The sequence below is a fragment of the Episyrphus balteatus genome, chromosome 1, assembly GCF_945859705.1.
Source record: "Episyrphus balteatus chromosome 1, idEpiBalt1.1, whole genome shotgun sequence".
Taxonomy (NCBI): Eukaryota; Metazoa; Arthropoda; class Insecta; order Diptera; family Syrphidae; genus Episyrphus; species Episyrphus balteatus.
Genome location: NC_079134.1, coordinates 66,970,464 through 67,114,642, shown reverse-complemented (window position 1 = coordinate 67,114,642; position 144,179 = coordinate 66,970,464). Strand labels below are relative to the sequence as shown.

Here is a 144,179-nt window from a genome sequence, read left to right as displayed (position 1 = left end):
AGTAAGCGTAGTCACCGATGATGTTGTTGTTGCTGAAGCTGGATCTATTTCTGGTGATGTTGCTATGGAAGAGGTAGCGTTTGTTCGTTCTGGGAAGCGGGACCGTGAATCAGAAGACGACGCGACATTCAAAACGATGGCCTCGATGCAGAAAGAATTTCAATCTTTGGTGAACAATGGTACTTGGTCGTTGGTCGATCTTCCACTAGGAGAAAAGGCACTTGGTAACAAATGGGTGTTCACATTGATGAAAAATGCAGATGGAAGCATTGAAAGGTTAAAATCGCGTTTGGTGGCCAAAGGATGTGAACAGCGTTATGGAGTTAACTTTCTGGAAACCTTTTCACCAGTAGTGAGATATGCAACCATACGGATGATTCTCGCGTTGGCTTGTTAGTATAACCTGCACCTGCATCAAATGGATGTCTCATCAGCCTATCTAAATAGTGAGCTTCGTGACACTGTCTACATGATACAGCCGGAACCGTTTGTCGATGTAAAGACTTTAAAGCTCTTTATGGCTTGAAACAAAGTGGATGAAAATGGAACAAAAAGTTAGATTCCGTTTTGAAGAAAATTGGTTTTTCTGCGTGCGTAAGCGAGCTGAAATAAACCGGGAAGGCGAAACTGGCCCCCTAACTGTATGTCAGCGAGAACACATTAAAAAACTCTTAAGCCAGTGTGGAATGGAAAATTGTCGACCAGTTTCAACACCTCTCGATGCAAGGTAACAAGTTAATTGTTCTAATGAAAGATGTAAAAGAGTCGATCGTACGCACTATCAATCTCTTATTGGCACATTGATGTATCTCGCAATTTCTACACGACCTGATATACTTCATTCCGTGTGTAAGCTCTCACAACGAAATATGGATCCCCATACCGAACACGAAGCTGGAGTTTGGCATATTCTCAGGTATCTCCAAAAAACGCTTGATTGCAAATTGCATTATTTCAAAACAGGAAAGCCAATTGAATGTTTCGTGGACGCAGACTGGGGAGGTGATGCCAGTGACAAAACGCTCGATTGCAAATTGCATTATTTCAAAACAGGAAAGTAATTAAATGTTTCGTGGACGCAGACTGGGGATGTGATGCCAGTGACAAAAAGTCTTTCACTGGGTATACTTTCGTTGCAGCAGGAGGTGTTTTTTCATGGGAGTCGAAAAAACAAAACCTAGTGGCTCTTTCGAGTACTGAGGCGGAGTACGTTGCCGTTTCGACTGCAGCAAAAGAAGCAGTTTATATTAAGAAATTAATTACTGAGATGGGTTTCAATGGAGCCAACCCAATGGTGCTTAACAGCGACAACCAGAGTGCTCAGAATTTGATCAAAAATCCTGTTTATCATGCAGCCAGCATATAGATATCAAGTATCATCATATTCGTTCGTTGTATAAAGACAATGTAATTAATTTGAAATATGTAAATACTAATGAAATGATGTCAGGTATCTTAACTAAAAATTTGTCTAAAATTAAGCATTGCAAATTTACCGAAGCCATGGGATTATTTTAATGTTTTGTAATAGGTAACTAAACTTAAAGAATTATTGTTTATTTTTTGTTGATAAAATATATAGTTTTGAGACGGAGTGTTGAAATTATGTTATTATGGCAATACTATATATTTGTTCTTTCTTCTTTGTTCCATTGTAATATTCTTTGATTTATCATTTCATGTAATTCTTTTTCTCATTACATTCTTATTCTTTCAATAAACTTTGCCTTATCAAGACGTGTCTCTTTAATTCGAACAAGCTTAAATTCTAACAGTAAACAGATGAACACGAATTTATTTTTGCATTTTGAAAGAAGGGGGAATTTAGGAAAACATAATCAAAAGATATGGAAAAAAACTCAATACATTCATAATATAAGTTTCGTAGAATGGTTGAACGGTAAAATGAATTTTCCTGTATGGAACTTGTATGTAGGAAGTAGTTTAGTTATCTTAAATTAATTAATTTTTTGGGTAAAAGGAACAGAAAAGTCTTTAATTGTATATTCATTTAAGCTATCTATGCAATTGCAATTTCACTGATATTTTAAAGGGATGTTCACATTAACAATGAAATTGTGTAAGCGCAAAGTAAATACAATTTCAGTTAAAGCAATAGTTTTTTTGAAGTCTGAAAATAATTTTGATTTTATTTGAGGCACAAATCCCAGAGCATTAATTTACACTGAACGATTTATGAAAATTTACAATTGAAAACTTTAGTTTTTATTAGATATAGGTAGATAGGTATATTAATTTTTATTGCAACAGAAAATTAAAAATTAAAGCAAAAGCTAAGTACACGGTACAGGTAAGGTGAACAAAATGTGTTTTAAAAATATTTTTGGCCAAAAAGTTGAATTATTGCTCATCGATAAGTAAACTATTTGAGCAATTTCTGTTTTAAAAATTATACCTATTGGAAATTCCTGATGAATTAATGTACCTAGGTATTTTGTAAGGAATTGGGATTTTAAACGAAATAGTTTTATTTTTTATGAAACAAAAAATGCTGCGGTGTATTTTCCACTGGATTTTCGATCGCTTTGCAGCTTGGTATTGGTAGGTATCTTTTTATGCGGTTGAGGATGGTTGGATTCCAGGTTTGAACTAATTTATCCTTAAATATGTTCACCTTTACTTCATTGTCAAAAATAGTTTGTACTTGGTTCACAGTTTCTTTGAAAAGTATCGAAGGAACTGTAAGGTTTCCATACTTTGACGATGGAGCAATAGTCGCGTATGCTCTTAATTCAAGAAGAAAAGTTTCTCTTCTCTCCTGGTCTACTTGGTCTTTCATGTACAGACTACATTTTTCACAGCCATTTCCTTCCGTTCTTCAGCTAATTTTTTTTTTCTATCTCTTCAAAATCAACTGCCTTGAGAAGTGTTTCCGCTGCAGCATCGTCGTACCCAGAATGTGCCGCCGAACACATGTTTTGAAATATAATTTGCTTGAGGTTTCTTATGAACCTCCAAGCAGAGGGGTTTTTTCTCGTACGATCCTCTATTGAACCGCACCATCGCGAATAAATTTTCCGCCACATCAGTATATAGATGAGAAAGTAAAAGATACTTCTGCTCATTATCTTTCTGTTTTTGGTATGCCCACATCTGTTCTATCCCCATCAGTGTTTGCTGCAATCCTTTGAAGCAAGGTGGAATTCTGTAGTGTTTGGACGTAGATACCCATATTGCAATCCATTTTCTTGCACTTATTAATGAGTTCATTGTTTCTGTGGAGTCAGAAACAACCTGGGCATTTGGATTCCTTGAATGAAGCTGTCCTGCATTCAAGTGGTCGAAAAGGTCATTCATTCACTTGAAAAATGTAGCCGTGGAGTTTGCAATTCTTATCTTTTCGTCGGTTTTGAAGCAATTTACCCTTATTGCATATTGTATGCCTGAGGCAACTGTGGCACTAAAAACTTGAGTGGCATATTTGACTTTTAGTTTGTCATAAGTGCTTGGTTCTATATGATTTCTCGTGAGCTTGTACAGAACCTTTAATGTTCCCTTTGAATCCTCTTCAAAAACCTTTACGAGTATTTTCCAATCAATGATATCCTGTATGTATCTGGTGTTGCAAAAGTATGTTCCGTACACTTTTGAAAAGGTGGGGGTAATCGTACAGGAGGAAAATTTTTTGGTTCTCTATTTCCACCCAGCATTTATTCTCCAGTGACTGGGTTGCTGTTAATATGCTGTATGCTCTTAAGTTTGCTCCTCCTTGGTCGCAAGTTGTGGCAACATTGTACATTTTATTACTCCTGAAATAATGACTTTCAACATTTTACTCAATGTTTCTCCCTCTGTAGATCCAACATAGTAGCAAATAGTTTGTTTCCAGTTTTTGTTGAGTCCTCTCAATGTAAAAACTAGAATTTTATTCGCAATTGTCTCTTTCCATCCAAACTCTCCGTAGTCGGTGAATCCATACACTAAGTCGTCCTTCATGTTATACTCTAACTCTCTCTTTATAGACATTTCGTCAAAGAGCAGCACACATTTTCTATCCATAGCCGTAATGGCTTTAACTTTTTCGGCGAGCAAATCCTTAACTATCTGGGTGAACCCGGTAGGTAGACGAATTTCCGAATGCCATCGGTAAATAGTGCTTACCGATGGCTTTTTAAAACCCGTACTCACCATAAACTGGTAACACGCTGGAGACTTATAGAAGAATTTAAGAAATAAATCTTTTTCTTCATGTTTCCAGGGTGCTCCCTGTTTATGGAAGAGTTGTGAATTTACGAACGTTTGAACTTCCATGCTCAAATTTTCCATTTCATCATCCACTTTTTTTGTACGAGTGTTTGTGGGGCGAAGAAAATTATGAGGGAGATATATCGACAGAAGGATCAACAGGAGGCAAAGAATAATCTTTCACGTATGTATTGTTGGAAGTAGTAGCCAAATTTTGCATTGGACTACAGGGCGATAATATATGTTGAAAAAGTGGTGTAGTTGCAGATGCAGATGTAGATGCAGTTACTTCTGCAAGTGCAAGTGGCAGTGCAGTTGAGTGTTTGGGTTTTCGAGGTAACGTAATGGGATTAAATTTTATTTTTTCGGCGTTCAGTTTAGTTGCAGGTGCATTTGCACGAGCAGAAGCAGATGCAGATACATCTGCATATGCAGATGCAGTTGCAGATGCAGATACATCTGCAGATGCATATGCAGTTGCAGATGCATATGCAGGTGCTGATGCACGTGTAAGTGGAAGTGCAGTTGCAGGTACAGGAAGTCGCAAAGGTTTAGATTTTTTCGGGTTGAATTTAGTTATTCCGGCTTTCACTGTTGGTGTAGATACAGGTGCGGGTGAAGGTTCACATGCAGTAGCAGGTGCAGATGCAAGTGTAGCTGCATTAGGAAGTGCAGGTACCGGTACGGGTAATCGCGAAATATTCGGTTGTCGCGGAGATCGAGATATCGGGGCAGTATATTTATTTCCGGCGTTTAGTATTTCGGCACACGAATTATCTTTCTCGAATTCCGTACACTTGCAAACCGACGGAAAAGTGATTGGCACGGCTGTCTTTACAATCTTTGTTCGCCACGATTCTGGCCTTCTGTCTCTCAAATAGAAGTGCTTTACACACATATGGGATGTTGCCGGAGGATCCTTTATATGTGAAGCACATCCATGTTTGATCCAAATTGGCCTCTTATAACTTGGAACTTGGAAGAAAGGCAAAGTACGACTTCGCACGCTTTCGCAATTTTTATAGCATTACCAACTCATTTTGTAGTTAAAAATAAATAATTTAAACGAATGTTAAATAAATTAAGTGAAGGAAAAAACCGATTGAATTAAATAAATGCAACGAATGAATTTACCGAAAAATTAAAGCTTGGAATTAATCAAAATTAATAACACGTAAATTGAAATTGAAAAATTTAATAAATACCTAGAGAGAAAATAAATTATATGTTTATACGTTGATGAATTTATATAAATAAAAACCTATATAAGATATATTTTATAATTATGTATTAAAGAAAGTAAGCGATCAATAAACTAATTAATACAAAAGCGATGAAAGAATTAATTATGAATGAAAATAATGTTGATTATTAAATAAGTTGAAAAGCAAGCTATGTTATCAAGTAAATAGGATCAATAAGTATGTATTGCAATATATTTATTTATACAAATTTAGTATGAAAGCAATTAATGTTGGCAGGCAAATAAAAAAAAAAAATAATGCACGAAATTGAAGAAAAAAGCAAGTTAAGCAATCAATAAATATATGAATATATGAAGAAAATAAAAGAAAATTATAGCACCACAAGTATTAAAAAGCAATATAAAACCTTATTAAATAAATAAATATTAATGCAAAATAAAGAAGTAGAAGATTGGTTTAATTATAAAAGTAAAAAAAGAAATATAAAGCAATATATACATTTCTCAACCACTTAAACTCTGTACACTCAAAAATACAATTCACCATGGAAATTGAAGAAAACAACACTTTAGCGTTCTTAGATGTTAAAGTTATTAAAAATCAAGATGGAACATTAGGACACACTGTGTACAGAAAGAACACTCATACTGATAGGTATCTGCATGCTGCATCTCATCATCATCCAGCCAACTTCAATTCTGTTGTGTCTGCTCTTATTAACAGGGCACATGCTATTTGTGACCAAAACCATCTCCAAGATGAGTTAAAAAGGGTAGATGCAGCTTTAATAAAAAATGGTTACAGTTTTAAGCAACGCTCTTGGAAACCAAAAACAAAACCCACTCAAGATATCCACAATGAAAATGAAAAACGGTCCATTCTTCCATATAGAAAAGGCGTCTCTGAAGGGATTGGAAGGATCTTGTCTATTTATGGGATAAAGTCGATTTTCAAACCACCAGCAAAAATACGACAAATCTTAAGGTCACCAAAAGATAAAGTACCCCTACAAAACCCAGGAGTATATTCTGTTCCTTGTAGCTGCGGCTCGGAATATATTGGAGAGACCAAACGTTCCATATCGACACGCTTAAATGAACATATAAAAGCAATTCAGAAGAATGAAGTAACAAAATCTGCCATTTGTGAACATTTAGCGTACAATACGGATCACTTCATAAGATTTGATCAAGCAAAATCCATTTCAACGGAAAGGTTTTATGTGCCTAGATTGGTTCGTGAGGCAATTGAAATTAAAAAGTGCAACGCAACAATTTCAACAGATACCAAAGTTTTAATTTATCCGGAGCATGGGATCCACTTATCAACGAACTAAAAAAGAAAAAACAACAACAGAAAAACAAAAATCAAAACAATGCACCATCTGATGTGATTAGCTTTGCTTGCACAGAAGCTTACTCACAACTACAACAATTAATGCAGTCCCAACAAGAACCATCATCGGAACTGCAAGCACCAACAACATCAACACAAAACAACAACAACATCCACCCACTAACCATCAGTCATCTCGTGACCACGATAAGTGCAACCTTATCGAAACGTCGAGCTGTGTCATATTTTTATATGATTAAAAGTTTAATTGTCGCGGTAAGTCCGAAAATACTTAATTAAAAAAATAAAGCAAAATGTTAGAGAAAGTTAGAAAAATTATATAATAAAGCAAAACTAAGTTCTTTTTAGAACTAGGTAATAAGTGAGGAACACCCTATGGATCGTATAGTTTAAAAAAAACTTGTCGATTCCAAATAAGCTAAAACTCACTTAAATATGGTCCAAATAGAAATAAATTGTCTTTAACGTTGGCAAGAAGTTTTAAGAAAAACTTTTTTCACCTTGCAAATTAATCACTCACAATTTAAATCACTTTTTAAACCACAACCAATATCACAAGCAAGTTCACAATTGAAATCAACTGCACTGTTAGCAAATCACAGATTTTCTGATTTTTTAACCATTTTTTCCTTTCACTGATTCAAAAAAGGCGCGAAATTATTCTATGACTTTCATGTATTGCCCCAGTGTACGCCCATTTCTTATTGTATTACATCAACTCCATGAAAAATACCGTTAGGTTTTCGAAGGAGAAAATCGTCCTTGCAGACTTTATTGCCACTTTGGTAAATTTATTTCAAAATTTAAACTTCAAAAAATTGATATATTTTATTTTTATTCAACACATTTTGTTTAATTAACATTGAAACTACATTTTAAACTCATAAATCTAATGGATTGATACATTTGGGTGAGTTTCAACCGTCTTTGAATGCATTTACGAACCAAAAACAGGATATTTTTATATGAAGTCGTCCAAATGGTTTTTAAAAGATGGATACAAATGTGATTTGATTACGACAATCCTCATTGCTAGAAAATATTATGAAAAGATTTATAAAAAACTATATTTGTATATTTTAATCGTACCTGAAATGCTCCTAAAATTAATTTACGTTTTAACTTTAACAATAAATTTACATATTTACATGAATTGTTTTCAGTTCATAGGTTTCTTATACATTTACCAATTGAAATTTAAATAAAAGCAACAATATTGAAACAAAAAATCTTTTGCCAATAAATTTACTAAAAGTAATTTTTCGAAGTGGTAACATTAATTCAATCTGTCTTTTTTTCAGTTTCTTCATTCCTTGCTCATTTACACATACAAACACTCATTTACACATACAAACACACCAAACGCCAGGATGCAAAAATGAATATTCCACCTTATATTATTTCGTGGTGACGAAAGAAAGACAAAGGCAAGAAAATGACAAAGCGCCGTCGTGCTCGTGACTCGTCAAAAATAATAATAATAATATTATTAATATTAATTGGAATAAAAAACAGGTATGCATTGCTAAAAAGTAGCTTAGCAAATTTCTAATCAATAACACTGGTCAACAAGGTTTTTGCCACAAGAACCAAAATATATTTTTCTAGTAGTTTTTGGAGTGCTGAATCCGAATCTGAAGACAGAAAAGTTTGATTGGCCTTCGTTTTTGAAATATTACCGTTAGATAATGTCAAAAAACGTTATTTTGGCTGTTTTCGAGGTTATGTTTTTATGTGGAGTAATTCATTTATGAATAATCTTTCCGATATCTCTTTTATTGTCCGAGATATTTAAAATTTAAGTAGCGGTCTTTGAATCAGAAACAACACTGGCCAACCAAATTAAACTTTTTTTGCCACAAGAATCAAAATATACTTTTCTAAAGGTATTTGGGTTGCTGAACTCGAATCCACAATCAGAAAAAATTCTATTAGCCTTCGTTCTTGAAATATTACCGTTATAAAATGCAAAAAAAGGGTTTTTTTTATAACGGTTATATGTCAAGAACGGAGGCTAATAGAATTTTTCCGATTGCGGATTTGAGTTTAGCAACTCGAAAACCTTCCGAAAAGTATATTTTTGTTTTTGTGGCAAAAAATCTGTGACCAGTGACATATACTTTAGATTAAGTTTAGTTTCTCTTTGGCTTATTAAATGAAACTTAAGATATCTCGAGCAATAAAAGAGATATCGGGAAATTTTAAACAGTTTTTGAAAGAAGAATATATGTTGTTATAATAACCGTTACTAATTTGTTTATAATGAATTGCCCCACATAAAAACAGAATCTCGAAAACAGCCAAAATGACGTTTTTTAGCATTTTATAACGGTAATATTTAAAAAACGGAGGCCAATCAAATTTTTCTGACTTCAGATTCGGATTCAGCACCCCAAAAACTACTAGAAAAGTATATTTTGGTTCTTGGTTAAATTGACCTCAACTCCATTTTGCGTCTTAGTAAGGGTATGACAGCATCTAACTGATGAGCCCACTGTCATACCTGGGCGAAACGCATATGGAGTTGAGGTCAATTTAACTTTTTAATAATAAAAAGTTATTAACTTTTTAATTGAATTATATTCAATCACTCCGCTTAAAAATAAAAATAATTTTTATTTTTATTATTTTTTTCACTTTGTTTACTTATTAGCCTGACTACGGGCAATTGTTTTTAGGTGCAAGAATGTAACCATGTTCCCCTAAAATATTAAAATTCACAGTCTATTCAGGTTGTGATTTTTATAAGTGTCTGTATTCATGGTCCAAAATTTTGCGTCTTAGTAAGGGTATGACAGCATCTAACTGATGAGTCCACTGTCAAACCTGGGCGAAGCGCATATGGAGTTGAGGTCAATTTAACTTTTTAATAATAAAAAGTTATTAACTTTTTAATTGAATTATCCCACTTTACTGCTTCACATTACGGCTCCACATGTGGGGTTCGCCGAGACAAAATAAAAATTCAAATTTTTTGGTATTGTAGGTAACTTTTTTTTTAGTTCCGTAGAGGAATCAGCGACGGTGAGGCCCTTTTATCATTTTGCCACCCGGACCCCTTTTCCCCAGTCCGACCCTGGCTGTATGGATTATTGTTTAAAATTGTGTCTGCCTTTTTTCTGCCATGATACTCCTTTTTAATAAAAAAAAAAAAAAAAAAAAAACAAAACCATCTGTAAAAAAAATTTAACTCAAATTTAACCAGGTCCCAGAGCCCAAAAAATTTTTAACAGCTGAAAAGTTTTTATTCACCTCAATAGTGTCAAAAATTTTATACGATGTTAACTATTTAACGCAATTCACGCACGGTCCAAAGCCCTTTTGTGTACAGTGTTGTCTGTGAATATATGTGAAAGCCACCACGTTGGTAGATTACGTTAACACGCACACATTTATGGATTTACGACATTCACCACACATCGAACACATTGATAGATTCACGACATTCATCACACCTCGTAGCTTGTAGGCAAACGTCATTAGACCGCTCAGTTTCCAGACTTGGTATAGTTTTCTTATGTAATTGGGCGCATTCACAAATCTAGTGACTACGTAGTCGACTCATTCTGATTGGCTGAAAACAACTTAAAATTTAGTTAAATTTTCCCCTCCGAGGTAGTGTAAAAATTTCGGCTTCAAAGTTACCCTTCAAGCAAACGAGTCCGACCTCGGTCCGAAGTGAGTCCGACCTCGACTACGAAACGTGTCCTACAGCGGCTTAACGGTTTCTCATTCGAATTTTTTTTCATACACAAAAAGTTGCAAGTGTGTGAGTGCAACCTCGTTTTTCGCGTTTTGAGGTCGGAGTGTCTTTTCTGAGCTCGGTTTTCTTGCTTGGAAGGCTGTCCAATGGAAACAATTCTATTTGAATTTTAATTTATTCCCTTCAAGCAAGAAAACGGAGTTCAGAAAAGACACTCCGACCGAGAAAAACGGGGTTGCACTCACACACTTGCAACTTTTTGTGTATGAACACAAAGTCGAAGGAGAAATCGTGGTAAAAAAACCAATACATATAAAATCGGCTCCGCGGTGATTATAATTTCCATACTAATTTGAGCCGCCTTCGGACCCGTTTCTGACCCGAAGTCGGACTCAGCTCCGCCTGATGCGGAGTGGATTCGGACTGAGGTCGGACTTGTTTGCTTGAAGGGTTGGTGCAATTGATGAAAAAAGCATATAACATAAAATTAATTGTGCAGTATGATAATATAAATTAGAAATTGAGGAATTTCAAGGAAAAAACACTGAAAACACATTTTTTGTAATTTCATCTGTGGTCCGTTCTTTTATTGAATATAGTTAACTGTTGTTGTTATGTCAAAAAAATCGTTGTATTTGTTTTTATTAGATTTTGTTAGAAAACTTCAACTTTGATTAGGAACGACTAATGTTACATTGTGTTGATCTGTCAAAAGGAAATTTTTTGAGAGCAATTTTATGAATGAATAAACAAGAAAGAATTAATTTGGTACTGAAATAATTCTTTTTAATTGAATTCTAAGCAAATTGAAACAAAAATATGCATTCAATAATTTCAAATATGGAAACAAACAAGAAATTCTCTTCTCATATCATCCCCTCTCTTCCTCATTTAGTTGTGTTTGACAGATTAACATTAAAACTCAAGTCCAGGAGCTGAGTTGGAAAAAGTAACAAAATGTAACTATTTGACACTTCAACATTGGATTTAGGAATGATGTTGTGACGTCACGATGTTACACTTTGTAACTTTTTTATCATTTAGGAACGATGAAAGTTAACTATTGTTAACAATAGTTAACATCGTCGATAGGGATGGGCCGATATTTCAGTAACAGGTATTCAGTAACAGGTATTGGAAAGTAGCAATAACAATTTGCTACTCATCAGGCAATATACCTGTTACTGAAATAACAGTTAATATTATCATATCTAATAAACATACTTTAAATTAAATTATTTTTTTTTTGCAATCCAAAAAAAATTTCGGTAATAAGAGCTTGATAAAATGAAAAATACCTGTGGTGCGTTCTTTTATTCGACGATGTTAACTATTGTTAACAATAGTTAACTTTCATCGTTCGTATTATAAGTTCCTTGGTAATTTTGATTAATCAGATAATTTTGATCCGAATAACAGGTATTATAGAACCATTTGTTTTTTAGAAGACTCGCCTGAACTGCAAATATCAAAGATGAATTTTATCGAAAGTAATAGGTATGATAAGTTCCTTGATAATATTGACGAAACAGATTATTTTCATCCGAGTAACAGGTATTAAAGGAGCATTTGTTTTTTTAACAGATTATTCACCTGAACTACTAATATCAAAGATAAATTTTATCGCAAGTAACAGGTATTATAAGTTCCTTTATAATTTTGATTAAGCAGATAATTTTGATCCGAGTAACAGGTATTATAGGAGCATTTGTGTTTTTAACAGATTACTAACTGTTATTTCAGTAACAGGTATTTATACCTGTTATTGTAAAGTAGCAATAACAGGTAGTAACAGTTATCGAAAAGTAGGAACTACCCTTCAAGCAAGAAAACTGAGTTCAACAAAGAAACTCCGACCTCAGACCGCGAAAATCGGGGTTGCACTCACACACTTGCAACTTTTTGTGTATGAACACAAAAGTCGAACGAGAATCGTGGTGAAAAATGAGAAAAGGAAAAGAAAGACAAGGCCAACAAGAGCCAAAGCGTCATTTTGTTATTTTTTGTTGAAGTGTTTGGTCGCGTCGTGTCTCGTGTCGTTGTTTGTATAATGTTAGATTATTAACTATAAACAATTATATTAAATTTATAAACAATATGGAAAACAAAAAAGGTATGTTGTATATATCGCTCAAAGTGTTTGGATTAAAGTGTTGTTTCTGCTTGTGTTGTAGATGTAATCTCTAATGATGAAGAAAAATCCAGAAGGTGAAACATGCGATTGGGTATCTAAAAAAAAAAACACCAACAACAGCAGCAGCATCAAATGAAATAAAATGAAAAAAATGTATTGTATTTTATATTGTATTTATTGTGAAAATTTCGTTTGCCAAAATATAATTAAAAAATAAAACAGTTTCAGTGAAAAAAAAATAAATCTTGTTCTTTTTTTGGTCGCAAATGCGAAACGTCATCCCTTTTTTGTTCCTCTTTCTGGTAGGTTTTCGCTGCTCCGACTCAGGTCCGCCTTCGCCTCCGTTTTCTCGGAATGGAGATTTTCACCACACCAATACATACGCAATCGACTTCGCGGTGATTATAATTTCCATACTAATTTGAGCCGCCTTCGGACCAGTTTCTGATCCGAAGTCGGACTCAGCTCCTCCTCAGGCGGAGCGGATTCGGACCGAGGTCGGACCTGTTTGCTTGAAGGGTAAGCCCATCCCTAATCGTCGAATAAAAGAACGCACCACTGTCAACTAGCTTTGTAGTGCAAATTCGCATTCCAAAAGCTAGTTGAAATTCGACTACGTAGTCACTACCATAAACAAAAAATACCAAGACTGGAAACTTTCGTACGTCTTTCCCCCCAAAACCCTTTTGTGTACATTGCTGTCTGTGAATATATGTGAAAGCCACCACGTTGGTAAATGACGTTAACACGCACACATTTATAGATTCACGACATTCACCACACATCGGACACGAACACAACGATAAGTTCACGACATTCACCACCACAAAAAATACCAAGGCTTGAAACTCGGCGGTCAACGGACGTTTGCCTAGAAGCTGCGAGGTGTGGTGAATGTCGTCAATCTATCGTTGTGTTAGTGTTGGATGTGTGGTGAATGTCGTGAATCTATAAATGTGTGCGTGTTAACGTCATTTACCAACGTGGTGGCTTTCACATATATTCACTGACAACACTGTTCACAAATGGTTTTGGGGGGAAAGACGTACGAAAGTTTTCTGGCTTGATATTTTTTGTTTATGGGAAAGACGTACGAAAATTTCCAGTCTAGGTATTTTTTGTTTATGGTCACAGGTCACCATGGTATAAAAAGTGAAGCTATGATCATTAGAAAAAACTCCCCTTCAAGCAAGAAAACTGAGTTCAACAAAGATACTCCGACCTCAGAACGCGAAAATCGGGGTTGCACTCACACACTTGCAACTTTTTGTGTATGAACACAAAGTCTAAGAGAAACGTGGTGAAAAGTGAAAAATGGAAAAAAAAGTGAAACAGACATAGCCAACAAGAGCAAAAGCGTCATTTTGTTATGTTTCGTTGAAGTGTATAGTCGCGTCGCGTCGTGTCTCGTGTCGTTGTTATTATAATATTAGTATAATTATAAACAATTATATCAAATTATAAACAATATGGAAACAAAAAAAGGTATATTGTATATATCGCTCAAAGTGTTTGGATTAAAGTGATGTGTTTCTGCTTGTGTTGTAGATGTAATCTCTAATGATAAAGAAAAAGGCAGAAGGTGAAACATGCGATTGGGCATCTAAAGAAACACCAACAACAGCAGTAGCAACAAATAAAATAAAATGAAAAAAATGTATTGTATCTTATATTGTATTTATTGTGTAAATTTCGTTTGCCAAAATAAAATAAAAAATAAAACAGATTCAGTGAAAAAAAAATAAATCTTGTTCTTTTTTTGGTCGCAAATGCGAAACGTCATTCCTTTTTTATTCCTCTTTCTGGTAGGTTTTCACTGCTCCGACTCGGGTCCGCCTTCGGCTCCGTTTTCTCGGAATGGAGATTTTCACCACACCAATACATATGCAATCGGCTTCGCGGTGATTATAATTTCCATACTAATTTGAGCCGCCTTCGGAACAGTTTCTGATCCGAAGTCATACTCAGCTCCGCCTCAGGCGGAGCGGATTCGGACCGAGGTCGGACCTGTTTGCTTGAAGGCGCCCCTTTGTGATGTACCTTGGATTTTATAGCTGAGGTATGCTCGTCGGGTCCAGGGTCAACCAAGGGAGGTACTGAACCTTGACATATTAAAAGATCATTTATTATTTTTAATCCTTTATTTATTCATAAAACTTAATAATAAACACTATTTTACTTTAACGGCGGTGTCTCTGGTGTTTTGCTGAACACGGCAACTCTGGTCTCTGCTATTGGCGGTCCTTTTTCTCTGGTTTTGCGCGTAACGCAATGCTGGGTTCTAACCAGTTTTCAACAGAGTGACCTCTGGTTGTTCAACGGTTTCTAACCGGTTCTTCAACGACTCTTAATCGGTTTAGCTGTAAGGTTTCCCTAAGCTTTTCAACGGTTGTAAAACGGTTGCTCACAGAGTTTCCTCTGGTTTTCAACGATTTTTAATCGGTTTAGCTTTAAGGTTTCCCTTAGCTTTTCAACGGTTTTGAACCGGTTGCTCACAGAGTTTCCTCTGGATTTCAACGATTTTTAATCGGTTTAGCTTTAAGGTTTCCCTTAGCTTTTCAACGGCTTTTAACCGGTTGTTCACAGAGTTTCCTCTGGATTTCAACGACTGTTAATCGGTTTAGCTATAAGGTTTTCCTTAGCTTTTCAACGGTTTCTAACCGGTTGTTCACAGAGTTTCCTCTGGATTTCAACGACTGTAAATCGGTTTATCTACGGTATGGTACCGGCTATACATAAACTTTAGATCCCTTACCGCTGGTGGGGGGAAATCTTCGGTATCCGTATGGTATTAGGCTTTAAGTTAAACACTCTCAACCTACAATATAAAATACAATACACTTTTTTTTATTTTATTTTATTTGTTGTTGCTGCTGTTGTTGGTGTTTCTTTAGATGCCCAATCGCATGTTTCACCTTCTGCCTTTTTCTTCATCATTAGAGATTACATCTACATCACAAACAGAAACACATCACTTTAATCCAATTGTTTCGACAAACGAACTTTTTTCTTAAAATAAATTGAATTTGAATTATATACAAAATTAATTACTATTTGAATTAAAAATATTATATTCGTTTAAAAACTTCATTATTGTGAACTAATTTAAATGGTATAAAATTCAAATTTCGCGCCCATCCGGCCATATTTATTTCAATTTCAAAAATGAAGAAGAAGAAGAAAATGAAAAGACAATAAAAAACCATTCCACACGAAAGTACCGCACTAACCGCATGCATTTTTATTGAAACTCGTTTTTTCCGTAAAGTTTAATTTTTATCTTTTAAAGTTTTTTAAAGTAAGCTCAAGTAAGAGCAATAATTCACAAAAAAGCTTGTAGAATTTTCATGGCGCCCGAGCAGGGACAAGTTTAAACTAATAATTTGTTCAATTTTTAAATCAAATTCGCGAAGTGATCGATAAAAGTATACTATATATATATATATATACATATATAAAATAACACTAAAAGTATACACGACGCGTGTGAATTTGATTAAAAAACAATAAAATTAATTAAAATCGGTGGAATCAATTCGTGCGTGAGTGCATTTAAAATCCCTCATCAAATTGTGCCCAACAAAAACCACCCCCATTGCTGCAAAAATAGCCTAAGCTAAGGCAACAATAAGCATAGCAAAAAGAGGAGCTCCAAAGTCACCCCAATGTCAGCGGAGAAAAGCCCAAGGGAAGTCGACACAGAAACTGAGGTATACACAAAAACTGAAAGTTCTTAAATTTAAATTATTGCAAACAATTGCAACAACTTTGTTTAATAATTTATTAAAAATTTAATTGATTAAATTAATTGCAAAAAATTGCAACATTGTTGTTTTAATAATTAAAACAACAACAAAACTTTCAGTTTTTGTCATCTTTGCTATATACACATATATACACATACATATATTTGGTGAAACAAACAAAGTGCGGTTTTATTTTTATTTTATTTAAAAATTTTTATTGCAACATCTTATATTATAAAAACAAAGTGATAATTAAAACTAATAGTTCACTATACAATATCAATTTAATTAATTAAAGACCAAATTCAATTATTGGTTTTTCGATCTGCTGTTGCGCCGCCGCCGCTGTCACCGACCGTCGTACTTCGATATTTTTTTTGCGTAAACACACCGACATTCACGTTTTGGGAATTAAATCAGAACTTTACGTTCTTTAAAATAATATTCGCGAGTTGTTATATAAGCTATAATTTCCGAATTATTAATTATATTTAATTAAACAATTTAGCAAAATAATTAAACTCGTGTAAAGTGAAATCTGAAATTTGTTTACAATTTGTTTTGACATTTCACTCGTTTGACAGTTCGTTAAGTTGGTACTCTCTCTCTTTCGTTAAGCTCTCAGCTGTCAACAGTGGTCGTGTTCAGTCACACGAAATAATTTACAAATTTATTATTCGAAGAGTGTGTTTAGCAAAATATTTATAAAAAATATTTTATTTTTTTTCTCGTTTCAAACAATTTGATTTGAATTAAATAACTTTCGGCAATTTGCACACAAATAGTTTTTTGAAATTAATTTTCTTTTTCGAGGAGTTTCGTATAGAAATAAACTAATTTTCTAACGATTTTCCAATTTCTAAAATTCAAAAACTGAAGTGCAATTGAATAGTTTGGATAAAGTAATTCCAATTAATAAATTATTTTTCGAAAGTTACTAAATAAAATAAATTTAATACAATGACGGGCAAGAAACGGCAAGCATCACCAAAAAAGAATGCAGATCTTGAAAATTTAATTTATCAGCGATTGCAAATTAAAAACAATATTATTCGTATTAAAACGGGTCTAGAAGAAAAAACTTTATCGTTTAATCCAATCGAATTAGAATGTCGATTAGATATTTTAAATTCATATATTGACGAATTAATGAATTGTCAGTCGGAAATAGAATCCATTGATCGAAATGATGATTCCCGCGGTGAATTGGAAGACATTTGTGTTGGTGCAAAAGCACTTCTTATTTCACAATAAAAGACGAAAGTCGAGTGCAATTGACTATTCCTTTAGCAACCCACACCATTCACGACTTCCAAAAATGTCTTTACCTAAATTCAGCGGAAAATACTCAGAGTATAAAAATTTTATCAGCCTTTTCGAAAGTTTAGTGGACAATGATCCAATGCTTCCAGATATTGAAAAGTTCAATCATTTGCTTTCTTGTTTATCGGGTGCAGCTTTAGGAACAGTTAAGGCTTTCCAAATTACCGAACAAAACTATCCAAAAGCATTAGCGAGTTTAAAGAAAGTCTACGACAATAATTGTTTAATCTTTTTCGATAATGTTTCAACACTTTTCGAATTGAAAGAAATTTCCAAACCATCCGCGTCTTCATTGCGAAGCATGATCGATACAGTTTCTGCAATTTATGATTCTCTTCTTTCATTGGGAGATGAAAAGAATATAACAAACGCGATCATTATACACTTAGAGCCAGTTGTACAAATATTTAATCCGTGGTTCAGCAACTTTTATCTTCTGAATTCGCTGGTAGTTTTGAGTTTTAGAACAGGTTCTAGGTCAATAAAGGTTGAAATAGCCAAATCCATCCTTGAACCAAAGTTGATCCACTGCTAATCCGCCGAAATCGGCGAGTTAAATTCCTGATCCGAGGCTGAACCACGTTGGTACAACTGGTACTTAATAAATCCAAATGCATATATTGCAAATCAAACGACCATTACATAACTACGTGTCAAAATTTTACTTTATTGCCTGTCCAGCAAAGATCCGAATATGCTAAAAGTGTTCCAATTTGCATTAACTGCCTTCGAAAAGGACACACAGTTTCTAAATGCAAAATGAGTCGGTGCAGGGTTTGCAATCGATCTCATGACACATTACTGCACCAGTACGAATCAACTGTTAATAGTCCACCTACACAAGCATCAACAAGTTTTCAAGCTATGCATGCTTCTGTTTCGAGTGATAAAGTTATTCTTGCCACTGCAATCGTGCAAATAAAAGGCAGTTCTGGAGAATATATGCCAGCTCGAGCATTACTTGATTCTAGCTCTCAATTAAACTTCATCACAGAAGAATTAGCCCAAAGATTAAAACTTCGAAAAGAAGAAAAACCTCTGAATCTGCTTGGCATTGGAAAGGCAAGTACTACAGTAAATAAAAAAGTACATGCAGAAGTAAAATCAAGACTTAATGATCATTCGTTTTCTGCTGATTATTGGGTAATGAACTCAATATCCTCGTACCAACCGGATCAAGCAATAAATACTTTGGATTGGAATATTCTTTCCAACATTCAACTAGCTGATCCGTATTTCAATAAGCCACAAAAAATTGACCTACTTATTGGAGCAGACACATTTTTTGAATTGTTGTCAGTTGGTCAAATTAAACAAGGTCCCGAATTTCCAACTATTCAAAAGACACTTCTTGGTTGGATAATATCTGGGAAATACGCCAAGGGTACAAATAAAAATACCAAGCATTGCAATCTGGTATGTCAGTCTGAAGATTTATCAGATTTAGACGAAAAGATACCAAAGCTTTGGTTATTGGAAGAAATTCCTGGAGAAACGAAAAAATATTTCACTCCAGAACAACAATTGTGTGAAAAGCACTTTGTTGAAAATACAAAACTTTTGCCGACAGGTCGTTTTGAGGTAAAACTTCCATTCAAATTATCCTCAAACTCGCTTGGAGCATCATTCGAAACTGCCAAACGCAGATTTCTCGCACTTGAGCGAAAGCTATCCAAAGATAGCATTTTGAGAGGCATGTATATGGATTTCATGAAAGAATACATTGCGTTGGGTCATATGTCACCAACAAATAATGAAATCCCAAAGGGCCCGCACTATTTCATTCCACATCAGTGTGTTTTGCGACCGCAGAGCACAAGTACAAAGTTGAGAGTTGTTTTCGACGCCTCAAGTCGAACATCTACTCAACTATCACTGAATGACACCTTGATGGTTGGGCCAACCATTCAAGAGGAGCTATTTTCTACGTTGCTCCGTTTTCGTATACACAAATATGCCATTACGGCTGATATTACGAAAATGTACCGGCAAGTTCTTGTTGCTGAAGAGCACACGAAATACCAGCTCATAGTGTGGAGGCAGCATCCGTCACAACCACTGCAAATCTTTCGATTAAACACTGTAACGTATGGTACGTCTCCGGCGCCATTTTTGGCGATACGGTGTTTAAAGATGTTGGGCGAAGCTAACGAGTCTTCTTTCCCTACGGGGTCAGATGTTATTCGAAGAGATTTTTACGTTGATGATCTCTTAACTGGTGCCGATAATCTCGAAACACTTAAAATAATGAAATTCGAGATTCAAGAAATCCTTACAAAAGGAGGGTTTCAATTAGCCAAATGGTTCTCAAATCATCCAGAGTATCTAAATACTGAGAGTTCTGAAAAATCAATAATTTTTAATGATTCAGACTACACAAAAACTCTGGGAATTTGTTGGCACCCTAAAGAAGATACATTTAGCTTCAATTTGGACAATAATTTCCATGATCTACGAGCTACTAAGAGAAACATACTATCAGTTTCCGCTCGTCTTTTCGATCCTCTTGGTTTGTTATGCCCCATATTAACCAAAGCAAAAATCTTATTACAAGAGCTTTGGATAGCAAAAATTGATTGGGATGAGTCGATTCCATTGCGCCTTGATACCAGTTGGCAAAATTTCAAAACTAATTTATCTCAACTTGGCGAGATAAAACTACCTAGATTTGTCGAAACTCATTCGAACGCAAAAATTCAAGTTCATGGGTTTGCCGATGCTTCGACGAGAGCTTACGGTTGTTGTATTTACATCAGAAGCCAAAGCACGGCCGGTATCAAGTCGACGCTATTAACTGCAAAGTCTAGGGTGGCCCCTTTGAAAACAAAATCGATCCCTCGATTAGAACTTTGCGCAGCGCATACTCTTGCTAAGTTATGGACAAGAGTAGAGGCAATGTTGAGTCTTGACGTTGAACAAGTTATTTTTTGGACCGATTCCGAAATAACTTTGCATTGGATAAAAACACATCCATCTACGCTTACAACTTTTGTAGCAAATCGAGTGTCCGACATCCAAGAGTGGACACAAAAAGTATCATGGAGACATGTACCAACAAAACAAAATCCAGCAGACATTCTGTCAAGAGGCTGTAATGTTGAAGAAATCAATGCGTCAATATGGTTCAAAGGTCCACAGTTCTTATTGAACGTACAATCATCGTGGCCGGTCAATTCGCATTTTGAGTTGTCTCCAGAAGATGAAGCCTTAGAAAAACGTAAAACAAATATGGTTCTAATAGCAGTAGAAAAACCTCGAACCAAACTTCTAGATTTTATAGAAGAAGAATCCTCATATACCGACCTTATAACTACATTTGCTTATATAATGCGATTCTTTAAAATATCAAAAAACAAAACAGAGAAAATATTTGAAGAATTGCCAACGGCAAAAGAAAGAAACTTGGCGTTTCTAAGAATAGTCGAAATCGTCCAAAGTTATGAATTTCCAGAAGAAATTGAAAAACTTCGTAGGAAAATAACTCTTCAAAATAGTATTCAAAAACTAACGACCGTTTTAGTATGTGGAGTAGATTTCTGTGGCCCGGTAAATACCACTCTTAAAATTCGTGGCCGGCCGCCGAATAAAACTTATATTTGCGTTTTTGTTTGTTTCGCCTCTAAAGCAGTACATATTGAATTAGCTTCTAATTTGTCGTCTGAATGTTTTATTCTCGCCCTTAAAAGGTTTATCTGTCGCCGAGGGATTCCGAAGACGATTTATTGCGACAACGAGACGAACTTCGTAGGAGCTCAGACGATCCTGAGGGAAATCCGAGAGGAGTTGGAAGAAGGCGCAGAAGCTGTTCACCGATACGCGGCAGAGGAAGGCTTCAGCTTCGCCTTGATACCGCCCAGGGCACCGCATTTCGGAGGTCTATGGGAGGCGGCGGTCAAAGCGGCGAAAACGCTGTTACAGCGTACCGTGGCCAACGCACTCCTCACAACCGAAGAGCTGCTCACCGTGGTGATCGAGGTAGAGGCAATCCTCAATTCAAGGCCAATCGGGCCGCTAAGCGCCGACCCCAACGACGGAGAGGCCCTAACCCCAGCGCATCTTCTAATCGGCAGCAGCTTACGATCGCTGCCCCCAGAACCAGTGCCGGAACGGCAAACGGGCTGCTTGAGAAGATGGCAGCTTCTATGCTGGCTCAAGCAGCAGTTCTGGCTGAAGTGGTCCAAGGAGTATCTGCTTGGCCTACAAGCACGATCCAAGTGGGTACTGGAGCAGCCCAATCTCGTCGTGGGCAAACTCGTCCTTATCCACGAGGACAACTCACCTCCTCAGCGGTGGAAAACAGGTCGAGTGATAGGGGTCGTCGAAGGGCAGGACGGCAAGGTCAGGGTCGCCGACGTCAAAACCGCCAACGGCGTCCTTAGACGCCCAATAGTCAAACTGGCCCCCTTCCTGATGAAGACATTTGAAGCCTACAGGCTTTCAACGTGGCCGGTGTTTCGACAAACGAACTTTTTTCTTAAAATAAATTGAATTTGAATTATATAAAAAATTAATTACTATTTGAATTAAAAATATTATATTCGTTTAAAAACTTCATTATTGTGAACTAATTTAAATGGTATAAAATTCAAATTTCGCGCCCATCCGGCCATATTTATTTCAATTTCAAAAATGAAGAAGAAGAAGAAAATGAAAAGACAATAAAAAACCATTCCACACAAAAGTACCGCACTAACCGCACGCATTTTTATTGAAACTCGTTTTTTCCGTAAAGTTTAATTTTTATCTTTTAAAGTTTTTTAAAGTAAGCTCAAGTAAGAGCAATAATTCACAAAAAAGCTTGTAGAATTTTCACCAATCACTTTGAGCGATATATACAACATACCTTTTTTTGTTTCCATATTGTTAATAGTTTGATATAATTGTTTATAATTATACTTATATTTTATTAACAACGACACGAGACACGACGCGACTAAACACTTCAAAAAAAAATAACAAAATGACGCTTTTGCTCTTGTTGGCTATATCTGTCTACTTTTTTTTCCTTTTCTCAGTTTTCACCACGATTCTCTTAGACTTTGTGTTCATACACAAAAAGTTGCAAGTGTGTGAGTGCAACCCCGCTTTTCTCGGTCGGAGGTCGGACTGTTTTTTCTGGACTCCGTTTTCTTGCTTGAAGGGCCCCAGCGTGACCTAGAAACCCTAGAGATCTTATTACTACTGTATGGTTTGTGTACCTACTAAGTACATTACTAAATTCGGAGTACACTGCGAGCGAACATTTTAGCAAATAATATCAATTTTATTTTATGAAACAAAAATCGCCGTAAATTCATATTATCACCTCTAAAAACAAAAAATTATAAATAACACAAATTATTATGTCTGCGTGCGGTTTGTGTAATAATATCGCAGATTACCTGATTGACGCTATTATTTGTCATGGAAGCTGTCGCAAATTGTTGCACATAAAATGTTTAACGCTCCGCTCAGCTCTATTTAACTGTTCGAACATAGAAAATCTTTTTATTTTTTTTGTGAAGAATGTGACCCGTTTGCATATACGAACATTGTACGTGATGTACTATAAAACAAGCAAAATCTTGACAATCTTCATAACCAATTGCTTCAACTGAATAAGAAAATTGAAGATATTGCTTCCAATCAACAATCTTTACAAAATGTAGTACAAAATCATGATCTTTTAATAGTAAATAATCCATCTACATCTGATTCTGCACCCTTGAAAAGAAAACTGGATAAAATGGATACCGAAATATCTGAAACAAACCATTTGACAATAAAACCTGCCACAGCTATAGTTATAAATTCATCCCAAGAATTTGCTAATAACACAGCACGACAAGAACAATCTGTTGATCTTGATACTTCGAAGGAACTTTCTACATCAAATCAATGTAATTTCCCAACTTTACCTGGAAATAATACATCGACAACAGCTCCTCCTTCGTTATTAATTGACCAGCAATCTTTAGAAAAGATTGCTAATCCTATCAACACATTTCCTCGTACGGGCCCAGTTACTGATGGACATTTTATTTCACCTATTGAGTCAGGTTTAAAAATAGTTGAAGGACACAAAACACTCTTTATTTCGAAACTTGCTCCATCTACAAATGCTTTTGATGTGAAATGCCATATTAAATCTAAGATTTTTATTATTGAACAACAGCAGCAGCATCAAATGAAATTAAATGAAAAAAAAAATGTATTGTATTTTATATTGTATTTATTGTGAAAATTTCGTTTGCCAAAATAAAATAAAAAATAAAACAGTTTCAGTGAAAAAAAAATAAATCTTGTTCTTTTTTTGGTCGCAAATGCGAAATGTCATTCTTTCTTATTCCTCTTTCTGGTAGGTTTTCGCTGCTACGGCTCAGGTCCGCCTTCGGCTCCGTTTTCTCGGAATGGAGATTTTCACCACACCAATACATATGCAATCGACTTCGCGGTGATTATAATTTCCATACTAATTTGAGCCGCCTTCGGACCAGTTTCTGATCCGAAGTCGGACTCAGCTCCGCCTCAGGCGGAGCGGATTCGGACCGAGGTCGGACCTGTTTGCTTGAAGGGTATTCAAGAGACTACATCACACTTTGTTTTCTCTTTATTTCACTACTCTTACATCAGCTGTTTTACGTCTAAAAACAACAAATCATCATCCTCATCATCCATCAGTTTTGACGTTTACCCCAGCTCCCCCTTCAAGCAAACAGGTCCGACCTCGGTCCGAATCCGCTCCGCCTGAGGCGGAGCTGAGTCCGACTTCGGATCAGAAACTGGTCCGAAGGCGGCTCAAATTAGTATGGAAATTATAATCACCGCGAAGTCGATTGCATATGTATTGATGTGGTGAATATCTCCATTCCGAGAAAATGGAGCCGAAGGCGGACCTGAGTCGGAGCAGCGAAAACCTACCAGAAAGAGGAATAAAAAAGGGATGAAGTATCGCATTTGCGACCAAAAAAAGAACAAGATTTATTTTTTTTTTCACTGAAACTGTTTTATTTTTTATTAAATTTTGGCAAACGAAATTTTCACAATATAAAATACAATACATTTTTTTCATTTTATTTTATTTGTTGTTGCTGCTGTTGTTGGTGTTTTTTTAGATGCCCAATCGCATGTTTCACCTTCTGCCTTTTTCTTCATCATTAGAGATTACATCTACAACACAAGCAGAAACACATCACTTTAATCCAAACATTTTGAGCGATATATACAACATACCTTTTTTTGTTTCCATATTGTTAATAGTTTGATATAATTGTTTATAATTATACTTATATTTTATTAACAACGACACGAGACACGACGCGACTAAACACTTCAAAAAAAAAAATAACAAAATGACGCTTTTGCTCTTGTTGGCTATGTCTTTCTACTTTTTTTTCCTTTTCTCAGTTTTCACCACGATTCTCTTAGACTTTGTGTTCATACACAAAAAGTTGCAAGTGTGTGAGTGCAACCCCGCTTTTCTCGGTCGGAGGTCGGACTGTCTTTTCTGGACTCCGTTTTCTTGCTTGAAGGGTCAGTATCGAGAACTGTCAAAACTTATGGCTACTTAAGCCAGAACTATAATTGGCGGATAGAGTCGGAAGCTACTGTCAATTTTTTTTGTTTTCCATAAGTTTTCATCCGACGAGTGCGCTCGCAAGCGCACTCGACGGATGAAAACTTATGGAAAACAACAACAATTGACATTAGCATCCGACTCCATCCGCTAATTATAGCTCTGCCTTTAAGGTTTTGACCATAAACAAAAAATACCAAGACTGGAAAATTTCGTACGTCTTTCCCCCCAAAACCCTTTTGTGTACATTGCTGTCTGTGAATATATGTGAAAGCCACCACGTTGGTAAATGACGTTAACACGCACACATTTATAGATTCACGACATTCACCACACATCGGACACGAACACAACGATAGGTTCACGACATTCACCACACCTCGCAGCTTGTAGGCAAACGTCAGTTGACCGCCGAGTTTCCAGTCTTGGTATTTTTTGTTTATGGTTTTGACAGCCCAGCCCATTGAAATTGTTGTTGTAAACAAATTTGTCTTGGAAATTGTTGTTGCTTTTGACTTTGCCAAATGCCAAACGTCAAAACATTATTACCCCCATAAACAAAAAATACCAAGACTGGAAAATTTCGTACGTCTTTCCCCCCAAAACCCTTTTGTGTACATTGCTGTCTGTGAATATATGTGAAAGCCACCACGTTGGTAAATGACGTTAACACGCACACATTTATAGATTCACGACATTCACCACACATCGGACACGAACACAACGATAGGTTCACGACATTCACCACACCTCGCAGCTTGTAGGCAAACGTCAGTTGACCGCCGAGTTTCCAGTCTTGGTATTTTTTGTTTATGATTACCCCGTTTTGTCTTTTTATACCATGACAGGTCACTACATTCGTGAATGCGCCCATTCTTATTTAATGCTCTGTTCTAAACAAAGACAAAACCGCATTCTCATAAGGTGCCAAAGGCTTTTAATTTTTTGTTTATAAAACTTAGCTACAAAAATAAAAATGTCATATTTCGAGACATGGGTCTATCCAAATAATCCACCTGAGGCGTGGTAGCTATAATCAATTTGTTTTTAACTAAATGGTATTGAAATTTATTTCCCGCAGTGGATCTCTATTTGAGGACAATCGAAAATTAGTTCTTGTTGGAATCATTGGCAAGTCTGCGTTCCCGGATTGTAATAAAATGGCTGGACTTAATGTCATGGACACACATCCTTCTCATTTGAACCATGAATGCAAAGAGGTACTGTTGCTATTAGCCTTCATGTTTGTTTCAATGTCTAGTAAAACTAATATATTTAAAAGGGTCAAATTAGATTTTACTACACCGATTCGGAAGATATTTTATTCTTACATTTCCAAACAACTTTCGATGAATTCTGCATGCGGGGTGCAATGCTTAAGGAAATGAAAAACTTACAGTCTGGACGTCATTTAAGTTTTCAACAGTATGTAAGGAACAGATTTGCGAGGATGCTACTTTTTGCAACTCAAGTGTGTCACATTGTGGTGTTCGTTGAACTGGGTGTTTCTTTTGATGCATCTTTAATATCAATTTTTAAATCTTTGAAACTTATCAGGTAATTTTGCTTATCCTTCTAAGATCATTATTACATTTTGTTTGCATTTTATGAAATTTGTAGTTGCATTTTTGCAGTTAAACTAGAGCAAATTATGTACTTGTAAAATGACCCCAGCTACAATTTTGTAGAACATAATTTTTGCCTAAAAACCTATCTTTTTTTAAATAAAAAATGTTGTGACCTTTGATCTATCATAATGGGACTAGCGGACAGAGGAAACTTCAGGACTTTTCACATATTGTAACCATCCTAACACCAAGCTGTATATCAAAATCAGCCTTTACAAATTTTTTCCTTGAAAAAAATCTATTTTCCTGGTCTATATGTAAATTAGGTTTTAAAATACCAAATTTTAGTATTTATCAACTATACGAATGTTGGTTAAAAATTGCCGTCGTTGCCATATTTTATTTTAAAAATTGAAATCAAGATTTATTTTAATTTTTATAAATAAAACGATATCTAGTGATGCGGCTAAGCATCTAAATCGTGCACTTTGTGATAAAAGCATGAAATTAATATCGTGATAGTACTCAATATAAGAGTTATTTTGAGATATTGGGCCACCTTGTATTCCACCCGGAAGGGTAGATACAAGACTTTCTGTACTCGAATTAATAGGATTGTTAGTACAATATGTAGCCCTCATTTTAAGATATTGGGCCACTTAATATTTCACCTATGAGGATGTTTATAACGATGCACAGAAAGCAATTTAAATGAAGTTTTGTGAAATTTGTGATTATTAGATGGCTCATGTACATCCTCATAGGTGAAATGTTAAGTGGCCCAATATCTTAAAATGAGGGTTACATATTGTATACTAAAAGCTGAAACACAATCACGCTTTAGGGCGTCGCTTCGTTGCGTTACGTTGAGAAGTCCTCAAAGCGCGCTTCTGTCACTTTGACTTTGAATAGCTGATGGCAACATAAAATCTGCTGTCAAATAAAAAAAAAACACAGTCACTCACAAAATTATTGGGCCAAGTCTTTATCTTGATTTAATTGTTTAATTAAATTATGTTTAATTAAAATATGCATAGAAATTTGTTTATTCTTTAATCCTATAGTTATAAAAACAAAACCAATCAAAATATATTGTTTTTAACAATAAAACTCAGTCTAAAACATCATTAATTTTTTTTTGTTTTTAATACGTAAATTGTTTTGATTTAAAATATCTCGATGTCGTTTTTTTGTACAAAATCTATATAGAGAAATTAAAAAACACACATAGTTTTGCAATAATTTATTTTTTTTTATTCACATTTGGCGCAATAATAATGTGGGTGACTGTAACTATGTCTGTTAAATGTCAGAAAGCGAGCAAAAGCTCAGTCTGGTTGAACTTTTGCTCGCTTTCGATTGTCCTCAAATAGAGATCCACTGCGGAAAATAAATTTCAATACCATTTAGTTAAAAACAAATTGATTATAGCTACCACGCCTCAGGTGGATTATTTGGATAGATCCATGTCTCGAAATATGACATTTTTATTTTTGTAGCTAAGTTTTATAAACAAAAAATTAAAAGCCTTTGGAACCTTATGAGAATGCGGTTTTGTCTTTGTTTAGAACAGAGCATTAAATAAGAATGGGCGCATTCACGAATGTAGTGACCTGTCATGGTATAAAAAGACAAAATGGGGAAATAATGTTTTGACGTTTGGCATTTGGCAAAGTCAAAAGCAACGTTTCCTTACGTTTGTCAAAAAAAGCGTACGTAAGAAAAGCGTCATTGTGTGAGGATACACAGATTTCCTATAGTTGAACTTTTCGCAGTTGTCAAAATCGATTGTGTTTCAGCTTTAACAATCCTATTAATTTGATCCTTTTATCACAAACTGCACAATTATTTTTCATACTTTTACTTATGCACCTTACTCCTTCAAAATATTATTTTGTATGAAAATTTAATAAAAAATAAAAGCAAGTAATTTAAGTTTTGCATGAAAATTCAATATTCCATGGTAAATATAATTCATTTTTTGATTATTTTTAATTCTCATACGATGTATAAAATATATATGTGGTTAAAAAAAATGCAAACATTTTCTATGTGCTGCAATGGTACCATTTCAAAGGTGTTTTTTTTATCACTATAAAGAAAAACACCCTTTAACATGAAATATTTTGTTGGACATATTTTATTATTTTTTTCTATGTTATATGAAGCGTCCACACAAAATTTTATCAACCTACCACTTTTTTTCAAGGAGTACTTGGTAATATTCCGAATCTTGCTCTTTGAGTAAAAGACAATTCATAAAAAGTCCAATAACTTTTTACATGATGGTCGAGACATTTTGGTATTGATTTTATTCGATCGAGCGTTAGAAAATACCTCGAAATCATGTATCATATTAATACAAATGTTTCATTACCTATACTATGATATGCAACAAATCAAAAGGTACTGAGTACCAAGCACGTCGAAATTCCTGCCAAAGTTTGTCCAAATTTGAGGTATCAGACCTGTTAATCGCTTTTCCCACGTCACTCTACAAGTCCTCAATAGGATTCAGATTTGAGGACTGGCTTGGCAATTCCATAACACCGATTTTTTGGACGGATAGCAATTGTTTCACAGACTTAGTCTTATGTTTTGGATCGTTATCCTGTAGAAATGTCCACTTTAAAGGCATTTCCTTCTCAGTAAAAGGTAGAATAGTGTCCCTTAGGATTTCCTTGTACTTAAGGTGGTCCATAATACCCCCTATCTGAAGAAATGGTCCCACACCATGCCAAGAAAAACATCCCCAAACAAGAATACTAACCCTAACATCCTTAACAGTCTATATTTTATACTGCGGTTCACATTTCAACTGCCCCACGCGGGGAATTTCCGTATGGGGCATTTGGAAATGCCTCTTATGCCCCATAGGGGGCATTTCCAAATGCCCCATACGGAAATTCCATGGTGTGGGGCCATTTCATCGGATAGAGGGTATTATGGACCACCTTAAGTACAAGGAAATCCTAAGGGACACTATTCTAACTTTTACTGCTTTTGTGCCTTTTCTTTAAACTTTTCAAATATTTTTTTTTTCAAAATAACGCTTATAAATAACATTTATCATGTTTTCACCCAATACGCTCTCATTTTTCAAGGTTCCTTTGAGAACCCCTGCTCTTTCTCAGTTATACTTTGAAAAATTCTATTTTTGTAAATTGGTTTTTGATAGTTTTTTCAAATTAATTCTGAAAACGCAGAAGTCTATTCACGTTTTCACTCATTCGCTCTCAAATTTTCAGAGTTCTCCTGAGCACCCCCTGTTTTTCTCAATTATACTTAAAAAAAATCTTTTGTTTGAATTGTTTTTGGAAGTTTTTTTTCAAATTAATTCTGAAAACGCAAAAATGTATTAACGTTTTCACCCAGTCGCTCTCTTTTTTCAAGGTTCTTTTGAGAACCCCTGCTTTTTCTCAGTTATACTTTGAAAAATTCTTTTTTTGTGAACTGGTTTTTGAAAGTTTTTTCAAATTAATTCTGAAAACGCAAAAAATTATTAACGTTTTCACTCAGTCGCTCTCGATTTTCAAGGTTCTTTTGAGAACCCCTCGCTTTTCTCAATTATACTTTGAAAAATTATTTTGTTTGAATTGATTTTTTGGAAGTTTTTTTTTCAAACTAATTCTGAAAACGCAGAAATCTATTCACGATTTCACTCATTCGCTCTCACTTTTCAAAGTTCTCTTGAGAACCTTTGCGTTTCTCAATTATACTTTGAAAAATTATTTTGTTTGAATTGGTTTTTGGAAGTTTTTTCAAACTAATTCTGAAAACGCAGAAATCTATTCACGTTTTCACTCATTCTCTCTCTTTTCAAAGTTCTTTTGAGAACCCTTGCGTTTGTCAATTATACTTTGAAAAATTATTTTGTTTGAATTGGTTTTTGGAAGTTTTTTCAAACTAATTCTGAAAACGCAGAAATCTATTCACGTTTTCACTCATTCGCTATCACTTTTCAAAGTTCTCTTGACAACCTTTGCGTTTCTCAATTATACTTTGAAAAATTATTTTGTTTTAATTGGTTTTTGGAAGTTTTTTCAAACTAATTCTGAAAACGCAGAAATCTATTCACGCTTTAACTCATTCGCTGTCACTTTTCAAGGTTCTTTTGAGAACCCATGCTTTTTCTCAATTACACTTTGAAAAATTATTTTGTTTGAATTGGTTTTTGGAAGTTTTTTCAAACTAATTCTGAGAAAGCAGAAATCTATTCACGTTTTCACTCATTCTCTCTCTTTTCAAAGTTCTTTTGAGAACCCTTGCGTTTCTCAATTATACTTTGAAAAATTATTTAGTTTGAATTGGTTTTTGGAAGTTTTTTCAAGCTAATTCTGAAAATGCAGAAATCTTTATTTTTTTAGAATTATTTTTCAAGCATGTTTTTTGAAGTCTCTTTGAAAACACAAACTTATCCAAGTTTTCATCCCACTCCACATATGAAAACACTCGTATGGATGTTAACATTAATTGAATTAAAACGACCTTTTCTCTTTGGGAACAATGTCCAGAATATCCAACAAAAGTACCAATTTGGAAAAAAGTTAGAAAAGTTCCTAAATTCACGATTCCAAACTTAAGAATCTATTTCAGACACCAATTCTCAAAACCATTATCACAATATTTCCAAGTCACCAAAAATATAATTTTCAAAAGCCAAGCAAACTCTCTAATTTTCTTGCGAAGGCGGGAGGATCTAAGGGTAAAATTTGCTCGGCAGAGCATACAATCTATGAGTGTCCTAAATTTTCGACGTTACCAATCCAATCCAGAATCGAAATAGAAAAGAAAATGTGCAATAATTGCTTGGGAACCAGTCATCAAAAGTCTACTGGTTCTAGCAAATATTCTTGCAGTTTTTTTAAGACACCATACACTTTTTGCACCTTGTAAATAATCCCTCTCCAGTTTAAAATCAAAATTTAAGCCTACAGTCCACTTCTCAATCACAAGCTATCAGTGGCGAGGCGTGAATGATTTCAAATGGTAAGTCGAAGAAAAATAAGTCACCAAGAAATTCAATTCCAAATTTTTAATGCATTTCTGAGTTTCAAGCCAGGAAATTAAGCAATTCAAACGAAATGTCAAAAACACGCCTTATATTTTTTTTAATAAAGTTTCCATTAAAAAGTGTGCAAAGCTCTACGTTTTTCTTTCATAAAATTGTGCAAGAACTTTTTCTTAAAAGTCAAGTCTACTTTTAGTAATTAGAATTTAAAAGAAGTTTTTTTCTACCTATAGATATAAGTGCTAGATCAGAAAGTCTATCTTCTATGCATGAAATCGCCTTAGAACTAAAAAGATCTCTCGACGCCGCCGCCGACAGAAGCAACAGTTATCTAGGTGTATACAAAACTTTAAGTAAGAGCGTCCTTTAAATACAATTTTGTTTTCTTCATAAAACTAAACTGATTAAAATTATTCGAATCCTCTAAGAGATAATAATACATATAAAAATACAAAATTGAGCTTGGACAAAACCATACTTTTCTTAAAGATTTTCCCGAAGTGAAAATTGCATTGGACTGTCACGTTTGTGAAATACTTGAATATCAACTGGTAGAAAACGTTATTTTTCGGTAATTTTGAAGTGGAATTCAAAAAGTCATACTCGTATTTTATTGTATAAAATATATTATTTATTTCTTTTCAAAATTATTTGTTTTCAAAGAATATTGCAAATAGAAACTTATATTTCAAAATCCTAGAGGTTAGCAAATGACAATTTGTGACTTCTGAATTCAGAGCACCAAATTAAGAAAATATCTCAAAGCAAATTTCTTGCTCTCGACTTTTTTGTTTATCAACAATGATATTAAAGTCATAATCAAAACACTAAATCTTACTATCTAAAAACTTTTCACAATTTTTGCATCATCTTAATTTTTATTATTTTCAAAATTGCACTGCGTTCTTCTTGGGAGTTGGGACTTGCTAAATTCAATTGGCGCAGTTGTTCCACTTTATGGAAATTGCAGTTATTTTATGCACTTTCTGCCAACAAAAATACCTTATGAAATTAAATATAACATCCACGCATATTTCTTATCATAGTGGAAACCTTTGACACAGCTGCCCAGTGGAGAGATACATACAAATTCAGATAATAAGTCGGAAAGGAGCGTCTTATTTTCTTGTTCCATACCTTTTATATTTTCCTAACTGATTTTCTTCAAATAAAACTTACCTCACCCACAACCTGCGCAACATAATTTGGGTCATCAGCTCATTGCTCGATACACACAAATTACCCAAATAAGTCGGAGGAAACCGTCTTATTCTACCCTTTTTTCTTCCTATGAGCTATGAAAAATGAAACCTACCTCAAGCAGACACTGACATGCGCACTGCGCATTCATTAACTCAGAGCGAAAATTATGACAGATACATAAAAATTCACCAAAAAGTAAGACGAAGAATATCGTCTTATTTTCTTCCATAAGAAAGCGTGTATTAAACAGAGAGGTCACAAGGGCAGTAATAAGTAAATGAAAAAAGAGGAAAGAAAACCAATTTGTTCTATTGTTTATAAGACGACATTTTTCGGGTTACCTTTTTTTTTTGCTCTAGTTTTGTGTTTGTTTATGAAGTGAGTTGAAAAGCAGATAGGTGTGTAGAGTAGAACTGAAAGAAAAGTATTTGAAATAATGTTGACAGCGTGTGCAGGTGTTGATTGAAATTATATTCATGTTGCCAGGAGTTTATGTTGTTGAGTTTGAGAATTTCAAAAGGTAAGACGGAAATAATCGAGTTATATGAACCCTTCGCCACTGCAAGCTATATAAAATTCTCAAATATCTGCTTCTTCACAACCATTCATTCCTCAAGCTACATATCTACCTATTGAAAAAATGATTGTTTTTTGGCAATCCATATTGTAAGGGCCCTCATTGATCCAGGTTTCAAAATATCTTTCATTTCGGCAGCTGTTCAAAACGTCTGAATTCAGCATATATCGACAAAACTACAACTATTTCTGGAATCAGTGGAAATCTCTTCATCACTTCAAAGAAACTTTGTTCTTTTTCAATCACTTCTGCTTAGCCCTCTCAAATCATTATTTCAGCTCAAGCCATTGTGCTTAAAACACTCACTAACAACCTCCCAAGATCCTACTATTTTTAATGTTTGCAACAGGCCGATCCCAAGTTTAATAAGTCCAATTTTATGGTTTCACTTTATATATAAGCGTTCGTCAGTCTAATGGAACTTTCTCTTCTCACTTGTTCTGTGCAAAATCAAGAGTTTCACCCATAAAATATGTGTCATTGCCACGCCTTGAGTTGTGTGGAAATATCCAAAAGACAAAACACAAAGTACACTTCATAAAGCATTACTTCTCAAGAAATGCAGTTTGTAAAAAATCGCAAGCTCAAAGAAATTAGTATCCAACGGAATATTCTCTATTAATGGAAGGTAGACCCACTCTCCAAAGAATTTCACTTATTTCGTTTAGTCCATTCTTAAATTCAAATCATCTCATTAGGGTCAACTGCTGACTCTATCAGTCAGATTCTGTTGAGTTCAAAAAATTTCCCAGTTCAATTTCAACAAGAATCTCAATCCACTTATTGTGTTCAATGCCTTAAATGGAATTTTATTCCTCCAGGTGTTCCACATATGGGAGGCTGGTGTAAAAAGTTGCAAAAGTCACCTTCGGAAACTGGGGACTAGTTCAAAACATACATTCAAAGAATTTCCAACAGTATTAGCTCGCATTGAAGCATGTTTAAACTCCCGTCCGATTTCATCAATGTTCAATGATTCCTCAGATCTATTGATTTTAACTCCGGGTCACTTTTTGCGCGGTAGTTCATTTTTTAGTATTTTCTAAGTATTTTCTTAGTATTTTCTTAGTATTTTCTAAGCCTAATCTGGCTGATGACAATTTGTCCCTCATCAATCGATGGGAAAAAGTGAAATGCCTCTAACAACAATTCTCTCGTCTATGGAAAGACGAGTATCTTAAAAAACTTCATCAGAGACATTAGTATCAATCCCCTCAAAAAGATATCAAGTTAAATGACCTAGTTGTTGTAAAAACCGAAAATCTTCCTTCCATTGAATGGCGCCTTGGGCGTGTTGTAAATGTACACCCCGGCCCTGACGGAAGAGTGAGAGTTGCGACGCTTCGAACGCAACACGGCAAAATTAGCCGTGTAGTTGTAAAACTTTGTCTTTTGCCCTTGAAATAAGTATTTAAAATTTCTTTTCTTTCTCTCAAAAAATATTTTTCTTCATATATACATATATGCCTTTCAATTTATAATTAGAACTTTATACTTACTCTTTTTTCAAAAATTCAAATTTTACTTTGGGCGCTTCACGCCAAAAAATAATTTTCATTTTTTCATCAATTTAAAATTTATTTGGCGATTTATGCCAAGCGGGGCATTAATGTTCACGCACCTTCACATAAAATCATCGACGAAACAATATTTGGCATCAACAAATATTTTTTATCATGTTTTTGTGGCGTGCAGTTGGCTGCCCTTCCTTCTCTTTTTTTCTTCCATTTTTCTTTCCTTCATTCAATAATGTCATTCAATCTTCTAAACTCACAGGCACAAGTTCGCCTCTTTCCTCCATTGTCGAGGAAAATTATAATTGAATAAAAACTGTATTAAATTGTTTAAGTTTCCTATGTTTCCATATTTGCAGTTTGGCTGCTATTTTATACGGTCAATTTCATTATAATCTTTGAACAACAACAACATCTTGAAGGTGCTCCCACCAAGTGTTTATGGCTAGAGTTACAGTACTGTTTAATCATCAGACTCCTTAATTCCATTTGTGTGTGGTGCTTAGTCTAGTAATTGTATTAAATTAACTCAACTCAAAATAGAAATTTTTTTTTTTTATTTTAACAAACATAAAACGCTAAAGAAACAAAAGAAACTATATATATATTACATATATAACAAATAAAAGAAACAAAAAAAAGAGGAAAGAAGCCACCACCAAATACAACTGTGATTGACGGTCAAGACTGTCAATCGGGAATCGTAGCATAAGCACCCCAAATAAGTGCTTCATTTATGGCACGAATTGAATTAACTCAACTCAAAATAGAAAAAAGTTTTTTTTTATTTTAACAAAGATAAAACGCTAAAGAAACAAAAGAAACTATATACACTGCCGGTCATCTGAATACGTCCACATTTTATTTCATCTTATTTTTAGCCTGTCTTGGTATTTATTGTAATAATATGTAACGAGAGAACATCTTTATGCGCTTAGTTTAGGAGAAAAAAAAATTGTCTTAGGGCCTACCGTTCTTCTCACACGGTAGCTAGACCAAATCTATTCATAAAAACAAGTGTATTTTTTGGCTCATCTGAATAGTTTCAAAAGCAAAAATGTTAATAAATGATGAGTTGCACGGGTCAGTTGGACTCAAAACTGTCAATAAATCTGATTATGTATAACCTGTAAGGACGAAAACGGGTCGGGAAAAATTTGTAGGCGCGGAAAAAATGGCGAAAATAAAAGAAGTGTTTGAATAAAGCCGAAATCAACGATGCATTGGGACAAAAACAAACACAAGTTAAAATTTAGTATGCAGTTCAAATATTCTTTTCAAATATTGCATTCAAAAATTTGTGTATAAATCAAAAAATTTAATTTTTTATAATTTTTATTTGAAATTTTTCCGTTTATATACGTTTAAATTTATATTTCTCGAACTTCAAAAGATTTGTTTATAATATTAGGCTTTTTTTTTGGCACAGCTATCCGTATCTGCAGTGAGAGCTTCCATGTATTACAAATACAACACCCAGCTGCGGATAAAACTAAAACTTAAATCTGGCTGCGGATAAGAAATTGACATTTTTTCGAGTATCGATACTCGATAGGAGAAAATTTCGGATAATCGGATAACTCAAGAGTCTCGAAGGCTATGTTCGCAGAGTGCAATGTGCAACGCACTTTAAGTGCCTTCTTTTATTTTAGTTTATTTTGAATTAATATTGGAACGCACACATAAAATTATTTCTACATTTCATTTATACAGTTGATGACGGATATAAGAAAGTCTCATATAAGAAAAACACGCATATAAGACAGACATTTCAAAACACCATGCACATTTTCATAAAATTGTGTGTTAAATTTACCTCATATAAGAAAAACGTTTATAAGAAAAACACTGATATAAGAAACTTGTTCTGATATAAAATCTCATTCACTACATAGAAAATAAAACATCTATAAGAAAGTCTCCAGTATGAACATGCAAATGATGCAAAGTGTAACTTCCACAAAATTTCTGAACCCACCCTTATTGAGTTTCCAAAAAATTGACAAACTGAGGATGAGTAAGAAAGAAAAAAACAACCCACATATTGTTTAGTGTTCGTTTGTTATGGTTTAAAAATGTCATCTAAGAAAAAAAATACATTTTTTATAAAAACGAAACAAATATGCTATGACTTATAATACAAATTTTATTTCTTATATACAATTGTATTTACATAAGAAATTTTCTTTCTTATATACACTTTTTGCAAAAAGTGGGAAATTTACAAACGTATTTTTTTTTCTTTCTAGCGCCATTTATATTTAAAAAAGAAACTAAAAAAAAAAATTTTATGACATCAAGAAATAAGTTGTCTGCATCATTGCTTTTGGTGTGCAGAAACACATTATGAGTTTGAAAATTTTCACTTTTTTCAAATTTGTGAATCTGACAGCTAAAAGAGGTGGTAAAGTGAGAAAAAAGTGGAAAAATCTCAGATTTCATGATCTATTTGAGACTTGAGATTCAAAAATATGGATTCGAGATTCAAAAATCTGAATCTCGATTTTTATAAAGATTTTTGTGTTTTATTTTAAAAAGTCAATTTTATATGAGTTAAGTTAAATATTTTTTTAAGTTTTTCTGGCCACAAAATTAAAAAAATTGATTCTGAAAGCTTATTTCGTGATGTCAAAAATAATTTTTGTAGTTTTTTTTTTTCAAATATAAATGGCGCTAGAAAGAAAAAAAAAATCTTTTGTAAATTTTCCACTTTCTGCAAAAAGTGGCCGTTGTAGTTAAGTAAAGTTAAGTCAAAATTAAACAAGTCTTCCACATTTCACAAACGAATTTCAATTTTGATCTTTCGACCCTGCATATAAACGGGCCACCTATAAAAACTTCAATTTCATGAACGACGACTGGCCCCAAATCTACGAACATACCCCAATATGTCAAAAACTTATCCGAAAGCAAAACCAAAATAAAAAATCAAACTTTGAACAAATGCAGATGGATGTACAAATAGAAAATCAGAAAAATCCATTTTTAGCAATTTAATTTGGTCTGTTTTATTTCTAACGTTTCAAAAATAAATTAATTATGCGTAAAAACTACTCAAAAATAATCTTGAATAAAATTCGTTTTTTTTGTTTTATTATCTGACAGCTAGACAGCTGCGGATGTTTTTTGTGGGAAATCGAATTTGACTGCAAAAAATGACATCAAAAAAATTGCAAACAAAAAATATATAGTAGGGGAGAGTGGGGCAGTTTTGAACACGGAGCACATTTGAACACTGCATATAAAATTTTAGTATATCAATCTTTTTTAAATGTATTTTGATATTTGAACCCGTCAACACAATATCCATAAATGTCAATGACTTTCTATCGTTATCTCGGCTGACTTTCACATTTATAGGTGGAAGGTGATTTTTATAGTGGTTTTGCATTATTTCAGTTTTTTAGTTGTAAGAGTTAAAAAAAAAATTGGTACGTGATTTCAAAACGCAATACAATTTTTGTTAATGGTTAATGAATTTTAAACTAATTGACGGTGAATTTTTGAATGAATATATTAATGTTAAATATTTATTCAACATTTTATGTCGTTGAGCGTTGACACAGTTGGGGTAGTTTTGAATGGTTTCCGTATGGTGGGGCGCTTTTGAACATGTTCAAAACCGCCCCGAGTAATTTGTATCAGACATTTTAAGGACACTTGAATGTGTTTTATTTAATAAATCGTAATGGTCTTATAAAAAAATAATAAAACTAGCATTTGTGGGCAAAATATAAAGAAAAAATGGGAATATGTACAACATAATTGAAGATTTAAAAAATGTCTGAATGCTTCAAGTTCTGCTAGACTGTTCTCGATGAGAACTCGATTATATACCGCTTAAGCGTTATAGAAATTAAAGTCAAGCTACCTACACCAATTAATGCTCGTTGTACATGAAGAACATCCGCTTTGTTAACATTTGGATTTAATGTCTAGAAATTTATCTATATATATTGCAAATAAATCTATTTTACTCTGAGAAGCATAAATGGTTTTTCTAAGATGTATTTTAAATGAATTTTTCTTGGTTTTTGTTTTTCTTTTGAACTTATAAATGTGATAAGCCCTTGTATATAGAAACTATAGTAGTATCATGAACGTGAATTTTTTAGGTTCGCTTCCTTGGACTAGGGTGCGCTGCGGTAGCAAAATGTCTGATATGGAGAGTAGAATGAAGGAAAAAAACTTTGTGTTAGAGGAAGAAAAATATTTGAGTCTTTAAGGAAAGAGTAAGGGAGAATACCGAAAACATGTGTTTCTATTTTGACAGCCAGAAAATAGAGGAGAAATGTAAACAATATATATATATGTATATTCTTGTTTCCTAGGTGATTTAATTTTTTTCAATTTGAATATTTTTTTAAAGACTTCGATGAACGTTTGTTTTGGAACTTTTGTTTGAATTGTTCTAACGCGATGTTGCAACATTTACTTGAACTCTTAAGCGTTTTGTTACAATTATTTAATTTATGAATTGTCTTTGGCTTACGAAGTTTCTTGAATGTTCTGAACACAGGGTGCCCCAAAGTTTAATTTCCAACAGTTTTACGATTTTGTTATTTAAAATTTTTTTTTATAATAGCTCGTTGAGGCTAGGGCAAATCGTCCCGTTTCTGCGTGAACCACGTATCTATACATAAAATTTTGTTCTGTTCTTGAAAGAAATATACATTTTTCGTGAAATTAAAAATATGATTTGAACATAAGGAAATCAAGTTATGTTTAAGACATATTGATTGAGTTTTTTTCTAAACAAAAATCCTTTTATCTATTCATTCTGAAAGTTTTAGAGCAATGTTTAAGAGGAAAAACAAATTTAAAAAAATGTACTTACGAGGTTCAAGGAGAAACGGGACGAAATGGGATAATTTACCATGGTGTTTTCGTTTGGTAAAAAATCAGTTTATTTTTATTAATTAAATAATAAATAAATAAAATATTCATGTTTCTATTATCTAAAAAATTTGGAATAAATAACAAAATTAAAATACCATGTTATGTTTAGTAAAATTACTTTTGTTCAATATAATAATTATAGGAATCTACCCTGCCTTTTTGGCTTAAGCTCCTTATTTTATTTTCTCGCTGTAAAAATGATGAGCCCTCTCAGTAAAAATCTTCCAATAATTTTTCTATGTTCACTTCCACAGCCTATTGGTAAATATGTGCCTTCTTCTTCAAATATCTGATCAAACCATGTTTCCACTATATGTTCCGTAATCTGTTTCTCACTTATATTGGCGTTGAACATTGATTGGAAATTTTGAACTACAGTTTCAAACATTACGGATGGAACTGTAAGTTTGCCGAACTGGGAAGGTGTTGTTATGCTGCTGTAAGCTCTCAGTTCTGTTAACAAAGTTTGCTCTCTTATTTCGTCTTCATTAATCATATTCTGAGAGCAAGCTTCGCATTTTAATGTTTTCTTAAGCTTTGCTGCTGCAAATCCAGCATAATAGACTGCTGCTGCTTTCTGCAGTTTTTTTGCTACCATATCCTTATTTCCTTTGTCTGTGTCTATTTGTTCGTTTCTATCATCCAAACTAGACTTCAATGGCGTTTCCAATAGGTGGTCTTCAATTGGCACCTTCATTTTATATTGTTTTTTTTCGGCTGCTAGTTTGATGTCCATAGGATCTTCATAGTTCCCTATGCTAAGCAACGGCTCGGCATCCGCATCTGCGTAACCAGAACGTTCCGCTGATAAGAGATGTTGAAACATTATTTGCTTGAGATTCCGAATGAATCTCCAAGCAGAAGCGTTTCTTTCGTAGCTTCCTCTATTACTCCTAACCATAGAAAAAACATTTTCAGCGACGTCAGTATTTAAATGGGCAAGAAGCAAATAATTCTGCTCATTGCTCTTTAAATATTCCCACATCAACTGCACTCCCAAAAGTGTTTGCTGAAAACCCTTGAAGCAATGCGGTGTTTTATGAGAACCACTTGAGCGCCATGTTGCTATCCAATGGTTTGCATCTATTAATGACTTAAGAGTGTCAGTAGTTTCCGACACAACTTGTTGGTTGGGATTGCGCGAGTAGAGTTGACCAGTGTTGAAGTTGTCGAATAGGTCATTCATTTTCTTTATGAATTTAGCTGTTCCAAAGCAATTTTTCTGTCTTCATCCGTTTGGAAACAATTTGTTGTCAATGCATACATAAGCACAGAGTATACATTTTCACTAAAAACTTGCGTGACCAACTTTACTCTTAATTTATCAAAAGACTTGGTTTAAGATGTGCGTTGGATAGCTTGTATAGGACTTGAAAGGTGTTGGATTTAGAAACACATTATGAGTTTGAAAATTTTCACTTTTTTCAAATTTGTGAATCTGACAGCTAAAAGAGGTGGTAAAGTGAGAAAAAAGTGGAAAAATCTCAGATTTCATGATCTATTTGAGACTTGAGATTCAAAAATATGGATTCGAGATTCAAAAATCTGAATCTCGATTTTTATAAAGATTTTTGTGTTTTATTTTAAAAAGTCAATTTTATATGAGTTAAGTTAAATATTTTTTTAAGTTTTTCTGGCCACAAAATTAAAAAAATTGATTCTGAAAGCTTATTTCGTGATGTCAAAAATAATTTTTGTAGTTTTTTTTTTTCAAATATAAATGGCGCTAGAAAGAAAAAAAAAATCTTTTGTAAATTTTCCACTTTCTGCAAAAAGTGGCCGTTGTAGTTAAGTAAAGTTAAGTCAAAATTAAACAAGTCTTCCACATTTCACAAACGAATTTCAATTTTGATCTTTCGACCCTGCATATAAACGGGCCACCTATAAAAACTTCAATTTCATGAACGACGACTGGCCCCAAATCTACGAACATACCCCAATATGTCAAAAACTTATCCGAAAGCAAAACCAAAATAAAAAATCAAACTTTGAACAAATGCAGATGGATGTACAAATAGAAAATCAGAAAAATCCATTTTTAGCAATTTAATTTGGTCTGTTTTATTTCTAACGTTTCAAAAATAAATTAATTATGCGTAAAAACTACTCAAAAATAATCTTGAATAAAATTCGTTTTTTTTGTTTTATTATCTGACAGCTAGACAGCTGCGGATGTTTTTTGTGGGAAATCGAATTTGACTGCAAAAAATGACATCAAAAAAATTGCAAACAAAAAATATATAGTAGGGGAGAGTGGGGCAGTTTTGAACACGGAGCACATTTGAACACTGCATATAAAATTTTAGTATATCAATCTTTTTTAAATGTATTTTGATATTTGAACCCGTCAACACAATATCCATAAATGTCAATGACTTTCTATCGTTATCTCGGCTGACTTTCACATTTATAGGTGGAAGGTGATTTTTATAGTGGTTTTGCATTATTTCAGTTTTTTAGTTGTAAGAGTTAAAAAAAAAATTGGTACGTGATTTCAAAACGCAATACAATTTTTGTTAATGGTTAATGAATTTTAAACTAATTGACGGTGAATTTTTGAATGAATATATTAATGTTAAATATTTATTCAACATTTTATGTCGTTGAGCGTTGACACAGTTGGGGTAGTTTTGAATGGTTTCCGTATGGTGGGGCGCTTTTGAACATGTTCAAAACCGCCCCGAGTAATTTGTATCAGACATTTTAAGGACACTTGAATGTGTTTTATTTAATAAATCGTAATGGTCTTATAAAAAAATAATAAAACTAGCATTTGTGGGCAAAATATAAAGAAAAAATGGGAATATGTACAACATAATTGAAGATTTAAAAAATGTCTGAATGCTTCAAGTTCTGCTAGACTGTTCTCGATGAGAACTCGATTATATACCGCTTAAGCGTTATAGAAATTAAAGTCAAGCTACCTACACCAATTAATGCTCGTTGTACATGAAGAACATCCGCTTTGTTAACATTTGGATTTAATGTCTAGAAATTTATCTATATATATTGCAAATAAATCTATTTTACTCTGAGAAGCATAAATGGTTTTTCTAAGATGTATTTTAAATGAATTTTTCTTGGTTTTTGTTTTTCTTTTGAACTTATAAATGTGATAAGCCCTTGTATATAGAAACTATAGTAGTATCATGAACGTGAATTTTTTAGGTTCGCTTCCTTGGACTAGGGTGCGCTGCGGTAGCAAAATGTCTGATATGGAGAGTAGAATGAAGGAAAAAAACTTTGTGTTAGAGGAAGAAAAATATTTGAGTCTTTAAGGAAAGAGTAAGGGAGAATACCGAAAACATGTGTTTCTATTTTGACAGCCAGAAAATAGAGGAGAAATGTAAACAATATATATATATGTATATTCTTGTTTCCTAGGTGATTTAATTTTTTTCAATTTGAATATTTTTTTAAAGACTTCGATGAACGTTTGTTTTGGAACTTTTGTTTGAATTGTTCTAACGCGATGTTGCAACATTTACTTGAACTCTTAAGCGTTTTGTTACAATTATTTAATTTATGAATTGTCTTTGGCTTACGAAGTTTCTTGAATGTTCTGAACACAGGGTGCCCCAAAGTTTAATTTCCAACAGTTTTACGATTTTGTTATTTAAAATTTTTTTTTATAATAGCTCGTTGAGGCTAGGGCAAATCGTCCCGTTTCTGCGTAAACCACGTATCTATACATAAAATTTTGTTCTGTTCTTGAAAGAAATATACATTTTTCGTGAAATTAAAAATATGATTTGAACATAAGGAAATCAAGTTATGTTTAAGACATATTGATTGAGTTTTTTTCTAAACAAAAATCCTTTTATCTATTCATTCTGAAAGTTTTAGAGCAATGTTTAAGAGGAAAAACAAATTTAAAAAAATGTACTTACGAGGTTCAAGGAGAAACGGGACGAAATGGGATAATTTACCATGGTGTTTTCGTTTGGTAAAAAATCAGTTTATTTTTATTAATTAAATAATAAATAAATAAAATATTCATGTTTCTATTATCTAAAAAATTTGGAATAAATAACAAAATTAAAATACCATGTTATGTTTAGTAAAATTACTTTTGTTCAATATAATAATTATAGGAATCTACCCTGCCTTTTTGGCTTAAGCTCCTTATTTTATTTTCTCGCTGTAAAAATGATGAGCCCTCTCAGTAAAAATCTTCCAATAATTTTTCTATGTTCACTTCCACAGCCTATTGGTAAATATGTGCCTTCTTCTTCAAATATCTGATCAAACCATGTTTCCACTATATGTTCCGTAATCTGTTTCTCACTTATATTGGCGTTGAACATTGATTGGAAATTTTGAACTACAGTTTCAAACATTACGGATGGAACTGTAAGTTTGCCGAACTGGGAAGGTGTTGTTATGCTGCTGTAAGCTCTCAGTTCTGTTAACAAAGTTTGCTCTCTTATTTCGTCTTCATTAATCATATTCTGAGAGCAAGCTTCGCATTTTAATGTTTTCTTAAGCTTTGCTGCTGCAAATCCAGCATAATAGACTGCTGCTGCTTTCTGCAGTTTTTTTGCTACCATATCCTTATTTCCTTTGTCTGTGTCTATTTGTTCGTTTCTATCATCCAAACTAGACTTCAATGGCGTTTCCAATAGGTGGTCTTCAATTGGCACCTTCATTTTATATTGTTTTTTTTCGGCTGCTAGTTTGATGTCCATAGGATCTTCATAGTTCCCTATGCTAAGCAACGGCTCGGCATCCGCATCTGCGTAACCAGAACGTTCCGCTGATAAGAGATGTTGAAACATTATTTGCTTGAGATTCCGAATGAATCTCCAAGCAGAAGCGTTTCTTTCGTAGCTTCCTCTATTACTCCTAACCATAGAAAAAACATTTTCAGCGACGTCAGTATTTAAATGGGCAAGAAGCAAATAATTCTGCTCATTGCTCTTTAAATATTCCCACATCAACTGCACTCCCAAAAGTGTTTGCTGAAAACCCTTGAAGCAATGCGGTGTTTTATGAGAACCACTTGAGCGCCATGTTGCTATCCAATGGTTTGCATCTATTAATGACTTAAGAGTGTCAGTAGTTTCCGACACAACTTGTTGGTTGGGATTGCGCGAGTAGAGTTGACCAGTGTTGAAGTTGTCGAATAGGTCATTCATTTTCTTTATGAATTTAGCTGTTCCAAAGCAATTTTTCTGTCTTCATCCGTTTGGAAACAATTTGTTGTCAATGCATACATAAGCACAGAGTATACATTTTCACTAAAAACTTGCGTGACCAACTTTACTCTTAATTTATCAAAAGACTTGGTTTAAGATGTGCGTTGGATAGCTTGTATAGGACTTGAAAGGTGTTGGATTTAGAAACACATTATGAGTTTGAAAATTTTCACTTTTTTCAAATTTGTGAATCTGACAGCTAAAAGAGGTGGTAAAGTGAGAAAAAAGTGGAAAAATCTCAGATTTCATGATCTATTTGAGACTTGAGATTCAAAAATATGGATTCGAGATTCAAAAATCTGAATCTCGATTTTTATAAAGATTTTTGTGTTTTATTTTAAAAAGTCAATTTTATATGAGTTAAGTTAAATATTTTTTTAAGTTTTTCTGGCCACAAAATTAAAAAAATTGATTCTGAAAGCTTATTTCGTGATGTCAAAAATAATTTTTGTAGTTTTTTTTTTTCAAATATAAATGGCGCTAGAAAGAAAAAAAAAATCTTTTGTAAATTTTCCACTTTCTGCAAAAAGTGGCCGTTGTAGTTAAGTAAAGTTAAGTCAAAATTAAACAAGTCTTCCACATTTCACAAACGAATTTCAATTTTGATCTTTCGACCCTGCATATAAACGGGCCACCTATAAAAACTTCAATTTCATGAACGACGACTGGCCCCAAATCTACGAACATACCCCAATATGTCAAAAACTTATCCGAAAGCAAAACCAAAATAAAAAATCAAACTTTGAACAAATGCAGATGGATGTACAAATAGAAAATCAGAAAAATCCATTTTTAGCAATTTAATTTGGTCTGTTTTATTTCTAACGTTTCAAAAATAAATTAATTATGCGTAAAAACTACTCAAAAATAATCTTGAATAAAATTCGTTTTTTTTGTTTTATTATCTGACAGCTAGACAGCTGCGGATGTTTTTTGTGGGAAATCGAATTTGACTGCAAAAAATGACATCAAAAAAATTGCAAACAAAAAATATATAGTAGGGGAGAGTGGGGCAGTTTTGAACACGGAGCACATTTGAACACTGCATATAAAATTTTAGTATATCAATCTTTTTTAAATGTATTTTGATATTTGAACCCGTCAACACAATATCCATAAATGTCAATGACTTTCTATCGTTATCTCGGCTGACTTTCACATTTATAGGTGGAAGGTGATTTTTATAGTGGTTTTGCATTATTTCAGTTTTTTAGTTGTAAGAGTTAAAAAAAAAATTGGTACGTGATTTCAAAACGCAATACAATTTTTGTTAATGGTTAATGAATTTTAAACTAATTGACGGTGAATTTTTGAATGAATATATTAATGTTAAATATTTATTCAACATTTTATGTCGTTGAGCGTTGACACAGTTGGGGTAGTTTTGAATGGTTTCCGTATGGTGGGGCGCTTTTGAACATGTTCAAAACCGCCCCGAGTAATTTGTATCAGACATTTTAAGGACACTTGAATGTGTTTTATTTAATAAATCGTAATGGTCTTATAAAAAAATAATAAAACTAGCATTTGTGGGCAAAATATAAAGAAAAAATGGGAATATGTACAACATAATTGAAGATTTAAAAAATGTCTGAATGCTTCAAGTTCTGCTAGACTGTTCTCGATGAGAACTCGATTATATACCGCTTAAGCGTTATAGAAATTAAAGTCAAGCTACCTACACCAATTAATGCTCGTTGTACATGAAGAACATCCGCTTTGTTAACATTTGGATTTAATGTCTAGAAATTTATCTATATATATTGCAAATAAATCTATTTTACTCTGAGAAGCATAAATGGTTTTTCTAAGATGTATTTTAAATGAATTTTTCTTGGTTTTTGTTTTTCTTTTGAACTTATAAATGTGATAAGCCCTTGTATATAGAAACTATAGTAGTATCATGAACGTGAATTTTTTAGGTTCGCTTCCTTGGACTAGGGTGCGCTGCGGTAGCAAAATGTCTGATATGGAGAGTAGAATGAAGGAAAAAAACTTTGTGTTAGAGGAAGAAAAATATTTGAGTCTTTAAGGAAAGAGTAAGGGAGAATACCGAAAACATGTGTTTCTATTTTGACAGCCAGAAAATAGAGGAGAAATGTAAACAATATATATATATGTATATTCTTGTTTCCTAGGTGATTTAATTTTTTTCAATTTGAATATTTTTTTAAAGACTTCGATGAACGTTTGTTTTGGAACTTTTGTTTGAATTGTTCTAACGCGATGTTGCAACATTTACTTGAACTCTTAAGCGTTTTGTTACAATTATTTAATTTATGAATTGTCTTTGGCTTACGAAGTTTCTTGAATGTTCTGAACACAGGGTGCCCCAAAGTTTAATTTCCAACAGTTTTACGATTTTGTTATTTAAAATTTTTTTTTATAATAGCTCGTTGAGGCTAGGGCAAATCGTCCCGTTTCTGCGTGAACCACGTATCTATACATAAAATTTTGTTCTGTTCTTGAAAGAAATATACATTTTTCGTGAAATTAAAAATATGATTTGAACATAAGGAAATCAAGTTATGTTTAAGACATATTGATTGAGTTTTTTTCTAAACAAAAATCCTTTTATCTATTCATTCTGAAAGTTTTAGAGCAATGTTTAAGAGGAAAAACAAATTTAAAAAAATGTACTTACGAGGTTCAAGGAGAAACGGGACGAAATGGGATAATTTACCATGGTGTTTTCGTTTGGTAAAAAATCAGTTTATTTTTATTAATTAAATAATAAATAAATAAAATATTCATGTTTCTATTATCTAAAAAATTTGGAATAAATAACAAAATTAAAATACCATGTTATGTTTAGTAAAATTACTTTTGTTCAATATAATAATTATAGGAATCTACCCTGCCTTTTTGGCTTAAGCTCCTTATTTTATTTTCTCGCTGTAAAAATGATGAGCCCTCTCAGTAAAAATCTTCCAATAATTTTTCTATGTTCACTTCCACAGCCTATTGGTAAATATGTGCCTTCTTCTTCAAATATCTGATCAAACCATGTTTCCACTATATGTTCCGTAATCTGTTTCTCACTTATATTGGCGTTGAACATTGATTGGAAATTTTGAACTACAGTTTCAAACATTACGGATGGAACTGTAAGTTTGCCGAACTGGGAAGGTGTTGTTATGCTGCTGTAAGCTCTCAGTTCTGTTAACAAAGTTTGCTCTCTTATTTCGTCTTCATTAATCATATTCTGAGAGCAAGCTTCGCATTTTAATGTTTTCTTAAGCTTTGCTGCTGCAAATCCAGCATAATAGACTGCTGCTGCTTTCTGCAGTTTTTTTGCTACCATATCCTTATTTCCTTTGTCTGTGTCTATTTGTTCGTTTCTATCATCCAAACTAGACTTCAATGGCGTTTCCAATAGGTGGTCTTCAATTGGCACCTTCATTTTATATTGTTTTTTTTCGGCTGCTAGTTTGATGTCCATAGGATCTTCATAGTTCCCTATGCTAAGCAACGGCTCGGCATCCGCATCTGCGTAACCAGAACGTTCCGCTGATAAGAGATGTTGAAACATTATTTGCTTGAGATTCCGAATGAATCTCCAAGCAGAAGCGTTTCTTTCGTAGCTTCCTCTATTACTCCTAACCATAGAAAAAACATTTTCAGCGACGTCAGTATTTAAATGGGCAAGAAGCAAATAATTCTGCTCATTGCTCTTTAAATATTCCCACATCAACTGCACTCCCAAAAGTGTTTGCTGAAAACCCTTGAAGCAATGCGGTGTTTTATGAGAACCACTTGAGCGCCATGTTGCTATCCAATGGTTTGCATCTATTAATGACTTAAGAGTGTCAGTAGTTTCCGACACAACTTGTTGGTTGGGATTGCGCGAGTAGAGTTGACCAGTGTTGAAGTTGTCGAATAGGTCATTCATTTTCTTTATGAATTTAGCTGTTCCAAAGCAATTTTTCTGTCTTCATCCGTTTGGAAACAATTTGTTGTCAATGCATACATAAGCACAGAGTATACATTTTCACTAAAAACTTGCGTGACCAACTTTACTCTTAATTTATCAAAAGACTTGGTTTAAGATGTGCGTTGGATAGCTTGTATAGGACTTGAAAGGTGTTGGATTTAGAGTCCTCTTCAAACAGCTTCACTATGATGTTCCAGGATACGACATCATCCCCTATTGAAATGGTATTCTCAAGCAAAATATTCCTTACACTCTTGAAGAGATGGACATAGTCATATAACAAAAATACTCTATGATTGTCTATATCTACTATATAAGGTGTTGTCTGCACGGCTGGTTGGACCTTTCTATAAGCTGATATATTCGAAGTTCCTTGGTCACAGCTTGTTGCAACCGGAGTCAGTCCACAATTTATAACTCCTTTAATAATAAAAATTTACATCTTGGAAATGTTCCGCTTTTGGTGATCCTATATAATAAACAATCGTCTGTTTCCAATTCTTATTTAACCCTCTTATTGTGAACACTATTGCTTTATTGGCTTCAGTGTTCTCTCTACCGTACTCCCCGAAGTCCGAAAATCCATATATAATGTCATCCTTGACATTATACTCCATTTCCTTCCTTATGACCATTTCATCGAAAAGAATAACACATTTTTTATCCATGTCTGGCATTTCTTTGGCTTTTTCTGTAAGCATTTTTACCATCGACTGGCTTAAACCTGTTGGTAAGCGAATTTCCGAGTGCCAGCGGTAGATGGTACTTACCGATGGCAGTTTGAATCCCGCAGTCAACATGAATGTGTAACACGACGGGGATTTTAAGAAAAATTTTAAAAATAAATCCTTCTCTTCATCTTTCCATGGACTCTTTCGCTTATGAAACAGTTGAGAGTGTATGAATGTTTTTAGGTCTTTTGAAAACGTTTTCATTTGTACGCCGAGGCTATTCTCTAAATGATACTCCCGGTCTCTTTATAGTTTTCTTGGGGTGCGAAAGATATTTCGGGAAACCATACGCTTTGGTGTTGTCTTTCGCACTGCTTTGTAAGAGTATAACCCACGGGAAGGAAATTGAGATGGAGAAATATGGGATGAAGGAGCAACAGCTGGCAGAGAATAATCTCTGACATATGTTTTTGGGGTACATTCAGTAAACGATCAAGTGTAGATGCACGAACGGTCCACAGAATGTAGGTGGAGTAACAAATGTATGGTCAGCAACGAGTTTGAGCGATCAACCAGTAGCCGATGTAGCTGCACAAATAAGTGAAGATGCACGAACGGGTGTAGGTATTAAAATGGATGTAGCTGCATGAGATGTAGATGCACGAACAGATTAAGATGCAATGTTCTGGGATGCAGACGTGACTGTAGAAGAGGTTGGCTTCTTGTTCTTTATCAAAGCATTCATTATACTCTGACATGAAGCATCATAACTACTTTCAGAGCAAGTACAGATTGATGTAGAAGAGATTGGCAAAGCATCAGCGGTTAATTTATTAAAAATGGACTTACGGAGTATATTCTTTGTATGGAAGTGCTTTTCACACATATAGGATACGTAAGGTGGATCTCTCATGTGTGAAACTCTTCCATGCTTAATCCAAATAGGAAAATAAAAAAGCGATAGATAAATATATACCTATAAAGCAAATGGATTAAATAATATATGAAGTAAATAAATAAATAATTTAACTCTGCGGACAGTAAGTATAAATCAAGTGAAGTATGAAAAAATGTTTAAAAAGATTTAAAAAAAATTAAACTGAATAAATTAAAATCAACCAGAACACCCTATGCAAACAAAGAAAATATAATAAAAAAATGAAATGCGAGCGAAGAAGTAATACTAAAAAGTATCAAATTTAAATTTAAAAGAATTAAACTCAATTAACTAAAATAAACTGGAACACCCTATGCAATAAAAAGAAAAAATAATAAAAAAAAAAATGAAATGCGAGCAAAGCAAAAAAAGGAAATTATATTAGGATGAAATTATATAATATGGAAACTTATTTGGTGAAGGATTAAAAATAAATTAAAACAAATAAAAAAAAAGCTATAAATATAGGTATTGCGAAAGTAAATATTGTTAAAATAAATACAAAAATTATTAAAGATTGCGCCGGGGCACTCAATGAATCAGAGGTCCAGTCTTGAGAAAAACTTTTTAAAACCTTAAACTCACTCAGTGATGTTTCTTTTTATGGTACTCGTTTTTTTTACGATGATGAAAAATAAATCAATTAATCACAACAAAATCAAAAAAACACATAAATTCAATCAGTTTGTATCAATAACAATTATTATTATTAAAGCCACAACACTAATCACAAGCACTCAGTTAGAAATTCAACGGTTTTTTGATTTAAAATACAACGAATTCGAAACAAGTGATTGTTATACCCATCTCATTCATACCTTTACTCTCTCTAACCCATCTGTTGCACCATGTAAATGCGGAAAGTCATTTTTTCATTTCTTGTTAACTTGTAGTTTGCTTTGTAAATTGTAATTTTGCTTAAAGAGATTCATTCCAATTAAAACCTTTGTCAAAGATAAATCGTCTTGTTTCATTTAATAAAATTTATTTTTTAATTGTTTAATTTAATGTTTTTTGAAACACCGTTTTTTGCACACTTTTTCGACTTCAAATTGCATAGAAAAAAAAAAAAAGATTCCTACGTAATCAAACCAAGCTCAGCTGATTCAAAATCCTTATATATTTCTTGATAAAAATCCAAAAGCTCAGCTGCGTCATTTTGCATCCAACTGAGCTACAGCGATTTGATTTGATAAAGTCAGTCATTTTTTCGACTTTTTTTTCTCATGTGTAAAAATAAAATTTTGGAAAATTAGAGTTCTTTGTTTTGTATGTGATGGATTCCAATAACATGACTTTTATTTAAAAGGAAAAACATATTTTATGTATATTTACTACCTAATTTGTTTGAAAGGGTTTTATAGCTTATTTCTTTTAAACCTCTAATAAAACTTTTAATTAATATCATTAAATTCCATTCAGGTACTTTAATTTGATAAGAGCTTTTTACCGGATTAACGAATTTTCTAATATTTAAATATAAAGACAGACAGGTAGTTTTCATGGGATGTCATAAAATTATAAGTAATAAAAGGATTAGAATATTTTTTGGTGCTGGTATTTATTTTTAAGGTATAAAAAGATGAAACACTAAGATGAAATAATCATTTAAAGTTTAAAAGAGCAGTCGCATAGTTCAACAAAAATATTTAAAATGGATATATCGCATAACAATTTGTTTGAAATTTTTGTCAACATTAGGACTTTTGAAGAACTTATTTCTGCCGTAGTGAGTGAATACCAACTACCAGATGCAAATTTGTTGGAAATTGAACATACATTAAAAGTATTTTATTACAACATTAGAAAAAAAATGGATCGCAGCCAATAGATCGAAACATAACTTCAGAAAGAATGAAAAATGGCTTTCTTTATCTCTGCATATTAATACCGGACAAACAGAAGAAACGGGTGATCTTCCAACTACATCAAGGTTGTCAGTAGGAAGGCCAAGGAAACCAGTCGATGAGTGCTCAACATTCACAAAAAAACAAAAACTAATCAAAGCTACAAGGGAGATAAGTACTGAACATCTCTCTGATGCTTTAAGTATTAGATATAATAAGGACCATCAGAAGGCGAAGAGTGATATAATTAAGGCAACATCTACTGCAAGTCCACTTCGTGTTAAAAGAGTCAAAGAAAGCTTTCCCACTCCACAACAAAATCCCATTAAATATACTAATGAGAACGCGTTAGCTTTGTTTATGGATTTGGGTCTCTCCAAAGAAAAATACAAAATCCTGCGAACTTCGTTGAGGCACCACAACATAGATGTTTTGCCATCCTATAGTGCAATAACAGCTGCGAAAAAAGAAACTGTTCCAGATAACTGCGAAGTCACGGAAATATCAGCTAGAGTGAAACTTCAAGACATGATGGACCATACTACAAGGCGCCTATTAGAAAGCAAAACTGAAGATCAAATAACTGCACTGAGTAAATGGGGCTGCGATGGATCTCTGGGCAAAGTGCCTACCAGCAAAAAATAATTACAACAGATGGTGAAACAGACGCACACTTGTTCATGGCATCAGTTGTCCCACTTCGACTCAAAAGTTCAAATGGTGAACATTGGAGGAACCCTCGCCCATCATCAGTTCATTTCTGCCGACCCATAATGTTCCAATATGCTAAGGAGACTAGTGACATCATAAATACCACAGTCAGTGATATTAGAAGTCAAATAGCAGATATTCAACCAACAATATATAAAGTTAATGAAGAAATAACTATATTTGTGAGTCACGAGTTCTTTTTAACGATGATTGACGGAAAAGTTTTAAACGAATTGACAGAAACAAAGTGTACGCGGTCATGTCCGATATGCAAAAGGACACAAAAAAGCTTCAACAATCAAGATGAATCAAATGAAGACGAACATAACTACGAATATGGAATCTCTCCACTGCATGCTAGAATCAGATGCATGGAATTTATTTTGAAACTTGCGTATACCCTTCGACAAGAAGGAGAAGACTATGATGAATCTATTGGCACCAAGGAGATGGAAAAGAGAAGAAAACAAGCGATCCAAACGCGTTTTCGAGATGAGCTTGGACTTGATGTGGATAAACCAAAGCAAGGCTATGGAAATACTAATGATGGAAACACTTCAAGGAGATTTTTTGAACAATCAGATGCAACCGCTCGAATAACTGGAGTCAATGGAGAAGTTATTATGAGGCTGAAAATAATACTGAATGTTTTGAATTGCAGGGAAGTAGTGAATGCAGTTAAATTTGGAGAGTATACTAAGAGAAGAGCAGAGCTTCTAAAACAAAATTATCCTGAAAAACTACTCACACCTACTCTTCACAAAATATTGGTGCATAGTCAAAATATCATCGAATATCAATCACTACCACTTGGAGAACTGTCAGAAGAAGCCCAAGAGTGCAAAAATAGAGACTACAAGAAGTACAGATATCAAAACACGTGCAAAGTTTCAAGGATTCGGCAGAATGAAGACCTATTTAACATGCTTGCAATCTTATCGGATCCACTTAATTCTTCCTTAAGGCATGTAAGAACCCAAGAAGATCTGAAAGAACAATACTCTCCAGAAATGATGAGTTTATTACAAATTTCCCCGGACTTAGATGATAGTTTTCAAGGTCTAGTGTTGTTTATATGTAAATTTGTTAATTTTACCCTTTTCCACTATTTGACTTGTAATATATCACTAAAATACACTATAAATATACTCTTTTATAAAGAAAAATAAAAAATTGCATACAAATTAAAAAAAAAAAAAATACTTTTTTCCCCACTGTTTCACTCGAATTGGTTCTTTCCTTTTTCCCACTAAGTCACTTCACTCAGATTACTTCAGAAATTGATTTTGACGATTGTATATCAATATACCATAGTGTTTATCACCTTATCTAAAACTTCTTACTTTAATACCAAATTCTGAAACACCCTGTAAAGTTTTTTTTTTTGAAACTCACAATTTTCATTGGAAATTTTCTTCAATTAAAAAAAAAAATTGTGGCGATATCTTTATTTGTTTAGAAGATATTAATTTTGCAAGCAAAAAAGTCAAAACGGGCCACTGTGCGCCGTTCTCGGAAGATTGTTGTTACTACTAGCATTATGATTTGACCCCGTCCTGCTAGTAGTGGACGTTGGCAAATCTGTCGCTTTACTTGCTTGCGTAGCAAGTGATGTAACATAAAATCTTACGGTTTTTGAGTAATTTAAGTGTAAATTTTAAAAAATAGCCCAAAATTGTGAATAATGATAAAAAAATTTTCGAATTCAAGCTTTTTGCATTTTTCGAGAACATGCACTTTGGTGTACTAATGTAAATTTTTGTTTACACTATTAGAAAGAAGAGATTTTAACGAACAAAACGCCCACCGATTTTTTGAAAAAGCTGATATTTTGACACGTGAATTTTCGATTGAAAATTAGAATGTTTTTTTGGTATTAAGTAAAAAAAAAGGTTAAAAAAAAAATATTTTAAATCAAATAAATTACTGTGTATTCGGGACATAATAAGGTAAGTTTTCACCAAATTTCGTAGAAAAAAAAAATTTTTTTGAAAAAGATAAAAATAAAAAAACAAAAACTCGTTTTTTTGAATTTTTCACGTAAATTTTGAGGTTATGTGAAAAAATTGTTGATTCATAAGTTGTAGATCTTTTTATTACCTACAACCTTGCCATACAACTTTTTTCCATAGGACTTGTAGTTTTGCCGGAAATCGAGATACAGCTGTGTTCAAAATAATAGTAGTGCCTGCAACAAAATAACATTTTTTATATTTACGGTGCTTCTATGGTTAAAAATTTAATTTCTTTGATGTCAAAGTTTGTAACGGTCAATTACTAATAAATGTATCGTAATTTTAAAATGAAAAAGAAGGTGCCAAATAATTTTTCATTGATTTTTGGTTGTTCTTTCGAATTTGACCTGTTCAAAATAATAGTAGTTAAAGTTATTTTTTAAGAATTTAAGAGCGGTTTATAACTTAGAATATTTATTTTTGGTTTAAAAGTAAGTACTCATATAATTTGAATAATTTTTCAACAAAAAACGATTTGTTTCGGTTTTAATCTATTTAAAGTTCGAAGAGCAAAACACTGCAGTTCGGATAAAGGAAACTTATACGAAAGCTGCTTGAAGAAGGGAAAACCTACTTGGAAATTCAAGTTTATATTAGGATGCTCCCCTACAATGGTAGCCTATGCAATAAAGTCAACGAAAGACCCGAAACGCGCGGTAAAAAAAGAAAAAAGACCGCCGTAGATGACAGGCGTATTGTCCCGACGAGGAAAGTTGAGCCTTCTGCATCGTTGTTTCACATCCAGAAGGCTTTAAGCCTGGATTGCAGTGCAGTGCACATTCGGAGGCGAATGTTAGACACTAATTTGTACGCTTGAAACCCACGAAAAGTTCCGCTCTTAACAAAGAAATATGTTAAAATACTAAAATTTTCGACCCTCCATGTTTAACTGTTTTCGTCGTATACTTTGGAACATAATCCGTATTGGGTGGACGTCGGACGTATTGTGGAGATCCAGTACCACCAAAAGGGACAAATATGCTGTCATCAGTAAACAATATGTTACGCCATTACTTTGCTGGCCAGTTTATGTGGTCTTTTACAAACTGGATACGCTTTTTAACATGTTTCGCTGAACTTTTCGTGGACTTCAAGCGTACAAATTAGTGTCTAACATTCGCCTCCGAATGTTCACTGCACTGCAATCTAGGCTTAAAGCCTTCTGGATGTGAAACAACGATGCAGAAGGCTCAACTTTCCTCGTCTGGACAATACGCCTGTCATCTACGGCGGTCTTTTTTCTTTTTCTACCGCGCGTTTCGGGTCTTTCGTTGACTTTATTGCATTGGCTACCATTGTAGGGGAGCATCCTAATATAAACTTGAATTTCCAAGTAGGTTTTCCCTTCTTCAAGCAGCTTTCGTATAAGTTTCCTTTATCCGAACTGCAGTGTTTTGCTCTTCGAACTTTAAATAGATTAAAACCGAAACAAATCGTTTTTTGTTGAAAAATTATTCAAATTATATGAGTACTTACTTTTAAACCAAAAATAAATATTCTAAGTTATAAACCGCTTTTAAATTCTTAAAAAATAACTTTAACTACTATTATTTTGAACAGGTCAAATTCGAAAGAACAACCAAAAATCAATGAAAAATTATTTGGCACCTTCTTTTTCATTTTAAAATTACGATACATTTATTAGTAATTGACCGTTACAAACTTTGACATCAAAGAAATTAAATTTTTAACCATAGAAGCACCGTAAATATAACAAATGTTATTTTGTTGCAGGCACTACTATTATTTTGAACACAACTGTATACTATTTTTTACCATTAAAAACTCAACCCTACCACTTTCCAAACTCGGCTCGCCCGTAATTTATTTTTCGCTTCATTTGTATCATATTCACCTCCTTTTCCAATGGGTTTCATCCAACTATGATTTTTTCTTATTTTTTAATGTTTTTCAAGGCTTCGGCACTGGTCTATATTCACTGAAGCAATCTTTATATGTACTAAAGAGTTTTTATTCTTCACTGAATTTATTTTCCAATATCGTTAAGTTATTAATTCTAAAGATTTCTTTTTCACAGAATTTTAGAATTAATTTCACTTTTTATATGAGTATAAGTGATTAAAATAATTTTCTTTCTTTTTGTAAAAAATTGAATTTTAATTTTCACTTTATAATACACTTGAACGATAGGTGAACGATGGTTTCTTATTTGCAAAGGATACACATATTATTTGTGTATCCTACCGACTGCGCCAATTTTGGTATTTATTTAAATGAAATACTTTTCAATTCTGTGGTTTCTGTTTATTTTCTTTGGGAGTCAAAATATGATCTCAATTCAATATGTGATTTTTGTTTATTTCCTTGAGAGTCTAAATATGATATTAATTCAATGTGCGATTTTTGTTTATATCTTCTGGAGGCAATCAAAAGAGTTTTGAATTACCTACAATGTGTATTTTATTATGAAATTATCTTTGTTAAAAAATGCTGGTGTCATTATCCTTTATTGTAACATGTATATTTTTCTTTTTTTTTATATATATATTTACAGAGAAAGATATGTTCTAAAATTTCTTCCCAAACTATTAAAAAATTCAAATGCGAATACGTATTTCGGCAAATGTCCTCGTTTTTGTTCTCCGCGCTGTCTATTTTTCTTTGAAAACTATCCTGATGGATACGGTAAGTTCTCTTAACAATTTATACACTTAAAAAATTAATGTTAGTTATTAATTTTAGATACCACTGAAGAGTGTATTTCAAAATTTGAGTTCGAAATTGAGGATAATATTTACAAGATGTTTCGAAGTGAGCTTATTATTCCGAACAAAAGGTAAATTCAATGTACATAAATGCGAAAATATCTGTAAGTAAATTAAGATAAAAATGTACCTAATATATATTCTGGAACGAAAATAGAAAGACATCCTCCCTTGTTCCATTTATATTGCAGGGAACAACAAAAAACAACATTTAAACAATATAAGGCATTTGTACTTGCCCTTAAGGGCATATTGGTTTCGTGTCAGAAAAAAATTTCAATATGATTATGGAGAAGTTAAAAAAGTTGTTTTCGTTATGGCGTGCGTTGATCTGGGACCCTATGTTGAAAAACGATTATCGTTGAAACTACTTCGTTACCGTTGAAACGGGATTACGTATAACGATAATCGTTTTATTTCAATGATACTCGTTAATCTTTATGACTGCCATTGACCTATCGTTTGACTTTCGCTTTTGTTTAGGTGTAATAATATTGTTGCGTCTGCGTTAGAATGCATGTGAGCCTCAAAACAAATATTTTTTTCTTTCTCGTTTTACATAAGTGCTCTTTGTCGTGACTATCGTTTAATTCATTATCGTTATCGTTTCGTATTAAGTAGTATACCTCCTGTGCGTCGCTCAGTTGGGCAGCCCCATATAGTGTTGTGATATAAAGGTTATTTTTTAAACTAAAGCTTTGGGAAAAAAGATCACGTATTCTAAACTTAACAGTAAATTGATAAGATGAGCATATTTGTTTTGTTCAAAGTCTTTGATTTATGTTTAGTCATGCGGTTGAAGTTAAGAGTTTAAGAGCAAAAATTCAGTTTTTAATAAGTAATAAAAAAGGTGTCCTTTTTTTTTTGTTTAAACTCAAAATTATTTGGGAACAAAATAAAATAAAAATGTCAGGCATAGACGAATGTAAATTACGAGGGTGGTCCCAAAAGTACCCGACCTAACAAAGAAAACACACAATTGGGAAAAATTATTTTTGTCTCTCTACATAGTCTTCTTTTAGCTGGATACACCTTTCCCAGCAATATTTAATAGCTTCCATACCCTTTTTATAGTGAAAACCGTCGAGCTCCTCAAAAAAGCCGTCTCACCTCTTCATTTTTCGCAAACTTCTTACCACCGAAACATTTTTTCAAGTTTGGAAACAGAAAATAATTCGAGGGGCCAAACTCTGGTGAATATGGTGCCTGATGAAGCAATTGGAACATTAACAACTTCGCCAAGAACTCGATTGCAAGATCCTCACGACGCTGTTTTTGTTCGATTTTGAGAAATCGCGGCACCCATCTTGCGCACAGCTTTATCATGTCCAAATTTTCAGTCAATATGCGATGTACGGTACTTTTTGAAATGCCTACCATGTCTGCTCTCTCGCGCACTTTCAGTCCACTGTCACCCAATGCCATTTTGTGGATTTTTTTCACCATTTCTGGCGTGGTCACCTCATTTGGTCGACCACTGCGATGTTCGTCTTGGCAGCTCGTACGACCTCGTTTAAACTCTGCCACCCATATTTTACTGTTGTAAACGAAGGAGCAGACTCCCCCAGAACAGAATCTAGCTCCGCGTTGATGTTGTTTGGACTGAGGCCTTTCAAATGAAAGTATTGGTTCACCAAATTTTTCAATTTTTGCAAATTTACTGAGGGGTTCACTATTAATCGCTGCCAAACAAGTACTGAACAACGTAGGGTCGTCAAACTTTAAACTTAAGCTTTCTAAAGTTGGTACTCTCTACCATAGTCATTCTTTCAAACAAAAAGCGCCATATGTTTGTCAGGTCTGGGACTGCCCTCGTACTATTCTTCTTAAAAAAAAAATTAAAAATTGAATGAGAAAATAATTAATTCTTTAAAACGCATCTTTAAGTTTTTTTCTCAAAATCTTCTGTTTAGGCAAATATTTAGCAAGTCTAAAAATGGAGAAAGCATGATAAGTAATTACTCTATAACCCTATATAAACACCTTTGCTAAATTTTTGCCTAAAATATTTTTAATGAAATTTTGAACTTCAAAAAACGATTTTTGTTTTAAAGAAAGTGCTTTTTTGTTTTTATCAAAATAATTTACAAAATCATTCTTTTTTGAAAATCATGCACTGATTACGTATAAACAATGTTTTTTGTTTTTTTATTTTTTTATAAGAAGTTTCGTGAACCAGGGTGATTTGTTATATTAAGTTAGTGTTTTTTTTACTATTTTTTTTTTATTAAAATAGTTTTTAATTTAATTTATTATTAATTGTTTTCCAATTAAAATTGATGCGGCTATAAGGTTTTTTCAAAATAGTCCCACCTTACAAAGTAAAAAAAATAACTTGAATATCAAATTTGACAATTTTTTTCAGGGTTTTCACAAAAAGTATTTGCGAAAACCACTTAAATCGAAAAACATTTGAATGATTGAAAAATAAGCTTTCAAAAAAGCTATTGCACAGTATTCTATGTCTTTTTCTTGATTTTATGTATTTTTTTATACCTTTTTAAAAATATGTTATAACCGTTGAATAGTGGCTATAAAAAAAATAACTTTATTTTTTTTTTTTTTTAATGCAAAATATATTTTACAGTTAAAAGAATTTTTTAAATTAATGGGCTTTTTTTCACTTTGGTACCAATAACTTCCTATAGTTAGGCTGCTTAGCAATAAAAAACAGCTCAATCGTGCACTTTGTGATAAAAGCATGAAATTTACGTCATTGGTAGTACTCAATATAAGAGTTATTTTTAGATATTGGGCCACCTTGTATTCCATCTGGAAGGAAGTGGCCCAATATCTTAAAATGAGGGTTATATATTGTTTTAACAATCCTATTAATTTGGTCTTTTTATCACAAACTGCACAATTATTTTTCATACTTTTGCTTATTCACCTACATACCTCCTTAAAATCTTTAATTTGTATGAAAATTCAATGAAAAATAAAAGCAAGCTCTTTAAGTTTGCCATGAAAATTAAATATTCCATGGTAAATATGATGAAAGTTTGTTTTATTCTTGATTCTCTTAGTATGTATAACATTTGTATGCATTTAAAAAAAATGCATAAATTTTCCATTGTGTGCAATGGTACCAATTCAAAAGTGTGCTTTCTCACTAAAAAAAATATTTTTTTTACATTTTGCATCGAAAAACGAATTTCAATATTTTTTCAAAGAAAAAGTGCAACAGATATGAAAATTTTTTTGAATGCTCATGTATGAAGTCAATTATTGTAAAAAATTATAAAAAAAAAGAAATTTATAAAATTCATTCATTCGTGGTTGTGGTAACCGAAAACGAAAGATGATGAAATTTAAAATACACTGAACGAAAAAAAGCTAATATTTTCTAAACTGGTTGCGATAGAAATTTTTTCTGTTTGGTTTTAGTACAGTCTTAAGTTAAGCTATAAGCCATTTCAGGCTTATCCATTTTTTACCGTTACCGGACACCCTGTAGTTCGTTGACCATCAACTATTCTCAGTCCAGATTCTATTAGTGATGTAAAGTTTCTGTCATGTAAAGAGGCTGCATCATGGAGCTCCGTGAAGCCAGAACTGCGATCTCAAAATTTTTGAACCAAATTTGTCGAATTCGTTTGCCCACCGTTTGTCCATGTTTGTCCACCCAAAATTTTCGTTTGTCCACCCTTCAAAAAAATTTTAGAGCAAATTCTTTTTTTTTATAGGATGAAAAATGAAAAATCGTCTAAAATGCTCAAATTTTGAGACAGACGTATAAAACTAACTGCAATCGTTTGTACACCTCGAGTTCTATACACATATCAAATATTATCGTTTTTCCACCCCCCATTTAGAAGCAATTCAAAAACTTTTGCACTGAAAAATTGAAATTCCCTTAAAATCCCCAAAAATCAATTTTTATCAAAAATTTAAACTGCTATCGATTGTTCACCTCTAGTTCTTTACGTATAACAAAAATCATCGTTTGTCCACCCTCTGTTTAGGAGATATTCTAAAAAGAATTTTTTTATAGCAACTCTCAAAAAAATACGCATACACCACAGTGTACCTCTACTGAAAATTACAAAGTCCCCAAAAATTTATTTTTTTCAAAAATTCAAACGGCAATCGTCCACCTCGAGTTGTTTACAAATACTAAAAATCGTTGTTTGTACACCCTACGTTTAGGAGATATTCAAAAAACAAATTTTGTACTGAAAAATTGAAAGTCCCATAAAATCTCCAAAAAAAAATTTACAGAAATTTTAGCACTTATTCTTATTCAAATAACAAAGCACTCTCGAATTACTAGGTTAACTTTAACTAATTATATGAAAAAAAGTATCCAAAAATGGTATGAAAAGCCAAAAATTTGTTTGACAGTTTTTAATTTTTCTCTAGGAAAATTGTTTTTTATTGACTTATTTTTTTAGAAAATTAAATGATTATTTCAAATGTATTCTTGCATTTTTTATATGACTGAAAATGCAATCTTAAAAAACAGATAAGCTAAATGAATAGCCTTTCAAAAAATAATTATCATTTTATAAAAAAAAAAATGTCCCACTTCCTTAAGAGAAAAATAAGAACAAAATAAATTTGGAAAATTGTGATGTTGGGATAGTTCTATTTCTATTTCACCATTTGAAAAATAAAATCTTTACTTCTAAAATCGTAAAAAAGAAAAATTAGGATTTCACATGCTTTTATTTTGTCATGATACGATTATTTTTCATTGAGAAACAGCTTACCAAAAATCACTAAAAAAAGATACACCCTAAACGTAGGGTGGACATACGACGATTTTTGGTATATCGTCGCCCTAGTATTGGAGTGCCGTATACGCCAAATTGCATTTTTTGAACTAGGTATGCAGCAGTGGCGAAGGGTTCATATAACTCGATTATTTCCGTCTTACCTTTTGAAATTCTCAAACTTAACAACATAAACTTCTTGAACATGAATATAATTTAAATCAACACGCTGTCAACATTATTTCAAGAACTCTGCTTTCATTTCTACTCTACACACATCACCTATCTGCATTTCAACTCACTCCATAAACAAACACAAAACTAGAGCAAGACAAAAATCAGCTAGGAATAAAATAGGTATACAGCAAGAAAATAACACGCTTCTTTCCGACTTATTATTAAGATTTAGTAATTTGATTATGACTTTAATCAAAAAAAAAAGTCGAAAAAGTCGAGAGCAAAAACTATGCTATTATGATTTTAATCGACTTTAGGTAGTGTTCTGAATTTAGAAGTCACAAATTGTCATTTGCAAACTCCTAAGGTCTAAGTTTTTGAAATATTATAATTTTTTATTTCCAATATATAGATATTTATCTTCGAAAAAAATTAATTTTAATTTTTAAATAAATTTTATACAATAAAATATGTATAAAATATGATGATTTTTTGAGATTCAATAATTAATTTTCTAAAAAAAAATACACGTTGGTAGAATGCCTCTTCAAAAGTACCCAAAAATAACGTTTTCAGCTAGTTATTATTCAAGTATTTCAAAAACGTGATAGTCAAAAGCAATTTTTACTTCGGAAAAATCCTTTAGAAAAGTATGGTTTGTAACTTTATAGGTATTATTTTTTCTTGGAGGAGTCAAATAATTTTAATCAGTTTAGTTTTATGAAGAAAACAAAGTTGTAGTTTAAGGACGCTCTTACCTTAAGTTTTGTATACACCTGTATAACTGTTGCTTCTGTCGGTGTGGAGAGTTCTTTTTCTCAAGGAAAAGATAATCAAAAACATTAGAAAAACACTTTTTATAAATTCAAATTAATAAAAGTGGGCTTGATTTTTCGAAAAAGTTCTTGCAGAAAAGCGTAGAACTTTGCACACTTTTTAATGGAAACTTTATTAACAAAAATTGACAATTGGTTTGAATTGCTTAACTTCATGGCTTGAAACGCAGAAATGGGAGCGGGTCATAATTCTGCTTGTCAAAATTCTGTGCGACAAAATTCTGTGGGGTCAAAATACTGTAAGACCACAACTCTGTATGTCATTATACTGTAAATAGAAAACTCTGTACGTCAAAATACTGTATGAACAAAATACTAACATGCAAAATTCTGTTTTGTAAAATTCTGTACGGCAAAATACTGTATATCAAAATTCTGTAAAAATGCAGTAAAAAAATATCGTTTTGATAATGTACAAAAGTGCGCGCGCACTTTTTTACATTATCAAACCGATATTTTTTTACAGCATTTTTACAGAATTTTGGCATACAGAATTTTGATGTACAGAACTTTGAAGTACAGTATTTTGACCAAACAGAATTTTGCTATACAGAATTTTGACTTTCAGAATTTTGTTCGGACAGCATTTTGCACATACAGAATTTTGACATACAGTATTGTGGCATACAGTATTTTGAATACAGAATTTTGCAACATACAGAATTTCGACCCCAACCCCGCAGAAATGCATTATACGAAATAATATCAATTAGGTTTACCTGAAATTGAATTTCTTGGTGACTAATTTTTCTTCGACTTACCATTCGAAATTATTCACGCCTCGCCACTGGTATGCAGTCTTATGTTTTCGAAGTTGCTCTTTTCAAATCCTCTATCCGTTTTTTTTTCTATCTTTTTTCGTTGCCGAGATATTCACTATTGTTTTGACAAAAACAAGAAATTTTGGCGTTTATGTTTTTTTCTTGTTGTACGTGTATATGAATAAAAGAAACTTCTGATTTTCATGGCGTATACGGCAAACTCATTTTGGACAAAAATTTAAATATTTTGAAAACTAAACAAATTTCAGATGTCCAATAACATGTAGTACATATATAAAAGACACATTTTAATTATATATCATACTAAAATATCAAAAAATACCAGCGGTTAGTTCTTTCGCAATTATATTCCGAACATTTAAATGCGATTTCCCAAAAATGTAAAAATGGCGTATACGGATCTTCAATACTAGGACCACGATATGTAAACAACTCGAGGGGGACAAACGACAGAAATTTGAAATTTTGAAAAAAAGTTATTTTCGGGGATTTTAGGGGACTTTGAATTTTTCAGTACAAATTTTGTTTTTAGACGATTACCAAAAATCTGATATACCAAAATATGTAAACAGCTCGAGGTGGACAAACGACAGAAATTTGAATTTTTGAAAAAAAGTAATTTTTGGAGATTTTAGCGAACTTTGAATTTTTCAGTACAGATTTTGTTTTTTGAATATCTCCTAAACTTAGGGTGGACAAACGACGATTTTTGATATATGTAAACAACTCGAGGTGGACAAACGACAGAAATTTGAAATTTTGAAAAAAAGTAATTTTTGAGGATTTTTAAATTTTCACTGAGGTGTGCGTATTTTTTTCGATTTTTCAGTACAAAATTTATTTTTTGAATATCTTGTAAACGTAGGGTGGATAAACGATGATTTTTGATGTACGTTTAGAACTCGAGGTGGGCAAACGATAAAAATTTTGAAAAAAAGACAAACGACGATTTTTGATATATGTAAACAACTCGAGGGGGACAAACGACAGAAATTTGAAATTTTGAAAAAAAGATATTTTTGAGGATTTTAAAATTTTCACTGAGGTGTGCGTATTTTTTTTCGATTTTTCAGTACAAAATTTGGTTTTTGAATATCTTTTAAACGTAGGGTGAAGAAACGATGGTTTTTGATGTACGTTTAGAACTCGAGGTGGACAAATGATAGAAATTTGAATTTTTGAAAAAAATAACACGGTGTAACACTCAAAATATACGCGAGCGGAGACCTATCACCTTTTGTAGAGCTAGTCGCACTGATTACGTAACGGTATTTAAAAAGTCTCTAACACCCCAAAAATCTGGAGTTAGGGGCGTAAAACGGTTTTTTTGACCTTCACCCATTGAAATAAATCTAGCTTCGTCAAATTTTTACCCATTTTCGTGAAAACTATATGTTTCTACGTCTTCTAGTTTTTGAGAAAATTGAAAAATAAAAAAAAATAAAAACAAAAAAAAATTTGAAACAAGAAAAATCTGATAAAATAATTTATCAATTTTCTCAAAAACTAGAAGACATAGAAACATATAGTTTTCACGGTTCGATAAGGAATCAATTGAGGCAGTTTTCTGTGTTAGTAATTTTTTTTTATTAAAATTCCAATCTGGAAAAAATAGTATAAAATGAATTTTTAAAATTTTATAATATACCTATTGATTTAAAAATTAGAATTAAATGTTCAATTTTGCCTTTCGGAAATGGTATCATTTATTACTGTATGTGTTGTCGTTGTTTTTTAATAATTTTTTTTTTTTGTTTTGATAATTTTTTTTATTTTTAAATGAACTCAGAAGATTACTATTTAAATATTGTTCTCGGAAGAAATCAGCTTTTGAACTAAAATATTTCATTCATAACTTTCCCTTTAACCCTTTCATGCTAATTTTTAATTTTCCCAATATACCTACCCGAAAAAATAGTAATTTGTTTTAAAAACAATCATCCCAAATCTTATTATTGCATATTTTTTAGGGATATGTTTCTACTACGCACCTACCTGCAAAAATTAACTGGGCATTCCCCACTACCCCTTTTGTATTGTTACCTAACGACTAATTACTTTTTTATTTACTCAGTCATTGATAAACTCCACAATTGTAAAATTAAAATAACCTGCTTTTATTGCAGCAAACAACCAACCCTCAAAACCTAAATAAAAAAAAAAAAATATGCAACAGGTAGGTACCTATAGGACGTAGAAATTGGAAGTGGTTGTTTTCATTGTTCAAACTGTTCATGATTTTTCGATCACATTCGAACTTTCGATCATTTCGAGTAAAGCCTAGTGTTTATGAACAGTCGATCTGTTTACGAGTAATTTTGTTCGTGGGTATTGAGGATCGAGTATACTCATGAGTTCAAACAATTTGTATGGTTTTGTTTGTGAGTATTTTTGTTTATGAGTAAGATGATTTACGAGTATAGAGAGAAAACGATCGAGCACGAACGATCATTTTAAAAAATTGAAATTGTTCGAACAGGTTCGAACATACTCATTTGGATCTCTGGTGGACAAACGACAGCAGTTTGAATTTTTGATAAAAATTGATTTTTTTTCATATAATTAGTTCAAGTTAACCTAGTAATGAGAAAGTGCTTTGTTATTTGAATAAAAATAAGTGCTTAAATTTCTGTAAATTTTTTTTTGGTGATTTTATGGCACTTAGAATTTTTCAGTACAAAATTTGTTTTTTGAATATCTCCTAAACGTAGGGTGGATAGACCGAGAGCCGGGAACATATTTTAGCAGTTTTGGTATAACCGAAATTCGAGTGTGTACATATCTAGATATGCACCACAGTATGTCAACGGAAAAAGTCTGGCAGTGATCTTTTTCAGTTTTTCCTTGCCAGACGCATCCAAAGTGCAGTACAAAATCAACTTTTGGCGTTTTGGTATAACCGAATAAATGATACACCATAAAATCATAAAAAATCCCCTGATTTCGAAACTGTGGGTACCGCAAGTTTCTTTTTCAGCTTTCCCCCCGCCAGACCACTCTAAAGAATTTTGAAGTGAATTTTTCTAATAAAAAACCTAAGATCTTATTTTGTGTTAGGTACAACCGTATGATGGTAACAAATTAATATTCTATGTCTTTTCCAGGTCTAGAAAATATAAGCTTGAGCCAGCTATTTTCAGCCTTCCCCCTGCCAGACGCATCCAAAGTGCAGTCAAAAATCAACTTTTGCTGTTTTGCTAGGTATTAACCGAGTAAATGATACACCAAAAAATCATAAAAAATCGCTTGATTTGAAAAATGTGGGTGCCAGACGTTTTTTTCAGCTTTCCCGCCAGACCGCTTTGAAGCATTTTGAAATGCATTTTTCAAATAAAAACCTAATAGCTTATTTTCTGTTAGGTATAACCGTATGATGGTAACAAATTAATATAACATGCTGCCGGCTCTAAGACTAGGACAAACGACGATTTTTAATATATCGTCGCCCTAGTATTGGAGTGCCGTATACGCCAAATTGCATTTTTTGAACTAGGTATGCAGTCGTATGTTTTCGAAGTTGCTCTTTTCAAATCTGCTATCCGTTTTTTACTATCTTTTTTCGTTGCCGAGATATTCACTATTGTTTTGACAAAAACAAGAAATTTTGGCATTTACGTCAAATTTTTCATGCAATGCAAGAAAATTTTGAGAATTGTTTTGACGTACGTTATGTTTTTTTTTGACGTACGTGTATAGTATATGAAAAAAGAAACTTCTGATTTTCATGGCGTATACGGCAAACTCATTTTGGACAAAAATTTAAATATTTGGAAAACTAAACGAATTGCAGATGTCCAATCACAGGTATATAAAAGACACATTTTAATTATATATCATACTAAAATATCAAAAAATACCAGCGGTTAGTTCTTTCGCAATTACCTTCCGAACATTTAAATGCGATTTCCCAAAAATGTAAAAATGGCGTATACGGCACTTCAATACTATGTAAACAACTCGAGGTGCACAAACGACAGAAATTTGAAATTTTGAAAAAAGTAAGGACCCCGCACATTTTGTATGGGAAGTGGCCCTCGGTGAACTTGTCTGAAATTTTAGTATTAGCCCAGTCGAATTAAACATTTCAAATGGAAAAAATTAGATCGTGCAATTTTTTTTCATAGGACGGTAGAGGAAATCACTGAAAGCTTAAAACCAGTTTTTCGGGAAAATTGACCTTGTGCTTAAGCCGCCATCTTGGATTAAAGGTAAAACACGTTTTAGTGAATAACTCGGCCATTTTTGATTTTTGACAAAAACTATGTATGTAAAACTTGTAGAAAATTTTATTTTCTATAACTTTTATCTTAATAAATTTTTCTATATGACCCATATTTTTCGAGTTAATTTGAAAAAACAATACCCCTACTCAGCTTAAACTTTATACCCGCTTTGATTATAGATTTTGAGTTCAACGCAATATGGGAGTGTTTTTATATGTTATTGGGGATAATAAATCTAGCTGCAATGTTAGTTTTTGCAAATTCCTGAAATTTTATAAACAAAAGGAACTAGGTATCTCAAAATCGGTAAGTGTCGTTTTAAACAAAATTAGTTAATATTATAATTGATGTCTAGCAAGACAATTAAGTCTTTGAATTTTTCAAATCGGCTCATTAATGTCTGACATATGACCAATTGTTTGTAACTCACTCTCTCTTTTAAGCTTTTATTATAAACAATTGGTCATATCTCAGGCATTAATGAGCCGATTTGAAAAATTCAAAGACTTAATTATCTTGCTAGACATCAATTATAATATTTACTAATTTTGTTTAAAACGACACTTACCGATTTTGAGATAGTTCCTTTTGTTTATAAAATTTCCGGAATTTGCAAAAACTAATATTGCAACTAGATTTATTATCCCGAAAAACATATAATTCACTCCCATATTGCGTTGATCTTAAAATCTATAATCAAAGCGGGTATAAAGTATAAGCTGAGTAGGGGTATAGTTTTTTCAAATTAACTCGAAAAATATGGGTCATATAGAAAAATTTATTGACATAAAAGTTATAGAAAATAAAATTTTCTACAAGTTTTACATACATAGTTTTTGTCAAAAATCAAAAATGGGCGAGTTATTCACTACAACGTGTTTTACCTTTAAACCAAGATGGCGGCTTAAGCACAAAGTCGATTTTCCCGAAAAACTGGTTTTAAGCTCCCAGTGATCCCCTCTACCGTCCTATGAAAAAAGTTGCACGATCTAATTATTTCCATTTGAGCTTAATTTTTTGTACATCCCGACTGGGCTATATGTTGTTCTCTTGAAGCCCTTGATCAAAAGTCGTTATGGGCAGAAAGTCGAAAAATGGACAGTTTTTAAAATAACGGGTTTTTTCCGATGATAATCTCAAACCTTTTTAAAGGGTTTCGCGATAACCTCAAAAAAGATATTCGTTTTTTTTTTATGTTATCTCGAAAACCTGACGTGATAGGGCAAAATAGACTTCGAGTCTGGTTTTAGTTAACCGAAAAACATATATTTAGCACTGTCGCACTCCAAGTTTAAAAACAAAATTTTTGGGGGCTGTCACATTTTTTGAGGTTATCTTAAAAACCTGACGTGATGGGGCAAAATGGACTTTGGATTCGGTTTCAGCGACTTTAAAAACCTATGGATTACACTAAAAATAGCGCAAAACACAATGTAGACAATTACTATTACTTTACAATGGTTTGAGATAGTCATCGGAAAAAACCCGTTATTTTGAAAACTGTCCATTTTTCGACTTTCTTACCGTATCGACTTTTGATCAAGGGCTTAAAGAGAACAACATACTAGAATTTCAGACAATTTCACCGAGGGCCACTCCCCATACAAAATGTGCGGGGTCCTTTTTGGAGATTTTAGGGGACTTTGAATTTTTCAGTACAAATTTTGGTTTTTGAATATCTCCTGAACGATAATTTTTTGTTTGTATCCATTTCTCGAGGTAGACAAACGATTGCCGTTTGAATTTTTGAAGAAAAGTAATTTTTGGGGGCTTTGTCATTTTCAGTAGCGGTACACTGTGGTGTATGCGTACTTTTTTGAGAGTTGCGTACTTTTTTGAGAGTTGCTATAAAAAATTCTTTTTGGAATATCTCCTAAACAGAGGGTGGACAAACGATGATTTTTTGTATACGTGAAGAACTCGAGGTGGACAAACGATTGCAGTTGGTTTTATACGTCTTTCTCAAAATTTTAGGATAGTTTGAAATATTGTTTATTGTAATATTTTTTCACTTTAAAAGGACAAATAGTTTTGTAGTTTCTCATCATCTTAATATTTTAAAGAACATTAGAAACAATGTAATATTTATCTTAATGATTACACTCATCACACAAGAAATAAAAGGATTTAGATTTGTTAAGAAGTACTAAAGGTCGCACATATGGACTTGGAGTTTCCATGATTGAATCTATCTTTGTGTGTTTTTTTATTTTTCGTGATTTTCGAAAGAATCAAAACTGCAAATTCCGATAAATGAAGGTTATTATAACTAATACGTCAAAATTTATAGTATCTTTTATTCTTTCAGAATATGTATGGCTTTTTGACCGCAGATTGGCGCAAACCTTAAAATTTTGACCCGAAGTAAATTCTGATTTCCAATTTTTTGTTCCATTGAAGCAGTATGATCAAGCGAGTTGATATTTTTAATATTTGGTATTCGTTGCAAAAAGGTCAAAAAAGATTTAAGCTCTTCTACAAGACCGAGCAGATCAGACTTATTTACAAAAAGGTCATTGCAGACTGTTTATCTGATCGATAAACGGAGTACCTACTTTGGTGTCGCTGTTGCTGCTGCTGCGCCCAGAGATGATTCCCTTTAAATGGGGTGGTTGTCTGCTGTCTCCTTGTTCTTTTTTTTTTATTTCGTGGTTGAATTTCTCGTTTTAGTGTTCTTTGTTTTCTTTCTAATTAAAAGAACTTTAGTTTGATTTTAATTGTATTTAACAACTTTTATTTAATTTTGTTCCTTTTTTGTTAGTTTATTTCTTCTTATAATTTGTACAAGTTGGATTCTTTTTTTTTTTTTTTGAGTTGAAATTTTACTTTATTTTTATTGAGGGCGAACTTGTGCCAGTGGGGGAGAAAGATTGAATGAGGAAAAATTAATGTCAGTAATGACTGAATAAAATGGCGGACAAAAAGGGAGGAAGGGCAGCCAACTGCCCGCCACAAAAAACACGACGAAACAATATTTGGTGATGCCAAACATTGTTTCGTCGGGGATTTTGTTTAAGGGTACGTTAACATTACTGCCCCCCCTTGGCGTAAGTCGCCAAAGAAATTTTAAAGCATTAAATTAAAAAAAAATTATGATGATTATGGTTTGGAAAAAAATAAAAATGAAATTTGTTAACGGCGTGAGGCGCCCAAAAAACAAATTTGAAAAAAAAGAGTATTAATAAAGCTTATGTAATCCTTCAAACATATTGATTGACATATTAATGTAAAAATTTTTAATGTTATAAAATATGATGTTGTTATTTAAAGGGCAAAACACAAAGTTTTACGACTGGGCGTCTAATGTCGCCGTATTGGGTTTTGAGCGTCGCCACCCTTACTCTTCCATCGACACCAGGGTGTACTTGTATTACATGACCAAGGCGCCATTCAGTGGGAGGAAGAATTTCATTTTGAACCACTACTAGGTCATCTACCTGGACATTCTCTTGTGGCGATTGCCATTTATATCGTTGATGAAGTTCTTTGAGATATTCGTCTTTCCATCTACGACAAAATTGTTGCTGAAGGCATTTAAGTTTTTCCCATCGGTTAATATAAGACAAATCGACAAATTCCAAATTTCTTTCAGGAAACATTATCAGCGGCCGTCCACAAAGAAAATGACCTGGAGTCAATGCCAAGATGTCAGAGGAATTATTTGACATGGATGAAAGTGGACGCGAGTTTAAACAAGCTTCAATTCGAGCTAAAATTGTGGAAAATTCTTCAAATGTAAATCGTGCACTGGTCCCTAGTCTTCTGAGGTGTTTCTTACAACTTTTCACACCGGCCTCCCATATGTGGGGCCCCAGGCGGAATAAAATTCCATTTAAGACCTTGAACACCATAAGCGGCACGAGTTTCTTGGGGAATAGTATCGAGGAATTTCTTGAACTCTTTACGTAGAAATGTATCGGCACCAGTAAAATTGGTACCGTTGTCCGAATAAACTTGTGAGGGCAAGCCCCGTCTTGCAGAGAATCGAGCAAATGAAGCCAAGAAAGCTTCAGACGAGAGGTCACTTACAGCCTCTAAATGTATAGCCTTAGTGGAGAAGCAGACAAATACACAGGCATAACCTTTTGTCATACGGCAATTTCTTGCATTGAAACTTGATCACGAAAGGGCCCGCAAAATCAACCCCTGTAACAGTGAAAGGAGGAGAATAAGTGCATCTTTCAGGGGGCAAAGCAGCCATAAATTGCTTGCATAGTGCTTTTTTATTGATAACACACGTTTTACATTGGCGAATACAGAGCTTGATGAGATTTTGTAGTCTAGGGATCCAAAAACTTTGACGCAAGAGTCGTAACATTAAGGAATTGCCACCGTGCAAAGAGATTTCATGAATAAATTGAATGAGAAGATACGAAAATCTAGCACTATGAGGCAGAATGAGTGGGTGTTTTTCATTGTAGGAAAGATCTGACTGAGATAGTCGACCATTGACCCTAAGAAGATTATCGGAGTCTAAGAATGGATTGAATGATATTAGTGAGCTTTTGGGATGTACGGGTTTACCTTCTTGCAACAATGAGTGTTCCTTTAGAAAATATCTTTTTTGAGAGATTAAAATTAGACGTGTTCTTACAAATTGCATTTCTTCAGCAGTAATATCGAGTGAAGTGTATCGACCTTTTTGAAAATTTATAGAAAAAACGGAATATGTAGCCAATAACACGCATAGCACGGGGTAAAGATGAAAAACGATCAAGAATGTCTTCCGACAGTTCTTGAACTACCAAGGAAACAACTGGTTTTTGTTCGAGGTCTTCGATGAGGGGGGCGACAGGAGAGATTACTGGCCAAATAGAGATTGGTTGGCAAAGCCAAGAGGGGCCATTCCACCAAGAGGTGTTACACCTCAAATCTGAAGCCATTAAACCCCGAGTGGCTAAATCAGCTGGATTTTCAGCTGATTTCACGTGTCTCCAAGGAATGTTTCCTACATTTTCTAAAATTCGCTAGTGCGATTTGCAATAAAAGTCTTCCAAACACATAGTGGTTTTTTAAGCCAAGCTAATACGATGGACGAATCGGTCCATAAAACGGTTTGGTATGCGCGGACAGGGAAACTTGAAACGTAAATTTTTACCATTTTCGAAAGTAGAAGTGCCCCACACAACTCAAGGCGTGGTAATGACACAGATTTGATAGGTGAAACCCTTGATTTTGCACAGAGCAAGTGAGAAGAGAAAGTTCCGTTAGACTGACGAACGCTTATGTACAAAGTGGCGGCATATGCCTTTTCTGAGGAGTCACAGAAACCATGAAATTGGACTTCTGACGAGGGTGAATATTCTACCCAACGGGGTATTTCAATTTGTTTTATGTCATTTAACGATTCCGCAAAATTTTTCCAAATTTTAAACGAGTCAGATTGAAGAGGATCGTCCCAATCAGTATGCTCTGCCCAGATTTTTTGCATGAGCATTTTTGCAACTATCACAACGGGAGCTAGCCAACCTGCAGGGTCAAAAATACGGCATATTTGAGAAAAAACTTCTCGTTTGGTGGGAGTTTCGGGTAAAACTATTGGTTGTATGGAAAAGTAGAAATTATGCCCCTTGGCATTCCAGCGTATCCCTAAGGTTTTTGTATTACTGTCAGTGTCTAGCTTCAAAAAATTTTCATTCAAAATATGTTCTCGAGGCAAATGTTCGAGTAAACAGGGAGTGTTAGAAGTCCACTTCCGGAGTGGAAATCCTGCTGAATCGAGAAGACTGATAAGTTCAGATTGAGCTTTCATAGCGGAATGAATATTATGAGCGCCGGACAAAACGTCATCAACATAAAATTCTGACTGAAGTATATTTGACGCGAGAGGGAAATCGGTTTTTCCAATTCTTGCCAATTCAAGTAGGGTACGGATAGCCAAGTAGGGGGCGCAATTTACGCCAAAAGTAACAGTGAGGAGTTCGAAATCTTCAATTTCTAAATGAGGAGAAGTGCGGAAAAGAATTCGTTGAAATGGAGTGTCCCGTGGGTTGACCAAAATTTGCCGGTACATTTTTTCTATGTCCGCATTAAACACATATTTATAAAATCGCCAGCGAATGATTAACGATAATAAGTCTTGTTGTAAAATCGGGCCAGGGTACAATAAATCATTTAAACTGACACCGTTTGACGAGGCATTGGACGCATTGAAGACGACACGTACTTTTGTCGAAGTACTTTCTGGTTTTATTACCGCGTGATGCGGTAAATAAAATGACTTTACTTGACCTTCTTCAATACGCTCCAATGGAGTAACCTTTCTCATGTGATTTAGAGAAAGGTACTCAGAAATGACTTTTGAATATTGGGATTTCAAATTTTCTTTTGAGGCTAGAGATTTTTCAGTTCTAGAAAATTGTTTTAGGGCGATAAAACTAGAGTAACCTAAACCAGTCTTTGAAGTTTGTGGTTTAAAGGGGAGTCGGACAACAAACCTACCATCAGCGCGTCTAAAGGTGGTTGTTTTATACAATTCTTCACAGAAACAGTCTTCTTTAGAACGAATAATTGTAAAGGGCAGTTCTTCTAATTCCCAGAATCTGCGTACTTCATTGTTACATTGGCATGATTTGTTTACTGTTATGTTGAATGATTGAAATGACTCTGGAATTGGCCCCGACAATATCCAACCGAACATAGTATTTTGGGCAAGTAGTGAGTTAGAAATGTGTTTAATGCCATTACGGATGATGGATGGGTAAAGATCGGCACCAATCAGAAGATCCACCTGAGAGGACTTATTAAACGTTGGATCGGCCAATTGAAGGCCTTCAAAAATGGTAGGATCTACTACCGAGAAAGATGAATTTGGGAGGTTGTTAGTTAGTGTTTTAAGCACAATGGCGTTTGCTGAAACAGTGACTGGAGGGGGGTTAGCAGAAGTGATTAAAAAGGAACAAAGTTTCTTAGAAGTGATAGAGAGATTTCCACTGATTCCAGAAATTGTAGAATTTTTGTCGATATATGGCAAATTCAGACGTTTTTGCACAGCTGCCGAAATGAAAGATACTTCGGAACCTGGATCAATTAGTGCCCTTACGGTATACACTGTATCCAGTCCTACTATATTCACTAAGGCAGTAGCCAAAAGAATTCTTTTTCTAGAGGTCACCATGAAATTTTGATATGCAGCTTGAGGAATAAATGGTTGCGAAGAGGCCGAGATTTGAGGATTTTGAATAGCTTGTGATTGAGTAGTGGACTGTAGATTTAAATTTTGATTTTTAACTGGAGTGGGATTGGCAAGATGCAGAAGTGTATGGTGTCTTTTCTTGCAAAAACTGCAAGAATATTTGCTTGAACAAGTAGCCTTTTGATGACTAGTGCCTAAGCAATTATTGCACATCTTCTTTTCTCGAACTATTTCGATTCGGGATTGGATTGGTAATGCCGAAAATTTAGGACACTCATAAATAGTATGTTCTGCTGAGCAAATTTTACACTTAGTTCCTCCCGCCTTCGCAAGAAAAGTATTGACTTTGCTAGGCTTTTGAAAATTGTTTTTCTTGGTGACTTGGAAATTTTGTGATAATGGTTTTGAAGAAGTGGTGTCTGAAATAGATTCTAACGTCTGGAATCGTGAATTTAAGAACTTGTCTAACTTTTCCCAAGTTGGTACCTTTGTTGGATCTTCTAAAGATTGTTCCCAAAGAGAAAGTGTTGTTTTAGGTAGCCTATTGCAACAGGCGAACACAAGGATTGGGTCCCAATTTTTGGTATCGACAAGGTGAGCTTTAAGTGCTGCTAGAGAGTCATTGATTTTACTTTGGAGGTTGCGGATAGATTTTGCGCTCTCTTCGTGAACTGTAGGCAAGTTAAAAATGTTTTTGACCTGGTTGTTCACAAGAATACGAGTGTTCTCATATGTGGCACGCAAAGCTGCCCAGGCAAGTGCAAAACTAGCATTTGTTAAAGGAAACTGACTGACAGTCCTAAATGCATCGTCTCTTGTCTTACAACGAAGATGGAATAGTTTTTCCACTTCACCTAACTTAGGGTGTTGAATATAAACCGCATCAAACATGTCGCGAAATGCAGGCCAGGAGATATAATCACCACGAAACACATCGGTATCACATGGTGGTAATTTGATACAATGAGAGGACCCGGATTTCTGTGGCATATTGACAGTGGTAAACTCCTTAACAACAACAGGGTCAGGTTTTAGTTTGTTTTGGAACTCAAGAAACAATCCTAAGCAATTCACATAAGTTTCATTGCTGTTTCTGTACTTTGATTCTATTGCATCCATATCGAGGGGTTCTTCCTCTAGAGTAGGGATATAACGAGCACATTGAGCATATTTCTCTTTGACACTATTCCATAAATCTTTGAGTTCTGATTTTCGAGCTTCTAATGTCGTAATTGAATGGCTGGTTTCAGGCACTTCTTTTGCCGAAGCATGAAATTTGACAAGCAAATCTGCCGCAAAAATAAAATCGTCTAAATGTGACATGATCGGGTGAAAACGTAAATAAATTTTGCGTTTTCAGAATTAATTTGAAAAAACTTTCAAAAAAAATTCAAACAAAAGAATTTTTCAAAATCTTATTGAGAAAATACAGGGGTTCTCAAAAGAACCTTGAAAAGGGAGAGCGACTGGGTGAAAACGTTAATAAGTTTTTGCGTTTTCAGAATTAATTTGAAAAAAACTTTCAAAAAAAATTCAAACAAAAGAATTTTTCAAAATCTTATTGAGAAAACACAAGGGTTCTCAAAAGAACCTTGAAAATCAAGAGTGACTGGGTGAAAACGTGAATAAGTTTTTGCGTTTTCAGAATTAATTTGAAAAAACTTTCAAAAAAATAATTCAAACAAAAGAATTTTTCAAAGTCTAATTGAGAAAAGCGAGGGTTCTCAAAAGAACCTTGAAAATTGAGAGCGACTGGGTGAAAACGTTAAAAAGTTTTTGCGTTTTCAGAATTAATTTGAAAAAAAACTTTCAAAAACAATTCAAACAAAAGAATTTTTCAAAGTCTAATTGAGAAAAGCAAGGGTTCTTAAAAGAACCTTGAAAAGGGAGAGCGACTGGGTGAAAACGTTAATAAGTTTTTGCGTTTTCAGAATTAATTTGAAAAAACTTTCAAAAATCAATTCAAACAAAAGAATTTTTCAAAGTATAACTGAAAAAAAGCAAGGGTTCTCAAAAGAACCTTGAAAATTGAGAGCGACTGGGTGAAAACGTTAAAAAGTTTTTGCGTTTTCAGAATTAATTTGAAAAAACTTTCAAAAACAATTCAAACAAAAGAATTTTTCAAAGTCTAATTGAGAAAAGCGAGGGTTCTCAAAAGAACCTTGAAAATTGAGAGCGACTGGGTGAAAACGTGAATAAGTTTTTGCGTTTTCAGAATTAATTTGAAAAAACTTTCAAAAAAATAATTCAAACAAAAGAATTTTTCAAAGTCTAATTGAGAAAAGCGAGGGTTCTCAAAAGAACCTTGAAAATTGAGAGCGACTGGGTGAAAACGTGAATAAGTTTTTGCGTTTTCAGAATTAATTTGAAAAAACTTTCAAAAAAATAATTCAAACAAAAGAATTTTTCAAAGTCTAATTGAGAAAAGCGAGGGTTCTCAAAAGAACCTTGAAAATTGAGAGCGACTGGGTGAAAACGTTAAAAAGTTTTTGCGTTTTCAGAATTAATTTGAAAAAAAAACTTTCAAAAACAATTCAAACAAAAGAATTTTTCAAAGTCTAATTGAGAAAAGCAAGGGTTCTTAAAAGAACCTTGAAAAGGGAGAGCGACTGGGTGAAAACGTGAATAAGTTTTTGCGTTTTCAGAATTAATTTGAAAAAACTTTCAAAAATCAATTCAAACAAAAGAATTTTTCAAAGTATAACTGAAAAAAAGCAAGGGTTCTCAAAAGAACCTTGAAAACTGAGAGCGACTGGGTGAAAACGTTAAAAAGTTTTTGCGTTTTCAGAATTAATTTGAAAAAACTTTCAAAAACAATTCAAACAAAAGAATTTTTCAAAGTCTAATTGAGAAAAGCGAGGGTTCTCAAAAGAACCTCGAAAATTGAGAGCGACTGGGTGAAAACGTGAATAAGTTTTTGCGTTTTCAGAATTAATTTGAAAAAACTTTCAAAAATCAATTCAAACAAAAGAATTTTTCAAAGTATAACTGAAAAAGGCAAGGGTTCTCAAAAGAACCTTGAAAATTGAGAGCGACTGGGTGAAAACGTGAATAAGTTTTTGCGTTTTCAGAATTAATTTGAAAAACTTTCAAAAAAATAATTCAAACAAAAGAATTTTTCAAAGTCTAATTGAGAAAAGCGAGGGTTCTCAAAAGAACCTTGAAAATTGAGAGCGACTGGGTGAAAACGTGAATAAGTTTTTGCGTTTTCAGAATTAATTTGAAAAAACTTTCAAAAAAATAATTCAAACAAAAGAATTTTTCAAAGTCTAATTGAGAAAAGCGAGGGTTCTCAAAAGAACCTTGAAAATTGAGAGCGACTGGGTGAAAACGTTAAAAAGTTTTTGCGTTTTCAGAATTAATTTGAAAAAAAAACTTTCAAAAACAATTCAAACAAAAGAATTTTTCAAAGTCTAATTGAGAAAAGCAAGGGTTCTTAAAAGAACCTTGAAAAGGGAGAGCGACTGGGTGAAAACGTGAATAAGTTTTTGCGTTTTCAGAATTAATTTGAAAAAACTTTCAAAAAAAAAAATTCAAACAAAAGAATTTTTCAAAATCTTATTGAGAAAACACAAGGGTTCTCAAAAGAACCTTGAAAATCAAGAGTGACTGGGTGAAAACGTGAATAAGTTTTTGCGTTTTCAGAATTAATTTGAAAAAACTTTCAAAAAAATAATTCAAACAAAAGAATTTTTCAAAGTCTAATTGAGAAAAGCGAGGGTTCTCAAAAGAACCTTGAAAATTGAGAGCGACTGGGTGAAAACGTTAAAAAGTTTTTGCGTTTTCAGAATTAATTTGAAAAAAAACTTTCAAAAACAATTCAAACAAAAGAATTTTTCAAAGTCTAATTGAGAAAAGCAAGGGTTCTTAAAAGAACCTTGAAAAGGGAGAGCGACTGGGTGAAAACGTTAATAAGTTTTTGCGTTTTCAGAATTAATTTGAAAAAACTTTCAAAAATCAATTCAAACAAAAGAATTTTTCAAAGTATAACTGAAAAAAAGCAAGGGTTCTCAAAAGAACCTTGAAAATTGAGAGCGACTGGGTGAAAACGTTAAAAAGTTTTTGCGTTTTCAGAATTAATTTGAAAAAACTTTCAAAAACAATTCAAACAAAAGAATTTTTCAAAGTATAACTGAAAAAAGCAAGGGTTCTCAAAAGAACCTTGAAAAGCGAGAGCGACTGAGTGAAAACGTTAATAAGTTTTTGCGTTTTCAGAATTAATTTGAAAAAACTTTCAAAAAAAATAATTCAAACAAAAGAATTTTTCAAAGTCTAATTGAGAAAAGCGAAAGTTCTCAAAAGAACCTTGAAAATTGAGAGCGACTGGGTGAAAACGTGAATAAGTTTTTGCGTTTTCAGAATTAATTTGAAAAAACTTTCAAAAATCAATTCAAACAAAAGAATTTTTCAAAGTATAACTGAAAAAGGCAAGGGTTCTCAAAAGAACCTTGAAAAGCGAGAGCGACTGAGTGAAAACGTTAATAAGTTTTTGCGTTTTCAGAATTAATTTGAAAAAACTTTCAAAAAAATAATTCAAACAAAAGAATTTTTCAAAGTCTAATTGAGAAAAGCGAGGGTTCTCAAAAGAACCTTGAAAATTGAGAGCGAATTGGGTGAAAACGTGGATAATTATCGGCGTTGTTCGAGAAAAAAAATATTTGAAAAGTTAAAAGAAATGCACAAGTTCAAGATTAAAAAAAAAAAAAACTTTTCAAAAAGAGATGAAATATGTTTAAATTCCCCAAGAAAATTTATCGCAAATTTGTTGTTTTTAAGTTTCTTTACTTTTTTTTGAAAATTAATCGTAAATTCGTAGAATTATTTTAAAAATAATGTGAAATAATTTATGAGTTCACAAAGAACCTTGAATATTTCATGTGAATGTGGAAACTGTACATATATTTTATAAAAAAAAGCGTTGAAAATCCCAAAAGAACTTAGGGACCAGCACAAGAATATGATTTGAGAAAAAACAAAACTGTACCGAAAATGAATAACAGTTCAAATAAAAGAAAAACTGTAAATTAAAAATCACGCTATAAATGCCAACACCAAAATTTTTTACCGTTGTTGGGAGCACGAGCAGCACAAAGTATTTTTAGTTTGGTTCTCAAAAGAACCTTGAAAAAATGAAATGACTTTTTGAAAACGTTTTGCGTTTTTTTTTTTGTGTCCAGTTAAATAACCTGGTGTGACTGGAGAAAATCTCAACAAACGAGATCGCGATACAATAAGAAAGAAAGAGAAAGAGTGTGACGCCACTTTTTCGCGTTGAAAAATTAAATGTAGGTATTATCTATGTATATTCCTATGTATTTATATATGTATATATGCCAATCAATATATAAAAAAAACCACAAAAACTTAACTTACTCTGTACATATTTTTGATGAATTTTTAGGTTGACTGCAACTGGTTCTGATGAGGATGCTGATTGTGTTTCCCACGTTGCGCCAATCGCAACAATGGCGTTTCAAAAAACTTCCTTCTTCCCGTTGCACCAATCGAGGCAGTGGTGATTTAGATTTTTTTTGTTTTTTTATTGTGGCCCTCAGAAGAGCCTTTGAAAATTTTTGAGCGTTTCGTCGACTAAAGCGACGACGTTATGCACTTTTCTTATTTTGTTGAAGTGCGTGCACGTGGTTCTGGGTGTGGTCGCAGCACTTCGCTTATGTTGGACACCAATAGGTAATTTTGTAGGCGGTGGAGCACAAATCCGTGGCTCGATGGAACAAATGTTTATCTGATCGATAAACGGAGTACCTACTTTGGTGTCGCTGTTGCTGCTGCTGCGCCCAGAGATGATTCCCTTTAAATGGGGGTGTTGTCTGCTGTCTCCTTGTTCTTTTTTTTTTTTTGTTGAGTTGAAATTTTACTTTATTTTTATTGAGGGCGAACTTGTGCCAGTGGAGGAGAAAGATTGAATGAGGAAAAATTAATGTCAGTAATGACTGAATAAAATGGCGGACAAAAAGGGAGGAAGGGCAGCCAACTGCCCGCCACAAAAAACACGACGAAACAATATTTGGTGATGCCAAATATTGTTTCGTCGGGGATTTTGTTTAAGGGTACGTTAACACAGACAAAAAAAAAAAACATTTTTGGAAACATTGGGTTGAAAGTCGCATCTCCAGTTCAGCTTTTTTTTTGTTGGCTGTCACAGAGTATTTTTTGGGCAAGCAGAAAAAAAATTCTGACCTGGGGATGCGAATATGTAAATAATATTTTTTTTTGTCGTTGAAATGAATTCGAAGTCCCTCTATCACGTCAGGTTTTCTAGATAAACTCAAAAATAGTTCACAGGCAACCTGAAAAGAAGATCTTTTTCGAAAAAGCGTGATAGGGCGAAATAGACTTCAAATCTTCTGGTTTCAGCGAACCAAAAAACATATGGATAACATAGTCTTACCTCCAGGTGAGATTTTTTTTTTGTGGAAAAATCGTGAAATATTCCATATTGCCTATTCTTTGCAAAAAAATATAATATTTAAAACAAATCAATTTTTTTATTATTTAATTTATTTTTGAGTTTTGACCGCACTTCCCATACAAATCGAACCACTGGGCGGCGCACAGTAGGGGGAATAGGGCGATTTGGGATATTAATTACTTCTACTAATAATAAGACATTTTTTGTCACTTTATTTGGTTTTGTAACTATCTAACTGGTTTTGTTAACAATCTTCATGAATTTAATGAACTTTTTTCCATTCAAATTTTAAAATTTTTATTTTTCTTCAGGAAATTAAGTAAGGGGACAAAATATTAATACATTTGAAAAAACCTATAATTTTGAATTTTGTTTTTTTTTTTTGTTTAAAAAGTGAACTTTATTTTAAGAAATAGTTCTTTTGTTCAACCTAAGAAGAAAATTGTATGGGAAGGGGGCTGAATCACCCCTCGTTCCGGTGGGAGGTGCAATTTTCTGAAAATTTAACCATAAATTTAAAAAAAAAAACATAAAATCAAGACCTAGAATACTGTGCAATAGTTTTTTTGAAAGCTTATTTTTCATCCTTTCAAATGTTTTTCGATTTAAGTAGTTTTCGCGAATACTTTTTGTGAAGTAAAATTTCAAAGTCAAAACTTTGAAAAAAATTGTCAATTGATGTTCAAGTTATTTTTTTAAATTTGCTTTGTATGGTGGAACATTTTGAAAAAACCTTATAGCCGCATCAATTTTAATTGGAAAAAAATTAATAATAAATTAAATTAAAAAATATTTTAATTTAAAAAACACTAACTTTATATAACAAATCACCTTGTTTCACAAAACTTCTTATAATTAAATAAAAAAAAAAAAAACAATTTTTAATAAGAAAAAAACATTGTTTTACATAATCAGTGCATGATTGTCAAAAAAGAATGATTTTGTAATTTATTTTAATAAAAACAAAAGAGCACTTTCTTTAAAAAAAATCATTTTTTGAAGTTCAAAATTTCATTAAAAATATTTTAGGCAAATATTTTGCAAAGGTGTTTATATGGTCTTATAGAGTAGTTACTTATCATGCTTTCTTCATTTTTAGACTTGGTAAATATTTGCATCTAGACTTAAAAAAATCTTTTCAACTAATCCAACCATGCCGAGCTCCCTAAAAGCCTCAAATGGCTATTGGACAAGCTCCTATGAGGAATCACTAAACTTGCTACAAGACACTCATTTCCCTGGTAGCTCGAACTCAATAAGTGACAATTTTATCAAATTAGTAAAGATCTTATTTCCAAGGATAGACTAATATGGGCAACAAACAGCTTCGATCCATACAAATCACCTGGGCCAGATGGTATCATACCCGCAGAATTACAACACGTCTCAGATATCATACTACGAAAGTTGGAAATTATAATGATAAGCTGTATAAGCTTTTCGTATATTTCAAAGGCCTGGAGAGAAGCTAAGGTGGTTTTTATACCAAAGGCGGGAAAATGCTCTCATGTCACTCCAAAAGATTTAAGACCTATTAGTCTATCATCCTTTCTGCTTAAAACTCTAGAAAAAATTATTGATATCCATCTAAGGGTACGGCCACGTCCTGAGCGTCTGAGTGGCTTAGCGTCAATCCTGAGCGGCAAAACTAAATTAGAACGTATGAAAATGTATGGGGGTGGGGTGGCCTCATACACCCTGAGCGGCAATCCTGAGCGGCTGACCGTCAATCCTGAGCGAAGTCGCTTAGCCGCTCAGCTCTGTTCTATTTTTTTTTTTGAAATCCTGAGCGGCGAACTACATTTTATTCTAAATTACCACGAACATTTTAGTAAATGTTGAAAATTATGGTTTCTTTTGAAGAAAAATATTAAAAAACATTAATTTTTTTCGTTAAAATAAAAAAAAAACAATAGGCCCCGACAGGAATCGAACCTGGGTCTCGAATCGTTGTCTGTTTAAGAAGCTATAGCCTAAACGGATGGATCAATTCTCTTCAAACTTGGTATGTAACAGTTTTTGGAGATTGTGCAGATGATTCTATGGAATTCATTTTTTTAGAACCTTATCTAACCATACCTGTGATGCACCTATTCTAGAAAAGTATAATTTTCTCAAATACTCTTTTAACGGTTAAAACAAAAAAAATTAAGTGCGGGTTTTTGGACAAGGCCTATCTTTTAACAAAAAAAGATTTTTTCGAAAGTCATTATTAACGGTACCTTCCATAGAACCGTTTTTTTTTAATTCTGAATTTCTCTCAAACGACTTATTAAATTGTATCAGCATTTTTTAAACAAAAGCATTTATTTAGTCTTAGTATAAATCAAAAATAAAATTTTGAAGAAATGCATTTTTGGATTTTTGAAAAAATGTTGAATTTTTTTTTTTAATCAAATTTTCGAAAACAGGTCATTGGATTCTTTTGAAATTTTGGTTTTAGGTGTTGATCTATATTTACTACAATATGGCATACCAACTTTATTTTATTTAGAATTATAAAGTAAAAACAAATAGGCACTTCTAGGAATCGAACCTGGGACTCCCGCGTGCGAGCCGAGTATTCATCGATTTTTTTTTTGCACTTGTAGGGTTTTGATTGCCGCTCAGGGTCGCCGCTCAGGACGTGGCCACCTCATCGTTCAGGATTGACGCTCAGCCGCTCAGGACGTGGCCGTAGCCTAAGACAGGAAATAGAACCATGTCTGGGGTCGAATTACGGCACACGATTACGATCATACGTTAACGTTTTGATTTAATTATTAGAAAGCGATAGGGACACATAGCAACCATTCGTTAACGAACGTATGCCGTAATTCGAGCCCTGATCTCTAAGGCACAACATGCCTACACAAAGGGGAAATCGGTGGAAACTGCTCTCCATTCTCTGGTTAGCACCATTGAATATTCCCTCCACTACAAAGAGTACACTCTTGTCGCTTTATTAGACATAGAGGGTGCTTTCAATAATGTCAGGAACAGCAATCATGAATGCTCTTGACAATCTCAAAATAGAAGACCCGCTTAAGAACATAATAGACATCATGCTAAGTAGCAGGATTATCAGTTCAGAGTTGGGAAACTTCAAAACGCGTAGAGCAGCCAACAGAAGCACCCCTCAAGGAGGGGTCTTATCAACTCTCCTATGGAACTTGGTAGTCAACGAACTGCTGCTAGACCTAGAGGGAGAAGGTTTTATGGTTATAGCCTACGCGGATGATGGCAATTGCCGTATCGGGCAAATACCCACAGACACTTGCAGAACTGCTACAAACAGCTTTAAACAAGCTAATTCACTCGGCTAGAGGATATGGATTGGATATTAATCCCCACAAAACGAAACTTGTCCTCTTCACGAAGAAATACTAGATTCCAGACTTCAAACTACCTACAATTAAAGATGTAACACTCACTCTATCCGATCAAGCTAAATATCTAGGACTCACTTTTGATAAAAAAAAACTGACCTGGAAGCTCAATATTGAAGAAAGGGTTAAAAAAGCCAATGTGGCACTCTTTTCATGCAAAACAGCCATTGGTGGCAAATCTAAAAGCAACCTTCCAGTGGACCAGTAATCATATTGGCCACACTAACTCCGGATCATTTAGACTATACCACACCTAAACGAGTGTTCGATAATTACTGCCAGAACTTTATTCCCTCCAGAACTGTATGTGAAGATCGTAGTAATCTGGACAATGACTCTTTACACTTCTATACTGATGCTTCAAAAACCAACGAAGGTGTAGGAAGTGGTATATTCTCGGAAAAACTGAATCTCAGTTTTTTTTCCGCCTACCAGACCAATGTAGCTTGTTCCAAGCGGAAATTCTGGCGATTAAGGAGGTTCTCTCTTGGCTCAGAGAAAACGTAATATCCAACACGGATATTCGGATCTTCTCGGACAGCCAAGCAGCTATTAAATCTCTTGCCTCTGTCACTACAAATTCAATCACGATCCTCGACTGTCAATCATCTCTAAGGGAGATGTCTGAGTAGTTTAACATTAACCTCGTATGGGTGCCGGGACATAGAGACATTCCAGGCAATTGCAGGGAGACGAACTCGCCAAACAAGGAACAATCACTCCTCTACAACCAAAAAGGAACAATATAGGAATACCTATCGCTACATGTTAACTTATGCTAAAGCAGGACGCTTTAAAGAAAACCAACCTAAGATGGACTCAGAGCAATACTTGCCTACCCAGCAAACGCAGAACTACAGAAAAAACCGGTGAAATATGTACGTAAAAGAAGTACTTCTTTTCCACTGAAAAAAGATAGGAGCTCGGGAAAAAACCCAGCTATATACTTTCTGTATATAAGAATACGTGAAGCAGCTATCTCTTTCTTGCACGCAAGATGAAATAAATTTCCCCTCCATTAATAGTACAGACAAATCGCTGGCTGAGAATTATAGGGTTGTATGTCAACTCACCTTAGTTTTGAGAAAATCGATCTCAAAGTTTTTTAAGGCTGGTTTTTGGGTAAAATAGTTACATAGCAGTAAAGTATTGATTCAATCTTATAAAGGACCCTAAAAAAATCATAAAACCATGAAAAAAACATTAATTTCATCACAAAAAAGGATTCTATAAGCATTTTTAAAAAATGACATAGAACCTTTTTATGAAAAAATTTGTAAAAAAATTTGAAAAAGGTTCTATGTTCAACATAGAACCTTATAGTTATAAAGAGCTTACATGTAATAAATGCATTTTATATGAAAAAAGTGACTTCATCGTGAAATAGGCTTTGATTTAATTTAATTTTATTCAAGTTTTGCACAAAACAGTCAAAATCTATTTTAAATAACAGAAAAAAATACCACAAATCACGTTGTTGCATTTATAGAAAACAACAGTTCCTACTTTTGTTGAATTAGGTACACAGAAAAAAGAAATGCTAAAAACATTTAGAATTTGTATTAAATCAATCGGATTTTTGCATGCTTTTTTGCCAGAAAGACAGTCGTCTTAAAACAATCATCTACGGTGCAAAATGTATGCCAAATAAAATTTAAAGTTTGTTTAATCTTTTAATTTTAATAAGTACATAAAATTAATGAAAAATCATTTCAATCTTAGCAGGTATCTACACTTAAATTTTCTTAAGAAGAAAATTCTTATTAAAGTTAAGTTCACTTTGATTTTAAAAATGTTTAAACAAATTTTACTTATTTTATTAGAAATCTTATTAATTTAAGAGGATTGGATTTTAGAGGAGTATCATCTTGATTCTAAGTTGCTTATTTGTCTCCATGTATAACGTAAGTAAATTTGCTTCAAGTTAAAAAAAAAGTTTTATTCGATGAAACTATTAATAGAAATAAACTAATATAATTGTAAAGATGAATAACGAAGAGTTCACTACGGTTAGTAGAGTAAAATCTTGACTTTTGAAAAAAAAAAATACTCAATTTTCCAAATACCACTAAAAATTAGTTAATTTTTTGTTTTTTGGGTACTAAGGTGACTTCTTTTATTTAAAGTTAAGGAATCTAAGTGTTTCTTTAACTTTTGGTTTATTAATACGAAGTATGAAATTCCCAACCTCGATTATGAAAAAAAAGTTTTCAAAAAATCACTTCCAATTCTTGGCACACAAAAAACATTATTTTAATTTAATTATGATGTGAGAATATCTAGGTTATGAATTATTGCAAAAGTTAAGGTTGGATAGTACATATTTTGGTTTAAAGAGTACAGAACGAGATACAAAAATTCTTTGCTGTTAAGCAAAAGCTCTTCCGCTAGCTTGATAGTCGATAGTTGATAGTCAAAAACGACGAATTATGGAGCAAAATCGTCGTTTTTGACTGTCATTTATTGACTATCAAGTCAGCCGACCCCATCCCTGTTCTTCAATACCAGCAAAAACATCAAAATATCTTTTATTTTTACTTTAGTTAGAAAAAAGATCATTTCCATAAGATTTCATTTTGAAAAATTTGCGTAAAAAAGTTCTATGTAACTTAAATCAATGTATTTTTTTGTTTGAAAAAATCAGTAAAAAGGTGCTATGTTGCAATTTGAATAACATAGAACCTTATTATATTAATACATGTATGTGAAATCATGAAAGTTGTATGTCTTTTTTACCTGTGCCGTCGCCATTAATTTTTTTTCAATTTTTTTTTAAATTTTATCTAAAAGCCGTTGAAATTACGAAAATTTTGGTGTATAAAACTCATTTTTTGTATTTTGTATGAAATACACCCTTATAATTCTCAGCCAGCGAAATGTACTTCAAAAGTGCATCAGCGAAGCACTTCTGGAAGTGGTTCTGATGTACATTTTCCAGTACTTTTTTACCTACAGAAAAAAAACTGAAACTTGTACTTTTAAAGTACTTATTTGGAGCACTTTCATGGGTCATAATCCATATTTTAATTTCATCTGAAAATAAAAAAATCTTCAAAACAAACAATTCTTTTAAACAACTATTATTTAATATTTTATTTTAAAAACACAAAATAGTTTTTGTTTGAAAACAAAATACATAAAAAAAATATCCTTGAGCACGCGACTGTGGCCTGGCCAGTTGAGAAAAATGAAAAAGAAAAAAATACTCTGCAGTCTGCACTTTGGTGATAGTTTTTGTATCTTGTTTTGATTTTTTTTTTCTAAATGCTCAAGGCTGAAGCTGCTGTAAACTCAGTCAATGATGTCTGGAATTGATCGCCACTAAAAGACAGAAAAATCAACAACTTTATAATTTATCAATTTTATAATCAGCATACCTTTATTTTCCAAATCAATTGGTGGTTGTTTTTGTATCATTTTTGTATTACTTTTTTTTCTAAATGCACAACGCTGAGGCTGTGCATTTTAATGGTGGAAATAAATTTTTGTGGCGTGCCGAAGAATTTGTGTGGTAGATATTGTTTAGAGAAAATAGTTTTCACAAATAACACTCAACACTGAGAAGATTATATATTTTTTAAATTAAATTGTTTTATTTTTATTCTTCAAATGGAGCAGCGAACAATTTTTTTGATGTTGCTTTGGCTGTGGCTATCAAGGTTTTACTGGTTTCACTAGAAAATATAAAATGTAGGAAAAGTCAAATCAAACGCGAGCCCCCATTACAAAAGAGACAAAACTTTGTGCATTGCATACATCGCGCTCTTTTCCTCCCATTTATCAAAGAAGAGTTTATTTTTTCAGGAGAAACAAAACTTCTATTTTTGGAGGGGAGAGATTTTGGTAAATAAGGAAACACATAAATCCTTAAAATAAGCTTTGTTGGTGGTTGTATTTTCCCCTAAACTACTGAGGTTTGGTTTGCAGGGTAGCTACTAAACAAATATGGTCTTGTATAAACTTGAAACGTTCAAAGGGTTTGTTGAATTTAAACAGAATCCATATTAGCTCCACCATAGGTGTTCTTAAAGGACACTGTCTTATAAGTAGACACGCAAAAAGAATGGGCGTGTTCTCTAAGGATTTCTGCAGAAGTTGCATGGATGAAGAAGAAGAAGAGGAAACTGTTCAACATCTTCTGTGCACCTGCCCTGCTCTCTCTATCAGAAGGAAACTCCATCTAGGAGAACGCTTCTACGAGGACACTAGCGATCTAGTGAAAACGGACGTTAGGTTAGGTTATATGGGCTGACAGTTGATTTTGTTACCGTCACACTTATGTCGAATTCCTTTCAATTTTTTGAATCGCTTCAAAAAAAATCGAATTTTTGGTGTTAAAAAGGAACATGAAAACAGACCGAATTTTTTTTGTGATTGTGTGCGAGTCATTTGACAACAATTTTTACACGAACGTCAAGCTGAAATCAAAACAATTCCAGCAAAATAAAACCAGAGATTCCTTTGATCAATAATTTTGTTTATTTTCTTCGGTAATATAAATTTAATTTAATCAAAATCAATAAGAAATTGAAGATATTATTAAGATCTGAGTGAAGATGAAGTAGAAGGTTAATTATTTAGGCCGTATGCCATGGTTTTACAGAGGAAGAAATTCCTGAAGACAATCACGGGGAGAAAAGTCACAGTAATTTGACTTTTTCACAAGAAGTATGCTAGGAAAAAATATATTTTGACTGCACATTGTTTTTTTTTATTTATTTCATATTTTTCCGCAATAAAAATACGATATTCAATTAAAATGTACTCTTTATTTGAAGTTGGTGTTGTCAAATAAACAAACAACATGAAAAAAACTTTCAGCTTGACGTTTGAGAAATGTCAAATGTTCCAAGTGTGTGTGCAAATCCGTGTAAATCTCTCAAAAAAGAGGGATTAAAAAAAATTCGAATTCTGCTTCGTTTGAGGCGATTTTTTTTTCTATGGAACATGATTTTCAGAAAAAAATCGCTTCGAGATCGCCGAAAATTCGATTTTTCAATTGAAAGGAATTCGACATAACACAAACACACAGAATATTTTTAAGAAAGTTGGCCACCTAGGTTTCTATAGATTTATTTTATACCACAGGTGTTTAAAATTTTTCATAAAATACTTTTTTTACATTTTGCATCAAAAAACAGATTTCAAAATTTTTTTTACGAAAATGTGCAATAGCTATGAAATTTTTAAAGTGTTTATGTACTCATCCAATTATTGTAGAAAACTATAAAAAAAAAGAAATAAATAAAATTCATTCATTCGTGGTTGTAGTGAACGAAAACATATAAGATGATAAAATTTAAAATACACTGAACGAAAAAAAGTCCATATTTTATGAACTGGTTGCGATAGAACTTTTTTCTATCTGTTTTTAGAACAATCATAAGTGTAGCTATAAGCCGTTTTAGGGTTGTCCATTCTCTATTGCACACCCTGTATATTTTCAGACATATTCTAAACAAAAATTCCCAGGGAAATGGTTTCGGGAGAAGGGAAATCGGAAAAATGGCGAAAATTTCCATTTTTTTTTGGTTTCCCCATATTCTTAACAGTTGAGGAACGAAATTCAAGCTAAAAAAATAATGAAATTTCAGGAGCTTTTCAGTTAGGAGTTTTTTTTTTCAGGAATAGGATTATGACGATTACAACTAAACTTCAACTTTTTGAATCGTTATACCTAAGAAACGGTGGGTCTTAGGAAAAAAAGTGTCACGACACTTTTTATATATAATAATCTGGTCTACAATTCTTGCATTGAAAATTTTTTGATAAGACTTACCGTTTTGCTGAAAATCGTGAAAAACCAGTTTTTGTGACCTTTTGACCCCTATAACTCTTAACGCGGACACGATATCAATGTCGATTTTTCACATCTTCATAACAAAGCCGTCATTAAGCTGTTACCAAAATTCAGCCCAGTAGGAATTTTTCCGCAGATTGGGCTTAAAAATGACTAAAATGACTGGGCTATAATAAATTTAAGAAATAGTTTCCTTAAAATTTCTTCCTAGTGCGACAGAGTGCTGGGCAGTGACAGAGGAAGTGAACAGTGTTTTCCTGTTCGTCCTCATTGCCGCAGCCTCTGCATAGATCATCCGTACTAAGCCCTATTTTCTTTTTGTTGTATCCTAGTAGGTTATGTCCCGTTAAGACGCCTATAAGGAATCTTAAGGAAGGTTTACTAAGTAATAAGATCTTATTTGATTTTTTCTCGTCGAAATTCGGCCATAGTTTCCTGGTGTGACCGCAGGCATCTAGGATTTTCCTTCTTTCATTGGTTTTTTTGTAAAATATTGTTGACGATATTTCGTTTTAATTCACATTGTGGGATTCTGATGTTATGGTCTATGAGAGAGGGATCAAGAACTGAGCCTTCCCTTGCAAGCTCATCCGCTCTTTCGTTGCTGAACCGAGAACAATAAGCTCTTCGCGGCAGCAAGAAACAAGCTTTGACTTGATTAAGGTGGCAGAAATCGCTTTTATTGCCGCTTGGCTATCAATGAAAAAGGTGATGTCAGCAGGTGATAACGCCATCATGGATATTTGTTTAGCAGCATTTTTCACTGCCAATATTTCGGCTTGGAAGACACTGCTGTGATCGGGGAGCCTGAAAGAACTGGCGAGGTTGAGGTTTTCTGAGTAGAAACCTGCACCAACCCCAGTGTTCATTTTCGAGCATTCAGTAAAAATGACGATAGTCGACTCATTTGAGAAAAGAACACTGTTTTCCCAATCTTGTCTGTTAGGGAAACTGACATTAAAAGAATTGTTGAACTCTAAGTAAGGGGTCATGTAATCTGTACTTACGTTGTTGCCAACGTAGTTAGAAAGGATCGTAGTATGGCCGTTTTGACTAGTATGTTGGTTTCACTGAGTCGTAGGGCACTGTTTGCTGCTAATTCTTGTACAAATAGATCTAAGGGAGTGATGTTAAGGATTGCTTCCAAACCTGCGTTTGGAGTGGAACTCATCACCCCCGTAGTGCTAATGCATGCTGTTCTTTGTACTTTGGTTAGGGTCTTCAAGTTCGTGGATTTCTCCAGAGCTTGCCACCAGACTAAGCTGCCATATGTCAGAATGGGTCTGACAATTGCGGTATACATCCACATGATTATTTTAGGATTTGGTCCCCAGTTTCTGCCAAGAATTCTATTACATGAGTAAAGTGCAAACGTAGCTTTCTTATATCTTTCTTGAATGTTTGGACCCCAGTTAAGTTTCTTATCCAAGATCAATCCGAGATGTTTGGCTTAAATCTAAGTGGGGTGCCATCAATTTTTGGCACTACAAAAAGAGGAATTTTCCTTCTGTTTGTGAAAAGTACCAGTTCTGTTTTAAGGGGTTTTACTTTAAGACCGCATCTCCTGGTCCAGTTACTGACCTTGGATAATGCGCCTTCTAATTGTTCGCTTACAGTGGTTAGGTATTTACCTGTCGCTAGAAGAGCTAGATCGTCTGCATAGGCTATAACCTAGGCACCGCTGTTATTCAGTTTGATGAGAATCTCATTCATCACCAAAATCCAAAGAAGAGGGATAGAATACCACCTTGCGGGGTTCCTCTAGATGCGTACATTTTTATATGTGACCCACCTAATTCACTATTGATTTGTCTGTTTTTCAACATGCAAACGATCCATTTTATGACCGTGTCTTCTATTTTAAGATAAGTGAGTGCTTTTTCAATTGCACTATTATGAACATTAAGAGTTTGAAGGTAGCTATACTGATTTTTTTTTTCGATTTTTTGTAATCAAACGTGGAAACTTTTTTTTTGTTTTTTTCTATTTTTTCGACAAAATTTTGGTAATTTTTTGTTTAGGTATATCCGTTCAGTAATCTTATCACAATTCTTTAGAGACCTTTATTTCAAAAGTACATCGCGCAGATCTCGGAATATTAACACTTCAATACAACCATGTCGAAAAATTTTTCATTTTTTTTTCTATTGACAGTGGTTTTTAAACCTCTTTTTCTCGGCTTTTTTTTAGTTGAAAATTTTGCACTGAAAATTAACAAATTTTTTCAAAAACCAAAACACTTTTGTACATTCTTAAGCTACATTTCAAGACCATTAACAAAAAGGTCATAAACACATTGGGTTCGGCATGGGTATATTTCGGCCACATAGAGAAAATACTAAAAGGTCTCTTTTGATATTTCTGTATAAATTCAATGCCGTCTTTACCATAAGGGCACACGGGGCACGTGCCCAGGACCCCCATTCTCAAGGGGGCCCCGAAGGAACGAAAATTTCTCTCACTCATTTATTCTCAAAACATTTTTGTCGGGCAAATTATGTGGCGTTGTATGCGGACAAAATTTTAAATCCAAATGACCAAACCCAAATTCAATTTTCAAAAAAACAAGAAAAATATCTTTTTTTTTCCACTGTAGGTAAGATTATTTATTAATAAAAACAATGATTTCTCTTCCATTATCTTTATCCTTAAATAATAATTTCGTTTGAAGTTTGCAAAATTGTCAAATTTGTAGTGTGTGTTAAAATCAGTGTAAAAATATGTGTAGATTCGTATTAAAAGACGAAAATAGAATCAATTCGTCGGCAAAAGAACATCAATACTTTTGACGTTGGAAAACGTTTAAGAAAAACTATTGCCGGCTCGTCGACGGTACATCAATGTTTTGGTTCAATGGAAAACGCCATGGTACAATGGTTGGCACCCCCACATTTTTTTTAAATTTGAATTGCGAATTGCTCTCGTATTTAAAGATTGACACATAAAATTCATTAAAAAGGTAACTTTAAAAAAAAAAATCATTTTTTTTTAAATCCAAAAATAATTTTTTTTTAAGTTATCTTAATTTTAATATCAGTTTAAACCTTTTTATGTAAAAATTTTCATTAAAATCGGTTGTGTCGTTTACGTTAAGAAACCGGTTCTATGGCAAGTAGGTAGGTACCGTCAAAAAAAAAAAAAACAATTGTACTAATTTTACTTTCCCAAAGGCCCCCAAATTGTTGTGTGCCCAAGGGCCTCAGGATAGTTAAAGACGGCCCTGGGGTTGTTTTTGTTTTTTTTTTTGTTTCTGTTTAGGTATATCAAGATCAAGTCGAAGTGAAACCTACAAGAAAAATTCTTATTTCATCCCTTGTTCTGCAGCTGCAGCCGACCGGCTGACGGGTGTGTGTGAAAGCATACTCATTTTTTGACAAAACCGTGTATCCGGGCCGGATAGCCGGTCTCGGTTATGTGTGAAATGGGCCTTATTCTTTTTTATTGCTAAGAAAATACATTCTCACACACATTCATGTACATTTTGTTGCTATCCTAACCATAATTCCCGCCACCCTTCTTAGAAACCGGTACCACTGTGCAGCGTTTGCGTGCATGGACACACCTTGCACCTCCAAAAGAGCTAGAAGTTACGCTGATTCGCCAACCAACTCTTCGCCTAACAAGAAAAAATTTAAGACCTCCCGGGCTAGCGTAAAAGGCCACCAAGTCGCTATAGCTGATTATGGTAAGCCCACATGCAAGCTGAGTGAGAATGAATGGCAGCTCCTTGAATTAAGAATCCTGGAGGAATTCAATGAGGCTATCGTCAAGAGCTGGACGGTTTCACTCTTCGGTAACCTTACGACTGTCCATGGTTTCAAGGTGATGAACTGCGAAAACGACGTAACTATTTAATGGCTTCGAGAGTTCATAAAGAAAACGTCAGCTCCATGGCAAGGCGCCGAATTGCGTCTCATTGACGTAAAGGAGATAAAAGATCTCAACAGACCTCTTGGAAGGCTGTTGGTCAAAGGCCCGACCCTTCCCAGCGAACGGCTTGAGAGATACATCCTATCTCTGAATAGTGATCTCTTGAGCAAAGAGTGGGAAGTGGTCAAGAGTGAAAGAACGAATGTTGAGGAAGGCTGACTTCAAGGTACGCGTTGGTATCACTAGGTGCAAACTTAGGTTGATTCGCAACGATAGAAAACAGGTTAGTAAAGCGATGAACTTAAACTGAATTATATAAATGGAATTGAAAATCTTACAAATCAATCTTCATCATAGTAAAGCCGCAACTGCTCACCTTGTCTACCTGGAGAGTAGACAATACGACGTAGCCCTGATACAGGAACCCTGGGTTGTAAGAGGGAATATCAAGGGTCTACACTTTAAAGAACTACTGCTGTACAAGTCAAATCTTGACAGCCAAAATAGTAACCCTAGAACATGCATAGTAGCTAAGAAACAGTTTAATCTTTTTCTTCTAACTACTTACAGCAACATTGCCAGACTACGGTAAAATTGGAGCGCGATGGGCTCCCAAAGCTCATCCTCTCGTCCGCTATCACTAAAACGTTGGTATCTTTTGCAAGTAAGAATAAATTTGATATTATTTTAGGTTGTGATTCTAACTCACACCATGAGCAATGGGGAAGCACTGATACGAATACCAGGGGCGAGTCCCTTTTTGAATATATTATCGAGAACAACTTGCTGGTAGCTAATAGAGGCAACACCCCTACTTTTGTTACAAAAACACGTAAAGAGGTTCTTGATATTACCTTGACGAGTAATTCAGATACTTGCCAATTAGAACAATGGAAGGTTTTATATGAAATATCTTTTTCCGACCATCGCCTAATAGAATTCTATGTCCCTGATGCTGCACGACTCAATAAGCCCTTTAGGAATAATAGGCGTACCGATTGACATGCCTTATATAGGGAAATAGTAAAGAACATTAGTCATTTAAACATTGACAATAACCTTAACACAAATGGTCTAGATCAATTGACAAAGAAATTCACAGGAATTCTACGCGATGCATTGGACAAAAGCTGTCCTCTCATTACCGCGGCAAAGAAAAACAACAAACCACCCTGGTGGACTGTTGAGGCTCACCAACATAAGAAAAGAAACAAGAAAACTTTTCAACCTTACTAAACGCACTAGAGCAGAAAGTGACTGGGAATCTTACAAAATCAGTCGGAGAAAGTTCAAGACAGAAACTCAACGAGCCAAACGCTCTTGGAGAAACTTCTGTAGTACTGTCGAATGTACAAACCATTCGGCAAGACTAAGGAAAATACTCTTCAAGACGAATACTCCTATAGGGTCCCTAAAAGGGCCTGATAATCGATGGACAGAATCCTGTCAAGACAGTCTAAAACTCCTGGTGCAAGCCCACTTCCCAGGTTGTAACTCTGAATTGGAAAATGATTTTACAAACTCTTTGCACTCAATATGTGAAATTATTACGAAAGAGAAGTTGATCTGGGCCATCAACTCCTTCTCTCCTTATAAATCTCCAGGCCTAGATGGCGCACAGTGGTGCCATTTGACGTTTTTGGCGACAAAATTCATTTGCACGGCCATTTATGGACGAAAAGTCATGAAATTTGGTACACTAAATGATTATAGTATGGGGAATACGAAAAGGCTGCCAACTTTTTTTATTCAAAATGGCGGCTCCAAAATGGCGGAAAGAATGAGCGTTAAAATAGAATTTTCATTTTCAAAACAGTATATAAGCTAGAAATTGGGCTAAATTCATGTCAAAAAGGTGTTAGGTTTAAGATTTAGAACTCATAGATTCATATTCTTTACAAAAAAATCAAAATAATTGAGAACAAAGTCCAAAAAATGCCAATTTAGTAAAACACACTTTAAAACCCCTAATTACGCTATTTCTTGCATTTTTTTTAATTTATCACAATTTTAAGATCTCTTCTATTTATGTTTCATAAGAAAATTGAAAATATTGGGGTTATATGGTTGCCAACTATGTTTTTAATTAAATATAAGAAAACATGATATAATGAAAAGTTTCAATGTTCAATAAAACTGAGAATTTATTTTTTCCGTAAACCAAAACATTTTTTTTCTAATAGATTTTAGCGTTTTAAATTCAAATCCGGAGTCAAAAAACTCTATGACGTCACGTTTTCGAGATATAAGCAGATCAAAATTAATTTTTATCTTCGAAACGTGACGTCATAGATTTTTTTTGACTCCGGATTTGAATTTAAAACGCTAAAATATATTAGAAAAGTATATTTTGGTTTACGGAAAAAATAAATTCTTAGTTTTATTGAACATTGAAACTTTTCATTATATCATGTTTTCTTATATTTAATTAAAAACATAGTTGGCAACCATATAACCCCAATATTTTCAATTTTCTTATGAAACATAAATAGAAGAGATCTCAAAATTGTGATAAATTAAAAAAAAATGCATGAAATAGCGTAATTAGGGGTTTTAAAGTGTGTTTTACTAAATTGGCATTTTTTGGACTTTGTTCTCAATTTTTTTGATTTTTTTGTAAAGAATATGAATCTATGAGTTCTAAATCTTAAACCTAACACCTTTTTGACATGAATTTAGCCCAATTTCTAGCTTATATACTGTTTTGAAAATGAAAATTCTATTTTAACGCTCATTCTTTCCGCCATTTTGGAGCCGCCATTTTGAATAAAAAAAAGTTGGCAGCCTTTTCGTATTCCCCATACTATAATCATTTAGTGTACCAAATTTCATGACTTTTCGTCCAGAAACGGCCGTGCAAATGAATTTTGACGCCAAAAACGAAGAATGGCACCACTGTGCGGCGTCTTCCTCTTGATGCTGCAAAAAAGTAGTGAATTCATTATTCCATACCTGATCACAATATTCCAAAATAGCCTACAATTGGGATATGTCCCTAAAACATGGCGTGAAGTCAATGTTGTCTTTATACCAAAAGCTGATAAATCTAGTTACACAGAACCCAAAGATTTCAGACCTATCAGTCTAACTTCTTTTACACTCAAAACACTTGAAAGGTTAATCGATATACATATCCGCATTTATTTAAGATCTGAGGCTATATCACCCTTTCAGCATGCATACACAAAAGGTAGAAGTGTAGAGACAGCTTTACACTGTGCAGTCAGAACAAAAGAAAAGTCACTTGTGGTTAGAATATACCCTTGCAGCATTTCTAGACATAGAAGGAGCATTCAGTAATAGAGCTGTATGTATTCGTTACTAAAATGCGGGTATTTGCTTCAGTAACGAGTAACGAAACGTTACTTTCTAAACAGTATCGTTACTCGCATGTTTCGTTACTGGGTACTGAAGTAACGAAACATATACGAGATACGAAACATACGAGTAACGACCCCATTCCAATTTCAATACTAAACCATCTGATATATGAGATACGAAACGAAGTGATAGGTACACTCAATTTGGCGCATTTAGCATCTCGTATCGATATCATTACCGTAGTCCAGTGGCGTAGATAGGGGGGGGATCAGGGGGATATATCCCCCCCATTGATTGGGATCGATAATTGTACAACATAACCAGTCATGAACAAATAAGTTAAAGAAACACACTCTGAAAAAAAAACGCTATGGATTTCGAGTTTTTGATTAGCTTAAAGGTTATAAATATGGTTTACCAACTCTCGTTGCCATTAAGTCGGAGTTTCAAAGAGTGAATTTAGACTTGGTCCAAGCTTTGGATCTCGCCAAAGATTTAAGAGATCAACTAAAAATTAAACGGCAGAAGGCGACTCATTTTCGAAAGTTTTTGTAGGTTCCAAAAAAAAAATAACTGAAGTCCTTGACATAGGCTTCAAACATAAGAGAATAGTGAAGCGACAAAAGAATCGTTTGAACCCTTCGGTTCAAAGTACAGAAAAGAATATTTTCGTGTTACTGTTTTCAACCTTTTCTCGATTTCTAAATAATGGGCCTTGAAGAAAAATTTAAAAACCATGAAAACATACTAGAAAGGATTTTGGTTCTTTCCAAGAATTCTTCGTCTGAAATAGACAAAGCAGCTAAAGAATTTAATGAAACTGTTGAGTTTTACCAAACATTTGGCTGCAGGACAATCTTCTATTCTTCCACCGAGAAAACAAGACCACGTAAAATAGAACAAAAACAATAAGATTTCCTTATGGTTTTCATCCAAGAAGGAAATATTATTTTAACAATCGGGTTTTCCTTATTGCAAAATTTGAAATAATGAAATTTTTACAAAATTTCAGAAAGATTTTCTCCATGAAAATAATATTTAATAATAACACTGTGCAAGTTTTTTGAAAAAAATTTTTGAGACAGGCGATTAACTGTTTCGCCCTATTTCGGACCCGAGAAATCCATTGGCATCATTAGTTTTTCGATTTATCGGTACGACTTCGAACAAATTTTTTTTTGAAAGTTTTTTCAATTATTTTGAGAATTTTCCACTGTTTTTAGTCATTTTTCAATCAAAAACAATGTTTTTATTGCTAACAATTCTGCTCAAACGTTATTTGCTACATTGTAAACAATTTTGAACAATTTATTTCAAAGTTTAGTGATTTTTTTTGAAATTTTTAAAAAAAAATCGAAATTTTTTACATTGTTATCGTTTTTTCGCTGTTTTTGTTCTCTTTTGCACAAATACATAGCATGTTTTCCATTTAAAATTAATTAAACTGTTAATTTAGTGTTGGTTAAACTTTGACATACTATCGATAGCATCGATAACAAAAAAAATCGAGTATATCGATACTTCACAAAACTATCGATAGTTTCAATACTTCCAAATTATTTTACCACAAGGCTACCGATATTATCGATAGCTTTGAAATTAATTAAACACAATTTGAACTACAAGTTAAGTTTTCGTTTGACATTGGATGTAAACAACGAATTAACATAGCCGATTGTATCGATAGTTTTAAGAAAAAACTATCGATAATATCGGAAGCCTTTTGGTATAATAATTTGGAAGTATTGAAACTATCGATAGTTTTGTGAAGTATCGATATACTCGATATTTTTTTGTTATCGATGCTATCGATAGTATGTCAAAGTTTAACCAACAGTTAACAGTTAAATTAATTTTTAATGGAAAACATGCTATGTATTTGTGCAAAAGAGAACAAAAACAGCGAAAAAACGATAACAATGTAAAAAATTTCGATTTTTTTAAAATTTTTTCAAAAAAAATCACTAAACTTTCAAATAAATTGTTCAAAATCGTTTACAATGTCTTTCTACTGGTAGAAAATAACGTTTGAGCAGAATTATTAGCAATATAAACAATGTTTTTGATTGAAAAATGACTAAAAACAGTGGAAAATTCTCAAAATAATTGAAAAAACTTAAAAAAAAAAGACTTGTGGCACTCGAGGACTGCCGCGGTTAAGCTATTGCATTGCATTTTTTATAAACTTATGCAATTATAATTTATTTACCTGCACTACACAAAACCAATGATTATGTTTTGTATCTACCTATCACTTCATATACAACAACAAGGTCACATTTGAAAACATGCATACACACAATCTCATGTCATAAACTTCTCCAGATAAAAAAATAAGAAAACACAAGAATACTTTTTCTCTTCTCTTCTGATTTAATATCGCAAGCGCAATCCAACGCTTTACTCGTTCACAAATCACAAAAAGTTGAACAAGAAAGAGAAGAATGGGAAGAGAAAACAAAAGAAAAGAAAATACAGAAAATTTTGTTTGCTCCTGATTTATTCTGCAGACACAGCATTTATGGTCGTCTTCCTTACTCCTCTTTTTGTTGTCTAACACAATTTATATAACCCTCTCTGGCTGAACCAAAACCATTCACACATCTATGCAAGCTTCGTACAATCGTATTATATGCATATACACACATACCATCAAAAATGTAATAAATTTTCGTTACGTTTTTTCTTGGTTAGCTCCCCATGCCAGGCCTCCGTTAAAATCTATGCAATAGCTTAAAAAAATTTTGTTCGAAGTCGTACCGATAAATCGAAAAACTAATGATGCCAATGGATTTCTCGGGTCCGAAATATGGCGAAACAGTTATTCGCGCGTCTGTCAAGAATTTCGACTTGCACAGTGTAATTAATTGCTGATTTTAATAAGGTTTCTTCATAAAACAGTTCAATAAGAAAATCTGTTAGATTTTAGGTGGTCCTGGTCATATTTTTCTCTGTGTGAAGAATTAAAAACTCAGAAAAGATATTTTATCAGAAGGAATAATACTTCCTCTATGAACTCATTAAAAGCCCTCGATAGCAGCCCCGAAGAAAGTTTTCCTAGTACCCATATATATTTTATTAAAGATATAAGTTACACTGCTGGTTTCAACGTCAACCACCGAAAGAACTTTCTCCAATTTAAAGAAAATAAAAACAATACGAAGAAACATTATTAAAACTTTAAAAAAAATTTGCGAACTAAATCTATTCCCCCCCCCCCAATTAGCAAAAAGCTATCTACGCCACTGCCGTAGTCGGAATGCTAACTCCAGATAATTATCTGGAGTTTACTTTTGTCTCGATAATAACAGTAGTGCCAAGGTATAGTTGAGTTATCGATAATAATTTATACAAGGCCGTCTTTAACTATCCTGAGGCCCTTGGGCACACAACAATTTGGGGGCCTTTGGGAAAGTAAAATTAGTACAATTGTTTTAATAACAGTAGTGCCAAGGTATAGTTGAGTTATCGATAATAATTTATACAGGGCCGTCTTTAACTATCCTGAGGCCCTTGGGCACACAACAATTTGGGGGCCTTTGGGAAAGTAAAATTAGTACAATTGTTTTTTTGTAAAATTAGTACAATTGTAAATTAGTACAATTGTCATTTTTTTTGACGGTACCTACCTACTTGCCATAGAACCGGTTTCTTAACGTAAACGACACAACCGATTTTAATGAAAATTTTTACATAAAAAGGTTTAAACTGATATTAAAATTAAGATAACTTAAAAAAAAATTATTTTTGGATTTAAAAAAAAATGATTTTTTTTTTTAAAGTTACCTTTTTAATGAATTTTATGTGTCAATCTTTAAATACGAGAGCAATTCGCAATTCAAATTTAAAAAAAATGTGGGGGTGCCAACCATTGTACCATGGCGTTTTCCATTGAACCAAAACATTGATGTACCGTCGACGAGCCGGCAATAGTTTTTCTTAAACGTTTTCCAACGTCAAAAGTATTGATGTTCTTTTGCCGACGAATTGATTCTATTTTCGTCTTTTAATACGAATCTACACATATTTTTACACTGATTTTAACACACACTACAAATTTGACAATTTTGCAAACTTCAAACGAAATTATTATTTAAGGATAAAGATAATGGAAGAGAAATCATTGTTTTTATTAATAAATAATCTTACCTACAGTGGAAAAAAAAAGATATTTTTCTTGTTTTTTTGAAAATTGAATTTGGGTTTGGTCATTTGGATTTAAAATTTTGTCCGCATACAACGCCACATAATTTGCCCGACAAAAATGTTTTGAGAATAAATGAGTGAGAGAAATTTTCGTTCCTTCGGGGCCCCCTTGAGAATGGGGGCCCTGGGCACGTGCCCCGTGTGCCCTTATGGTAAAGACGGCATTGAACAACCCCTATCTTTCCTCACAAGTCACAATACGAACTGACATCAAAATATAAAAAAACAAAACAACCCCTTTCTTCTACAGCACATGAGAAGGAAACCAGAACGGCAGCTAAGTTGAAGCAAAGACAAGAGAAATATATATTTCTTATGTCTCTGGTTGTAGTTAGCGCATTTGGTTTCATTTCGGCAGCCGAACCGTGTACACGGTTTCGGTTTTGGTTTGTACGTGTGAAGGCGCCCATAAGAACGTGTATCCTAGCAACCGTGTATCCGGGCCGTTTATCCGGTTCTCGGCGACGTGTGAAATGGGCCTAATTCAAATGAAAAACAATTGGTTTATATAGCTCAGGGAAATTAGTCAAAATATGGGCATGAAATTGCATTTTTCGCGGGACAAAATTTTTTTCATGGAATGTGTTCGGGTGGTTGTCCTTATCATAAAAGCCAATTTGTTGGGATAATTGGAGGTTGGGAACAGCCGCCATCTTGGAAAAGAGATTGGTATCGTTTTTATTGAATAGCTCCATTGTTATTCATTTTAACAAAAACTGACAAAGGTAAGACTTATTAACAATAAAATTATCTAAAAAATCATATACAATACAATTCCGTGAGTTGATTACTTTTATAGTTGGTCAAAGTGCGTGTTTGTATCGCAAGGTTGGGGCAAAACGACATTTTTTCATATATCTGACATACTTTTGATTTGTTTGGATAATTCTTCAAAAATGAATTAAAGTATTTATAATTATCTATAAAATGAGACCACAATCGTTATTGTAACCATCATATTGTAGAAGTAATCTAACTCCGAAACTCTCCATGTACTAGTGAAAAGTGAGAAAAAAGCTAGTTTTTTGCTAGTAGGCCGAGCAAATTTTGGGAGTAGAGGTACAACCAAAATATAAGTTCGCAGTTTTGCAGCCATACGCATCTTAATATCGATTTCAAATGTCTGACAACTCTAATTTTGTGCTTTATACGGTTTTCGGGGGGTTAAATAACTTAAGTTTTCCACTTAATGTGAATGGGCTAAATTTATACTATTTCCAATTATAAATATAAAAGCTGATGCTCTATCATTTTTCCTAAATCTGGACATCTCAATCTCTGCGATCGGGTTAATAGAACTCACGATATAAGCTTTTTTAACTAACCATATCACGCTTATCAATTCAAATAAACAAACAAAATCTAAACAAAAAAGCCTCTAAAACATAATCGCATCAACGGCTTATATCCTGAGTTCTATTGGTCACATCCTCAAGATTGGGATGTCTAGATTTAGGAAAAATAATGAAGCACCAGCTTGTATATTTCCAATTCCGCAACCGACGAAATAAAATAAAGCAGAACAGCAAAAAAGAACAAGATCAAAGAGAAAAAGAGTCACAAATTTTTTTACCGGAGACTCAAGGTAGAAAATCTTCCTTCCTTTTTTTTCGAACTTTATTTGTTCTTTGCTCTTATGTGCGTCTCGCGCTTTACGTCTTCGTGTAGAAGCGGACTTAGTTTTACTTTTAGTATATTTTTCATTATACTTCTGATCAGTTTTTTCAGCCTAATTGACACACATCCTTAGTTTGATTTTATAATTGTAAAATAAAAATATCCCATCAACGCAGAAAAAATGGGAGTTTTTTTTTATATGGTACAGGATTTTTTTTTTTATTTATGAAGAACACTGGCGGAAAATTTTTTTTATTCGGTTTTCAATTTCATTTTGGAAAAAGTGAAGAATTAACGCAAAAATGGAAGAAATATATCTGGCGGAATATAAAACAGTAAAAAATATATTCATAATGGTTGTTTTTGTTAATAACAAAAGAGTTTGAAAGAAAAACTTTTCGCATTTTTCAATTTTCAAACAAAATTTTAAAATGTCAAACTTCAAATTCATAAGTGTGTGTGCAAGTCCGTGTGCAAATCGGTGTAAATCTGACTAAAAATGTGGAGTAAATCCGGGGTACTCCGTAGTACTAAAATTACTCCGGAGTAATTTTTTTTTTACACTTTTGTGGCGTCAAAGAACACAAAACCTTCAAAAGTGCAAAAATAAGTACTAAAAGGGTACTCTCATTGGAGTGAAAGAAAACGACATTAAATATGAGAAATATGAGTAAAATTGAAGCAGTGGGTGTGAAAGCGTCAGTCGTAGCCCTTCGCACTTATTCGCAGACAAATTCAATTGTTTAGGAAACTACACATGCTAGAGAAAATTTATGTATATGAATCATGTATTTATATTGATGACAACATAGTTAAAAGTTTCGTTAAAGTGAGAAGAAAAACAAAAGTATGGAATTTGAACCTGTCCTTTTCTAGTCTGTTTTTTTGTTGAAAATTTTAAATAAAATAGAATTGTAAACTCTTTAAATATAATATATACCTTCAACTTTAAGTTCCAACGAAAAGTTGGAGCTCGCGACCGATGATATATCGCTGGCGCAATCATCGACGTCTATCGCACTGGCTCCGTCCTCCATATCAAGGTTTGAGAATGGATGGAGAAGTAAATTCTCCTCCTCCTCAGTAAGCTGAAGGTTCTTGGTGTTCTCCATGATATGTTCTATTAAAAATTCGTTTCGCTGCTTATAGTTTTTAGTTCTTGAAGAAAATAAAGTGAAAGAAAAGAAAACAAAAAAGGAAAAAAGAAAAAGAGAAAAGAAAAAGTTTTAGAAACATAAGCAGGTAAATTATAAAGTAAAGGTTAATATGAAAAAAAATATTGTCATTGCCGACTCCTCCTCTATTGAGACCGTAAGGAAAAGCCTAAGCCGGCTGCCGTGACTTCTACCGACCGTTTAGCGTATATCCCCGCTATGGTTGTATTCATATAGTAAATTCTTCCATATATTCATAGGGGTGGGCCTCTCTTAGTTTGCCCAAACCCTAGCTGGTAGCTGGGAAACTGCCCGAGAGCTAGACACCGTTACTAGCCCGCTTGAGGTTCGAGCGTAAGCCCCCTCACCAACGTCAAGGTTGAGACCCGACGAGGGGGGAAAACGGACGTTAAAAGTCTATCTTCATTCATAAGAAGCTCCGAGTGGTTCGGCTAGTGAGTTCCAACTTGCTAGTCATCTGTGGTATCACAATGGATCTATAAGGGTCTAAGTGTGTCGGGTTATTTATCTGACAACTACTACTACCTAACCTAACCTATACAATGATACGAAATATTTTCTTAATAGACCGAGAGCCGGCAGCATATTTTGGCAGTTTTGATATAACCGAAATTCGAGTGTGCACATATCTAGATATGCACCACAGTATGTCAACGGAAAAAGTCTGGCAGTGATCTTTTTCAGCTTTCCCTTGCCAGACGCATCCAAAGTGCAGCAAAAAATCAACTTTTGGCGTTTTGGTATAACCGAATAAATGATACACCAAAAAATCATAAAAAATCCCCTGATTTCGAAACTGTGGGTACCGCAAGTTTCTTTTTCAGCTTTCCCCCCGCCAGACCGCTTTAAAGCATTTTTAAGTGCATTTTTCTAATAAAAAACCTAATTACTTATTTTCTGTTAGGTATAACCGTATGATGGTAACAAATAAATATTCTATGTCTATTCCAGGTCTAGAAAATATAATTTTTAGCCAGCTATTTTTCTGCCTTCCCTCTGCCAGACGCATCCAAAGTGCAGTCAAAAATCAACTTTTGGCGTTTTGCTAGGTATTAACCGAATAAATGATACACCAAAAAATCCCCTGATTTCAAAAATGTGGGTACCAGACGTTTTTTTTTCAGCTTTCGCCCCGCCAGACCGCTTTGAAGCATTTTGAAATGCATTTTTCTAATAAAAAACTTAATAGCTTTCTTTCTGTTGGGTATAACCGTATGATGGTAACAAATTAAAATTCTATGTCTATTCCTGGTTTAGAAAATATAAGTTTAAGCCAGATATTTTTCAGCCTTCCCTCTGTCAGACGCCCTTAAAGGTTTCCCAAACAGGTTTTTCCATACAAAAAACACATAGTTTCTGTTTTTTTCTTATAAAATTGAAATAATATTTTTTTGTTTAGAGTAAGCATATGATGGCCAAATATTAACTTTCTCTGCCTTTTCCTGATTTAGAAAATGTAAGTTTAAGCCAGTTTTGTTTCAGCCTACCCTTTGCCAGACGCCCTAAAAGGTATCTCAATAGTACGGGAAAGTTAGATTTTGCTATATGGGGGTCTGGGAAAAAATCCGAAATGCATTTTGACTTCAAAAAAATTTCAATTTTTTTGAAGGACTCTTGGTGCTGTTGTACAAAATGTGGTTTTAGACTCTTTCGATCCCTGGGTTTTTGCTCTTTCGATCCCTGAAGTCAAAATGCATTTCGGATTTTTTCAGACCCCCATATAGCAAAATCTAACTTTCCCGTACTATTGAGATACCTTTTAGGGCGTCTGGCAGATATGTGCACACTCGAATTTCGGTTATATCAAAACTGTCAAAATATGCTGCCGGCTGTTGTACAAAATGTGGTTTTAGACTCTTTCGATCCCTGGGTTTTTGCTCTTTCGATCCCTGAAGTCAAAATGCATTTCGGATTTTTTCAGACCCCCATATAGCAAAATCTAACTTTCCCGTACTATTGAGATACCTTTAAGGGCGTCTGGCAGATATGTGCACACTCGAATTTCGGTTATATCAAAACTGTCAAAATATAACTGTCAAATATGGCTATAACGAAATGATTTAACCATTTTGGTAGCTGAATCTCCTCTTTTGTTTCGATAAAGTTGAGTACTTGCAACACGCCTAGCCTAAGCAAATTTTTCTCGTCCTCAAATAGTGGAACCTGTCTTTTTGCATTACCCGGTAATAAACGGTTTGTCTACTACAATACGGATACAAAAATAAGAGAAGATCCTTTACTAAAATCCTTAAACGACCTTCAACGTTCATTTAAAACAAACAATTATTTTAAGGAAGACAACATGAGTAACATGGAAGATCTACGTCTGTTTGGGGTATTAGTTCTTCTGATAACTATATGATACAAAATATAATAAATGTTTTTTTAGAGTTTTGGGATACCTCTGGTTCAAAATGTCGATGCCCATTTTAAAGTGGAAACACCAAAAAGGAATACATTTATGAATTTTTTGAAAGATCATATTAAAGAAGCTTTACAATTTGGTTTCAATGATGGTGTTTCAAAATTCAAAAGCAAAAGCAATTTTTTGGTAAATATTTTCGCATATTTATTTTAAATTAGCACTAAATTTCTTTACTCACGAATTTTAATGGCAAAAGTATGATAACTAAGGCGATAAAAAATAGTAACGGACTCTTTTAGAGCAGTCAAATACAATGAGAAGGGGTCTATCTCTCCGCGTTTATGAGGGAGGGCAACTTTCTAAAAAATGACTCAAAATAAAATGAAATATATAAAAACGACGGCAAAACTAACAATTTTGAATGATATCTTTTTCAGAATTCCACACTTAATTCTTATTTTTTAAACAAGTTATTTCAATTAAAAGTTTTTGAAATAATTTTTTTTGAAATAATTGAAAAGAAAGTTAAAAAAAAAACGAATTGAATACTATTTTTGTTAAGACTGGATTTCAATGCAAAATTTTCTAACAAAATAATGACTCCCTATGAGACGCTGAATCCATAAAAGAGTTAGTTAGGAGCTTTGAGCATCTTCAAAAAACAGTAGACACCTCATGCACGCCGTAGAAGAGCACTAGTTGTGCAGGGAATTAAGTCCCCAGAAACTAAGTCTGAGGGCAGTGGCGTAGCGTAGTTTTTTGCCGTCCCTAATTATTTTTGTATGGTGCTTTTAGATTTTTCACCAGAGTTAAACAAATACATTTTACAGCAGCCGCAAAATGAACTTTTTTATGAAATAATTATATAATATAGATTAATGCTTTATTCATACATTCATTGACTAATCCTGTGCTGATTAGACTGGGCCAAAAAAATATTTTTTTTTTTTTTTGAAAGTTACTTCGAAAATCTTGTTCAGGATGATGAAAAAAAAAATTTGGTTAAAATTTGAGCCGTTAAAAATAATTTTAAGAGGTCTATCATCGGTGTTTTTTATTTTTATACATGATATGATGTGTTACAACAGAACTGCTAGACCAGGCATGTCAAACTTGCGGCCCGCGGGCCGCATGCGGTCCACATCGTATATTTCTGCGGCCCAAGCTTAACTTAGGACAACTTGCATTTTCAATTTTTTTACATTCAATTTTTGTTTAAAAAATAAAATTTAAATGTCTATAATGAACACAAACAAACCGGGGAATCCAATGAAATTGTTTTGAATTTCTCCATTTCAACACTGCACATGCACACACCCGTTACGAGAGGAATGGCTGTAAGAAAGTTTTTCACTTTTTTGCGATTTATGTCACTTGACAATCGCAATGGAGAATTTCCAGGGAATATGAGTTCTTCATGGTGAAAAGGCCAACAAAAATTTTTTGTATTGAAAAAAGCTTTTTTTTTTTGCTGTAATTATAGCATTGGAGAAAATAATTGTTTATCTTTTCTAGAGCGCAGATTGACCAATGGGAAAGCTGTAAAAAAGCCCCATACGATTTGTTTCATTCTAAATGAATTTTTGCGGAAAAGCTCTGAAATTGTTTATTTGTAAAAAAAAAGATATATTTCGAATTCCAAACAACCAAAAATTTGATCTGAAGTCGACTTGCAGTCGCTACTTTTCCTTAAATAAATTCCAATGAAAAAAAGTCGCTAATTTTTCCCAAAAAATCGGTCCTTTTTAAATCTCTTTTTGAGACGGATTTATAAATATAGAATCAGTACCTAATCACTTGCAAATGTAGGTACGAGGTAATCGAAATTCAGTGTCACTCCGTTTTAAGATCTAAATTCGACGAAGTTGGGATGCCTGAATTTTACAAGTATCTAATAGCAGATTTGAAATAAATAGAAAATAATTTTCATTATTTTTTCACTTTGTTTAAATAGAAAATTGACATATGAAATCATTTGTATGTTTGGAAGCACTTATCGATGCGAGCAGCTGTTTTCACTTGAAATAAGTCACCTGTTAGATCCAGAATAACAGATCTAAACCTGGGGTCTATTTTAAAAGAAATAACTTCTACTAAATTTTCACCACAAGTAGAGAAGATATTAGAAGAAAAGAGATGCAAAGTGTCAGGCAGAAAACATTAATATTACTACATTTATTGTTCTTGTTCGTAATAATAAATCTATTTCATACAAATTCTAACTGTTTCTTTTTTTTTGCGGCCCATAGATATGTAGACCCTGCTATTTTGGCCCGTGAAAGCCATTGAGTTTGACACGCCTGTGCTAGACGATCAAAGTAAAAAAAATTTCTGTTCATTTTTTCTTATACAAAATTAAATTTCCTACAAAAAAGGTCTGATTGAAAATTTTCGTCAGACGAGCCGTATTCGAGTAATTAAGCTTTTTAAATCGAAGTGTTTTTTCAATTTCAATGACTGTTTCACTTTGGAATTTTGTGATGAGCAAATAAGTGAATAGAAAAATAAAACCACGACAGATTCTTATAGGAAATGAAAATTTTCGTCAGACGAGCCGTATTCGAGTAATTAAGCTTTTTAAATCGAAGTGTTTTTTCAATTTGACTGTTTCACTTTGGAATTTTGTGATGAGCAAATAAGTGAATAGAAAAATAAAACCACGACAGATTCTTATAGGAAATTTAATTCTCTACAAAAAAGGTCTCTTAGTAGTTTCTGTTTCTTAGAGTTCTGAAGAAGTTATTCACGATTTAAAAATTGATTTTTTAATTATTTTCTCGATTTAAATCCTGAATAACTTCTTCAGAACTCAATTTAGGGAAAATTACTAGGAAAATTACTATAATGCATATAATTACAGTGGAACGCCAAGCTATCGAAAACAACTTGCTCAAAAAGCTTTGGAATACAAGACAGCCTAGATATGGGTCTGTAATTAACTATATTGGATTTATCTCCTTTTTTAAAAACAGGAGTAATAAATGCTTGTTTCCAAATGCTAGGAAATTTACCTAACTTGAGAGATAATTCAAAAATAAGTTTAAGTGGAAGAGATAAAATTGACTTACAATTTTTCAAAACTGCTGCAGGAATACTAGTAGGGGAGCCCAGGAAGGGATTTCGCGCGTTACTCGAGCGCGTCAGAAAATCATATGGGGAGAAAGCTTGTACTCAGTAATGTACTCCTACCAAATATAAAAGCTTGATACAGTGGTCTGCGTTGTGGGCAGCCCGTCAGATTAGTAAAAAAAAATCGATCCTCGGAAATACTCGAGCGCGTCAGATTAAGAAACGGTAGGTTAAGTACATCTAGAAAAGTGTATATTTCAATAATCTGACAATTTGAGCGTGGCATAAGAAAATGGGAGAGGCACAAAGTTGTAAAAAAAAAAAGTCACCTCGAAATACTCGAGCGCGATTAACTTTTTTTTATTCTGAAGGGGATTTTATCAGGAACACGAAAAACATATCATCTGACGGTTTTCATGGGGCAATATAGCAAAAATTATCGATAAAGCATGAACGTACAGTAAAAAATAAAATACAATTTTTTGGTTCGTGTTGCTGAGTTTTTAACGTTTTTGTCGAAATATCTTAATTTTTTTTGTCTTATTTACTTAGGTACACTTATTATGTTGATACGGATTGACTTAAAAAAATCTAACGAATTCATTAAATTGGATAAAAAAAAAAACGTGTCAAAGCCCCAAAAGACGTTTTATATGGAATTTACTATCGGAGAATATCCAGTCCGGTCCAACACTCAAATTTTTGTATCGAAGTGACATTCTTAACTTTATAGCAAAAGCCCCATCTTTAAAAAATATAGAAGCTCTGATCGTCTGGTCATTACGTAATGTTCTTAGATTTGGGGTATTTTTTCTTTCGTTAAAGACTAGACGAGCAAAACTTATGACTTTAGGTACGTTTACTTTTTAATAATATAATATCATACGAAAGAAAGATTATCAAGTAAGTATCATAACCATTTTTGCTTACAGAAACACGAGATGACGACAAAGTTGAACAAGTGGAAACCAACCTGGAAGACGAATCCAGTTATTATGAATATTAAATTATTATTGATTGACCTTTGTATATAATATGTATATAATGTAAATTTTGTATTACATCCAGTAGGTAATAACCAGAAGAAACGAAAAATATTGTTTTATTCAAAAACTGTCTGATTTTTTTTTAAATTGTCAGATTAGCAATACACCTTAACATAATTGTCAGATTATCATTTAGGGTGACTCCAACATCGAGCTGAACCTACAGTAGAAAAATCTGACGCGCTCGAGTAACTTAAGTTAACAATATTTTTTTACATTTTCAAAAATGATTTATAAGTGTAGGCCACGTCCAAATCGTCAGTTATTCAAATTTAACACTATTTGGAGTTCACTGAACGTACCCTCTAAAAATCTGACACGCTGGAATAACTTTTTTTTTTTTTAATTTTTTCTACCGCTTTTTGTTGTAACACATCATATCATGTATAAAAATAAAAAACACCGATGATAGACCTCTTAAAATTATTTTTAACGGCTCAAATTTTCACCAAATTTTTTTTTCATCATCCTGAACAAGATTTTCGAAGTAACTTTAAAAAAAAAAATATTTTATTTTGTTGGTCCAGTCTAGTGCTGATTGATGGAAAAATACACCTCTTTCCATATTTTCCGTATTCAATATTATCGATCATTTACAGAAATTCAAGAGTCAAAAAAAGAGGTAAGGAAAGAGTTACGGTTTTTCTTTTCTTTCATTTTGTTTTTGTTTATATGGAGTGAGTTGAAGAGCAAACGTTGTGTGTGTGTAGAATAGAATTGAAAGGCTGAGTGGGTAAATTAAAAAAAAAAAAACAATAGGCAAAGGCATGTTAAATAAATATTAGGGGTATTCACGATCCGATGCAACTGGTCTTAGACCAGTGGTCTAGTATCATTGCAAAAGTGTAAAATCTTACAACACTACAAAATATATGGATTGAAATTTTACAACGGTCTTGCACTTTTGCTATACCCTAACCCTATTGCAAAATAAAAATACAATGGAGTAAAATTATTTTTGACAGATGGCAGCTCACCGTCGCGTCGCCCATGATAAACAGTTTGTCTTTTTTATACTGTTTATAATGGTTGTCGCTACTCATGTCCCGTAATTTAGTTTCTTTTGATGTAAAATAATTAGTGAAAATTAATTAACCCGAACAAAACAAAGAATTAAATTATAAAAAATGGAAAAAAGAAGAAGCAACGGTGGAGGAAAGAAAACATCATTCATGCTTCAATATTTACTATAGATAAGAAGAGGGGCGTTCACGATCTATTGTAAAAAAATAAAATTTTACATTTTTACTAGGCCTGTTGCACCAGATCGTGAATACCCCTATTGTATATGTACATTAGGGTGTCCGTTATTTCCCAAAGTGATGTTTTCGGGGTTGACACCCCCTAGATCGAAAGCTTAGGGCCTAAATAAGGGGAATTTAGCAAAAAAAAAATTTTTGGAGGTCATTAACCCGTGCCTCTACAAATTTGTATGGGAAATTTTTAACTCATACATAAAATTTTTTTTCTCTCGAGTTAGATCATATTTTTTTTAATGTTTGATAATTCTGGTTGGAAAACAGTTACTTTAAAAGATCACATTCAAAATTTCCCGTTAAAATTTTTTTTTATATTTTATTTCGGTTTTTGAAATTATTGGCTATTTTCGTAGTTTTTGCTTTCACCTATCACACAATTTTAAATGCAGTTTTATTGGTTTTTAATTCTTTTTAAATATTGCATTAAAAAATTTGTGAATAAATCAAAAATTTCGATTTTTTTGAAAATTTTTTTGGAAATTTTTGCCGTTTTTATAATAAAAAAATATTATTAAATACTTTACCCTTTCTTGTTTGCAACTTTTTTGATGTAATTTTTTAGGTGAATAGTTTTTAAACAAAATTCAATAAAAATATTGTAAACATATCTTTTGTAGTTCGAGAAAAATAAATTTAAACGTATAAAAACGGCAAAAATTTCCAAAAAAAATTTTCAAAAAATTGAAATTATTGATTTATTCACAAATTTTTTAATGCAATATTTAAAAAGAATTAAAAACCAATAAAACTGCATTTAAAATTGTGTGATAGGTGAAAGCAAAAACTACGAAAATAGCCAATAATTTCAAAAACCGAAATAAAATATAAAAAAAATTTTTAACGGGAAATTTTGAATGTGATCTTTTAAAGTAACTGTTTTCCAACCAGAATTATCACGGGTTAATGACCTCCAAAAATTTTTTTTTTGCTAAATTCCCCTTATTTAGGCCCTAAGCTTTCGATCTAGAGGGTGTCAACCCCGAAAACATCACTTTGGGAAATAACGGACACCCTAATGTACATTGTACAGAGATGTTGATATTTTGAATTTTGTCGCCTCCCTAATAAAGTGCCGCCCGGGGCCTATGCCTCCCTTGCCTCCGCCTTTGTCTGAGGGACTTAGAACTCACTCAGTTCACAAAATTTAAAGTCGCCAGACAGACGCCAAAGTCAACAGTTTTTTAACTAAAAGTACCTTGATGGCCCGCTACGTGGTTTCTCAGATTTTTAACTCCTTTTCGGGTCCTCTGTCCGGCTGACGCAACTTCGTTTTAGCCCGATCATTCTAGACAAAATTTCAATATACAGTCTACTCCCTCTAAGTCGAACTCCCTCTAAGTCGAATTTCCCTCTAAGTCGAACTGATTTTCGAGTCCCGTGAAAGTTCGACTTAGAGGGAGTCGACTGTATATCAAAGTTAATTGAAGTATATATGAAGTGAATATGTAAAGTCACCAGGCAGATGCCAATGTCAACAGTTTTTTAACTAAAAAGAATATTGACTGGCCCGCTACGCGCGTTCTCAGACTTTAAACTCTCTTTTAGGGTCCTCTGTGCCGATCACGCAACTTCGCTGCTCCGCTTAGGATATATAATAACCTATTTTCACTAGAGCCCAAATGAGACAATTACGCAAATTATCTCATTTCGAATGTCAAATTTTATAGAAAAAAATTCAATTTGAAATCTGAACTGACCTTATTTGTATATTTGTATTTGTCAGGTAATGTGGAAAATCTTTTTATTTTGAATTTTTCAAAATCACTCAGTTTTAAGAAAAATCAAGTCTTCACTGGTAAATACTTTAATATTTAAATTTTTTGATTAAGAATTTTCATAGTGTCATTGAGTTTGATGTACGTCAGTTTTGAATTTGTGTGAAGTAAAAGCAAATTAACTCAACAAAAAAGAAATTTAAGAAAAGAAATTAAATTTGAATAAGTAAGATTGTAATGAAGTTTACATTGGTCAAACGAGAAGAACGGCTAAAATAAGATGGTCAGAACATTACAAATCTATCCACTCTAAAACAGTTGATCAATCAACACCAGCTGATCACATGATTAGCAATAATCATAACCTAGCAGGTTTTCGGTTATTAAAACAAATAAATAACCCAAAATTATTAAATGCATACGAAGAAATATATATTCATCGTACAAATAATATGAATAAAAACAAATTATTTGAACGATCTTCCTTACATGCATTTTTGAAACCCTTTACAACTAAAGACATATTTGAGACAAAATTCTAAAACGCATTTATTTATTTATCTTATTTTGTATTAAAACCAAATTAAAATTCATACATTCTTATTTGATATTTTTTTAAAAATTACTTTAATTTTTTAAATTTAAGAGATTTGATAAATTGATTTTTATGTAAATTTAAATGTAAAATATTTATTATTTGCTTGAACCTGAAGATGGGAAGAATTCCCGAAAACGTTTGTTAAATAAACAACATATAATATATGAGTATAAGAAAATAATTCTTTATCTTTTATTTAATTAAAAGAAATTAAATATTAAAGCAAATTAAATAACAAGGGGTGAGTCTATCTCGCTGAATGGTTTTCATTAGGATATTTTTAGAATAGTTTTATCCTTAGATTAATATGATTTATTCGAACATTGGTTTAACATCCATCAGGTTTCCCTGCGAGCTATATGCTCAATGGTGCGTGTGGTGGTCTCCTGGCTCAAGTTAAGAACATTGGTGTAACATACATCAGGTTCCCCTGCGGGCTTTATGCTCAATAGTGCGTGTGGTGGTCTCCTGGTTCTAGTTTTAAGCATTGGTGTAACATCCATCAGGTTCCCCTGCGAGCTTCCAGCTCAATGGTGTGTGTGGTGGTCTCCTGGCTTTGTTTTTAGTTGACATTGGTGTAACATCCATTATCTTACCAAGTTGCTCGAGGCACAAGGTTGCGTGTAATGGTCTCCTGGTTAACCATAACATTGGTATAATATCCACTGGTTCCCTTTTGAGAAAGAGTCTCAATTGTGCGTGTGGTTGTCGCCTGGGCAAGATTGACTCGTGGTGTAAGTCCGTTAATGACGGCCGCTTGGAGTAAGCTATATTTTGATTATATTAAGGATAGGATTAGGTATATCATATATTGAAAAGTATTCACGTGTTGTTTCTATTTCATTTCAGTAAGTTGCCAGTGTTGGATCACCACAATATTTAAATAACATTCTTCAATTTGACTTAATTATTTGTTTTAAATGAAAATAAATAAAAAAAATATTTGGAATAGATTGTTTTTCCTTTTCTTTTTAATTCTATTATATTTGCGAAATTATCTCATTTGGGCTCTAGTGAAAACAGGCTATAAAGTCGCAAGCGCCAACGTCAACAGCTTTTTAAGGTATTCAATGCGTTTTTTAAACTTTTTTCCCAAGCTATTGATTGAAGTAACTTGAATTAAAAATTAGAATTAAGTGTGGACTTCTGGGTTTTGAAAAAGATATCATTCAAAATTGTAAGTGTTGTCGTCGTTTTTAAATAATTTTTTACTTGCTCTATAGGGCAAGTTTTGGTTTCGAGTAGAAAAAAAAATTCGAGGTTTTAATCATAACCAACAGTACTATGATGGAGAAGATCAAAAAAGTGGTTTTCGTCATGCATCCCGTCGGTCTGTGCGTGTGTGCGTCGATCTGTACATCGAGCTAGGGCCTAAACGGATGGATGGATTTGCTTGAAACTTGGTACAGATGATTTTTACGTAATTCTCTAGACCCTTTTTTTTATTTTTTTAATATCTCCCTTTTAACGCATATCTCCCATATAACGTTTTCAAGGCATTGCAATTTTCTCGAAAATGGCTCTAACGATTTCGATGCAATTTGGTGTAGGCAATACTCTTATTGATTCTAACAAAAATTGTCATATTTTTTTAGTTCATATTTTTCATCAAAGCATAAGGCAATTTTATTCAAAATTTATAGACATCATTTGTAAAATGTAAAAAAAAAAATAAAAAAAAATTTAATTTAATTTTTTAATTTTCGATTTTATTTTTAATTATTTTTTTCTCGACACTAAACAAAATCTTAAATTTCCAAAAGATATTTAAGATAAAGGTACTTTGAACTACAAGAGCAAGTACGTGCGAACCAGTCGTGCATTTTATTTCATTTTGAGTCATTTTTTAGAAAAATGCCCCTTCCTTCTAAACACCTTCTCAAAGTAAAAATTGCTTGTATTTGACTACTTTACAAGAATCCGTTACTATTTTTCAACGCCTTAGTTGCCGTACACTCCCCATTTGAATTTATTTTTAACCAGGTACCAAATGTGAAGACATGTTATGAAACGTTTAAACTCTTACATAACATTTTTATTGACAATGCTGATAACCCAGACTATGAACCAGCAGATCCATTTTATGTAAGTTTTGTTCACTTTGTTTTCTTTCTAACTTTATTTAAAATTAAATTTAATTTGATTTTTTTAAAGAAATCTTATCTCGAAAATTTCGACAAGCTAATGGACATAGATGAAGGGTAACTATTAAAATATCAAATTAATCAATCTATGAAACCAAAATCGTTTTAAGATTTTTTTCAAAGTGTTGCGATAATGGAGTGAAAAAAGCATGTAATCTATACAATAATGCTATCATAAAACACTGTGGAAAATCATTCCAAAAAGCATTGGTAACTATAAAACGTTGTTATTTTTTTTTTTTAACTGAAATAAAATGATTGATGTTAAAAATATTCAAATTACAGATTGATGATTCCTTATCTATATATGTTGCTCATGCAAGGGGCCCTAATATTGATAAATCCGAACAAAAACTTATCGAAAATTTTGATCCATGCTGGATGAAAGAAAAGCAATATGAATCCTTAAGCAACCGAGCAAAAAACAGCAATATCACGAAACCTAATCGCGGAAATTCAAACAACGAAATTTTAGCTTCCACTTGCAGTTGTAAACGTATTCAATGTTCTCGTCGAGGTCCATACGTGATGGGACAAGAAATCTATGAATTTCTTCAAACCTTACAGGATGTTTGTCGATTTTGCGTTAAGAATAAAAAAACTGAGCTGTTCCACTAAAATCTTATTTTTTATTTGACAAAGGTAAATTTTAACTACAAAGACATCAGAAGAAGAAGTGGTTGAGTTACATATTTATTTTTTTCCAGGGGATAAAAGTGTCAAATGACTACTTAAATTTTGGTGTTATGGGCATTTATCTAGCGTCATTAGTCTAGAAGTTATCTTAAGGGGTAATAACACTTTGTAGGTACGAAATGGAGTGTCATTTTCATCCGCGTATAAAACAAAGTAGAAACATTAAGTTTATCAATAGGTATCAAAATAGGGTACTTGAAATTTTTTAATGGTAAAATGACGGTGAGGTTCAGCGTTCAGGATTCATATGAAGGGTCCAGGGGAAAAACAGCACCATTCCAACTCATTTCGAGAAAAAACCCATTTTAAAAATTTGTTATCCTACAACTTAGTACTAAGAGCATACAATTTAATAATATAATAATAATAATATATTTTATTTTTCAAAAATTAGATACAAAAACAATATAATAATCTTAATGATATACCTAATCATTTGTTAATGAGACTGTTGATGTTGACGAAATCTATTTCAAAAATTTACATTCATATTCCGAAACGAGTTGTACGAACATCCCTGTACTGCGAAGTACTGTGTTAGACCTTCTTTCATCCTTAAATGATGATTGTTCTGCTGGCCCAGATGGTGTGCCACCAATACACAGTGGGTCACCTCCCATACAAAGTGCGGTCAAAAATATAATGACCATTTTTTTTTTTTATTGAAACACCTGTATTATCATTTTATATAATTTATTATTGCAAAAAAATGCATCAAGTCAGTTTTTTAAAATTTTGGTTATTTTCAAGAAAAATAAAAAACGGTAAAAAAATTTTTTTTTTGAAAATATAAAAAAAAAATGGTTAATGCCGGAAATGGACCTGCCTGTCAGTCGAGCACTTTACCCTTACCCTCTAGTTCAGTCTTTTATAAAAATAATAGTGTCAAAAAGGAATTTTTTTAGTTTTACGTTGTAATTTTTTTTTCTCCGTGTATCGTCATTTTAACTAGTATTACTCGAAAAGGGGAAAAAAGGGGAAAAAACGGCGCTATTATTTCGAAAGGTAGGACGGTATTCTTCATTTGAGAACTTAAATTGTAGAGGGCACTCGAAGGCAAACCAACTAAATCTCTAATTTAATGAAAATTGAGCTAAATAAAAATGGTTAAAATTGCTTCGCTAACGAGCCCCATTACAATTAGCCTTAATGTTATTTAACAATATAATTTATGTTTTTAGAAAGTATTAACCTTCTCGTTTAATATCCATAACAATTTAATACTGTTCACAATTTTTAACACCCGTTATCACTATCGCAAGTTCACACCTTATAACTGCAGCGATTAAAAAACTGTACCCTTTTTTATATACCGACTTTGAATGGCTATTAAGAAATGAAAAAAAGGGTAACCGTCAAATTTTTTTTTGGTTTTAGTTCGATGGGAGATTGTAGAACGTTGTTTAATCATTGGATTTTAAAAAATTGACATTTACTTTTTTTATTTTTGACCTATGGCGGGACCCACTGTGCAATAGTATTAAAAAACTGTAGAAACTGCCTAGTTCAGCCTCTAACATTTTTATTCAAACTTTCCATCAAGTCAGGAAAATTTCCCTCCATCTGGAAAAAGTCATTCCTCACTCCTGTTTTCAAGAAGGGTGATAAGACAGATATAAAGAATTATAGGCCTATTTCGAAACTATCCTGCATTCCAAAGGTTTTTGAGCAAGTTGTGTGTGATAGTCTAGAATTTTATAGTAAAAATCTGATAAGTGAAAAGCAGCATGGCTTTGTAAGAAAAAGATCTACTACAACTAATCTTCTTAGCTTCTTAAATAAATGTTCAAATGCATTAGAAAAAGGTAATGAAGTTGACTGCGTTTACACTGATTTTTCAAAGGCATTTGATCAACTTAGTCATAAAATAATAATCTTCAAATTAAAAGCTTTTGGTTTTCCACGTATTTTTATTGCCTGGGTAGAATCTTATCTTAACCAAAGATCCTATCAGGTCAAATTTAGAAACTGTCTTTCAGATCTTTTTATAGCCAACTCTGGCGTCCCTCAGGGAAGTCACCTAGGCCCCTTTTTATTCATTTTAGCTATAAACGACGTAATCTCGTGCATAACTTCAAGTGATATTCTCATATTTGCTGATGATATGAAGATTTTTAAAGAAATTAAGTCTGACAATGACCGTATCCTTCTACAAAGCGATATTAATAGTTTTAATGTTTGGTGTGGTAAAAATGGCCTTTCACTTAACCCAGCTAAATGCCAAACAATTACATTCTCGAGAAAACGAGTCATTAATATTTTTGATTACTACATCTTGCAACATAAGCTATGTCGAGTATTTAGCTTCAAAGACTTGGGTGTCCAATTTAGTTCAAATTTAGGATTTACTGAACACATCAATTTTATAGTAAATAAAGCGAGCTCAATGCTTGGTTTTATTAAACGTTGGGCAAAGGAATTTGATGATCCATTTGTTACTCTATCTTTGTACAACTGCTACGTTCGACCCCATCTTGAGTACGCTTCTCAAGTATGGAGTCCTTTTTATGAAGTTCATAAAAACCGAATCGAATCTATTCAACACAATTTTGTACGCTTCGCTCTAAAAGGGATTCCTTGGACCGACCCTTTCAACTTACCACCTTATGAACATCGCATTCAACTTCTTAAAATCATAAATAATGATTTTTAATCTTTCTTCATCAGCTTATTAATTCCCAAATTGACGCCCCTGATCTATTAGCTTGTATTGGTATAAATTATACGGGTGGATCTCACCTCCTACGAAGATTTGAACCTTTGCATATCGACTTTCATAGAACAAACTATGGTATTAATAAGCCTCTTAGTCGCATGAGTAAACTTTTTAACTTGAACCATTCATCCTTAGACTTTAATTTGACGAAAATGGGTTTAAAAACATTGTTTCGAACCAGTTCTCAACAATCGTGACTGTTAATCAATGTTTTAAATAAATTATACATGTTGGATTTTTTGTACTTATAAATTTATAACTTGTAAATTTGTTCGTAATTATTTTGTTTTATATTGTGCATGTGGGAGGTTGTAATTTTTGTCTACTAACCACTAACATGCACTTATGATGAGCCTCTGATTGTAGTTAAAAGCTTGTTCTAAGCTTACTACATCAAAGAATCTGAAGTGAAAAAAAAATAATAAATTTAAAAAAATTCAAAATTTTAAATCTTTATATTGATTTTTTATAATAAAAAAGAGATTATATATAATTAACAAAATAATATGACATTAACAATATTGTTGTCTGTCAGATTGGCAAATGCTATAAAATTTTTGTTTTTTGGTTTTTTACAATGTTTATTTCATTTTGTTTTTATTTATGTTTATATTTAATATGAAATTTTATATATATATTTCAATATTTATTATTTATTAGAAGTACTCCTAAATAATTAAGTTCCTATATTTCTCTAAGAGATACAAATAAAAGGTTGTGCAGTTTTGGCCATTCATTTTAAAACTCTTCTTTCGTTAAATTTTCTTTCCCGAAGTAGAAAGATCTAATTCTTTTATAAATTGGGCAGATGCCACAAGGTGAAAAGTATTTTCAGCTTGATCCAAGTTACAAATTGAGCATATTTCATTTGTGTTTTCTTTAAATGCCCGAGCATTTATATTAAGAAGCCCGCCTTTTGCTTTAAAAATCAATGATATGGCTTTATTAAAATAAAACTCGTTTTTCGGATATTCAAGGCGATAATATTCATCATGAAACTGTGACATTCGTGCCATTTCTACATTTTTTTCCAAAGACTTACTTATTAAAGTTTCAATTACGTTTTTATGTTTCATATTCCAATCGGTATTTTGAGAATAAAAGTTCAATTTTATTCCAGCATCCTCAAAAATTTTAGCCCAATCATACCCAGAATGTTGACTTTTGTATTGTTTCCTCTGCTAACATTTTTGGTAGTCGGTTTCTTGGATAGCTAAAAACTTTCCGTATATACTCAAAATGTAAGCTGAGAGTGAATATAAACATTTTATTGATCCCAATTTCGAGATGTAACATATAGTTGGGTGTTTTTTGTAAGGGATAACATCTTTTTAAGAAAAAAAAACAAAAGTTTTTCATTCTCTTCATGTTCACACTGTCCCCAAACAGGTGCCGCATAACACATGATAGATCTCGAGGCTGCCTCAAAAATTTTCAACTTATTACTTTGGCAAATATTCTGATTACTAATAAAAGAAGACCACGTAGAATTATAGCATTTTTTGAGCTTGTTAATTTCACCGATGTCATTGAGAGAGCTCTCGAAGAAAAGAAAATTTGTTCAGCGGTCTTTTTAGATGTGTCTCAAGCTTTTGACAAAGTATGGCACGAAGGCCTCAAATTCAAGTTAAGACAAGTCCTACCTGAAGGACTCTTTACCATTCTTAGAGAATATCTAGAGAACAGAATTTTCCGCGTTAGGCACGGAAATGATTACTCAGACTTTAGGGAAATAGTGGCTGGGGTACCACAAGGTAGTGTTTTAGGTCCCATTCTGTACCTTCTATTCACACGCGATATACCTCAAACAGAAAACACAATTGTAGCTACTTTTGCTGATGATACCGCAATACTTGCAGTAGGCAAAACAATTAACGAATCGACAAGTAAAATGCAAAATGCTCTTAACAATGTCAATGAATGGACACAAACATGGCGAATAGCGCTTAACGAATTTAAGTCAGTTCACGTGGACTTTACATATAAGAAAACAAATAGACTACCTGTTTTTATTAATACTACTCAAGTCCCATTTGCAAATGAGGCAAAATATCTCGGGATGACTCTCGACGCGAAATTGAAATGGAAACCGCATGTTAAAAATAAATGTGATCAATTAAATATAAAATTGAGAGAAATATACTGGTTGCTAGGACAACATTCTAGACTAAGTATCGAAAACAAATTATTAGTTTACAAGCAGGTACTTAAGCCTGTCTGGACATATGGTATTCAACTCTGGGGTTGTACCCGCGATACAAATTTAAATAGATTACAAACTTTTGAAAATAAATTATTAAGATCATTTGTAAATGCGCCGTGGTATATAAGAAACGAAGATCTTCACAGGGATCTTGGAATCCCCACGGTTCGCGAAGAAATAAAAACGTTTGCCCAAAAACATCGAAAACGGTTAGTCGAACATACTAATAGAACAATACTAGAAATTCTCGACGAGACAAACTTAGTACGACGTTTGCGAAGGACTAAACCTTCCGATTTGGTACAGTGAAATTTTTCAATTTAATTCCTTTATTACGAAATATCGGCATTGATTAATATTAATTTAAATGTTTTAGAGATTTTATTTGTTTAACTTCCTTTAAAATATTTTCCTGATAACAAAATTTAAACCATTACTCAAATGATTTAATTTAAAACAAATGTTATTTATTTATTTTTAAATATCATCAGTAGGAACTTTCATCGGAAAGTTACCTACAACACGTAAATTAACTTCGAGAAAGATAAATTGCTAGATAAGTTCCATCTGAACTTAGTTGCAATCGGGAGGAGGAGGTGGTTTTAGTGGTTAAGAGTCCCACATATCTATGAGCACGCGTTTTCCGGTCCTCATAGAATCTTTTGAAGATTTCAACACCTACCCACGGACAAAAAAAAAAAAAAAAAAAAAAAAAAAAATTTTGTTCCAGATGTTTCTTGTATTTGAGATTGTAAGTTAATAACACCCCGAGGTATAGGTATTCATTGACTACATCAATCTCTGCCCCATTAAGGTACCATTTTTGTTCAAGTGGACGCCGCGCACCTTTTCGAAAAACCAAACATTTCGATTTAATTAGATTAATAATTAACTTCCAAAGTTCGCAATACTCTACAAGTTTATTAATCATGCTTTGAAGTTCATGAGGGGATTCTGCCAATAGAACCAAATCATCAGCATAAAGTAACACCTTTATTTTAATGCCACATATTTTAACTCCCCCAGTTGGGCTTAGCTTACAGCCTTGCTTTACACCTTGGCTGACATTAAAAAAGTTAGAACATGAGGTTTAATGTCTTTTAAATCAGATAACACAAAACACAATTCTGTTAATGAAAACTTTGAATCAAGAGCTGCATTTATCACGCTCGGAATTCACGTCAAGTTTTCGACATAACATCAAAAAATGTCACGAAAAAAAATTTTTTTTTTTCTTTGATCTGGATGTGTGAATATGTTAATCATATATTTTTTGGATCGCTGAATCCAGATTCGAAGTCGATTTCGCCCTATCACGTCAGGTTCTGAGATATCCTCAAAAAAATATCAAAACCAAAAAACTAAAGTTCTTATCTGGGGTTGCGACTAGGCTTCTCATATAGTTTTTGGGTCGATGAAACCGAATCTGAAGTATATATGTCAAAACTCAAAAAAAGAGTTCTTATCTGACATTTTTTCAGAATATCTCAAAAACCTGGCGTGATAGGGCAAAATAGACTTCGGATTCGGTTTTAGCGACCCAAAAATTATATGAAAAACCTAGTCGCAACCAGGGGCGTATACAGGTTTGCTTCTTGGTGGGTGGGGGGGGGGGGGGTCATGCCAATTTTTTTTTTTTTTTTTTCAAAAGTTTTGATAGCAGGCATAAACCTGAAAATGGGCTTTTTGAATTATTAAACATTAAAATTTGTGCGTCTTGCATTTCGAATCGAAAAGTTCCGAATGTAGTTCTAAAAGTAACCAAACAAAAACGTTATGAGATTCGTTTAAGTTTAGCGTTAAGCCTTAAAGCCTAGAACGCTGCTGATGTGAAACGAAATTTTTCGTCGGTCTCCACGAGGACAACGAAATGCTTGCGAAAACTGGACCGAAAAATACTCAAAAATTGCAAAACATAAATGAAAAAAAAGCAAACACGCATCGCAGAAAGACATGCAATGACAAAATGAACAACAAAAACAAACAAAAAAAACGCAAAATGTCATTTTTCCACACACAATGAATGTCCCCGGCAATTGTTTGTGTGCGAAAAAGAAGTTTAGACTTTCAATTTCGTTGTGCCGAACAGCGTACTACAGAACGAAAAGTTGAACGAAATTTTCGGGTTACCATTTCGTTTTTTCATTTTTGTATGGGATTTTTCGTTTCATATCAGCAGCGTACTAGGCTTTAATTTTGACGAGTACTTCGATTGAATAATTTGCCTTAAAACAACTGTTCATTGTTTTCCGCTAGCCCAGAAAGTTAAAATAAAAATCGTTTTTACTTAATAACAGTTTTTAACTTTTGAATTAAAAGTCTTCCTAACCTCAGGCAAACGCATCGCAAAGTTTTGTAAAAAAAATTGCATTTGAAAATATATTTTTTTTTTAAATTTTGTTTTAAAATTGTATGGGAATTTAAAATACCTCTAATAAAATAGTTAAGACAAAAAGAATAATTTTGGCGATATTTTGGGATTCGTCCGTTTTCAGGTATTAATCAGCGGCTTACAATATAAATAAAATGCACGACTGGGTCGCACGAACTTGCTCTTAGAGTTAAAGTTGCTTAAATTTTTAAGACTTTTTATATAGAAATTTGGAAAAAAAAAATAAAATTCGTTTAAACAAAAAAATAAAATAAAATCTGAAATTAAGTTGCCCTCCAAAACAAGTATGCAGTTTTGATTGATATATTAAGATGCATTTTTAGAAAAAAAATTTTAAAAATCGTTAGAGCCGTTTTTTAAAAAACTAATTTTTTATAAATAATTTTTTGGAAAAAAAGTTTTAAAATAAAATTGGTATGCCATTCTTTAGAAATCACTAATCAACATCTAAAAACAAAATTTCAAAAAAATTCAATGTCCCGTTTTCGAAAATTTTATTTTTCAAAAAAAAAATTTCAAATTTTTTTTAAAAATCCAAAAATTATTTTTTTCAAAATCTTATTTTTGGCTTATATTTAAATTATATAAATGCTTCTTCACAAAAAGTTTGGTTGAAATCGAATGAACAGTTTCGGAGATAATCGGATTTGAAAAAAACGGTTCTATGGCAGGTACCGTTAGTAATGATTTTCAAAAAAAATTTTTTTCATTAGAAGATAGACCTTAGACCTTCAAAACTTACATTTGAATTTTTTAAACAAAATCGTTATAGCCGTTTTTGAGATATTTAAATTTTACTTAAATCGGTATATGACAAGTACCGTTATTTTTGGTCCAAAAAAATTAATTCCAAAAACCCCTCTGGAGAGTCGCCAAATAACGCTACATACCAAGTTTGGCATTAATCGGTCCATCCGTTTAGGCTGTAGCTCCTTATAGAGACAGACAGACAGACAGACAGACAGACGGACTTCCGGGACCCACTTTTTTGGCATTGTCTACCAACTTTTTTTTTTGTACGAATGCATAACTTGATATATAGTACCTATATCGCAACTAAAAACATTCAGTTGTATTTATTAGATTAAGCCCTGCTTTTTCAATCGTCAGATAGACTATCAGAAGAATAAATGTCACTATAAAAAAAAACTTTTATTCCTAGGAATAAGCTCTAACTTAGGTTTATGTAACTATTCAAAAAATTAGCCCTAAGTGATATTTAATAATAATATTTAAATTGCCTTAGATAAGGTTGCTTACATTGCTTCTATAATTGGCTGGCCATTGATGATTAACAAATCCATAGTTGTTTCAAAAAATGCAACAGATCTAGCAAATTTAGTATGTACAAAATACTGTTATATTCTGTAAGCAAACAAAATTCACCAAATTTTATCAGACGAATGTATTGAACTGGAACATTGCAAAAAAACTAAAAAGATTTGAGAAATGATATCCTTCTTTAACATTTTGCCGATGACGAATTTTATCAACAGAATTGACCTCCACACAGCAAGGCCACAGAAAGCTTCCCTATTTAAAACATATTTTATTCACTTCATCATATAAAAAAATAGAAGATATGGCTGCTTCTTTTATTTGCTGGTAAGCAGTGTCTTGCCCTTAAGATATTATTTTTGTGTACCTACCAGATTCAATTTCTTTTAAAAAGCTTTGAATATAATACTTATCCGGATTTTGTTTCCATACAAAACTCTACAGCTCAACTAATATTATCGAACGAATCAAAATAATCCTAATCCAGCATAGCGTTCGCTAAAAATATGACCACATCCCCAAAATAATATGGTAAAATAGTTTGTTTGAATACCAAAAATTTTTTTTACTTTTAATTTTCGTTCATGTTCTAAAACTTCAACATTTTGAAAATAATCTTACTCAAGAGAGTTTTAAGTTCTGAGTTCTTGGGGGGGGGGGGGGGGGGGTCATGACCCCGTGACCCCCCCCTTGTATACGCCGTTGGTCGCAACCCCAGATACGAACTTTTGTTTTTTTTTATTTTGACATTTTTTTGAGGATATCTCTCTTCGAATCTGGATTCAGCGATCCAACAGATCAGAGAAAAAAAATTTTTTTTTTCGTGACACTTTGAGGTTATCTCGAAAACCTGACGTGATGGGGCCAAACGGACTTCGGATTCGGTTTCAGCGACCAAAAGAACCCCCATTACCCATAGAACCCAAAAAGGTTAATTCACCATTTTCATCTCCCACCGTTCTACCGTTTAAAATCGCTCCACCGCAGTCATCAAGCAATTCGAGAAGTTTTTTCCCATTTCCATCCACACATTTATCACAAGAACTACGCGTCGTCGCAATATTAGGACAATTCCTCAAAATCTCTTTATCCAAAACTTGCAATGCCCCAGTTCTGGCATTCAAATCACCCAAAATACAATAGTTAACATTCTTTGTATTAACATCAACCATAACATTCCTTAATTCATTAAAGTCAGATAACCAACTCGTGCAGTTTAGGTACCTTGGAATAAAAAATACACTTTTTCTATCAAATATACCTTTAAGTATAATATTTTCATTTAAATTAACAAAATTCAACTGGAATTTACTTTCAATACATTTCTTGTAACCAAAAATACATCCACCCTTAGCTCGGCCATAGTTAAAAGTTTTGATTGCATCTATTTATCATACAACATAATTTTTAAAATAAATGCCAAAACTACTACTTTTATCATGCAACAAATGAGTTTCAAATAAAAGTATAATATTAAATTCATTAATAAAATTATAAAAATTACCATAAACTCCTTTATTCCCTAAATTAGCTACGTTATAAGAAATAATCTGACAGACATCTATTTGTTATTGTTGGAAAGAGTTTCTTTGATGTTGATGCTGATGCTGCTGCTGGTCTTGCCGAGATTATTTTACAACCACAGTGTAGTTGTTGTTGTTTTTTTATTTTACTCCCACTTTCGAATCCAAGATTTTTCCAATTTCAAACTACTCCCCACACCAGTTTTTCTCCACCAGAAAATTCTCCTTATTTTTTTTTTAAATTTAACTATCATTTTCTCAGGCTTTCTAAAATTATCAAATTTTAAATTCTTGCTCGTAACTTTTTCTTGACCTTCTGCGGTCCTGCTTACTCGCACTTTCTCTCCCATCAGAATGCAAGTCATTCTCAGAAATTCGCCGCACGCTGGTATCACTTCCAGGTCACGGCGATTCCGTGAGTGCATTCAGCTAAAATACCCCTATTTTTCAGCAAGAAAATAAAGTTTAATCATTTTAGAAAAATTGAATGTTATCACAGGGCATTTTTCCCCACCGAATACAAAAACTAATTATAAGAAAATTACTGGTGTGAAGTATTTATAAAAACCCTCTAACTTGGAAATACGAAAGTGAAAGTCTTCCTACTACTCTAACGTTTTTTTTATTTATTTATTTATTTATTTATTTATTTATTCAACTACAGACTACGTGTCTAAGTTGTTAAAATAGAACCAATAGTTATTTTAGAAAGTTTAACAAATCATAATTAACAATTAAATAGTTTCATCTTTAAAATATTTTTTGATAAATTAAAATCTATGTTTTGATAATATTGATTAAAGTCCATGCACATAATATTAACAGGCTCATTAATTCCATAGTTAACTCTGGATGAAGCCGTATAAAAAAATGAAGGGTCGCGAGTAAGTCTTGGGCGAGTGTTGATGTTCAGCATGCTAAGGATAGAAGGTGAATTGATTGATCCGGATATAAGCTGGTAGATAAAAAGAACATTGGTGACTTCTCTCCGTTTCTTAAGTGTCGACATTCCAAGAAGCTTTAAGCGATTTTCATAAGCCGGAAGATTTAGATTCGGGTCCCAAGGGAGATGTCGAAGAGCAAATAGTAAAAAGCGTTTTTGAACACTTTCAATTTTATTTATGGCTACGTCGTAGCTAGGACACCATATACAGCTACAATATTCAACAATGGGACGGACGAGAGCACAATACAAAACCTTTAGAATATGAGGATCATTGAATTCTTTTGAGAACCTCATTATAAAACCGAGGCGACTCCTTGCCTTGCTTGTGATGATGTCAATATGAGGGTTGAACGACAGCTTTGTATCAAATAAGACTCCTAAGTCATTGAAATGTTCAACTCTTTCGATCATGTATTCATCAACAAAGTAGTAAGATAAATAGGGGTTCCTGCTCCTGGAATAGGACATTACTTTGCACTTTTTTTTGTTAAGTTCCATTCCATTTGTATTGCACCATTCAAATATTCTGTCAATGTCGTGTTGTAGAAATAAATAGCCATAGGTAGGAGAATTAGGGATTTCTTCAATTATTGGTGTTGAGTAAGTTATCTGCGAAGGAGCTACGAGAGATAGTCTCGACCCTGTTGGTACGCAGATAACGTTATTTTCTGTCTTCTTACGTTTTGGCGATAAATCCTTGTCTTCGAAATTCATGTCGTTGAAGAGCAATTCATAATCAGACAACTTTTTTTGTATTTTTTTCAAATCATTTGTAATATCATTAAATGTTTTTTTTAGATTTTTTAAGGACTTGAAACAAATCAGTGGTTTTTTTGCAGTTGCAGTTCTTACAGAACCAGCGTAAACCATTACCAATTTTAAGAAGACCTTCAATTATTTTGACATTAAGACCAGCACATTTCATATGGGCAAATCCATCACATAACCAACACAAACACATTCTTTCTCCATCGCCAATAATTTCTTTACAGATAATGCAATTCATTTTAGTAGACGTTATAATTCTAATTTAAATAAATAATAACCTAAAACTATGCAATTGATATCGGCGTGTTTGAGTTTATGCAATACTAATTTATAAAATTTAGTTTGCCTAAAAGTATGCAATAAGAAATTTACAAAATAAAGAAATCACTCAAGATTAACTTAAATATTAAAACAAAAACAAAGAAGTTTGGAGAGTAAAGTAAAAATGACTCACAGAAAACAAAGAATTACGATTAATTTTCTGGAACAACACAATGTGAAAATCACAATTTAACACCAAAATATGATAGTTAAGCAGAAATTGTGTTTTAAAACAAAAAAATCACTTTAAAATTTCACTTTTAATGTTTTATTTATTTTTTTCACTTGATAAAAACCAGGAAATACAGATAAAAACACTATAACGATTACTAACACACAGCTTAAGCTGAAAGAGCAGCGATGTATCTTTTATTCCGATTTTGGGGTGGGAAATCGCGCTTAACACTCCATCTTTAGTAAAATTAAATTTAGTTAAATATTATCAATAGGTATTGTGTAATATTTACAATATTATGAACAATTTTCAATATCAAATGAAATCAATGTATATTATAAACATCCGTACTTAAAAAATTATATAATTTTGGTTGGGCCATCGGCCATTCTCAATTCGAGTAACATCAGCGTCGGGGACCAAGTGTCTACCGCGCTTTAAGGATAGTTTCTTCAATTTTAAAATATGCCGTCCCGCCTTTCAAATCCCGCTTTAGAGATAACAAGCGGTATCGCTTCGTCTTATAAGCGAATCGAATGAATGGTAGTTTGGCTTCATTTATTTCGCCGACTGATATATGATATTCTTCACCTTACTGAGAGAGAGAACAAGTAGCCGGTAAACCATAGCCGTCATACTCTCTCTCATTAAGGCGAAGAAAAGAAACCTGTCAAACGAAAATATTAAGTGGGAAGTGGGAAAGGGAGTTAGAAAGGCAGTTTTTGTTACGGCAAATTTTTGGCGTAACAAAATGGCAAACATAGCACTTCTTATACTCAATCTCATTGCATTGATAAGTTCTCGCCATAAAAAGTGTTCATCAATTGTATTCCAAGATATTTGGCTGTTTTAACAACTTCGATTGGATCACTCCTTCTGCTAGTTGGACATTTTGGATTCTGAAAGAAGATGTTTATATGCTCCTATTATCGTGTTTTGTTGTCTCTTAATTACAAGTGCACAAATTTGCAAATTGTGGGGATGAAGATATTTAGCCTTGTTTATTATCTAAATAATATAATTTATTTCATTCAATTATCTGAAAAAATGTGAAATTTATGCACCGATTTGTAAACGATAACCCGATTTTTACGTGGGCATAGATAGATAGATAGATAGATAGATAGATAGATAGATAGATAGATAGATAGATAGATAGATAGGGTAGGATGGTATAAGAGTTCGCGGTCGATAAGAGTGCGCAAAGCGATTTCTACGATTTGAAATGGAATATTGGACTGAATGCACTTATTTTGGAAAGATCTAAGTGAGTTTGATCTGCTGTCGAAAATTCATAGAAATGTGTTTGTAAACAAAGGTGCTAGTTAAGTTTAAGTTTTTTAGCTCTTTTTTTTCTAATTTTTCTTGCCAAACAAATTACATTTTCCGCTTAACAACAAAAAATTACAATAAACAAAGTATGGGATATTGAGCATTAAACGCTATCCAAGGCTTCAAAATAACTGGCATTTGTCCATATACCAGCAAGCAGCAGCTAGAAAAAGCAATTCCTACCAAAAAGAAACTAAAAAACAAGCGAATGGAAATAGCTAGGAAATGTTGAAATTTTTTTTTGCGTTTTATTTGCGACTTTTGTGCGAACTTACACCTGTGCGCAGCTGCGCACTCTTACAAACAAAGCCGCGCACTCTTACACAATAGTATGTATAAGAGTGCGCAAATGACCTAACGTGGTATTTTGTTTATAACTTTTGAATTAATACATTTTTGTTACCAGTTTTAAGTTTTTTTCGTTGCTTTGATTATAAGCTGAAAAATATGTATTAAAAAAGTATGTAGTTAAATTCTTTTTGTTATTGTATTATTTGGTGTTTTGTCGAAAGTGCGCACTGTTGTACCACCTTACCCTAGATAGATAGTTAGATAAAATTCTTTATTTCATATACTATTTATTCTTAAGAATAAGGATGTGGCAATTCTGCCGTCTGCCTGAAATGACATTTCATAATAAAGAAAAGAAATATATATTGAAAACTCTTACTATGTAATCTGCATTAGTTTTCATTTTTTGAGTATACAGGGTGTCCCAAAAGTTAACGTCGAAACGAAAACGGTAGATAGGGTAGGTGGTGACAGTTATCAGAAAAATAATAAAAAAAATCGCAGCCATATATTTTGGGAGTTATGGACATTTGAAAAAAGTCGAAAAAATGGTCACCCTGTGACGGTTTTTCATGTGCCGTGACTACAAATCTTAATTTTTCTTATTTTTTTCTTTTGTTACGGAACCTTGAATAACCCTGCTATCAAATGCATTCAAAAATTTTAACTCAGCTGCATCAGTTTTAAAGAAAATATTACTTTTTTACCCAACTTAGTCTTAAAAAAATTTACATGACTCTAATTCAATGAGCCGTAGTGTAAAAAAATGCACTGCGATGTTTCGGCAAGTTGCCTTAAAAGTTGGTTGGTGTGTTCAATTCTCTTTTCAAAATGGTATAACATTGTTGAGAATATTTCATAAATAACCGAGATAAAATTTTTTTTCTTAAGAAATCCGACTTTTTTTTAGATAATTTTTCCATAATAAATAAATATAAATAAAATAAAATTTATTTCATTCAATTATCTTAAAAAATGTGAAATTTATGCACCGATTTGTAAACGATAACCCGATTTTTACGTGGGCATAGATAGATAGATAGATAGATAGATAGATAGATAGATAGATAGATAGATAGATAGATAGATAGATAGATAGATAGATAGATAGATAGATAGATAGATAGATAGATAGATAGATAGATAGATAGATAGATAGATAGATAGATAGATAGATAGATAGATAGATAGATAGATAGATAGATAGATAGATAGATAGATAGATAGATAGATAGATAGATAGATAGATAGATAGATAGATAGATAGATAGATAGATAGATAGATCGATAGATAGATAGATAGATAGATCGATAGATAGATAGATAGATAGATAGATAGATAGATAGATAGATAGATAGATAGATAGATAGATAGATAGATAGATAGATAGATAGATAGATAGATAGATAGATAGATAGATAGATAGATAGATAGGGTAGGATGGTATAAGAGTGCGCGGTCGATAAGAGTGCGCAAAGCGATTTCTTCGATTTGAAATGGAGTATTGGACTGAATGCACTTATTTTGGAAAGATCTAAGTGAGTTTGATCTGCTGTCGAAAATTCATAGAAATGTGTTTGTAAACAAAGGTGCTAGTTAAGTTTAAGATTTTTAGCTCTTTTTTTTCTAATTTTTCTTGCCAAACAAATTAGATTTTCCGCTTAACAACAAAAAATTACAATAAACAAAGTATGGGATATTGAGCATTAAACGCTGTCCATATACCAGCAAGCAGCAGCTAGAAAAAGCAATTCCTACCAAAAAGAAACTAAAACACAAGCGAATGGAAATAGCTAGGAAATGTTGAAATTTTTTTTTGCGTTTTATTTGCGACTTTTGTGCGAACTTACACCTGTGCGCAGCTGCGCACTATTACAAACTAAACCGCGCACTCTTACACAATAGTATGTATAAGAGTGCGCAAATGACCTAAAGTGGTATTTTGTTTATAACTTTTGAATTAATACATTTTTGTTACCAGTTTTAAGTTTTTTTCGTTGCTTTGATTATAAGCTGAAAAATATGTATTAAAAAAGTATGTAGTTAAATTCTTTTTGTTATTGTATTATTAAGTGTTTTGTCGAAAGTGCGCACTCTTGTACCACCTTACCCTAGATAGATAGTTAGATAAAATTCTTTATTTCATATACTATTTATTCTTAAGAATAAGGACGTGGCAATTCTGCCGTCTGCCTGAAATGACATTTCATAATAAAGAAAAAAATATATATTGAAAAATCTTACTATGTAATCTGCATTAGTTTTCATTTTTTGAGTATACAGGGTGTCCCAAAAGTTAACGTCGAAACGAAAACGGTAGATAGGGTAGGTGGTGACAGTTATCAGAAAAATAATAAAAAAAATCGCAGCCATATATTTTGGGAGTTATGGGCATTTGAAAAAAAGTCGAAAAAATGGTCACCCTGTGACGGTTTTTCATGTGCCGTGACTACAAATCTTAATTTTTCTCATTTTTTTCTTTTGTTACGGAACCTTGAATAACCCTGCTATCAAATGCATTCAAAAATTTTAACTCAGCTGCATCAGTTTTAAAGAAAATATTACTTTTTTACCCAACTTAGTCTTAAAAAAATTTACATGACTCTAATTCAATGAGCCGTAGTGTAAAAAAATGCACTGCGATGTTTCGGCAAGTTGCCTTAAAAGTTGGTTGGTGTGTTCAATTCTCTTTTCAAAATGGTATAACATTGTTGAGAATATTTCATAAATAACCGAGATAAAATTTTTTTTCTTAAGAAATCCGACTTTTTTTTAGATAATTTTTCCATAATAAATAAATATAAATAAAATAAAATTTATTTCATTCAATTATCTTAAAAAATGTGAAATTTATGCACCGATTTGTAAACGATAACCCGATTTTTACGTGGGCATAGATAGATAGATAGATAGATAGATAGATAGATAGATAGATAGATAGATAGATAGATAGATAGATAGATAGATAGATAGATAGATAGATAGATAGATAGATAGATAGATAGATAGATAGATAGATAGATAGATAGATAGATAGATAGATAGATAGATAGATAGATAGATAGATAGATAGATAGATAGATAGATAGATAGATAGATAGATAGATAGATAGATAGATAGATAGATAGATAGATAGATAGATAGATAGATCGATAGATAGATAGATAGATAGATCGATAGATAGATAGATAGATAGATAGATAGATAGATAGATAGATAGATAGATAGATAGATAGATAGATAGATAGATAGATAGATAGATAGATAGATAGATAGATAGATAGATAGATAGATAGATAGGGTAGGATGGTATAAGAGTGCGCGGTCGATAAGAGTGCGCAAAGCGATTTCTTCGATTTGAAATGGAGTATTGGACTGAATGCACTTATTTTGGAAAGATCTAAGTGAGTTTGATCTGCTGTCGAAAATTCATAGAAATGTGTTTGTAAACAAAGGTGCTAGTTAAGTTTAAGATTTTTAGCTCTTTTTTTTCTAATTTTTCTTGCCAAACAAATTAGATTTTCCGCTTAACAACAAAAAATTACAATAAACAAAGTATGGGATATTGAGCATTAAACGCTGTCCATATACCAGCAAGCAGCAGCTAGAAAAAGCAATTCCTACCAAAAAGAAACTAAAACACAAGCGAATGGAAATAGCTAGGAAATGTTGAAATTTTTTTTTGCGTTTTATTTGCGACTTTTGTGCGAACTTACACCTGTGCGCAGCTGCGCACTATTACAAACTAAACCGCGCACTCTTACACAATAGTATGTATAAGAGTGCGCAAATGACCTAAAGTGGTATTTTGTTTATAACTTTTGAATTAATACATTTTTGTTACCAGTTTTAAGTTTTTTTCGTTGCTTTAATTATAAGCTGAAAAATATGTATTAAAAAAGTATGTAGTTAAATTCTTTTTGTTATTGTATTATTAAGTGTTTTGTCGAAAGTGCGCACTCTTGTACCACCTTACCCTAGATAGATAGTTAGATAAAATTCTTTATTTCATATACTATTTATTCTTAAGAATAAGGACGTGGCAATTCTGCCGTCTGCCTGAAATGACATTTCATAATAAAGAAAAAAATATATATTGAAAAATCTTACTATGTAATCTGCATTAGTTTTCATTTTTTGAGTATACAGGGTGTCCCAAAAGTTAACGTCGAAACGAAAACGGTAGATAGGGTAGGTGGTGACAGTTATCAGAAAAATAATAAAAAAAATCGCAGCCATATATTTTGGGAGTTATGGGCATTTGAAAAAAAGTCGAAAAAATGGTCACCCTGTGACGGTTTTTCATGTGCCGTGACTACAAATCTTAATTTTTCTCATTTTTTTCTTTTGTTACGGAACCTTGAATAACCCTGCTATCAAATGCATTCAAAAATTTTAACTCAGCTGCATCAGGCTGGTTGCCTTAAAAGTTGGTGTGTTCAATTCTCTTTTCAAAATGGTATAATATTGTTGAGAATATTTCATAAATAACCGAGATAAATTTTTTTTTCTTAAGAAATCCGACTTTTTTTTTAGATAATTTTTCCATATTATTCAAGTTTTGTACCCTTTCAGAATACAAAAACTTAAATAATATGGAAAAATTACCTAAAAAAAGTCCGATTTCTTTAGAAAAAAAAATTTATCTCGGTTATTTAAGAAATATTTTCAACTTATTCAAGGTTATTCAAGGTTCCGTAACAAAAGAAAAAAAATGAGAAAAATTAAGATTTGTAGTCACGGCACATGAAAAACCGTCACAGGGTGACCATTTTTTCGACTTTTTTTCAAATGCCCATAACTCCCAAAATATATGGCTGCGATTTTTTTTATTATTTTTCTGATAACTGTCACCACCTAGCCTATCTACCGTTTTCGTTTCGACGTTAACTTTTGGGACACCCTGTATACAGGATGTCCTGGGATGAGATAAGAAGATTTTGAGGGATGATTCTTGGGTATAGAAAGCCATTGCTGTGTTGTTCTTGGGTATATTCCAAGAAAAAAATTGTTCTACAGTAACTCTCTATCTGCAAAGTTGATATCCTTTAGCGATGATTTAAGAAAACGCTTACTTTGGTATGCCTTTACTGATGTTAATGTTAATAATAATATGATATAAACTTCATTAATAGCTGTGTTTTATTTTCCTCGTAATCCAGATCAGATCATTGATTTATTTGCGAAACAATAACAAAACAAAATCTTGCTTTTGTTGTTAAGCTAATAAAAACAATGATCTGATCCGGATCATGAGGAAAATAAAACACAGCTAATGTCTTAGTTTTAAGAAGAAATGCTATTCTTTGTACCTGCATTTAAAAAATGTTATTATAATTTATTATTGCTCAGATATTAATTTTTAAATGAAAGTATTTTTTACTTGCGATATAGGTACTATAGGGCAAGTTTAGGATTCGTAAAAAAAATCGAACTCGAGATAACAATTTTACATGACATTACGATGATGGGGAATGCCAAAAAAGTGGGTCCGGCAATTCTGTCTGTCTGTCTGTCTGTCTGTCTGTCTGTCTGTCTGTCTGTCTGTCTGTGTGTCTGTCTCTATCTGGAGCTGCAGCCTAAACGAGTGAAGTGATTTTCTTCAAACTTGGTAGTTAGCAGTTTTTGGTGATTCCCTAGAGGGGAAATTGAAATTTTTTTTTTATGACCAAAACTAACGGTACCTGTCATATAACGGAAATAGAAAAGTTAATTTTTTTCAAAAACGGATCTAACGATTTTGATTAAAATTTTTGTGTGTAGTACTACACATAAGAGCCAACTTTTTAAATAAAAAAAATATTTTTTGTACCGTTATTAACGGTACCTGTCATAGAACGGTTTTTTTCGTTTCTGAATATCTCGTACAATATTAACCCGATTTAAATGAAAATTTTTATACAAAAGTGTGTAAGTAAAGATAATATTAAAATTTTAGAAAATTTTCAAAAAACGCATTTTTGGTTTTTTAAAAAATATTTCAAAATTTTTTTTTGAAAAATCAATTTTTTGAAAACGGATCAATGAAAAATTTTGAAATTTAGTTTTTTTGTGTAAATTAATTATTTCTTCAAAATGGCATACCAAATTTTTTTTTGAAAAATGTTAAAAAATTTTTATATATAAAAAATTATTTTTTTAAAAAACGGCTCCTACAATTTTCGAAAATTTTTTTCTAAAAATACCTTTTTATACAAGAAATGAAATGGCATATTTTTTTTTTTTTTTAAGATAATTTAAAACGGAGTTTAATTAATTATAAAAACAGATTTTATTTTTTCTTATACTACTTATGAAATTTCTTCAAAATATCAAATTTTAAATTTCTTGAATAAAAAGCTTTAACATGATAGTTACTTTAAGCATAAGAGCAAGTACGTGCGACCCCAGTCGTGCAATTTATTTTTCTTACCCATGATATTTTTTGACTTTGTGGCCGATTTTCTTCAATAAATGTGTTTTGTAAATTTATTCTTATGAAGAAAACAATAATGAACAAAAATGTTTTTCACAAGTTTGCCAGAAAACTTATAGATTTTATGATATTTGGGAAAACCTGCACCAGGTAAAATCTCTAAATAATGTGTTTTTTGCTTTAGACAAAAATGGGTACGAATTAAAAATTTATTTTTGTAGTTTAAGTTTATTTCTGTTTACAACAATTATTTAAAGTGTGCTCCTTGATTTTGTGTGCTTAATAGAGCCCGTTTTTTGGATTTTATTGGAAATATTAATTTATTCTATCTATTGTCCCTTTTTTAATGATGGTTCAGAGAATGAATCTTCTTGTTCCACAAGAAGTTCTATTGATGTCAAATGAGTAACGCTTTTCACTCCTATTCATAAAAAAGCCAATATTTTGCAGTTTGGAGAACTATGCAAATCATTGAACAGGTCCATTTCTTCCCATCCAATGATAACAGTAATCTTCATCAGCCAATCTTAAAATTCGTGTCCTTAGTGGGCGGGAGCGTCATCTTGTTCCTAAGATTTGCTTTTGTAGTGTTGGGAGCAAAAATACAATTTTCATACCCTGTGAGTCCAACTCGAGTCTTATGAGCTATAGTGCAAGAACCGCATTGTACAAAAAAACTGTAAAGCTATAAAATTTAGATAATTTTCTATCTACATTTTTGCCAAAGCAATTTATTCGACTTAAATTATAAGAAAAAAGTTATGATGAATACAAGGGTTTTTTGCTCCGAAAAACCCTATTTTGTTGAGTTCAAACTGTTATATTTTTTTATCTAACTTCAACTTTTATACTTTTTTGAAAACTGCAATACTGGGACAAGTTTTGAAAATAATAAACCAGAGTCACACAATACAAATATCTATCGTCTTGTTGCTCTGAAATAAAAGTAAGAAATTGAGTTTTTATGAAACTCGGAACTGTTAATTAGTTTGCAGAAAAATGGCGTATGAAATAAAAAATATTTTTATTAATTAATTGTTTCTTATTGTTAGACAATGTTTAAGTGAAAGAATTGTAAAAAACAAAAATCAATTATGGGCAGAGGAAGTAAAATACTGTTGCAAAGTAGGGATTTTTCGAAATTTTTCAAGAACTGTAAGTATTTGGGATGAACAAGTTACCAAATTCTAAGAGATCTTAAGTTAGCCTATCATCCCATTTCGTTTAATTCATTACTTTTTAGACACCCTGTACAAAATAATAAAAAAAAAACTATGCAAACATATTAATTTAACTTTTCAATCAACGGCGTATACAAGGGGAGGGTCACGGGGTCATGACCCCCCCCCCCAAGAACTCAGAACTTAAAAAATAATTTGTTATTTGATACTGAAATCTCTTGAGTAAGATTATTTTCAAAATGTTGAAGTTTTAGAACATGAACGAAAATTAAAAGTAAACAAAATTTTTGGTATTCAAACAAACTATTTTACCATATTTTGTGGATGTGGTCATATTTTTAGCGAACGCTATGCTGGATTAGGATTATTTTGATTCGTTCGATAATATTAGTTGAGCTGTAGAGTTTTGTATGGAAACAAAATCCGGATAAGTATTATATTCAAAGCTTTTTAAAAGAAATTGAATCTAGTAGGTACACAAAAATAATATCTTAAGGGCAAGACACTGCTTACCAGCAAATAAAAGAAGCAGCCATATCTTCTATTTTTTATATATGATGAAGTGAATAAAATATGTTTTAAAAAGGGAAGCTTTCTGTGGCCTTGCTGTGTGGAGGTCAATTCTGTTGATAAAATTCGTCATCGGCAAAATGTTAAAGAAGGATATCATTTCTCAAATCTTTTTAGTTTTTTGCAATGTTCCAGTTCAATACATTCGTCTGATAAAATTTGGTGAATTTTGTTTGCTTACAGAATATAACAGTATTTTGTACATACTAAATTTGCTAGATCTGTTGCATTTTTTGAAACAACTATCGATTTGTTAATCATCAATGGCTAGCCAATTATAGAAGCAATGTAAGCAACCTTATCTAAGGCAATTTAAATATTATTATTAAATATCAACTCTCTGCTTGACCAGATTACCGTCAGGGAGCGTTTTTTTGAATAGTTACATAAACCTAAGTTAGAGCTTATTCCTAGGAATACAAATTTTTTTTTATAGTGACATTTATTCTTCTGATAGTCTATCTGACGATTGAAAAAGCAGGGCTTAATCTAATAAATACAACTAAATGTTTTGTATATTGTAAACCGCTGATTAATACCTGAAAACGGACGAATTCCAAAATATCGCCAAAATTATTTTTTTTGTCTTTACTATTTTAATAGAGGTATTTTAAATTCCCATACAATTTTAAAACAAAATTTTAAAGAAATTATATTTTCAATGCAATTTTTTTTACAAAACTGCGATTCGTTTGTCTGAGGTTAGGAAGACTTAATTCAAAAGTTAAAACTGTTATTAAGTAAAAACGATTTTTATATTAACTTTCTGGGCTAGCGGAAAACAATGAACAGTTGTTTTAAGGCAAATTATTCAATCGAAGTACTCAAACAGTACATTTTATTTTTAGGAGAGGATAGCCTCAATTGGTCAAAATTAAAGCCTAGTACGCTGTTGATAAAAAACGAAAAATCCCATACAAAAATGGGATTTTTTCTTTTCGTTCTGTAGTACGCTGTTCGTCACAACGAAATTGAAAGTCTAAACTTCTTTTTCGCACACAAACAATTGCCGGGGACATTCATTGTGTGTGGAAAAATGACATTTTGAGTTTTTTTATTTGTTTTTGTTGTTCATTTTGTCATTGCATGTCTTTCTGCGATGCGTGTTTGCTTTTTTTTCATTTATGTTTTGCAATTTTTGAGTATTTTTCGGTCCAGATCTCGCAAGCATTTCGTTGTCCTCGTGGAGACCGACGAAAAATTTCGTTTCACATCAGCAGCGTTCTAGGCTTTAAGGCTTAACGCTAAACTTAAACGAATCTCATACCGTTTTTGTTTGGTTATTTTTAGAACTACATTCGGAACTTTTCGATTCGAAATGCAAGAAGCACAAATTTTAATGTTTAATAATTCAAAAAGCCCATTTTCAGGTTTATGCCTGCTATCAAAACTTTTGAAAAAAAAAAAAAAAAAAATTGGCATGACCCCCCCCCCCCAAGAAGCAAACCTGTATACGCCCCTGTTTTCAATAAATAAAGAATTTCAATATAAACTAGTTTGGATACAGTTATTTGTGTAAGCAGTTATTTTTGTATAGTAAAAATACCATCAGAGTGAATTACTTTAACCATAAATATTGAAAACAGAAGGTATCTAATGATGCTTCAAGCTCCCATTTGATAAAAATTCGAACAAAACGAACATTTCGATTTAATTTTTCTTTTTTCTTCTTAAATTTCCCTTTTTATTATTTTTCTGAATATGAATATGAAAACAGCATTAAAATGAAGAAAACAAAACAAAAATCAGCCAAATCGGTTAAGACGTTCTCGAGTTTTTGCCAAAATTATGCACGACAATTTTTGTTAAAGAGAGATTTACTTGAAAACTGAAAATTGCTCTGCTGAGCTCAAAATCAAATTAAAAAAAAAAATATTTTCCAGATGAGTATCAATATATCTATCATAATTTCATAGTCACAACCCAAGCACAAATTTCGTGTTGACCTGTGTAATTGTTGTTACTAGGTCTTAAACAGAAATGAACTTAAACTACAAAAATAAATTTTTAATTCGTACCTTTTTTTGACTAAAGCAAAATAACACATTTTTTAGAGATTTTACCTGGTGCAGGTTTTCCCAAATATCATAAAATCTATAAGTTTTCTGGCAAACTTGTTTGTAACATTTTTGTTCATTGTTTCCTTCATAAGAATAAATTTATAAAGCACTATGTTTATGACACATTTATCGAAGAAAATCGGCCCAAAGTCAAAAATTATCATGGGTAAGAAAAAAATAATTCCATTTAAAAATTAATATCTGAGCAATAAAATGATAATAACATTTTTTAAATGCAGGTACAAAGAATAGCATTTCTTCTAAAACATCAAGACATTAATGATGTTTTTATCATAAGTATTAACTGAGTTATTAACATTAACATGAGTAAAGCCATACCAAAGTAAGCGTTTTCTTAAATCATCGCTAAAGGGTATCAACTTTACAGATAGAGAGTTACTATAGAACAATTTTTTTCTTAGAATATACCCAAGAACAACACAGCAATGGCTTTCTATACCCAAGAATCATCCCTCAAAATCTTCTTATCTCATCCCGGGACACCCTGTATTGGGGCCACTCTCCTCAGGAGTTGTGAACTTGTCACAGCCCGGGAGATGAATGCGCATAAGTAGTTCGATAGTTTCAGAGCTAGATTCTGTCCAGGTTTCATCTGGGAATTTTAGGAAGCCCGGAGGGGTATCTTTTCTACGCCTAGCTGCATCATTTGTGGACTCGATGTCCGTGCAGAATTGCCTCCAGGCCGCTCTTTTGGCATAGGTGCTTCGGTGCTTGCTGATTTTGAAGAGATCCCAATCAGCTGGGTTGTTGCTGTTTTTAGCCTCCCGCTGAGTCCTACCCCAGCTGAAAAGAAAAAGCATCACACTGCCTCATGACCGAGAATCGAAATCCTTGAAAAATCCGGTTAGTTTTGCACAGACGAAATTCTGACTTCCCTTCATTTTCCAATTTTTAAAATTTTTGAATGTATTAAAGAACATTATTTTGTATTCAAATTCCTTAACTGATATATTAACGATCTATAAAAAATATTAAAACAATATTTTGTACCAGTTTTGTGTTATAAAATTTTTCAATTGATGAAAATGACAAAAAAAATCCGGAATTTTTTTAGCAGCACTGTACGTATATTTAGTTTTTAAAAAGGGTTTAATTATTTTTGTTTGCTCCTAAATAATAAATAAAATGAGATTTTTTCCGATAACCGACTATTTGAGGTCTTAAGTAGAGGCTATTTCCTTTACAAATAAGGTGATATGTATGATCTATTAAATCTTGACAGAGAATATTTGGGTTTTAAATAGGTGTCAAATAGTGCCATATGTTAAATGTAACAAGCTTGTTAAATGTAACAAGTGCTACAAAATGATAGGTACCTAATTTTTGTAGCACAGTAGGTACAAATTTTACGACCTCAGTTTTTTGGATCATCTTTTAAAAGTTGAAAAAAATATAAAAA

The 144,179-nt window shown here is 32.9% G+C and overlaps 1 protein-coding gene across 2 annotated transcripts; it reads left to right on the top strand.

The window, feature by feature from the left end:
- Positions 1-26,103: 26,103 nt before the first annotated feature.
- Positions 26,104-118,510, top strand: LOC129905675 (nonsense-mediated mRNA decay factor SMG8). Of its 2 annotated transcripts, XM_055981216.1 has the most exons (11): positions 26,104-26,254; positions 26,310-26,448; positions 26,511-26,785; positions 57,829-57,959; positions 58,017-58,110; positions 107,852-108,029; positions 108,084-108,245; positions 117,730-117,831; positions 117,901-117,947; positions 118,001-118,100; positions 118,176-118,510. In XM_055981216.1, exons 1-11 carry the CDS (start codon positions 26,205-26,207, stop codon positions 118,506-118,508), a joined length of 1,611 nt encoding a protein of 536 aa, XP_055837191.1. In that variant the 5' UTR covers positions 26,104-26,204; the 3' UTR covers positions 118,509-118,510. The 2 variants fall into 2 exon arrangements, with proteins under 2 accessions (XP_055837191.1, XP_055837192.1); XM_055981217.1 differs by lacking the exons at positions 57,829-57,959; positions 58,017-58,110.
- Positions 118,511-144,179: the final 25,669 nt, after the last annotated feature.

Bases quoted from the DNA above. Each gene is read 5' to 3' on its own strand.
- LOC129905675 (XM_055981216.1), top strand. From the start codon at position 26,205: ATGTCATATTTCGAGACATGGGTCTATCCAAATAATCCACCTGAGGCG. The intron at 26,449-26,510 runs GTACTGTTGCTA...TATATTTAAAAG, and splicing joins TGAACCATGAATGCAAAGAG to GGTCAAATTAGATTTTACTA. The intron at 58,111-107,851 runs GTAAATTCAATG...GTCCTCAAATAG, and splicing joins CTTATTATTCCGAACAAAAG to TGGAACCTGTCTTTTTGCAT.